This window comes from Leucopleurus acutus, assembly GCF_964270905.1.
Source record: "Leucopleurus acutus genome assembly, chromosome: 18".
Lineage (NCBI taxonomy): Eukaryota > Metazoa > Chordata > Mammalia > Artiodactyla > Delphinidae > Leucopleurus > Leucopleurus acutus.
The window spans coordinates 634,586-778,764 of NC_139160.1; the positions used below are offsets into that span (position 1 = coordinate 634,586).

The following is a 144,179-nucleotide window of genomic DNA, read 5'->3' on the forward strand; positions in this document are numbered from 1 at the left end:
CGTAGCCCCTGCCCGCTCGGCCCTCACGGGGCTCCCAGACACTGGACAGGGAGGGCGTGGGGGACATCGAGGCCGTGGCGCTCCTCGGGCGGCGTCGCTCGCGGCCTCTGCAGGGTCAGGCGGTCCGGCTTAGGCCCTCGGGCCGCCCGGCCCCGATAGCTCCCTGTCCCCAGGGGCCGAACCGAGGCGGGTGCGGCAGGCACGGCAGTCAGCGGCCCGACCCTGACGGGCCGGGCCGGAGTGGGGGCGGGGAAGGGGGGGAAATGGAGGTGCGGGGGTGTGGCCTACGCCTGAAAGACAGGGCGTCGGACCACCCCCTCGAGGGGGGTCCTGAAGGAAGGCGGACGCAGCCAATGGGCGTGCCCGAGGCCCCTGGCCCGCCCTCCCCGGCCGCCAGTGAGGGCGTCGGGGGCGGGGCTTGCCGGGCCGGGCCGCGCCGCCGCGGCCGCAGCCTCCGCCTACTCACCAGCGCTAAAGCCGGGACTGGACCGAGCGGAGTTGCGCGTGTTGCCGAAGGGGGGGGGGTCGGGGGCGGGGAGGTTCGTTCCGCGGAGCCGCAGCCAGAACCGGGTGAGGCTTGTCCCCGCCGAGTCTCCAGCCCAGGGCCGCCGACAGTGGGGGTGGCCGGGAGCGGCGCAGCCTCCGGAGGCGGAGGCGGAGGCGGAGGCGCCGGGAGGCGGAGATGGGTGAGGGCGGCCTCCGGAGCCTCCCACCGACCCGGGACAAGCGCCCCGCGGCGCGGCCGCCGTCGCCGCTAGCGCGTCGGGGCCTCGGGCTGCCGGCGGCTCCGCTGATGTCCCAGGCGCCTTGGCGGGCGGCCCGCGGGCTGCGGGAGTGCGGGCGCGGCCGCGAGGGCCGGGTGAGGCGGCCGCCGGCGGCGGGGGTCGCTCGGGGCCGCCCGGGGCGGGGGCCGGCGGCGGGGGTCGCGGGGGTGGGGTGGGGGTGGGGCGGGGTGGGGGAGGGGCGCCTCCATGGGTGCTCGGGGCCGCGCTCGCACCCTCTCGGCGGCGGCGCGAGGTCCCCAAGTTTGCCGGCGAGGGCTCGGGCCCCCCGCGCCGGTCCCCTTCTCTGCCGCCCCGGCCCCGGCGCGCGCGCGGCTCGGCTCCGCACGTATTGTTTGGCCGGGTCTCTAATGGCGGACGGGGAGGCAGCGCTGCCGGTCGCCGACTGCGGGGGGGCAAGTCTCGGGCCCGGGGCAAGAGCTCGGGGTAAATGCGGGGGGTTTCCGCCCCGCGCTGACGCGAGCCGCCCCCCGCCCCTGAGTGGATGCGGGCGCGATGGGGACGGCGCTGGGTGGGCCGATTCGGGGGATAGGATTCCCCGCTGGCGTCGAGGCTGCGCTCGCCCTTCCCCCTCCCCCTCCCGGAGCAGGCCTGCTGCCCTCCGCCTCCTCCCTCCAGGGTTTGCCTTTCACGTGGGTTTTGGTCCCAAATAAAAATTTTACGTCGTTTCGCTCTACTTTACGTAGGAGGGGGTTGTTGGTCACGGGCTGGGCAGCAATAATCGAAGGTCCGAACCTCCTTGACCTCTTATTCCCTTCTCTGTCTCCTCCTGGTGGAAAGGGCTTGGTTCTCCCACCTGGTTAGGTGTTCTTGACCCATTTTTCATTTTTCCTCTTACCCAGGACCAGGAGTTGCCTTCATCGCTACCTGGTGCATCCCTGGCAGAACGTGAGGAGGAAAACACCCCCATTGTGAGTCTTTTGCCCCTCATTTGAGGCTCTTAGAGGACGTTGTCAGGTTGTCTGGCCGGAGCGTCTCCGTTGTTTTGAGGGGGAGGAGCTTTCCCCTGGGTGGCAGCTGCCCCCGGGGCGCAGCCTGGGTAATGGCTGGTGAGGCAGCTGGGAGTGGGCGCTGCTGTTTGCACCGCTGCAGACATCTCTCCTGCTGCAATACCAACCTCAGCAACCAGACGACGGGCTCCTGCAGCTGCTCACGTTACCCGGGAGGAGGGGTGGGGGAAGGAGGGCATATTGCTGGCGCCCTCTAGAGTTCCAGGGCGGGAAGTGAAGTTGTTGCGTTTCTGATGCTCGGTGTGCAACCATCTTTAACACTTTCTCTTCCTTTAAATGGAGAATTGATTGAAGGGGTTGGAGGAACAGAAAGACGGATTTAGGTCTGTGTGTACGACGTAAAACACAAATTTTGACTCTTGGGGTTCATGAGTTGGTAGATGTCTTTGATGTGTTTGCTTAGGAAAGGGCATGAGGTCCACTCCTCCAGTTCTCTTAGTTTACCAGCTAGTGTGCTGGTGAGACCAGTCCGCTGCTCTGGTTACTCTTAGTCCCCCATATTTTGTGATGCTTAGTCTTCACTCGAGTTGTTCTTGAACGTGTTATCTGAGGGTTATCGTTTATTGCTTGCAGTTCGTTGGTTTTAAGGTAGTCTTGGAATGTGCGAGACACTAAGGTAAACATAACGAGTCGTTTTCCATCAATTGAAATTAGTTACAAAATATCAGTGAATTTTAGCATTCTAGAAAATTGTATCTCTGGAGCCTCCTGACAGTTGGTATTGTAACTTGCAGATCTCTGTCAGAGGTGAGTCATGAGTAATAGTAGCTCATGCTTCAATATTAAGTCCCAAATGGGCCAAAAAATAATTGATGATGAACATACTGATTGCATACTGATTGTGAAGGATGATGTGAGGATGACAACTTGTATGAAACAAACACTAATTGAGGCAGGTGCCGGGCACTTCCATGTATTATTTCCTTTACTCTTGGCAAATAGCCTGCAGGGTAATAAAAATAGCATGTATTGAGCCCTTATTGTATGCTAGCACAATAGTAAGCTAAGCTTTTTTAAAAAGTTAACTATGAAAACTTTCAAATTTATGAGTGATAATAGTATATTGAACCTCTTTGTACCTATCATTTACATTCTATAATTATCAATACATGTCCAGACTAATTTTTAACATGTATTAAGTAATTTAATCCTCATGAAAACCTAGTGTTTTTATTCCTAATTCGTAGAGGAGGAAACAGAGGCATAGACAGATACCCAGGTAGTAGTAGTATTTGGTAGAGCAAGGATTTGAACTTAACCGATTTGATTACAGGCCTAAGTTCAGCAACTGTGTTGTCCTGTTTTTTTTACATTTTTAATTTATTTTATTTTATTTTGTTTTATTTTTTGGCCACGAGGGGGCGGGAGGTGGAATGTGGGATCTTAGTTCCCCCACCAGGGATTGAACCCATGCCCCCTGCATTGGCAGCTTGGAGTCCTAACCACTGGACTGCCAGGGAAGTCCCATGTGTTGTCCTGTTTTAAAGTATATAATATGCTTGCTTTACAGATTTAGAAATTGAAACTGAAAAAAATTGAAGCTTACAATTTTCTCAGCGTATATTGTTTTCATGGAGAGCAGTGGGTAAACAAATACGAAATGTTTGACTCTTACTGAGTACCTTTTAAAAAAATAGTAGTACCACAGTTATCAATTAGATTATTTGACTGCCTTAAAACTAACAGGGTCTGTTTGAAACAGAAATAATATATTCTCTTTTTTCAGTGTGTCTGTGCAATTTAGTATCCATAATTGTTTCCTAAATACTGTAACTTGAATGACTATAACTTCTGTAATGAGTTTAAAGCTCTTTTCAGGCATTAGATCATTCAGATATAGTGGATCAAGGATTAGATCTTTCAACTAGATGGGCAGTGCTTATTTTATCACCCCATATTTTCACAAAAGATTTACCTTTCTGAAGTTTTTTTCTTTGTTCTTATTTGTGATGTTGATGGGGAAAGGTCGATTGGTTAAGTAAACATTTGGAGATGAGGACATACAAAATGTATAATCAGGACTTTTCTGTAATGTCAACACATGTATACTAATGAAAACCATGGTTCTTTCTAATACAGTTGATCCTTGAACTACATGGGTTTGAATTGTTGGTCCACTTATACCCAGATTTTTTTCAATAGTACTACACCATCTGCAGGCAGTTGGATCTGCGGATACGGAGGAACTCAGTAATAGGAAGGACCAACTATAAGTTATACATGGATTTTCTTCCTCCCTCCCTCCCTCCCTCCCTCCCTCCCTCCTTCCTTCCTTCCTTCCTCTTTCCGTGCATGAGGGATCAAACCTGTGCCCCCTGCAGTGGAAGCTTGGAGTCCTAACTACTGTACCGCCAGAGAATTCCCTATACATGGATTTTCAACTGCTACCCCCTGACTCCTCTAGTTTTTGAAGGGATGTAGTTCTTGTTTTCCTTAATGATTTAGCTCAGAATTAAAAATTCTTTTACTTAAGAACACCAACTAATGGTGCTTTAATGCGACAGACAATAAGATGAAGATAAGCTGACAATTTTAAATTGACATTGATTAAATCAAAGTTCCTTATTATACATAAATTTATTGCACACTTAATGTGAGTTAGATGCTTTTAGATGTACTTAAAAGTATTTTGATATTTAAAAATACTTCACATATTTATGGTACCTTTCTTAAATGCATGCTTAACAGTATGTATTCCTCCCACTGTCCTTTTAAACAGTTGAGGGAAAGAGAGAGTGGTCCCTGCTTTTCCATGTTCTGCTTATATAATCTCATGGGCTGGAGTTCTGTACCTCATGTGGTGGGACATCTCTGAATCACTCAGATGTCCCACAGGTGCTGACAACGAACGTTTCAGACTTTTGTGTGGATATGGAGCTTGACATACCATCTTTGTACAACAGTGTTCATATCCTTAAAAGTTTTATTGTATGTTGCCCTTGTTTGAGGTACAAAAGTGCCTAAACTTAATGCATTTGAGACAAAATGAATCTTCACCTTTAGTCAGATGCTGTGTTATTACTGTGATGGAAACAATGTGTATGAATGCTGGAACTCTATCTTTGTTGTCAAAAGGTGTGGTATAATTAGAAATTTTATATCTTTTTCTAGGCATTCATGTCTATCTGCCCCATTAACAATATTATTCACACATATTATTATATTGAATAACACTTACTCTAGGAGGACTTTGGCTTATTCAACTTGCAGGTGTTTTTTTTAGGCAATGCAAGATGAGCCTAAACCCAAGTGCTTTCTCCCGTCGAATTATCTAACAGTATTTTATGTAGGGCATTTTAAGTTAGGAAACGAGTACACAGAGAGATTGTGTTGATTCCATGCATTTTCCATTTTTTCATTTCAGTTGGTTAATATTTTTCTGTTCCTGTCAGAGCATAGAATTGGGATTTTAGAATTGAACAGGACTTCTGAGCTAATGAAATCTCAGAGTTCTTAAGGACAACTCCAGTATGTAAGAACCATAAAGTTGTCACTGAGAAAAGTTGCTTTTAGATAAATCAGTAATTTTGAACTATGGGGCTCTGGGTAACAACTGTAGTTTTTTATTTTGGTTGTTTACCAGCAAGAAAATTGTTTTACGTAGTTGGAATTGCAAATTTTTATATCTGTAACCTGTTTTTTAAACAAGTCACTTTTGTAATCTTAGGTTTCTGTTATTAAAATAGTAATGAGAAGAGAATTATGAAGGCCAGCACTAAACACTTAACTTAGTAACAAGATAAGTTGGTCATCTTGAAGTGTGTTAAAAGTTGGATTACAACACATTTGAGCATATCTGTTGTTTTATTGCATATTTTTAAATGTATTAATCTTTTGGATCAAGTTTTACACAACACTTGAAGCACTTTGTAACTGCAGAATAAATTTTTGTGAACTATTGAAAAGTCTAGAGTTAAAATGTGTAGAGAGGTTTGCCTAATTGCTTGCTCACATGACTAGTTTGGGATTTGTTCTTAGTTCTATTTTATTTTTAACTTCATAGCAGTCCGTTGAAAATTACAAGTAATAAAATTTAAGAAAAATTTGGGGTCTTTAATTTGAAAGAAGGGTATGACTGTTGGGGGTTTTACTTTTACTGATTTGATCAATGTCCCATAAGTGTTAACGTTTACTATTTCAAGAAATGATTTAAGAGTAAACTTTGGATATTAGGATAAATATTTGATAGTCCTGGCTTTAAAAAAAACAACAACAAACTTTCACATATTTGTGTTATTAATGTGATCTTGTTTTTATCTTTCTTAAAGAGTTACCAAATTATTGTTAGAGAATTTCAGCCATTCTCTTTAATATCAATAGGGTGCCAGGGGTCAGATTTCTCTTCCCCAGAGGGTTCTAGATATTTTTCTCTCTATGTTCCTAGTGAATTTGAAGGTCAGATTTGTTTTTGTGAATTTAAAGTATTTTATCCTTAAATTATTAAATATTTTAGTGTGATTCTGATATTAAATTGTGATTTAAGATAAATTTACTAGGAATAGGATTAATTGTTGCAACCTCATTAAAATTTTTGGGAAGGATCTGTTATAGTTCTTGCAATAAACATTTTTTTTCTAACTATACATTTTGATTGGATAAGAAAAATACTTAGGACTTCCCTGGCGGTCCAGTGGTTAAGACTCCGTGCTTCAACTGCAGGGGCTGTGGGTGTGATTCCTAATGGGGGTAAGATCCCACATGCTGTGCAGCACGGCCAAAAAAAGAAAAATACTTTTTAAGTAAATATTTTAAGTAAAATTGTGATGTGCAGTTAGAGGTTTCAGACAGAAGAAAGTTTATAAAATGTGACTAATACAATGAAACAACTTAGTTGTTTTACTTTATAGCAGTGCCATGTATATGTTACTTTTTCTGTAGTAGCCTAGATTCCTTTATTAATTGTAAGAATTTAATCTGAAATTATGGTTTTGTAACTTAAAAACATTAAAGAATCTTTGTAATACTGGAACAGTTTCATAATCATTTGTTTCAAAGAGGTATATCTTTTGCCTAGGAAGAGTGCTGTTTCTTGGACTATTGAGCTGGACCAGACTGAGAATAGTTTAGGGTAATCAGGGTACTGTGGAAATCATTTATTCAACAAATTGTGTATCGTATCCTATCTATTATATATCAGGTAGTCATAAAAGATGTGATCTGTTAATGTTGGTTAGCAGTTTCTTTGGTGCTAATGCTCATTTGGGGTGGCCCCAATGATTATCAGATTAGTGAATTTTGTTTCCAGTTCTGTGGAAGTAAAGAAATATTAGAGTGGAATTGAAAATTTAGGTTAAATGAAATTTTTATCTTGTCTTTTTGTTTTAGATTTCTATTGGTATTTTTTTCTTTGAAGCTGTTTTATTTAAATTATTTTAGTTTATTTTGATTATTTCTGGCCCTCATGTGGTATCTGAATTTTTCTATGTCCATGTTTGCATGTTTGTTTTTTTCCCTAAATTCTTTTTTTAAAAAATAATTAATTAATTTCTGGCTGCGCTGGGTCTTCGTTGCTGCACGCGGCTTTTCTCTAGTTGGGGCGAGTGGGGGCTACTCTTCATTGCAGAGTACGGGCTTTAGGTGTGTGGGCTTCAGTAGTTGTGTCGTGCGGGCTCAGTAGTTGTGGCTCACGGACTTAGTTGCTCTGCTGGACCAGGATTGAATCTGTGTCCCCTGCATTGGCAGGCGATTCTTAACCACTACGCCACCAGGGAAGTCCTGTTTGTTTGTTTTGAAGTAGTGAAAAATTTGCTCTTGTTTTAATTATATAAATTTGTCGCTTTAAAGTTAAACTTGTTTTAGCTTTACAACTTTCATTACTATGAATATTGTCTCACTCTCTATGTTTATTTTTGTATGTCTGTTTTAATACTGTGAAGTCCTGTTTCCAGGAAGTCATTACATTCTATAACTGCGAACAGTTTTTGTTGCCCATCAAAGCTTGTGTTGAAGTTGGTCTTTTTCTTCCATGACACAGGCTCCTGACTGCCACTCTTCCTTGTTGTCTTCATTTCATCCTATCTTCCTCTTGGACTTAAGTGTTCATTTGCCTTTCCTAACTTCCTTTTGCATTAAAAAAAAGAAAAATTACCACACAGCATCTGAAAAAGCATCCTATGTTGTAAGTCTGATTTTGCTGTATTTATATGAGGCGTATCCAGATTTTATTAAACTTTTGAATTTGGTGAGATCATGGAAGAAATTTGCTGAAAATTATCAAATTTCACTTAAAATAAATTTTATTTTATATAAATTATGCCTCAGTAAAACCGTTAAAAACCATTTTTGCTCCACCATTTACCAATTTGTGGTCTCTGGTAAGTCATTTAACCTCTAAGCCTTAATTTACTCATGACAAATAAGTATAGTACTGCCTGCTTTCTTGAGATTGCTGTTAGGTGGGTTAAAAGTAATACAGAGAATGTGATTGGCCAATAGTAGGTGCTCAGTTAACAGTAGCTACAGTTCTTCCCTGTTTATATAGAGCAAACATCATGAATTTGTTGCCACCAGTGGGACAGTAAACTCAGTGAATGCTCATGCGATAGAAGGAATTACGTTCCTGTTCACAGCCTTCTCTCTGACGGCTCCTTCATTAGTCTTTTAAGTGTGCTAACATGCTCTCTCCTCCAGAATCTCTGTACCTTTCCCAAACTTCCTTTTCCTGTACTTTTCCAAAGAAACTCACTGATTTGCACTCTCAACACTATACCAAATCTGCTGTTTTGAGGTCACTAGTGACTTAATTTTCAAATCTTAAGTGCCTTTTTTTTGGTCTTAATTCTGTAAGATTTGAAATTTATTATATTCCTTGAAACTCTGTTGACTTCTGGGACTTTGAACTTAACATTATCTTATACTTCTGATGATCTCCTTCACTTCCCCTCATTAGATTCAAATATGGAGACCTTTCTGTATCCTTATTTCCTAAGGTACTTAGCCCTCTCTTGTTTTGTTTTGTACTTTGACCTTAGTCCATTTTGTTAGAAAGTGGGAGTTACATTTACAAGGCACTTTCATTTCAGAAAAATGGTGATGAATTTCTAGGGCTAGAGGAGTGTCAGAAGAGATGGTTAAAAGTGGACAGTTTCAAGATTTATTTTGGAAGTAGGATAGGAACTGGGGATGGCATGGGTGTAGGTGAAGAATGGAGAAGAAATTAAGGCCTCCAGACTTCTGGTATGACTAGCTAGACACATAACATCCCCAAATGGCAGAGACTGGAGGAGGGGTAGATAAAGAGTGAAAGAGCATGCTTGAATAACTAGGTGTAGGGAGTAGGCAGTTTGGGGCTTTGAAACATCTTGATTGAGATAAATTAAGGACTCTGGGACATTGAGGTATTATTTAAAATCATGGGAGTGGATGAGATCCCCAAAGGAAGTTAAAATTACTTGAAAGTACATTGCAGTTAAAGTTGGTCCTATGGGAAAGAAGAGATTATTCCTTACCCCAGAAATTCTGTGCCCTAGAGCTAACCTGAATCAATTAATTAATTAATTAATTTACTAGATCAAAAGGGATTTTTGTTTAGACGCTGTCATAGCCCTTGAATGGATTTTTAGTATGTTAATTAAATGATTCCTGTCAGCTTCTAAAGCCAGAGTAGCATTGTTGTGGATCTCTGATAAAGATATGTTATAAAATGATTTCGTAGCTAGATGGTAAGCAGCATGAGGTCATATGCAGAGGTCATAATCTGTGTTCATCTATCACTGACCCCTGTCCCCTTTGCTCACTCCCCAGAGGTTAGTGGTAGCATCAGTTTAGTGTGTATTACTATAAATCCTTTTTGTGCATATACTAACATGTACCTATAAGAGTAATAAAGTAAATTTATATGGGCATTTTAAAAACATGTATCTTTCTGCGACTTGCTTTTTTCACTTAGTGGTATGTCTTAGACATTTTTCTGAGTTAGTATGTAAAGGTCTCTTTAAACTGTTGTGTGATACTTCATGACATGGATTTAACAGTTTAGCTATTCTGTTGGTAGACATTTAGTCTATTTGGAATTTTTTGTTATATATAAAATTCTGCATGAAATATACATGTAGTAGTTTCTTTGGGTTCATGTGTGTTTTCTCTGGGGGAGATTCTGGAGAATAGGAATTACTGAGTCAGTATGTGCATATTACATGTTTTTATAGGTACTGCTTAATTGCCTTCCACTGGACCACAGTACTGACTACCCTTTCTACTAGTTTCTCCACATTCTTGACAATACTGGATGTTCTCAAATAGTTAAAGTTTTGTCAATTTAATTTATGTTCTTTCTAAAGAATGGATATCAGTTCTTGTTATATCGATTACAAGTATATATACACATTATATATTATATATAACATAATATATATCTTTTGTAAAATTTTATGCCTTACTTATGGTGCTGCTTTGCTATGTAAACGTTTTATAATGTAATGGGAAAAATCCATTTCACTATTGCAAGAAATAGGAGCAATTATAATGAATATGCAAGACTTTTATGAAGGAAATTGTAAAATAATACAGTAGGACATACGAGAAAACCAGAATGGACAGATTTACATATATCTGGATGGGAAGACTTCAATAATGTAAAAAAATTAATATTTTTGTCTTCAAATATCTCTAAATTCAGTGAAATCCTAACTAAATACCAGAATAGATACATATGGTACCAAATTTAAAAAGTAAAAAGGGTAGAAAGGTGAAAAAACGAAACAAAACAAAAAAGGAAGACTCCCCCCTCTCCATCCACACAGTTCTCTTCCTTAGAAGCAAACCACTGTTGTCGTTTTCTCGGCCGTTTATGTAGAGTTATTCTGTGCATGTGTGCGCGTGCTCATGGTGCGTGTGTTTATCCTTTGTTAGGTGCCTTGCTTGCATTTATTTTATGGGAGAGGTGGTTCCATGTTAGTGTGGAAGTATGTTGAGAGCTGCCTCAGTTGTTTCCAAGGCTGCCTAATGTTTCACTGTTTGTCTTTATTGTCATTCATTTTATCAGTTGTCTGTTGAGAGACATTTAGGGTGTTTCAGTCTTTTAAGTTTACAATGAATGTCTTTCTACATTGTTCTTAAAAACATGAGATGATATCTATAGGAAGAATGTCTAGAAGTGGAATTGCTTGGTCAAAGAAATATTGTTTTGAGTTGCTGTCAGTAGAAGTTGTGCCAGTTTACACTGATTTACACTATGAGTACACAGTTAAACCTTTTGATTTTTGTCAGTGTGTTAGGAGAAAATTGGTGGCCCTTCAGAGTTTTACCTTGGATTTCTCTTAAATATTTCATATATTTAAGAGACATCTGTATTTTCTTTTCTTGTGAACTCTGTTCACATCTTTTTGGTCCTTTATTCTCACTGGTTGTTGGTTTGTCTCATTGTAGGACCTCTTTGTCTTCATTTTTTTAGGATATGAGTTGCAAATATTTCCTTTGTAGTTAATCATTGTCGTATGTTTGGTATTTTTTTCCCCCATAGAGGTGTCTTCTATTTTGTTTTTTCAGAAAAAATTCTGGTAAAATGTATTAACATAAAATTTACCGTTTTTACCTTTTTTAAATGTATAGTTCAGTGGTATTAAGTATATTCATAAGTGTTTTTTAAAAATCACCACTGTTAATTTCCAGAGCCTTTTCATCATTCCCGAACATAAGCATCATACTCATTGAACATAATGCCCGGTGCCTCTTTACCACAGCTCCTAGTGACGTCTCTTCTACCTTCTGTCTCTATGAAATTGCCTATTGTAGGTACCTTAAATAAGTAGAATCTTAAAATGTTTGCCATTTTGTGCCTGGCTTATTTCACCTAGCATGTTTGCAAGGTTCATCTATGTTGTGGCATATATCAGAATTTCTTTCCTTTTTAGGACTGAATAATATTCCATTGTATGCCTACATTTTGTTTATCCATTCATTTATTGATGGACCCTTGGGCTCATTCTACCTTTTGGTCATTGCGAATAAGACTGCTGTGAACATTGGTATGCAAGTATCCATTTGAGTCCTGGCTTTCAGTTCTTTTGTATATATGTATATAAATAAATCTAGACGTGGAATTGACTGCTCATATGTTAATTCTACATATAACTAATTTTTGTACGTCTCTCCAGGACTTGTTATTTTCCTTTTTTAAAAAATAACATCCAGGGCTTCCCTGGTTGTGCAGTGGTTGAGAGTCCGCCTGCCGATGCAGGGGACGCAGGTTCGTGCCCCGGTCTGGGAGAATCCCACATGCTGCAGAGTGGCTGGGCCCGTGAGCCATGGTCGCTGAGCCTGCGCGTCCGGAGCCTGTGCTCCACAACGGGAGAGGCCACAACAGTGAGAGGCCCACGTATCGCAAAAAAATAAATAAATAAAAATAACATCCAGGGCCTCCCTGGTGGCGCAGTGGTTAAGAATCTGCCTGCCAGTGCAGGGGACGTGGGTTCGAGACTTGGTCCAGGAGATCCCACATGGCGTGGAGCAACTAAGCCTGTGCGCCACAACTACTGAGCCTGCACTCTAGAGCCCACATGCCACAGCTACTGAGCCCACGTGCCACAACTACTGAAGCCAGTGCACCTAGAGCCCATACTCTGCAACAAGAGAAGCCACCACAAGGAGATGCCCGCGCACCACAACGAAGAGTAGCTCCCGCTCGCCGCAACTAGAGAAAGCCTGCGCACAGCAGCAAAGACGCAACGCAGCCAATAAATAAATAAATAAATAAATTTATTAAAACCAAACAAAACATTCAGGGACTTCCTGGTGGTCCAGTGGTTAAGACTTCGTGCTTCCACAACAGGGGGCATGGGTTTGATCCCTTGTCGAGGAACTAAGATCCCACATGCCGAATGGCAGAGCCAAAATCAAACAAACAATCGATCAAAAATCCATGCTCATTGCTCATTGCTGTGAAATGGCATCTCATTTTTGTTTTAATTTTTACTTTTAACTGTGGTAAAAAACACACAGCATAAAATTTATCATCTTGGCCATTTTTAAGTGTATAGATCAGTAGTGTTAAGTATATTCACATTATTGTGCAGCAGATCTCCAGAACTTTTTCTTCTTGAAAAGCCGAAACTAACGATTAAACAGTTCCACGTTTGCTCCTCAGCACCATCCTACTTTCTATTTGTATGATTTTTGACTTCTTGAGATACATTATATCATTTATGTGTGATCTTTTTTCACTTAGCATAGTAGTGATCTCAAGGTACATCATTGCTATAGCATATAACAGGATTTCCTTTCTTTTTAATGCTGAATAATATTCCATTGTACGTATGTACCACATTTGGTTTATACATTCATCTGCTCGTGGAACTTTTGGTTGCATCTACCTTTTGGCTATTATGAATAATGCTGCTATGAATATAAACATGCAAGTATCTCTTCGAGATCTTGATTTTAGTTATTTTGGATATAGTATACCCAGAGTTGGATTGCTGAATCTTATGGTAATTCAATTTTTAATTGCTTGAGTAACCTCCATGCTGTTTTCTATAGCTGCTGCACCTTTTTACATTCCCATCAGCAGTGCACAAGGGATCAAGTTTCTTCAACCAACCAACCAACCAGTTTCTCTTCACTAATATGTGTTACTTTTTGTTTGTTTTGATAGTAGGCATCCTAATGGATGTGACATGTTTCCTGGTTTTGATTTGCATTTCCCTAATGACGGATGATGTTGAGCATAGCATCACTGGGAAGAATTTGAGAAGGATCAGTGTTAATTCTTCTTTAAATGTTTGGTAGAATTCACCTGTGAACCCCTCTGGTCCTGGTTTCTTTGTTGGGAGATTTTTGATTACTGATTCAATCTCTTTGCATATTATAATTCTATTCAGAGTTTGTATTTCTTCTTGAGTCAGTTTTGGTAGTTTGTATTAGGAATTTGTCCATTTTATCTTGGTTATCCAGTTTGTTGGCATATAATTGCTCATAATGTTCTCTTACTCATTTCTGTAAAATCAGTAGTGATATCTTATTTTCATTTCTGATTTTTTTTTTAACTTTTTTATTTTTGGTCTGCTATTCACATATCAATTACTTTCTTTCTTTGTTTTTGGCCGCACCGCATGGCTTGTGGGATCTTAGTTCCCTGACCAGTGAAAGCGCCAAGTCCTAACCACTGGACCCCCAGGGAATTCCGTTCGTTTCTGGTTTTAATAATTTGAGATTTTGTTTCTTTGTCATACTAGCTAAAGATTTAATATTTTCAAGGAACCACTTATTTTTTTCTGTATTTTTCTGCATTCTGTTTTATCTGTGTACTCATCTTTATTACTGCATTCTTTTTTTTTTTTTTTTTTTGCGGTACGCGGGCCTCTCACTGCTGTGGCCTCTCCCGTTGCGGGGCACAGGCTCCGGACGTGCAGGCTCAGCGGCCACGGCTCACTGGCCCAGCCGCTCCGCGGCATGTGGGATCTTCCCGGACGGGGGCACGAACCCGCATCCCCTGCATCGGCAGGCGGACTCCCAGCCACTGAGCCACCAGGGAAGCCCTATTACTGCATTCTTTCTGCTAGCTTTAGTTTGCTCTTTTTCTGGTTTCTTAAGGTGTAAAGTCTGTTTATTGATTTGAGATTTTTAACGTAGGCATTAATAGCAATAACTTTTCTGCTGAGCACAGCTTTCATTGCATCCCTTAAGTTTTTAAAATTAATTAATTAATTAATTTGGCTGTGTTGGGTCTTCATTTCTGTGCGAGGGCTTTCTCTAGTTGCGGCAAGCGGGGGCCACTCTTCATTGCAGTGCGCGGGCCTCTCACTGTCCCGGCCTCTCTTGTTGCGGAGCACAGGCTCCAGATGCGCAGGCTCAGTAGTTGTGGCTCACGGGCCCAGTTGCTCCGCGGCATGTGGGATCTTCCCAGACCAGGGCTCGAACCCATGTCCCCTGCATTGGCAGGCAGATTCTCAACCACTGTGCCACCAGGGAAGCCCCATTGCATCCCTTAAGTTTTGATATGTTGTGTTTTTGTTTTTTGTTTCAAAGTATTTCTTCACTTTCCCTAGTGATTTCTTCTTTGACCCATTGGTTGTTTAAGTGTGTTAATTTCTACCTATTTGTGATTTTTCATTTATGCTTCTGTTATTTCTAATTCCATTCCATTGTGATTAGAAAAAATACTGTATCATTTTGATCCTTTTAAATTAAAAAAAAAAGTTTATTTTATTTGTTTGGCTGTGTTGGGTCTTTGTTGCTGCATACTGGCTTTCTCTAGTTGCATTGAGTGGGGTCTACTCTTCATTGCGGTGTGCGGGCTTCTCATTGCGGTGGCCTCTTGTTGTGGAGTATGGGCTCTAGGTGCGCAGGCTTCAGTAGTTGCAGAATGCGGGCTCAGTAGTTGAGGCATGCGGGCCCTAGAACGAGTGGGCTTCAGTAGTTGTGGCGCATGGGCTTAGTTGCTCTGTGGCACGTGGGGTCTTCCTGGACCGGGGCTCGAACCCATGTCCCCTGCATTGGCAGATGGATTCTTAACCACTGCACCACCAGAGAAGTCCCTCATTAACATATTGATAATTATTGTTTTATGCATTTGCCTTTTAAATCATAGGGAAAAAAGTAGTTATAAACCGAAAGTACATTAATACTGGCTTTCTAGTGATTTTCTGTATTTACTTTATATATATATTTATATATTCATTTGTATTCTTTATTTCCTATGGCTTCAATTTACTCTATGGTGTGTTTTTATTTTTGCCTGAAGGATTCCCTTTAGCTTTTCACGTTGGGTAGGTCTGCTGGTAATAAATTCCCTTTTGTTTATCTGGAAACGTCTTAATTTCTCCTTAATTTTGGAGGAGTTTTTTTGTTGGATATAGAATTCTTGGTTGGCAGATTTTGTTGTTGTCCATCTTTTTAAATGTCATGCCATAGCTTTTGGCTTCCATGGTTTTGGATGAGAAATATACTGATGACCCAAATCTTTTTGAGAATCCATTGCGTATGATGAGTCACTTGTCTCTTAGTTTCAAAATTCTCTTTTACTGTTGGGTCCACAATTTGATTATTACCTGTCTTGGTGTGGCTATCTTTGAGCTTAACTGGCTTGAAGTTTGTTGAGCTTCTTGGGTGTGTATATGCATCTTCATCATATTCGAGAAGTTTACAGCCATTGTGTGTTCAAATATATTTTTTGTCCTTTTTTTCTCTTTTTATGTTACATGTGTTGGTGCACATGGTGGTGTTTCACAGATCCTTCAGGCTCTGTTCATTTTTCTTCATTCTTTTTTTCCTTCTCCTCAGACTGGATAATTTTAATTATTCTGCCTTTGTTTACTGATTCTTTCTTCTGCTTGCTCAGATCTGCTGTTGATCCCCTCCAGTGAGTTCTTCATTTCTGCTATTATATTTTTCATCTCCAGAATTTCTGTTTGGCTACTTTTTTTTTTTAAATTGAAGTATAGTTGATTTACAATGTTGTGTTAGTTTCAGGTATACAGCGAAGTGATTCAGTTATACATATATATATTTTTCATATTTTTCTCCATTATAGGTTATTACAAGATACTGAGTATAGTTCCCTGTGCTATACAGCGGGTCCTTGTTTATCTATTTTATGTATAAGAGTAGTGTGTATTTATTATAAAAGTAGTGTTTATCTATTTTATATATAAAAGTAGCATGTATCTGTTAATCCGAAACTCCTAATTTATCCCCCCCCATTTCCCTTTTGGTAACCATAAGTTATTTTCTCTGTCTATGAGTCTTTCTGTTTTATAAATAAGTTCATTTGTATCATTTTTTTAGATTCCACAAGTAAGTGGTACCAAGTGATATTTGTTTTTCTCTGTTTGACTTCCCTCACTTAGTATGATAATCTGTGGGTCTATCCACGTTGTTGCAAATGGCGTTATTTCATTCTTTCTTCTCGCTGAGTAATATTCCATTGCATATATGTACCACATCTTCTTTATTCACTCACCTGTCGATGGACACTTAGATTGCTTCCATGTCTTGGCTATTGTAAACAGTGCTGCTATGAACACTGAGGTGCACGTATCTTTTTGACTGAGAGTTTTTATCTTTTCCAGATGTGTGCCCAGGAGTGGTATTGCTGGATCATATGGTAGTTCTATTTTTAGTTTTCTAAGGAACCTCCATACTGTTCTCCACAGTGGCTGCACCAATCTACAGTCCCACCAACAGTGCAGGAGGGTTCACTTTTGTCCACACCCTCTTCAGCTGTTTGGTTACTTTTTTTTTGGCTATGCCACATGGCTTGCGGGATCTCAGTTCCCCAACCAGGGATTGAACCCGTGCCCCCTGCATTGGAAGCGTGGAATCTTTTTTTTTTTTTAAATATAAATTTATTTATTTATTTATGGCTGTGTTGGGTCTTTGTTGTGGTGTGCAGGCTTCTCATTGTGGTGGAGCATGGGCTCTAGGTGCATGGGCTCAGTAGTTGTGGCTCGCGGGCTCTAGAGCACAGGCTCAGTAGTTGTGGCGCACAGGCTTAGTTGCTCCGCAGCATGTGGGATCTTCCTGGACCAGGGCTTGAACCCGTGTCCCCTGCATTGGCAGGCGGATTCTTAACCACTGAACCACCAGGGAAGCCCTGGAAGCCTGGAATCTTAACCACTGGACCACTAGGGAAGTCCCTGTTTGGTTACTTTTTATGATTTGTATCTGTTTATTTATGTTTTCATTTTGTCCATACCTTGTTTTTGGATTTCCTTTAATTCTTTGTCCATGCTCTCTGTTAGCTCATTGAGCATATTTAAGGTAGTTGACTTAATGTTTTTTTTAAAAATATTTATTTATTTATTTGGCTGTGTGAGGTCTTAATTGCAGCATGCGGGCTCTTTTAGTTGTGGCGTACAGGATCTAGTTCCCTGACCAGGGATTGAACTCGGGCCTCCTGCGTTGGGAGCGCAGAGTCTTAGCCACTGGGCTACCAGGGAAGTCCTTATTTAATGTTTTTGGCTAGTTACTCCAGTATTTGGGATTCCTCAGGGATGGTTTCTAATTCTTTTATTCCTGTGAATAGGGTATACTTTTCTGTTTCTTTGTGTGTTTATACCATTCTGAGAATATTATACCTCTGGATATCTGATGCTCGTTAGATTGCTGATTTTTCCTTGGGGATGGAGCTGTTTATTTTTGACTTTTTAAACATTTTTTTGCAGAGTGTGAATTTCTTGTTGCTTGTGTCCTTGAAGTTAATGTTCTGTCACCCCTGTGGTGAGCTAGTGACCTGACAAAAAGTTTTTGTAAATGTCTGGTAGAAAAGAAGAACATTATACAGGGTTGTGTTTCATTAAATCTGAGAGATGCTACTGGGAATACTTCTGCTGCCCAGAGGGCTGAGGCCAAGAGGAGCCCAAGCCACAATCCCAGATTTTGTTGGAAGTCCCTCACCGCCAGTCCTGTGTTCAGCCAGACCCCGGAGGACTGCAGGTGCTGTCCCCTTGGCCGACCTGGGGGGAGGAAGGCAGGGGATGCTCACCCACTTAAAGTGAGCAGCAGCCTCTTCTTCACACACTCCCCTGGCGCTTAGTGTCCAGTCAGGTGCAGAGACCCCAGAGATTGCTTCCAGTCCCTCTGTCCAGCTCATTAGTTACTCAGGTAAGGGGACCCATACCCAGAACTTCTAATGCTGCCATTTTGGGTGACATCTGTCTACATCTGTTTTTAAGGACCTGTGAGGACCTGTTGCCTTATTCTTCTAAAAATTATGTTGATCAAGATACTTCCTACTTTATGAGAAGTGAATGTTGACTATAAGTTTAACTTCATTTGTAATCCAGTCATTTCAAAACTTTATTTACCGTGGGTTTTTGAGGTGTGCTGAGTCGGTTACAATGAGTCATGCTCCTTTGCTTTCCCTCTTCCAAAGTTTTGGTGCTGTTGAATTATCCCTTGTTCTCCTTGTTCTTGTGGGTTTGTCTTTTTTTTTTTTAATCTCCTTATTTAGTTGGTCTTTTGATGGAAGCAACATTTTATCTGTCTCCATTTGACCATCCAATTAATTTAATTTCTACATATTAAGTTTATACCCGTCACTTGACTAAGTTACAGGCATACCTCGTTTCATTGCACTTCTCAGATACTGCACTTTATTACAAATTGAAAGTTTTTGTTAAAAATTGAAGGTGTATTGAACAAGTCTATCAGTGTCATTTTTCTAACAGCATTTTAAAATTAAGGTATGTACTTGTGTTTGACATAATGCTGTTGCACACTTAATAGACAACAGTATAGTGTAAACATAACTTTTATATGCACTGGGAAACCAAAAAATGCATGTGACTCACTTTACTGCGATATTTGCTTTCTTGCGGTGGTTTGGGAGTGAACCCACAATGTCTCTGAGGTATGTCTGTATCTCACTGTAGTAGTTTTTTGGGTAAATTATTTGAGTCTTTGAGGTAATGCTAATACAATTTACATATAATGATAATTTTCCTTATTTCAAATTGTTATATCTTTTTCATATTATTACATTGGATGGTACTTCCAGAGCAGTGCTATGTAGTAATAATAAAGAATATCCTTACCTTAACCTTGACTTTAATGATAGTATTTTAATATTTCCCATTAAGCTGGATGATATCTTTTGGTTTGATATATATATATATTTATAAATCCATTTTTCCCATTTTATTAAGAAATTTTATTCTTTTTTTTTTTTTTTTTGCGGTACGCGGGCCACTCACTGCGGTGGTCTCTCCCGCCGCGGAGCACAGGCTCTGGACGCGCAGGCCCAGCGGCCATGGCTCACGGGCCCAGCCACTCGGCGGCATGTGGGATCCTCCCGGACCGGGGCACAAACCCGTGTCCCCCGCATCGGCAAGTGGACTCCCAACCACTGCGCCACCAGGAAAGCCCCCTATTCTTTCTTTATTTTGTGGCCATGCTGTGTGGCTTGCGGGATCTTAGTTCCCTTACCAGGGATTGAACCTGGGTCACCGCAGTGAAAGTGCCAAGTCCTAACCACTGGACTGCCAGGGAACTCCCAAGAAATTTTATTCTTAAAAATTTTAATTTGGGGCTTCCCTGGTGAGCCATGGCCGCTGGGCCTGCGCGTCCGGAGCCTGTGCTCCGCAACGGGAGAGGCCACAGCAGTGAGAGGCCCGCGTACCGCAAAAAAAAAAAAAAAAAAAAAAAATTGTTATACTGCCTCAGAAGTGTTAGAAGTGCCATTAGCACATGTTGAATAATACCCTTTCCTCTAGAGTAGAGAGTAATTCACCTTAGCTTTCTTTGTACCTCTTATGGCACCTAGAAAGCTCTGGGGCTTATTAATGAGAAAGTGATGAATGTTTTCCTTGAATCACTTTGAAATGCTTTCTTTGTGATTTTCTTTGCAAGTTCATAAGCTTTTCTCAGCAACTACTGATACTTTATTGTTATGAATGTCAACATTTTATTTTTTAACTACCTTTTCTTTGTTTTTTCATGAGAACATCGGGTATTATGTTGATTCTCACTGAATCAAAATATAAAGCTGAAAGCGTTTATAATTTATGATGATTGTCTCAGTCCATTTGGGCTAGTATAACAGAAGTACCATAGACAACAGACATTCATTTCTCAGAGTTCTGGAGGCTGGGAAGTCCGTGATCAAGGCTCCTGCAGATCGGGTTGTGTGGTGAGAGCTTGTTCCTGGTTCATAGACAGGCTGCCATCTTGCTGTGTCCTCACATGGTTGGGGGGAAAGGAGCTCTCTTGGTGTCTTTTACAAAATGGTCCCTAATCCCACTTACGAGGGCTCCACCTTCCTGACTTTAATCACTGCTCAGAGGCCCCGCCTCCTACTACCATCTCTTTGGAGGCCAGGATTTCATCAAATGAATTTGAGGGGAGACACAGCATTTGGTCCATAACAATGATGGAGTGGAAGCTTAAAAATGAACCTTAAAAATGAAATCTTGAGGTATACGCAAAAACTGCCTGGTGGTTATTAGGAGTTAACTGTGTTAATTGATTTTCACATTCAGTTATTTATCTCTTTAAATTCTAAGAAAAACCCTGGGAACTATATTTATACCCTTTTATTCTAGGGAAAATTGAAGCCCAGGGAAGTGAAGTTATTTGCTTGACGTTAAATAGCTAATTAGCATTGACTTAATGTAGAAAAGTGGCTAAAAGGAATAGATTTTATTTGGATAAGGTAGAAATGATCAACTTTAATCAGATTCTTTTCTTTATAGGACTAAATGAGTGTTTGGTAGTTGAAGCATATTCTCAGTGACATATAGAAGTTACCAAATTTATTTATAGTATAGGATTTGAAAATAACTGTTATGGTTGAGTAATTATTCTGCTTGGGAAGTGGATTACTGCAGAGAATGTAGTAAGGAAAGTCTTATTCTCTGCTCCATGGTTATCTCGTGAGGAGAATGAATGGATACCTTGCAGCCACCAGAGGGCACTGTGGATTCAGTTGTGGCTTAAGCCCCAGAAATTGTTGTCTTCTGTTTTAGGTATGCTAAAACATAGACAAGATCGAGAAAACTCGTGCTTTAAAAGCCTTTGCATTCCATAACCTCAGTAGATTTACGCCACATTCCTCTGAAAATTGTTATTGTTGATGAGGATACTTCCTACCTTCTGGCAAATGAATGTTAACTAGTTCAGCTCCATTTGTGTTTAAAAAGCTCAGCTCAGTGCTCTGTGTCGACCTAGATGGGTGGGATGGCGGTGGGGTGGGAGGGACATACATACAGCTGATTCACTTCGTTGTGCAGCAGAAACTAACGTAACATTGTAAAGCAATTATACTCCACTTTAGAAAAAAATCTCATTTTAGCTTGGCACTTTGGGCTTGATATTTTTCTTTCGATACTTGTGTATTTTGAATATTGATTTGGTTACTGTTCTATTGAACGGCTGTGTCCTTTTTTAATTAATAAGAGCTGTGCTACATTATTTTATTTAATACTTAATCACATATTACATAGTAGTTATGAATATTCAAATCCTGACCTCTCCCACTTCCTGGCTGTGGTTTTGGACAGCTTACTTTTTTTTTTTTATAAATTTATTTATTTTTGGCTGCGTTGGGTCTTCGTTGTGGCACGTGGTCTTTCTCTAGTTGTGGCGAGCGGGGGCTGCTCTTTGTTGCGGTGCACAGGCTTCTCATTGCAGTGGCTTCTCTTGTTGCAGAGCACGGGCTCTAGGCGCTTGGGCTTCAGTAGTTGTGGCACAAGGGCTCAGTAGTTGTGGCTCGTGGGCTCTAGAGTCCAGGCTCAGTAGTTGTGGTGCACGGGCTTAGCTGCTCTGCGGCATGTGGGATCTTCCCGGACCAGGGCTCGAACCCATGTCCCCTGCATTGGCAGGTGGATTTTTAACCACTGCGCCACCAGGGAAGTCCCTTGGGCAGCTTACTTTTGAGGATTGGGTTTTTAAAAAAAAAAATAAGGGAGATAATGATTTTACTTCATGGTGTTGGTTTAATGTTTAACCATCATGAATATTTGGCTCATACTAAGCATTAAATAAATGTTAACTATTACTGGATGAATGTACTTGTATTTTAAGAGAACCTAATTGAATTAGTTATAAAAATTCTGAATCAAATGTTATTCAGCTTATTTCAACCTTTAAAACTTTCTGTAATGGTAATGTTAAAAGATTTTTCATGTTTACTTAAAATTAAGTGAAGGCCTTATGTGAAGGTTTCCCAGCACATTGCTATTGTTTTACCATAAAGAAGTCTTTCTCACTGAGGAGCTGTTCTGGGGTAATGTAGTATATATCTTAGTATTTGAAAGTATATTTAAAGTGTCTTAGAGTATGGAATGGTAATTTAATTTGTAGCTCGTTGGGTAAGGCAGATAGTCACCCCTTAAGTTTTTAAATGGAATTATCCATTTTCTTTAAAGCAGATATAAATGTGTCTTTTCCCATTTTCCAATATTAGCATGTCTTCCATCCTGACACACACAGCTTTGGTTTAAGAGGAACGAAGAGGGTTTTAGAATCAAGCTTGATTCATAGTGCTTGAATCCTGATGTTGTCTTGGAACCTTGGGCACTTTTAATTAATGTATCTGAGCTACTGTTTTTTTCTTAATTGAGGTGTAGTTGATTTATGATATTATAAAAGTTTCAGGTGTACAACCTAGTGATTCACAGTTTTTTTGTTGTTTTTTTGGGCCATGCTGTGTGGCTTGTGGGATTTTAGTTCCCTGACCAGGGATTGAATCCGGGCCTTAGCAGTGAAAGCCCAGAATCCTAACCGCTAGACCACCAGGGAACTCCCAAATTCATGATTTCTGACGGCGGGGATGTTCATCTGTTTTGTTTATTGATTTTTATCAAGTGTCTAAGACAGTGTCTTGTGGATATTGGGTGCTCCATAAATCTTTGTTGAATGCAGTTAATTACTTGTTGCCTTTGGTAAGTTCTGTGCTTGTCTTTATATCTCATCTCATCCAGTTCTTCCCCACCTACCTTGTTCCAGCCACATTGGCCTTTATTCTGTTGCTTGAACTTCCCAGCCTCACTCCCTTTAGGCTTTTGCAGGAGCTGCCCTTACCTCAGTTTTCCCCCAGTTAGATGTTGCTCATCACTCCAGATCTCAGCACAGATATCGCCTGCTCGGAGAGGCCTTCTCTGACTCCAGAGTAGAGTACTTCTCTCTTCGTTCTGTTACTATCCCTGTTTTTTTTTTAAATTTAAGTTTAGCTTTAAAAAATAAGTGAGAAATCATGCTCAAAAATTAAGAAAATGCAACAAAATATACAGTGAATAATTTCTCCATCCCTGTCAGCTGTCTGTCAAAGTGATACTTATTTATATTAGTGTTGCCCTCATCCTTCCAGAGGCTTTTATAACAATGTAAGCAAAGGGCAATATATATGAAACAGTAAGTGTTCTTAAGCCCATTTGTTTTGAGACTGGGCTGAGTGGCCTTATAAGAGAGAGGATTACCGAAGAGCTAAGAGTTGGCCTTGGGGCCCTTAAGCCAGTCTTAATGCCTGTACAGCTGGTGTCTCCTCACCTTCTCTGAGGCTGCAGTGAATAAACCACTTCACACTCGTATCTGTCCATCCGCAAATTGACCTGCAGTCTATACTCACCCTTCATTTTCCCTTCTAGTTGGTTTTTTCCTTGTTTAGTCTCTGCGTTTAAGGTGATCCATGTTCCAGACTAGTTCTACTACCACCTGTGCCCATAACCTCATCCTCTCTGTGTGCTCAATAACTTATTTTCTTTCTTTTCTGGCCTTTTTTTTTTTTTTTTTTTTTTTTTTTTACCATTAACTGTCTGCTGTCTCTTTGGCTTTAGCACAGCTCTGCATATCTAATAGGTGCTCGGAAATACGAGTTAACTATGGCAGTCATGAAGAGTTCGGATTGTTGAGTTATAAAGACCTGGGAATGAATTCTAGCTGTGTGACTTGGGTTAGTTAGCATCTCTAAGCCACAAAATGGGACAAATATTGTAACCATACCAAGGGTTGCTTTGAAGATGTAACCAAGGAGTGGAGGATATTTTCCTAGGGCTGTTGTAACAAGTCGCCGCAGACTTGGTGGCTTAGAACAGACCTTGTTTCCTTTAACAGTTCTAGAGGTCACAAGTCAGAAGTCAGTGGCCCTGGGCTCAAACCAGGGCGTCAGCAGGGCCGTACTCGCTCAGGAGGCTCTGGGGGAGGGCTCACTCCCTGCTTCCTTTAAGTTCTGGTGCTGCCAACATTCCTTGGCTACATCACTTTCATCTCCTCCGGGCACCTCTGTGCTTACGTTGCCTGGAATCTCCTTCCACCTCTGTTGATGAGGCCACTTGAGATGCAGGTGGGGCCTGCCCAGGTAATCTCATTTTTAAGTCCTTAACCATAATCATCTCTGCAAAGACCCCCTTTCCATCCGAGGTAACATTTACAGCTTCCAGGGATTAGTATCTGATTTCTTTGGGGCCGTTATTCGGCCTGACACATGGATATAAAGGACATGGCAGATGGGGATTTAAGCTTTCTAGATGGGGTCAAGAAAGATTTCAGATTCTCAGAAGGATTTAATCATACAGCTATGGGAGCCAGGGAATATGAGAACAGTGGATTAAAAAAAAAAGATAAGGGAAATTAGGGATTAAATCATGTCATTTTATTTAATACAGTAGATAAATGGGATAGATATAGAGAAGAGATTTTCATGATCAGATTTTAGTTATATTTTTGTTCACATGTGTGTAGAAGGATTTATCTGTGTTTTCAGTGTTAAAATTATAGGGTAAGCAGTGGTGGAAAGGAGGTGGTAGAGATGGGAACATACTGCATGTTCTTACTGAAAATTCGATAATTACCTTTCTTTTTATATTGCAAGAAGTTCACATGTAAACTTTATGAAATGATTAGTGAATGAGAGAAGATCACAGAATGCATATAAAATTTTTCCTGGATATTAGATAAGAATGACTTTCATTTAGAGTAAGAAAGAAAGTAAAAGTACCTTTAAGAAATTTTTTGAATTAGAATAACATCAAAAGCCATACAGTGACATTTGTAAAAAAATTTTCTTCCCATCTCCTTAACAGGTTCTTTGGCATGGACACAGGTTCATCAGGAGGATTAGAATTGACTGATCAGACTCCTGTTTTGCTGGGGAGGACGGCCATGGCAGCTAGCCTCACGGACGTAGGAAATTCATTTAGTGGGCCACCTAACCCTTTAGTGAATAGATCTAGTAAATTTCAGAACTCATCAGTGGAAGATGATGATGATGTTGTGTTTATCGAACCTGTACAACCTCCTCCGCCTTCTGCACCAGTGGTAGCTGATCAAAGAACCATAACATTTACGTCATCGAAAAATGAAGAGCTACAAGGAAATGATTCCAAAATTCTTCCTTCCTCAAAAGAATTGGCTTCTCAGAAGGGAAGTGTAAGTGAGACAATTGTCATCGATGATGAAGAGGACATGGAAACAAATCAAGGGCAAGAGAAAAATTCCTCCAATTTTATTGAACGGAGACCACCTGAGTCTAAAAACAGAACCAATGATGTGGATTTCTCTACTTCCAGTTTTTCAAGAAGTAAGGTAAATGCAGGAATGGGTAATAGTGGTATCACCACAGAACCAGACTCTGAAATTCAGATTGCTAATGTTACGACCTTAGAAACAGGTGTCAGCTCTGTGAGTGATGGCCAATTAGAAAATACTGACGGGCGAGATATGAACCTAATGATCACACACGTAACATCACTGCAGAATACCAGCTTGGGAGATGTCTCTAACGGACTGCAGTCGAGTAACTTTGGTGTTAATATGCAAACATACACCCCGTCTTTAACTTCACAGACCAAGACTGCAGTAGGACCTTTTAATCCTGGTAGAATGAATGTGGCAGGAGACGTATTTCAGAACGGAGAGTCTGCAGCTCATCACAATCCTGGTAAGCCTGGAGGGGGCTTCTGCCCCGTGGAAGGGATTTTGCACTGGTGGATTCTTTTTTTTATTATAGTAATTGGTGCTACTTTGGTTAGTTTATTCATGTAAGATATATTAATTCTATTGACTTTTAAATTTGAAATTTTAACTAATAAGAGATGTAAAACCGTGTATATAGTATTTCTCTGTAGATAATTAGAAAATCAGATAAATTAATGTCTAAAGGAAGTAAAACAAAATACTCTTTATATTCAGCACCACTAAAGTCTAATAATTTGGCATCTTATTTGTCACATACTGACTCTATGCTAGTGTATTTTTTTTTAATTCATTTATTTTTGGCTGCATTGTGTCTTCGCTGCTGTGCACGGGCCCTCTCCAGTTGCAGTGAGTGGGGGGCACTCTTTGGTGTGGTGTGCGGGCCTCTCATTGTGGTGGCTTCTCTTATTGTGGAGCATGGGCTCTAGGCACAAGGGCTTCAGTAGTTGTGGCGTGCAGGAGCAGTAGTTGTGGCGCACGGGCTTAGCTGCTCTGCAGCATGTGGGATCCCCCTGGACCAGGGCTCGAACCCGCGTCCCCTGCGTTGGCAGGCGGACTCTCAACCACTGTGCCACCAGGGAAGCCCTATGCTAGTGTATTTTTAATAGTATTGTTTTTATGTGTAAAAAGAGAACAAAAAGATAAATAGCACATGTAAGGAGCAATATGTTGTATAATTGCATTTAGATTTGTTTTTACTTTCCCTGTGTTTAATTTTGACTGCCTATCTGATTATAATTTTTACTTATTAGCACTTTGTTATTTTTTCTTACATTTAAAGATTGGTAAATTTCTTGACTACTTGAAAACATTTTCTGCAGGCATCTTTGCTCTGTGGAAGCTGGGCGAAGAGCTGTGTGGCTTTTCCTGACTGTGTCTGTGTCTGCCCCCGGCCTCTGTATGGCCTGCCTGTCTCTCACGTACCTTGTCTCCGTCCTTCTCAGGCTTCATCGTTCTAGGCTCATTAGCAGCTTTACACCCTAGGATTGTGGAGAATAATAAGGAATGACTGAAACCTAGGCCATGTAGAATGTTTTGTGAAATGCTAGTTTTTCCTTTCATACTTATTATTCTTCTGGTTATGAGAGTAATGTGTAATTATTGAAGAATGTTTGGAAAATCCATAATTAAAAACTGATGAAGAAAGGTTACCACTGTTGTTAATGCTTTGAGTGGTTGTCTTTCAGTGTTTTTCCTTTGTATTTCTTAACTTGGTTGAAGTGCAGTTCTTCATAATTTTGCTTCCTGTTTCCCCCCATTTAATATTACTCTGTATTTTCTCATACCATTAAAATTATTTATACACAGAAGTTTTAATGACTGCACAATGGATTTGGTTATACCATTCCCATATTTGGTTTTTACATTGTTTCCCTTTTTTGCTCTTGTCAGTCTATGATGAACTTTTTTTTTTTTTTTTTCAAATTTCTGATTATTTCTTACAGTATATTCTAGAAGTGAAGTTACTGGGCCAAAGACTATCACTACTCCCATCCCTCCAAAGAGTTTTGGTTGTAAAAATTTTCTGCTTTGTAGTGATTTTGAAAGAAATATGTTTCTTATTACTCAGTTTTGAAAATTCCTAATGTCTTCCAAGATCCTTTCCCCCTGTATGTATTTATATATATCTGTTGGTAGGTCATTGTATGCATATATGTGTATGTGACGTCGTATGAACGTTTTTAAGTTGTGGAAATACATTGTCATACGGCCTTCTGGAAAGTTTTTACCAATTTATACTGCTATCAGCTGTGTATTAGAGAGTCTTTCCTTCTAGCTCACATAAAAGTTTAAGACATGATAATAGTCAAATTAGTTTCAAAATAGCTATTTTGTCTTTCTTATAAGTATATTAAAAACATAAGTGTATGAAAAAGAACATAACGTTCAGTCTTACTGTTGAGAATATGGTACATTTAATTCCAACCTGAGATTGCAATAGAGGTATAGCTTTGCAAACTTTCCCTTTCTCCTGCTCCTTTAAATACCTAACAATAATCTTGAACTTTTGACTATATCAAGAGTATATGTTTGATTTTGTTAATTCTCTATTTAGTTCACTTCCAGTTTTTACTATTTAAATAACTCTTAAGAATATTCTTATCCATGTATGTCGGGATACGTAGTACCTGAGGACTATTGCTGGGTCAAAGCACATTTATTATAAGAATTGTGTTCCTGTTCACACAAACTCTTAACACAGGGAATGTAAAGTATGCATCAGGAAACCAGACAGATACACCTCTTGCTCCTGAGTTTATGGATTAGCTCCTGTGTGTTTGTGCTGTCTTTGTTTGTCATAGAGAATTATACCATCTTGGCTGTTTATACTGGCTCTCAGACTAATGGTGACTTGGGCAAATTAACCTCTATCCCTTAGTGTCCATTGTATAAAATAGAGAATGATTAGGTCTCTTTCATTCCTAAAAATATTTTGATATTGGAGGAGGTGAAAATTTGAAAGGGGAATGTAAGAACTGAAGCATAGATAAAAGGAGCCATTGCATTATTTATACAGGGCCTAGCACGAAATTGAGAGTAATTGCCACTTTTCAAAATCAAGTTGATAGATAGATGCCTTTAGGGTTAACTAGGTTCCTTTTCAAAAAAAAAAATTATTTATTCTGGCTCTGCCGGGTGTTAGTTGCGGCACGTGGTATATTTAGTTGCGGCATGCGGACTCTTAGCTGTGGCATGCATGTGGGATCTAGTTCCCCGACCAGGGATCAAACCCAGGCTTCCTGCATTGGGATCAGGGAGTCTTACCCACTGGACCACCAGGGAAGTCCCTAACTAGGTTCCTTTAAGTATATATTCAAATGACAAGCCTGCAGGGTTGAAAGTTCTAAGGAGCCACTATTTATGTTGCAAAAGCTATTACTTCTAACATGTATTCAAATATAATTTTTTTAAAAAAATTATTTATTTATTTATTTTTGGCTGCATTGGGTCTTCGTTGCTGTGCAGGGGCTTTTCTCTAGTTGCAGCGAGCAGGGGCTACTCTTCATTGCAGTGAGTGGACTTCTCATTGCGGTGGCTTCTCGTTGCAGAGCACAGGCTCTAGGCACATGGGCTTCAGTAGTTATGGCATGCGGGCTCAGTAGTTGTGGCTTGCAGGCTCTAGAGTGCAGGCTCAGTAGTTGTGGTGCACGGGCTTAGTTGCTCCGCAGCATGTGGGATCTTCCTGGACCAGGGATCGAACCCATGTCCCCTGCATTGGCAGGTGGATTTTTAACCACTGCGCCACCAGGGACCTCCTCAAATATAATTTTTGATTGAAGGCCCTTCATAATATGGAATTGCCAGTTTGTTTCAGTGATTTGCTTTCTTCATGTTCCTTAGTATTTTTACCTCTTTATTAAAACAGGTCAGTTACCCTGATGATAGCAGGATAACAGGATTCCAGAAGGCACTCTGTTTACTCTGTGTATAGAACATATATTTATTTGGAGGGGTTGTGGAGTAAAGTAGAATTTGAATAGTAGTATATGTAGCCCCTTGAAACCATTAGGTTGATGGACTGGGTCAGAACCAGGAAATTGCCCTCTTCAAGGTTTTGGTAGTAAAGAAATTTCCTCATACTCTGGATATATTTATACATTGTTTCTCATATGAAAGGGCATCATTTTTGTATGGAAATACAAATTTCAGAAGAAACTAGAAAGGAAAAGTATTACAAGAGACCAAAGTAGTAGAAATTATAATAGAAGTGGTAGCATGAAAAGTTTCAAAATGAAAAAATATTATGGTGTATTGGTATTGTAGTGTGAGTCTGTGTAACAGTAGGTAGTATGGTGAGCTGGAGACATCCTGCTAAGTCCCAAAGAAACTTACTAAGAAGAGGAGGGGGAACTCAGCACCCTGGCAGTCGGTTCCCCAGGCCTTAATGCTGTGCCGTTGAAGCTGTGCTGCTGGCAGCGGTAGAGCAACGGGATGTCTCATCGGTCACTAGACGTTGGCTTAACATCACCACTTCTGTGTAACACTCTAATTTCTTTGATATTATGTGGTATACTTAGAAGCCATGAAATGAAACATGTATGTGGAAAAGCTGTTCTTAGAAAGGTTTTTTTTAAAATTTTTTTGGCTGCACCACGTGGCATGTGGGGATCTTAGTTTTCCGACCAGGAATCGAACCTGAACCTCTTGCATTGGAAGCGTGGAGTCTTAACCGCTGGACCACTAGGGACGTCCCTAGAAAGATGTTTTGAATATAGTCATTTGTAAACTTTATCCGAGCTATATTGTATTTTTTTTTTTTTTCTTTTTGCGGTACGCGGGCCCCTCACTGTTGTGGCCTCTCCCGTTGCGGAGCACAGGCTCCGGACGCGCAGGCCCAGCGGCCATGGCTCACGGGCCCAGCTGCTCTGCTGCATGTGGGGTCTTCCCGGACCGGGGGGGGCACGAACCCGCGTCCCCTGCATCGGCAGGCGGACTCTCAACCACTGTGCCACCAGGGAAGCCCAATCCGAACTATATTGTATTTGTCAACGGTTCTGGTTGGTAAAGATTTTATTATATATTTATGTTGATGTATGTGTTCCTCGCTTAAAGTAATATTTCGTAAATTCTTCCTGTTTAGTAACTGATGGCTAATGTTTTTTAGTGCTGCATATGTGCCAGTCATTGTGGTTTATAAACCATGTACTATCTCATTTAAAGTTACCATTTCCAGTTTAGAGAAGAGTTAGGCACAGGGTTAGTAACTTCCCAGTCTAGTAGGTAATGGAGCCTGAATGTCAGCCATCAATTCTGACTCCAAAGTTTGTGCCCTTGACCGCTCTGCTATACTGCGCCTTATCGATGTCTGAAACTTGGACAGAATGGGAAGTTAAAACTGTGTCTCTGATATAAATTTCAGTGTATGTGTTTTTGTTTTGGTTTGTTTTTTTAGATTCTTGGATCTCCCAGTCAGCATCATTTCCCCGAAATCAGAAACAGCCAGGGGTGGATTCTTTATCACCAGTGGCCTCTCTTCCTAAACAGATTTTCCAGCCTTCTGCCCAACAGCAACCCACTAAACCAGTTAAAGTCACTTGTGCAAACTGCAAAAAGCCTTTACAGAAGGGACAGACAGCTTATCAGCGAAAAGGATCAGCTCACCTCTTCTGTTCTACCACCTGCCTCTCTTCCTTCTCTCACAAGCCTGCTCCAAAGAAACTTTGTGTTATGTGTAAAAAGTAAGGTTTACCTTCCAGCATATTTCCTTATGGTTGAATATTGGTATAAAATGTGAGAAAAATTGTTTTAGAGGTGAATTACTATGTTTTAAAAATTTGTAAGCTTGTTTGAATATTAAAGCCAAACTCAAATTTGTAATGGCTTTGGAGTGTTCTCTATCAAGCTGAGGTGGCTTAGGATTAAAAGCCTTCCTATTTGGATAGGCTTTGGGGTTGATTTAGATACTAGGCCCTTATAATTAATTTTATCTGTAATCTCCATTGGACTTGAATTTGTAAAAATACATACATGCTTATTTACGTTATTAATTATAAGAATTTAGTTCTAGCCAGACAAAATTGTTAAGCAATTTATGTATGACTAGTTTTGTATTAAAATAGGTCAAAATTTGGACTACCTTCATGTTAAGATTATTAAAAATTGGCAAATCTTTGGATATTATATGCATTTATTTATGTTTGTCTTGAACGTTGTCATTTTAATACTCACCTCTTCAAGACTCAGGTACCTTTTTTTTTGACAGCCTTGGAGTGACAGGATCCTCTTCTGCCATTTTTTAGGTCTGGTCTCACTAGTTAAAAATGAGCTGAATATGGTATGTTGTGTGCAAGTATTAAACAGGTGGATTTTCTGTACCATCTCTTGAAGCAGCCCAAGTTTGTAAAGATATTTTTAGATATTAGAACTGGGAAAGGCTGAGTGCTCTGTATACGTTTAGTAAATTCAAATATTGGAACAATTGTTATACAGTTTTTTGGTTGCTTTACAGTAGTAGACTTGCATACAGCAATATAAGACCTGGAACTTCAGAATTAAAGGAAAACTTCAAAGGTCATCAATATTGTCATTTCCTAACATTTCTAATTGTAGTTGAAAGCTGTATAGAATGGTAGGTGGGGTTCTTTTGGGTTATGGGATGTATTTAAGTTCACTTATCCTCTCCATATTCCTGTGACCTAGGTACCTCATGCTTTCTACGTACCCACGAGAGGGAAATTGAATAGTATTGTAAATTTATACCTCAGTAAATTAGGCCTTGACGTTAAACTCCATGTAAATAACAAGTTTTTTTTGTTTGTTTGTTTGTTTTTTTAAGTGGTTCTAATATCTGAAAGCCTTAAGGAGCTTGAAGATAAATTGAGTAGTGGCTAGGGTTTAATAGTATTGCTTCTCAATCTTCTGTGTTCATATTTTATTGCCAAGAGTTTTTAAATAGTAAAAGTGAGTTAATGAATCTAAAAATGGGTTTCAGTCTATGGAAATTAAAAATGGCAGTTATTACTCTTTGATTTATTTTAAAGTAGAGTTTGACTTTGCTGCTCCTCGTATTTTTCAGAGATATAACTACAATGAAAGGAACCATTGTTGCCCAAGTGGATTCGAGCGAATCCTTCCAGGAATTCTGTAGTACATCTTGTCTGTCTCTTTATGAAGACAAACAGAATCCTACTAAAGGAGCGCTGAATAAGTCAAGATGTACAATTTGTGGTAAACTAACAGAGGTTTGTATTTTTGTGCTTTATCATTTAGTTCTAATTAATGGGAATATTTTTGACTTTTAACTGTTTTGACATAATCTTTCATCAGTATGTATTTCCTTAAAAGTTAGGGTATATAAAACCTATCTTATAAATATCCCATTATGTAATCCCATTCTCCCATGGGGAGAATGATTTACAAAAAAATTGAAATATAACATCAATTGACTTATTTCCTGAGGTTGGAGCACTCACAGAAAACCCATAGTGTTTAAATAGGCTGACTGCACATGAGAGCCAGCAAACGATCTTGCTTAAGAAGCGGAACGAGTGGAGGGGATGTTTTTGAGGACTTCGTTAAAAGTGTATTACGGTTTTTGCATTTGATGAAATAAAAAGAAATCTGTGCATACATGCTTCATTTGAATTATTTATAATGTTAGTCCTCTCCTCCCTGTTGTACAGCAGTGTACTTATATTTAAATAATTTCCTTTTAGATTTATCTAAAGATTTCCAATCTGTTTGGAAGTTTTATACTAACACTGCCCAAACTGGGTTGTTTCCTGTCACTTTTAGATACGTCTAGAGAAGTTTGTACGATGACCCTGGTGGTCCTCTCTGCCTTGCACCGTATATATGTGTGTATAAAAAAGTTTAAAGAAGAATGAAATGTACTTTGTCTTGCCTTTTCCGTAAACAAGCTTTACACAGAAAAACTGAGGCCTTTTCTTTCTATTGGAGCACCTTGTTAGTTAGCTACGTGTCATATATTAATTTGTTTTTTAAAATTTTGCTTGTTTTTCTTTTAGATTCGCCATGAAGTTAGCTTTAAAAATATGACTCATAAGCTGTGCAGTGACCACTGCTTTAATAGATACAGAATGGCCAATGGTCTAATAATGAATTGCTGTGAGCAGTGTGGGGAGTACTTGCCCAGCAAAGGCGCTGGGAACAATGTCTTGGTCATTGATGGTCAGCAGAAGAGATTTTGCTGCCAGAGTTGTGTCAGTGAATACAAGCAGGTAATTCATGATCTGATCAGAATCAACCGTTGTTTTGAATGTGCTTTTAAATTGCTATAATAGTTTCACTCTAACAGCATTAATTAACCAGATTTATCTTGAAGTCTCATTTAATTCCATTATTGTCTTAACATCGTAGCGATAACCAATCTCAAGTGAATACTGAAATACATGTAGGTTATTGGAAATAAGTTTGTGATTTTACATAGAAAGGTAAATACTTACCAAAGTGATTCCTTTTTTGGGTGGTGGAGAGGGGTCGTAAATATGGTTTTTCAAATTGTTGATGCTTAGCGTAGGAGTGATTATTTTATTTCCATTTGATTGTTAATTTAAAATTTAAGGTCTTTGACTTAGCTTAGTTTATTTTTTAATATATACCTGTGGTTTCAAAAGTCAGAGCGGTCTAGCTCCCATTTCTTTCTTCTCTTGGTTCCTACTTATCCTTTATACATATCAGTTTTTAATTCTTACTATTTTGTTTTCTTTCTGAAGAATTAAGGAAATAATGTATTCTTAGTTTCTCTTTTATCAGTACAAAAGGCAGCATACTGTATGTACTGTACTGTACCCTCCATTTGTATCTTGGAATCATTCCCTGTCAGTATATTCCTTATTCTTCCTTATTCCTTTTATGGCTGAGTTAAATTTTCAGGAATTCTGTGAGCCAGTTGTTAAAACACCCATTATTAAAAAGTTAAGTTATAGAAACTTACAGGTAAATTATCTTTGTATTAGTCTGCTAGGGCTGCTGTAACAAAATACTGAAGGGCTCAGACAACCAAGAATTTATTTTCTCACAGTTCTGGAGGCTTAAAATCTTAAGATCAAGGTGCCTTTCTGGGGTGGTTTCTGGTGAGGCCACTCCTCCAGGCTTGTAGCTAACCTCCTTCTTGCTGTGTCTTCACGTGGTCTTTCCTTTGTGCTCAGAAGGAGAGAGTGTCCTGGTCTGTCTTCTTGGACCTAACCTGTAGGGCTTCATTCAACCCTAACCGCCCCCCTTAAAGGCCCTATCCCAAATACAGTCTTGTTGCGGTTAGGGCTTCAAGATACTCATTTGAGGTGGGGGGAGACACAATATTGAAGACAAAGAAAATAAATACTTAAAATGTACCACTTCCTAATTATCTTATTACATTTCAGTATTACCTGTGCTCTTGAGGTTATTTACATTATTTGTGAGATGGAAATATTATACATAATGGTGTGCTTCTGTGTATCTCTTCCCAATTTCATGTTTAGTTTTATGTTGGTGGCCTGAAATTAGCCACGGTGGGGAGAGTCTCATGGTAGATGCTACAATAAATATGGTGCTTACTTTCACCTCCCGAGAGCTAGTGGTTAACCATATACAAGACAGTACGGGGCTGACTGTTGTTTATTTGATCACTTTGCTGTTGGTGGTGTTTGGGTTATTTCGTGTTTTGCTGCTGCAGATGACAGATGATGAGTAACCTGTGCAGGAGCAACCCCGAGGTCTTGCGGGTTCAGTTCCAGACCAGTGCAGTGGGGCGAGTGTCGTAGTAGAGCGAGTCATGGGAATTGTTTGGTTTCTCAGTGCACATAAGTTATGTTTACTATTAAGTGTGCAATAGCACTGTGTCTAAAAAAATGTACACACCTTAATTAAAAAAATATTAACCATCATCTGAGCCTCAGTGAATCATAGTAGTAGCATTCCAAGATCACTGATTATACCAAGAGATCACCGTAACAAATAGAGTAATAATGAAAAAGTTTGAAATGTCGCAACAATTACCAAAATGTGATACAGAGGCACGAGGTGAGCAGATGCTGTTGGGAAAATGGCGCTGATGAAGTTGCTCGACGCAGGGTTGCCACAGACCTCCAATCTGTAAAAAAGGCACTACGACAAGGTCTGCCTGTATATCCTTGACTCTGTGGAGATGTTGTTTCAGGGTAGATTCTTAGAAGCAGGATTGCTCAGCCAGAGGTACGTGCACATGTTAGTTTGTTAGATACTGTTAAATTGCCTCTGTTAGCGGTGGACCAGTTTGCATGCCTTTCAGCAGTGTATGTGGAAGGGCCCGTTTCTCCGTAGCCTCTCCAGCAGGGACTTTTAGCACTTTATTCTGTTTGATGAAAACAGTATGTTTAGTAAAATTTGTATTTCTCTTATTAAGAATGCTGATGAGCAGCTTTTCATATTTCAGAGCTCATTGTCTTTCCTTTTCTGTGAACTGTTTGTTTACCTCTTATACCCATTTTTCTGTTTGGGCTTTGGTTTGTCTTAGTCTTTCCCCCATTAAGTCAAACTTTTAATGAGCAAAATGCATCTGTAATTTGTTCATGAAACAATTATTAGCAACTATTATGTTGCAGGTACTGTGCTAATTGCTTGAAATAGTCTGATAGGAAGTACAGTAGATAGTTCCTGCTTTCGTGGGATTTACATTGTGCTGATATAGTTCAGATTTGTTAACATAAGGAAGGTTTTGCAGTGATTGAAAGGATCAGACTAATTATAATCTCCAGAACTCAATGTGGTGTTTGATGTTGGTGATGTCATTGCATTAGTTATCTTCTGATACCTAGGTTTGGTAAGAGCTAGCTGCCCTGGGTTAAAGTCGTGGCCCAGCACTCATCCTCTGTGTCCTGGGCATTTGCTTAAATCCACCCCCCCGCCCCACCCCTGCACCCTGCCTTTTTTCATCACGCGTCTTGCCTGATGGTATTTCCTGCAGTTTTTAAAAATATTTATTTATTTTTGGCTGTGTTTGGTCCTTGTTGCTGCTTGCGGGCTTTCTCTAGTTGTGGCGAGCCAGGGCTTCTCTTGTTGTGGAGCACAGGCTCTAGGCACGCGGGCTTCAGTAGTTGTGGCTCATAGGCTTAGTTGCTCCGCGGCATGTGGGATCTTCCCGGACCAGGGCTCAAACCCGTGTACCCTGCATTGGCAGGCAGATTCTTAACCACTGCGCCCCCAGGGAAAACCCCTACAATTATTTATTTATTTATTTATTTATTGCGGTACGCGGGCCTCTCACGGTTGTGGCCTCTCCCGCTGCCAAGCACAGGCTCCGGACGCACAGGCTCAGCGGCCATGGCTCACGGGCCCAGCCGCTCCGCGGCATGTGGGATCTTCCCGGACCGGGGCACGAACCCGCGTCCCCTGCATCGGCAGGCGGACTCTCAACCACTGCGCCACCAGGGAAGCCCCCCCCTACAATTTTTAATGAGTGGAAATAGTAAGTACCTTTTTCTTTTTCCAGTGGTAGTGCCTTTGGTGTTTCCTCATTAAATTAGATGCCAACTTCAGAGTTGGTAAATATATTTTATCACATTAAAGAAGAATCCATGGATTTCTTTCATTAAATGTTTTATCAGAAATGAGAATCGAGTTTTGAAGGTCTTTTCAGTGTCTATGGCAGTGATTGTATGATTCCCCCCCCCCCACACCTTTATTTATTTATTTTTTTGGCGGCGTCAGGTCTTAGTTGTGGCATGTAGGATCTTCGTTGAGGCATGCGGGATATTTCGTTGCAGCGTGCGGGCTTCTTTCTAGTTGTGCCGTGCAGGTTCCAGAGCGCGTGGGCTCTGTAGTTTGCAGCACATGGGCTCTCGTTTGCAGCACATGGGCTCTCTCGTTGAGGAATGCGAGCTCAGTAGTTGTGGCACGGGGGCTGAGTTGCCCCGCGGCATGTGGGATCTTAGTTCCCCCACCTGGGGTAGAATTCGTGTCCCCTGCATTGGAAGGTGCAGATTCTTTACCACTAGACCACCAGGGATGTCCCTCCCCATCCCTTTAAATCTATTAATATGTGAATTATTTTAATGGATTTCCTAATTCATCTAAACATTCTTGCATTATTAGAATAAACCATACCAGATCATTATTGTATTTTAAATTTTATTTCTAATTGTTAATATTTAGTACTTTTCCATTGGTATTCATAAGTGAGATTAGTCTTGAATTTCCTTTTTTTGGTGCAGTCTTTAAGATATCAGTGTTATATTTGCTTTATAAAAATGCTCAGAGGAAAGTTCATACCCTTATCTACTTAAATGAGTAAAAATGAACATAAATGAATTAACTATTAAACTCAAAGTTGTAAAAAGAAAATAAATTAAAGCAAAAGACAAGAAAAAAGATAAAAGTAGAAATTAATGAATTAGGATATAAAAATAGTACTAAAATAGTTCAAAATGCTGCTTCTATAGGAAATCAAGTCTTTGAAAAACTAGACAAACGATTGTCAATCAGGAACAGAGGTTTAAAAATGCACAGATTCACAAAGATAAGAAATGACAAGTTGGACTTACCCATCAAAACAGAGAACATTGAAGAAAATCAACAAGTGACTACTTTGTACAACCCTATATAGAAATATTGAAAACCTAGATCAAGTGAGTAATTTTCTATCAAAATATGATTTCCCTAAATTGACTCCAGAACAGATAGAATAAGGCAGAGAAATTTCCATAGAAGAAATAGAGATAGTTATCAAAGAACTACCCCACAAAATGAAATAGGCTCAGATGGTTTTACAGGGAAATTCCATCAGATTTGAACTAGGCAACCTTAGTGTTATTTAAACCATTCCAAAGCATTAAAAAGGGTGAAAACTACTCATGTTAAAAAAAAAATTGTGAAGTGTATATAATATAATATTCCTAACTTTAACCATTTTTAACTATACAATTGAGTGGAATTAATTACAGTCATAATTTGTGCAGTCATTACCTCTATTTCCAGAACTTTTTCGTGACCCAAACAGAAACTCTGTGACAATGAAGCCAATAACGCCTCATCTTCCCCTTCACCCCTGACCCTGGTAATCTCTCATCTACTTTCTGTTGATGAATTTGCTGATTCTAGGTATTTCATATAAGTGGAGTCATACAATATCTGTCCTTTTTGTCTGGTTTATTTGCTTAACATAATGTTTTGAGTTTCAGCCATGTTGTAGCATTGTTTTTTATGGCTGAATAATATTCATTGTATGCATATACATTTTGCTTATTCATTTATTTGATGATGGACATTTGGGTTGTTTCCATCTTTTGACTATTGTGAATCATACTGCAATGAACATTAGCATATAAGTATCAGTTTGAGGTCTGTTTTAAAGTTCTTGTGGGTGTATACCTAGGAGTGGAATTGTTGGGTCATAGGGTAATTCTATGTTTAGCTTTTTGAAGAATGGTTAAACTGTTTTCCACAACAACTGTATCAGTTTAAATTCCTACCAGCGATACATGAGGGTTCCATTTGCTGTCCACCTTTGCCAGCACTTGTTACTTTCCATTAATTTTTTTATCATAGACATCACAGTAGGAGTGGAGTGGTATATCTTTGTGGTTTTGACTTGCATTTCCCTAATGACTAATGATGTTGAGTATGTTTTCATGTGCTTTTTGGCCATTTGTATGACTTCCTATAGAAGTCATATATAGTTTTTTTAAATGTTTGTTTATTTATTTGGCTGTGTCAGGTCTTTAGTTGTGGCATGTGGGCTCTTGGTTGCGGCATGCGACATCTAGTTCCCTGACCAGGGATCAAACCCAGGCCCCCTGCATTGGGAGCACAGAGTCTTAACTGCTGGACCACCAGGGGAGTCCCTCATTTTACTTTCTTGATAATGTCATTTGCAGAAAACTTTTTAATTTTAATGAAGGCCAGTTTGCCTCCTTTTCTTTTGTTGATTGTGTTTTTGGCACCATATCTAAGAATTACCAAATCAAAGGTCAAGGTCGTTTATCCCTATGCTTTCTTCTAAGAGTTTATGGTTTTAACACATATTTAGGTCTTTGGTCCATTTTGAATTAATTTTGTTGATGATGTGAGGCAGGCATCCAACTTCGTTCTCTTGTGTGTGGAAATCCAGTTGTCCCAGCACCATCTGTTATTGGACTTGTGTGTTTTTTTTTGTTGTTGTTTTTAATTTTTTTACTTTTTCATTTATTTATTTAGTTTTTTGGCTGTGCCATGTGGCATGTGGGATCTTAGTTCCCCGACCAGGAATCGAACCCGCGCCCTTTGCAGTAGAGGCTTGGAGTCTTAACCACTGGGCCACCAGGGAAGTCCCTGTTAATTGGTCTTGTGATATTTGTCAAATATTAATTGGCCATAGATGAGTAGGTTTATTTCTGATAACCATCTTTGTAGGAAGTTTTGAAATCAGGAAATGAGTCCTCCAACTTTGTTCTTCTGTTTGGATACTCTAACCCCATTCTAGTTTTGTATGACTTTTCCATTTCTGCAGAAAAAGCTTTTATAATTTTGATAGTGATTGCATTGATTCTGTAGATCGCTTTGGGTAGTACTGACATTTCTGCAATGTCAAAGCTTCCTATGTATGAACATGGGATGTTTTCTCATTTACTTAGGTCTTTATTAGCTCTAGTAGCTTTATTGTTGACCCCTTGGGGTTTTCCTTTTTTTCCTTTTTTTATAAATGTTTTTATTTTTGGCTGCGTTGGGTTTTCGTTGCTGCGTGCGGGCTTTCTCTAGTTGTGGCGAGCGGGGGCTACTCTTCATTGTGGTGTGCAGGCTTCTCATTGCACTGGCTTCTCTTGTTGCAGAGCTCAGGCTCTAGGTGCGTAGGCTTCAGTAGTTATGGCACGTGGGCTCAGTAGTTGTGGCTCTCAGGCTCTAGACGCAGGCTCAGTAGTTGTGGCACACAGGCTGAGTTGCACCTTGGCATGTGGGATCTTCCCGGACCAGGGCTCTACCCCGTGTCCCACTGCATTGGCAGGCGGATTCTTAACCACTGTGCCACCAGGGAAGTCCCTGGGTTTTCTTTATATAGAGTCAGTTCATCTCCAGTAGTGATAGTTTTACTTCTTCCTTTCCAATTTAGATGCCTTTTATTTCTTTTTCTAACTTGTTCTGGCTAGAACTTTCACTATCATGTTGAATAGAAGTGGCAAAAGTAGGCATCCTTTTCTTGTTCCTGACCTTAGAGGGAAAGATTTGTGTCTTTTCTCCTTTGAGTATGCTGTTAGCTATGGGTTGTTCATATATGGCATTTGTTACGTTGAGATGGTTTTCTATTCCTAGTTTGTTGATTGTCTTTTATCATAAAAGGGTGTTGACGTTTGTTAAACTTTTTCTTCATCATTTGAGATTATCATGTGGTTTTTACCTTCATTCTATTCATGTGGTAATTACATTGATTATTTTACATTTGCATGACTGGGATAAACCCCACTCGGTTATGGTGTGTAATATTTTTAATATGCTGCTGAATTTGCCTTACTGATATTTTCCTTTAGATTTTTGTATGTATATTTGTAAGAGATATTTATCTGTAATGTCTGTCTGTCTTTGGATTCAGAGCAATGGTGGCCTAATGGAATAGGAGTGGGAGGTGTCCACCGTGTTCTGACCTGGGGAGAGTTTGAGAAGAATCTGTGTTAGCTCCTCTTTGAATGTTTGGCGGAATGTCTCAGTGAAGTCACTTGATCCTGGCTTTACTTTGCTGCAACGCTTTTGATGACTGATTCAGTCTCTTTACTTCTTACAGGTCTGTTGATATTTTCTGTTTCTTCCTGAGTCAGTTTTGGTGTTTTGCATTTTTTTTTTTTTTTTTTAAAGTGCAAACCACTCCAGGTATTTATTTATTCATTTAATTTCTTTTTTTACCTTTGGCTGCGTTGGGTCCCCGTTGCGGCGCGCGGGCTTCTCACTGCAGTGGCCTCTCCCATTGCGGAGCACGGGCTCCAGGTGCATGGGCTTCAGTAGCTGTGGCGCAGGGGCCCAGCCGCTCTGTGGCATGTGGGATCCTCCCAGACCAGGGCTTGAACCTGAGCCACCTGCATTTGGCAGGCGGACCCCCAACCACTGTGCCACCAGGGAAGCCCCTGGTTTGCATTTTTTAAGGGATTTCTGTTTCATCTAGGTTATCCAGTTGTTGGTGTATAATTATTCATAGCATTTTCTCACAGTCCTTTCTTAGGGAATATTTGTAGTATTGTCCCTACTTTCGTTTCTCTGTTTTGTTCTTTGCGTCTTTTTTCTTAGTATAACTAAAGTTTGTTGACTTTTTTGATCTCTTCATTGGCCAGCTTTTTGTTTCAGTGATTATATTTTCATACTCGTTATTTCTCTGCACTCTATTATTTCCTTTCTTCTGCTGGCTTGGGTTTAGCTTTCTCTCTTTTTCTGTTTCTTTAAGGTGTAAGTTATGTTATCGATCTTCTTTTCAAAAATAGGTATTTGCAATCATAATTTTTCCTCTGAGTACTGTTTGCACTGCATCCTGTCACTTTTGGTATATTTTGGTTTTGCCTTGACTCTCATCTGTTAAGTATTGAAAAATTTCCCTTGTGATTTCTTCTTTGACCCATTGGTTAAGAGTGTGTAGTTTTTATATCCCTGTATTTGTAAATTTTCTAGTTTTGTTTTTGTTATTCATTTTTTATTTCATTCTGTTATGATTGGAAAAGATACTCTGCGATTTCAATCTTTATACATTTATTGGGACTTTTCCTGGAGAATGTTTCATGTGCACTTGGGGAGAACATAGCGGCTTGTAGTGTTATTCAGATCCTGTACGTAAGTGCCAAAATCCCGTGTGGCTGGTCTGTCCATTATTGAAATGGGTGTATGTATTGAGTTCTACAGCTGTTACAGTAGAATTGCCTGTTTTTCCCTTCACTTCTGTCAATGTTTACTTAATATATTTTGGGTCTCTGATATTTGGTGAAAAAGTTTATAGTTGTTATATCTTCTTGATGAATTTACCCTTTTTCCAGTATGGTTTTGTTTTGTTTCTTGTATTAGTTTTTTGACTTAAAGTTTATTTTGTTTGATGTTAAAATTTTTTTAGAGATTTGTGGTGTATTGTGGGGATTCTTGTGGTTTATCCATTCTAGGGTTCTTTCAGCTTCTTCTCCCTGAAATTAGTCTTTTGCCTAATTTGCAGTGTTTTCAGACTTTTGAGCACTCGTTCAGCCCTGCCCTCTTTTCCTCTCCCTCCGGGACTCTAATAATTAGTTATTATATTACTGTAGTTACAGTCCTGCAGGTCCCTGAGGCTCTATTCTTCTTTATTTTTACCTCCAAGGCTGTGTTATTTCTGATATTCAGACTGGATAGTTTCTCTTTTCCCCTTCCGTGGTCTTGTCCTCTGTCTTTTCCATTCTGCTCTTGGTCCCATCCATTGGGATTTTTGGTGGTGGTTATTTATTTTACTAATACTTAATTTTGTTTAGAACAGTTTCAGTATTACAGAAACATTGATCAGATAATACAGAGTTCTCATGGGATAGCCCCTCCCCGCACCGTTTCCCTCTGTATTGACACCTTAAATTGGTATGATAATTTGTTACAATTAGTGAGCTCATATTGAAATATTATTAGTATGTAAAGTCCATAGTTTACGAAAAAATTAAGAATAATGTTCATTTCCTGTTCCAGGATCCCATCCAGGATGCCACGTCACATTCAGCAGTTGTGTCACCTTAGGCTCCTCTTGGCTGTGACATTTTCTCAGACTTTGACGAGCTTGACAGTTTTTAGGAGTCAAGTGTATTGCAAGAGGCCCCTCTGCTTTCATCTGTAGGCAGACCGGGCTCTGGGTTTAGGAGGGAGATGACAGAGGTGTTGGCCTTTTGCAGTTTTCATCACATAACAAGGGTACATGTCTCAACATGACTTATGACTGTTGGTGTTGATGTAGATCACCTCGCTCAAGTGGTGTCAGGATTCTCCACCGGAAAGCCCCCGCCGCCCCCCGCCGCCCCCCCCGCCCCCCCCCCCCCCCCCCCCCCCCCCCGTTCCTTGTTTAATGTTTGGAAGAAAGTCACTCTCCTTTAAGGTGGAGTATATAGTTACTTGGAATTTTTCTGCATAGGACTTTTGCCCCTGTTTTCAGTCATGCAGTTTCCATTCGGACCTTCTATTTCTTTGATGAGAATTTCTATTTTTTAATTGTTGTGTTTTTTTCCCCTTGTTGAAGCATTTTTATCATGGCTGCTTTAAAACCTTTGGCTCATAATCCTAGGTATCTGTGCTTTCAGTGTGAGCATCTTTTGACTGTCTCCTTCTGTGGCTCTGGCTCCCTCCCCTCTGGGCTCCAGGAGGGCCTGCTACTGCGCTCCCTGCAGCCCCACTGGCACCAGGATGATTCTCCTCCAGAGGATACAGAAAGTATTCTTCATAATATCAGTAAATAAAGCTTATTTCAAAGTAGTGTTTCATCTTTTTTTTAGTGGTCATAGTTTTTATATTTCTCATACTATATGTTCATAATTTTAAGTAAATAAGAGGGAATCTGTGTGTATGTTGTTACTGATAAAGGGACATAATCAGACATGTTTGGAGAGCACTGCAGTGATGCTCTAGTGAATGTCTTCTTTTTCTAAAGCCTGGGAACTAAAACTGTACAGTGATTTTTTTTGGTCCCTGCTCTCGCATTCTTCCACCCCCAACCTTTTGTCTCTAACATCTAAGTTGTCCACTCTTACTGTTTATCCCTGTCCCTGTAGCCCAGTTAGTGTCTGGAGTATACAGATACAGGTGATTAATCATCTAGATCCCGGCAGTGGGGACTGTCTAGTGCTTAACACTTGTCTTTCAGTATTTTCCATTTTCTGAAAAAAAAATTTTATTTAAAAATTTTAAAAATTTTTATTGAAATATAGTTGATTTACAGTGTTGTGTTAGTTTCACGTGTACAGCAAAGTAACTTGGTTATACGTACACATAAATCTATATATTCTTATATTCTCTTCCACTGTAGATTATTACAAGCTGTTGAGTGTAGTTCCCTGTGCTGTACAGTGGGTCTTTGTTGGTTATCTACTTTACATATAGTGGTGTGTGCATATTTTATTTTTTTTATTTTTTATTTTTTTGCGGTACACGGGCCTCTCGCTGTTGTGGCCTCTCCTGCTGCGGAGCACAGGCTCCGGACGCGCAGGCTCAGCGGCCATGGCTCACGGGCCCAGCCGCTCCGCGGCATGTGGGATCCTCCCGGACCGGGGCACGAACCTGTGTCCCCTGCATCGGCAGGTGGACTCTCAACCACTGCGCCTCCAGGGAAGCTCCTATTTTTGTTTTTATTTCCATTACTCTAGGAGACTATTTTCCATTTTCTTGCATAGTATTTTGACTTTTAAGGAAAACAGGATGCTTTCTGCAAAGAGTAAGGATATAAATTTCTATGTGCTGGAAGCTGTTATATGTGCTTTAAAAAGAGTTTCCAAAACAACCCATTTGCAGATGATGAAAACTGTAACTGTGTAATTTCCAAATCAGTTTTCTTTTGTTTTTGTTTGTTTGTTTGCTTTGGCTGCACTGCAAGGCTTGTGGGATCTTAGTTCCCTGATCAGGGATTGAATCCAGGGACACGTCAGTGAAAGCTTCGAGTGCTAACCACTGGACTGCCAGGGAACTGCCGAGATACTGTTTTATGTATTATTAATAGATTTTACTGAATACATTTAGAATACCTTGTCATCTAAGAGAAATATGTGATTTTTTTTTGCAAGGTCTACTTAGAGGTGAGTCAAATCTAAGGGTCTGTTTTTAATTCTTTATTTATCTAGTTACTATTATTTTTCTATAGGATAATTATAAAGTTATATATAATATTCTGTAAGCTGGTCAGTGGCACTGTAGGACAAATAGGCATTTTTAAAAGTTGGAACGAGGTTGTAAGTCACAAAACAGGTAATTAAGACTCAACTTTTACAGATTGCTTGTTGACCTTTCGATCTAGCGGCCTTTCTTTATATCTTTTTATAAAGCCTTTTAAAATCTTTTTTTAGGTAGGTAGCCATCCAAGCTTTCTGAAGGAGGTTCGTGATCACATGCAGGACTCTTTCTTAATGCAGCCTGAGGTAAGCAGGAGTGTGGCTGGGGTTAAGGCCTCGACATGACATGCTCTGCTACTGCCTTTATTGTGTGTCTGAAAAATCGTGTACATTTTGAAGTGTATTAACATTTATGAACTTTAAATATGTCAGATGATGATTATTTTCTTACTTTATCTCAAGACCGACGAACTTTCTCATTTCACTAAATTTTACATGTGTTTTCTTGTGTGCACTCATTTGCTTTTAGGTATTTATGTTATTAAAAATTATTTTAAGGGACTTCCCAGGTGGCGCAGTGGTTGGGAGTCTGCCTGCCGATGCAAGGGACACGGGTTCGCGCCCCGGTCTGGGAGGATCCCAGATGCCGCAGAGTGGCTGGGCCCGTGAGTCATGGCTGCTGAGCCTACCGCAAAAAAAAAAAAAAAAAAAATTATTTTAAGATACAGATTTTTTTTTTTTTTTTTGCGGTGCGCAGGCCTCTCACCGTTGTGGCCTCTCCCGTTGCAGAGCACAGGCTCCGGACGCGCAGGCTCAACGGCTATAGCTCACGGGCCCAGCTGCTCCGCAGCATGTGGGATCTTCCCGGACCGGGGCGCGAACCCGTGTACCCTGCATTGGCAGGCGGACTCCCAACAACTGTGCCACCAGGGAAGCCCTAAGATATAGATTTTTAATGCACAGTCCTTGACCTCAGTGGGCATTTAAAAAAAAAATAAATTTATTTGTTTATTTATTTACTTCTAGCTGTGTTGGGTCTTTGTTGCTATGCACGGGCTTTCTCTAGTTTTGGCGAAGGGGGGCTACTCTTTGTTGTGGTGCACGGGCTTCTCATTGTGGTGGCTTCTGTTCGTTGCAGAGTGTGGGCTCTAGGGTGTGCGGGTTTCAGTAGTTGTGGCACACGGGCTCAGTAGTTATGGCTCGTGGGCTCTAGAGCACAGGCTCAGTAGTTGTGGCACACAGGCTTAGTTGCTCTGCAGCATGTGGAATCTTCCCGGACCAGGGCTCGAACCCGTGTACCCTGCATTGGCAGGTGATTCTTAACCACTGTTCCACTAGGGAAGCCCCCAGTGGGCATTTAAATATAGGATATAAGAGTCCTTCTCTTGTGCCTACCTGAAAGGTGGGGGGGAAAGATCCTTTCTTTCAAAAAATGTTTCCAAATCTATGTTCCCATTAAGCCATATGAATAAATTAGGACTTGAATAATAAATGTATACAATTAAGAATAATTATAATTGTAGTACAGTGATCAAAATAAGGAATTTTATATTGATATAATACCACTGATTAGCCTATAGACCTTATTCAAATTTTGTTCATTAATGTCTGTTATAGCAAATTGAGGAAAAAAAATTGTATGGCATCCAGTCCAGGATCATAAGCCATTATTTAAAAACAAGTTTTTTTCAGTTTCTCCCTCTGTTCTTCTGAGACCCTAATTCCAGGTGTATTAGAGTTCCTGCTCCTGTCCCATGGTCACGGTGGCTCTATTATTTACTGAGGTTTTTAAAGTCTTGTTTTCCTTCTGGCTTCATTTTAGAGACCTTGTAATGTGTCTTTAGTTTTACTAATCTTTTCTAATCAACTGTTAGTTCCATGTGGTGTATTTTTTTGTCTTGGACTTTGTCATCTCTAGAGGTTCCATCTGGGTCTTTTTTATGTCCTCTATTCCTGGCCTCATTGTGTTCATATTTTTCCTCCATGAGTATATCAGCGTATTTATCATAGTAGCTCTTTTAACATCTTTGCCTACTATTTTCCTGTCTGTCCTTTCTATATAAAATGTCTATATAATGAGTTATACGGTTGACTGAGAGTCAACTTGAGTGAATAAAAGAAGTGTAAGGTTTACTTGAATTTATCTCTTAATCTTCACTTAGTATAAAAATTAGTATAATAGCATGTCATTGTTGAAGTTTTATCACTATCCCCCTCTCCACAGGGTTCTCCACTATTTTTATGCTTTGGACTCCCTTGGTAACATGGTTAGATGGTTTCTCAGCATGCTGTTAAATGCATGAAATATCTATGATTACAACTAGAACCAATTATTCCAAATAGAGTTATCAAAATATTTAAAAATTTTTGAAATGTGATATATATATACTGTATTAATGCATTAAGTAATAAGGTATAGTGGTTATTAACTATAATGTTTTTTATTTATTTATTTATATAATGTTTTTTGAAGTAATGTTGGACATCAATGATATATTGAGCCACCTGCCAGTATAAGATAAAAAGTTGGGGATTTTTGTTTTAGCGGGTTCTGCTAAAACTAATGTGGTTTATTACCTCTAATCAGAATGAAAAGAAAGCTACGTTTCCGTTAGATGTTAATGAATATAAAGATAATAATTTTTCCGTGTGATGTCATGGACCTAAGTTAGTTTTCAGTTGTATCTGGATGTGGCCAGGAAGTCAGTTCTGTGCAGCCACACTTCCTAGATTAGATTTGCAGTAACAAGTCCATCAAGGCTTTGTCTCTTGAGCACCTACCCTTGCCGTCCACTTGCTTGGTTAAAAATGTAGTAAATGAGATGTTTTACTTACATCTAAAAGGAAAAATTAGGGAGAAGTTTTAGAATCTTGTGATGGTTAATTTTGATATTCATGTGGAGCTGGTTAACATGAAAATGTAAGGCACCTTTTTTCAATGACTAGACTGAAAATGAGCCCATTTGCTGCAAACTCCCCATTATTTTTTCGTTTTACCTCACCAATGTTGTTTCTATCACATCTACCTCATACTTTTTTTTTTTTACTGAATTTATAATTTATTTCTTCCCGTGCCTGAACGGGGAATATAATAATTGTGAATTTGTTCCACTTAATTTTGTTCCTTAAATCACTCAGTGCATATTTATAGGGTGCATGAAATTTAAATATGATTACGTTGTTAACATAGGAAGCAGAGAAAACGTGGCATGACAGCATATATCTTTTTTGCTAATACTCTCCCGTTAGATGGGCCTTTTTGTTGTTGAAGTAGTGGCAACTGTGAAAGTGGCTGTTAACGTGTTTTCAGTGTTAATGATTCTGTTTTTCTTAGTTTCACACAAAACTATTTCTCATTGGGGACCGGTTGCTTAGCTTCTTGCTTACTTGACCCAGATCAACTGGTCTACTTTTTATGGGTACGTCTTAAAACTTACTAATTACTTAACCATTCTGGCAGTAAAATCATTGTCAAGTTGAAGGGTATTTCTAATAAGTTAAAAAATCTAGTGCAAGATTAGAATGGATGATTGGACCTCATTTATATCTGTAAAAGAATTCTTCATAGATGCTGCTCTGTGGAGGTCTCACATCTACCTGCTGGGAGCTGCTTTATTTTTCTCTCTGTAACTCTGATACAATGGCAGGTGTCCTGATATTTTTAGTGTTCCTCATTTGTACTGTGGTGCCAGATTCTAAACATTCTTTTATTTTTCTTTGTTTTATTGATGTGTTTTCCTTGATACCTCTTCCTATATAAATAAAATTTAAATTATTATATTAGGCCCCAGGAAAACATGTTGTCCTTCCAAACAAAACAACAGCCTTCTCCTCTACTGTCCTGAACATTGGAAGAGTCATAATCAGACTTAATAGGTTTGCAGTTATTCTTATTTTTTCCGTGTTAGTATCCTTTTGCTATTGATAAGTTTTTCTTTTTGGTTTTTCTTCTCTTTTCTTTTTTTCTGAGCGTATCAGAGCTTGAAGAATGAGTTGGTTTCCACTTTGAAAAGTAAAACTTTCGGCTTCCTTTGGGTGATGTTTAAGTAAATAAGGAACCACTAGGAATAGAACACGCATTCCTGGCATGGAAACAGCTGTGTTTTCTCATGACTTTTATATTAATTGTATGCTGAGAAGGTTTTTTCTTTTTTCTTGTTTTGGTGTTGATGTTGTTTTTGGCTAATGTTTTTACCTTCAATTTCTTATTTTATTTTCTCAAATCCTGTGACATTTGTGAAATTTATCCATGCAGTTTACTCATTTTTTTGTTATTTTTGGCCTGATTGTCGTCTTCCCTGACATCTATTATTCATCCATCCATGGAACGTTGAGCACTTCTTATGTCATCATATTGTACTAGGTGGTGTTGGGTGCGAAGATGCGTGAAGTAATCTAAACATCATGTGGAAAGACGGATGCTCAAGTCCCTTCTATAAAATGACCTTGCGTCTACGAATGCGGAGGACTGACTGTACGATTACTTTGCATCGTGACATGTGATATTTGATTTAACTGATTATGACAGTTCTGTTACAGTTCAGGAAAAAAATCAAATACAAGTTGCACTTAAAGGCTTGCTTTTACTTTTGTTTGATTTCTAATTGTGACTATCAAGTTAATTTTTAAATGCAAACACCAGTTCCTCTGAATTGTATTTTTGTAAGACTGTCTATATTTCAGTGATACTGCTTTTGTCTAGTAATGTCCAAGCTGCACCTCCTCTGGCCTTTCCTCCTTTGGTTTTACCTCACTCTCTAAATTACATCAGGGTTGGCAATATTCACCTTTGATACGATTGACTTTATTATTACCTATTGACTAATCATTAACTTTAATAACCAAAAATTGAATGAAAATTTTTAATTAAAAAAATGTTAAAGTTTTTAATATTTTATTTTGGTTGAACGAGGTTTTAAGTGTAGTAGAAAGGTGTTAAATCAGTTTTAAGAGAAGTGTCAGAGTGCTTGGGACAATAGCAGCTCAGCTCTGAAGGAGGGTAGTTGTTTGATTATTAGGACTTATATTTTGTAGGTTCATTTAATTTCTTCTGTTGCATGACAAGGAGGTGTGTCATCACTGTGAACAGAAAACACCGTGCCTTTCTTACATCTTCAGTTTCTACTTATATGTAAGGATTCTATTTAATTAATAGGGCAAACCACTGTTTTTGAAGGAGACTTAGCTTAGATCATGGTTTTGTTTGACCCTAATATAGCTGCATTGCAGTTAACACTTGGCATCAGATGAAGACTTCTGACCCACTAAGCCTGATTAGAGATGAACAGAATTGTTTTGCAGAGAGAAAAAGTATAATGAAAAGTACAATATTTTGTTCTAGTTAAATTTTTAATTTTCTTTTTATGTTTCAAATTTTAGAAATATGGAAAACTGACCACTTGTACTGGCTGCCGAACACAGTGCAGGTTTTTTGATATGACTCAGTGTATAGGTCCTAATGGGTATATGGAGCCTTATTGTTCAACTGCTTGCATGAACAGTCACAAGACAAAATATGCAAAATCACAAAGTAAGTCTCAGGTATTTGGAAAGCTAAAAAACTTCAGTAACATTAATAATTTGTTAACTACTCTTTCTCCTCTGACTTTCATTTTATGCTCACTTTTAACTGCATAATGGGTTTATTTTTATTACCACACTAAACTTTCTTAGTGCAAACTTTAATGGTTTTGATCATTTAATTTTTAAATTATTGGTGAAGTTCTGTCCATGTCTGTGTTCCTAACTAAAATTGTTTTTCCATCCAAACATTATCTAAAACTGAGATCGTTTCATGTATCTGTGTATGTTTTAGAGATAGTATCAGAGTCTTCTTTTATGACAGTATTTTTTTAAGGTGCAAATAATCTCAGAAATTAATAAAATAATATTTACATAAAGTTTCATTAAACTATTCTCAGAGGTCAATTAAGATTTTTTTTAAAAAAAACTTTGATTATTTTATAAAAAATCAGATATGTACTTTTTCTCTCCTAGGTTTGGGAATTATTTGCCATTTTTGTAAGCGAAACTCTTTACCTCAGTATCAAGCCACAATGCCTGATGGAAAACTGTATAACTTCTGCAATTCCAATTGTGTGGCTAAATTCCAGGTTTGTTATTTACTTTGCCTAATGCTTCCAATAAAATACACAAAGAAAATTAGCGGTGTAATATACTTCATCTTTATTCAATGTGCTGATTTTTACATATTTTGTTGAGGGTCAAATTGGAGGGTAGAGATTCTGGAGTCAGAGCAGAGGTAGCTTCACCAGCCCTCTACTTAGCACAGATGCTCGAAATTGACTTCTTAATTGTTATTTATGATACAGACTTGGAAGGAAAGTGAATTTTAGCTATCAACCTTTAAAACAAAAGGGTAAGTGGTCTAGCCAGCAAAATCGAGTTGATTCAGAGTAGCCGAGGAGGCGGCACCACAGGCAAGACTGGAGACTGAAGGGCGAGATTTGAGCCCGGGGTAGCTGGAGGAGGGCCAGCGTCCCAGGTGGGGCTGCTCATCGCTGGGTTGCTGCTGGGTTGCTGGGCAAGCAGGCAGCTCTCCTCCTGCTGGTCTGAAGTTAGCTGCCCAGCTTCCTGGCCCCATATTGAATGAGGTTTTTCTTGATTCATTTTCACATAGTGTCATTGAGCTCAGTGCCTGCCGTGCAGTTGTTTCTTAGCAGATGGTTTGAGTAGCATCTGACTTTTATGGGTTCTGTTTTATGTTAAGTGGATGGAGGATGTAGGTACACTTATCCCGGAAGTGACAAGCGTGCACATTTTCTTCATGTATTAGAAACTTGCTGTGGGACTGGAGATTGGACTTGTCCTGGTCGGCCTTCGTTTCATTCAAGATCAGCTTCGGGGAGACATTTTCCGTTTCGGTCAGTGTAAAGAAGAGCTCTCTGACATAGTTGTCAGAGCTGGAGTATGGATAGTCTCAGGACAGGACTGCTGTATGTGTTCAGATGTAAGCTGGTTGACCAGTGAGGTGGAGTAGTTGGGGATTCAGCATGAGTTAAGTGGTTTACCTGATGTGTATGAAATTTCAGGGTAGATTGAGTTCATTCATCCAACAGTTGTACTGTGTTGCAGGCACTGTGCTCTAGTTAATTGATTTAAATTGAAAATGCGGTCTCTTAACTACCTTAAATTGAGGTAGTTTGAATTCAGCCAGGGGAATGTTGTTTTTGTTAATAGTTATACCTTGCCTGAGCTTAGGTAATTAACCACATTCAAGATTAAACTTTTCTTTTGGAAGTTGGGATGTGGCCACTGATACGTCCTGAGAGTGGTAAACATTGCTTTCGACTTGTTGGTTCTTCTCAAAATAGAAATTAAGGACTAAGGATTAATTATGGGAGAGGAGGACAGTGTCTTTGCTGTTTGTCAGATTTTTAACTTTCTTCCGTTTTGATGTTGGGTAAACTGAAATGTTAATTGAAAATGTTTTAACTACTTTTTTCATTTAATTGAAACTTGTATTGCCCATCATTTGATAAGAACATTTGTGTATGTACATTGTATATTTTAAAGAAACAATTTAGACTCTTACTTCGGAGGAATGCATCCAAGATAAGCCTGTAGGGCAGCCTCATCACTCTGTGACTGCACGAAAGTACAAAGTTGACAAATAGAAAAGCAGCATTTTTTCTTTATCTTAAAGCAAACCGTAGATCTTGAAGTTTTATGTCTTCCTTAGATGTTTTTCCATTTCATAGTAAGATAATAGGATAACATTTCATTTGTTTTGAAAGGATAATTAACTTTAACGGACTTCAGTTTTTTGGAAACACTAAGGGTATTGTTGCTGGGTTTTATTTTTTTAAATAATTCATTCACCTGGTAGTTACAGTCTTAAATATGCGTGTTTTCTTTCTTTTCACAAATTCTCATTGTGTTGTATGATGTTTATCGAAGTTTTAAAATGATAAAGGTTTTTTTCTCCCTCCATTGCTGCCTTGAAAAATTTGTACTATTTCATACATTCAACAGACTATATGTAATATGGATTAGAGAGTGAGAATTAAATATCAGCATACTCACCACTCAGGTTAGAACAGATTCCCCGCATGCGCCCCCACCCCACCCCCCCGCCCCCCGCCGGGCACGCTGCCTGGCTCCCCGACCAGGGACTGAACCCAGGCTATCATCAGTGAAAGCGCGAGTCCTGATCACTGGACCACCAGGGAAGTCCTAGAACAAAACTCTTAAAGCCCACGTATGCTTATATCTTTTTCTACTCTGTAAATCGTTTTAACTCTTAACAATGTAATAAAACTAAAATAAATTTCTGGCATCAATACCAGTCTGTAAAGCTTACCCCCCCAACTTTGTTTAAAAACAAGTATAAAAAGGCTATTTTCACGGATGGACTTGGAATGAAAATGATGGCAATAATGCAACAAATCATTAGTAAATTAGCTACTAGAGGCAGAACTAGGAGCTAGGTTCTTTTGTGTTTATTTACTAGTTCAGAACTTGGTGAACTGACCTCACTATTTGCTTGTATTTTCTTAAAGAAGAAATCTTAATTGAACTTCATGATTTTTTTTCCTTTTCCGTATTATTTTAAATAAATAGTAGTAATCATGTGGTAGAAAATGAACTTCAATTTCATAAAACGAACTTAGCATACTAGTATTTTTAAAGACAAAATTCAGAAATGTAGTTTTATATGTTGAGGAAATAAGTATTTAAGAAAGATAAGTACTATTTTCCTGGACGTCGTTGATAATTTGATGGTCGTCACAAAAAAAAACTTCTAAAATCCACCTCAGACTCGGTGTGTTTTGTGCTTTGTTTTAGGCTCTCAGCATGCAGTCATCTCCCAACGGCCAGTTTGTAGCTCCAAGTGATATTCAGTTGAAGTGCAACTATTGCAAAAATTCCTTTTGTTCAAAGCCAGAAATCCTGGAATGGGAGGCAAGTCCTATTTTGTTAATGTATGTTATCTAGTGCTGAAATGAAAGTCTGGTATAGTAACTATGACATTTCCATCTGAGAACCTATTTCTTAGTGGGTAAGGATTAGTTTTTCCGATTTTGTGATGATTGGATTATTTGCTTTTTTTATGTGGGAGTAGCACCAAGAAAGGATCTGGTTTTTTTAGGTCAAACAGAAAATTATTGAAGCCATATCCGCAATATATTATGCTCATAGCGGCGCACGGAGCGGCGGCGCACGGAGCAGCGGCGCACAGAGCGCCACTTCAGCCACATACCTGGGGCGTCTTGTTTGTGCAGTGCTGTCCCCATCTCCTCCCCACCCCCACCTTTATAAGTACTGTCTGTCAACTGTAGCATCCTGCATTGCCTTATGTTTACCATGTTGTCATTTAAAGTTTTACAATTGTGTTTTAATAAAGGAATCCTAATATAAATTTTATTCTCCCTTTCTCATCACTCTTTCCTTCACCAGTTTATTAACTTACTTTGCCACGTCTTTTTGCCATAGCAGAAACTCTGAGCATTAATGTCTGGTTCAGTAAGGGGGCAGTAATGAATGGATGGATGGATGGGGGTGGGAGGAGGATGGGGCAGGGTGGCCCTGGCTGGATGCTGCTGCTTGAGCAGTGTTCACCTTCGGCTATTCTTTCTTTCCATGTTTTCAAGGGCATGGAGTATGTAATAAATGGTGTACAAGATGTAGTGCTAACAACAGCTGCCCTTGAGCCAAACTTAATAGTGGCTCTTGGCAAATCCCTCAGTATCTGAGTCTTAGGCAGAAGGTGATCCCCAGAACTGGACTACATGATTTCTAAAGTACTTCGGAAATCTGAAATTTTATTATTTAGTCCCTAGAAAATTTTTTAGTTTTGTAATTGTGTTTGGTGCTGTCTCAAGAGCATTTAAACCAGTCATTCTTTGAGACTGTTGTCAGCACCCAGTGATGAGTTTTAGAGACTGTTACCGTCTTTAAATCACAGCAGGAAGGATGTTGAAGGCCCTGAAAAAACAGAAACAAAGTTAAATCATTTACCTACTTAATGTTATAATCCTTAGCGATACATTTCCTATAGGCCACAGACATCCAGTTTAACTAATTCACTGCTGCATTTAGACATAGCTCCACAAAATTCAATACCATTAACTACTCTAAAATTACTCAGTGAAAGAATAAAAGTATAAGTATCACTAAGACAAGATGGCAGTCTGGTGTTGCTAACAGAACTGGAGAAATGGGAAAAGAAAAGCTGCCGCCCTTTCCTGGTCGGCTGGATATTTGAGAAGTAGCTTTGGCTCTTGTGGATTTGGGGCCAGGAGAAATAACTAAATAATTACTAACCTTGCTCTATTCAAGGGAACCAACTCAGTCTCACACTTGGCCGCACACCGTGTGATGACCCCCAGTGGAATACTTTACCCATAGTAGGTCTGTCACTATTAAGCTGTGGTAGGAATGCGATCGAGTCTGCTTGACTGTACTCAACAAAGAATATTTCTTTTTTTTTTTAAGAATATTTCTTTTTGAGTGAAAATGGTATGATTGTTATAGTTCTTATCTTTTTGTAGCTTATCCATGTTGTATCTTCCATTGTTTTCTTCCCATTTCTCCAGTTCTGTTAGCAACACCAGACTGCCATCTTGTCTTAGTGATACTTATACTTTTCTTCTTTCACTGAGTAATTTTAAGGTAGTTAATGGTATTGAATTTTGTGGAGCTATGTCTAAATGCAGCAGTGAATTAGTTAAACTGGGTGTCTGTGGCCTATAGGAAATGTGTCACTAGGGATTATAACATTAAGTAGGTAAATGATTTAACTTTGTTTCTGTAAAAGTGGCTTGTGTATTTCTTACCCTTGTTCTTGAGGTGGATGTCATATACTTACCAAGGTTCCCATTGTGCATGTAGAACAAAGTGCATCAGTTCTGCAGCAAAACTTGTTCAGATGACTATAAGAAGCTGCACTGCATAGTTACGTATTGTGAATACTGCCAAGAGGAGAAGACTCTTCATGAAACAGTGAATTTCTCTGGAGTTAAGAGACCTTTCTGTAGTGAAGGCAAGTGCATATACAGTGTTGTTCATAACTTTCTTTAATATTTAATGTTAATTTTTTGCCAAAATATTTTCAAAATATGTAACTACATATGTTCAGAGTAGTGGTACAATTTTAGTATAGCTGAAAAAAAAATTGAGTTAGCTTTTCTACTGTTACTTTATATATATTTATAGACCTCTGGGCCCCAGGGTGTTTTATCTCTAAGAATTTGGTAACATGTTTTTCCATTACAAGGAAGTTTTGAGAATAAACTAAAACCATTATCATACCACGTTATTTCTAAACAGACAGATTGTGATCTGAAGTTGATTTTCCAAGTGGATTAGAATTATTTTCCTTTGGCTTCATTCCCTGCCTGTTTACTGCCTAGTCTACAAAGGTATTCAGTATACCAGAAGGAACATCACACGAGGCATTACTACAGGCAGAAAAGACTTTTAGGTTTTCAATTTGGGATGCCAGGGAGACACTGGCTTTTGTAATAGTACGTTCAGGAATTCTCTTTCCTCTCATTTATACTTTTTGCTGCTTTGGTGCCAGGCGGCAGATTAGAAAAATGAAGTTTGTTTCTCATTCTGATTCTCCAGAGATAGGAGCCAGGATTGTAGCTAAGGGTTTTGGGCTTTTTCTATTTTTACTTTTCCCCAAATGTCCTATTCTGCTCTGCGGCTCTCACTGTCTGTTCTTTCTTTGGCCCCAGGCACTGGACTCCCAGCTTTCCTACCTGCTGTCCTCTTCAATTATTTTCCAGTTTTTTTTTTTTTTTTCCCCTTCTTCCTGGATCCACTTTTTCTATCGATTTCTACCGCTAGTTAGAGGCAAGAAAAAGGTTGGAAAATCCTAAAAGCAGTAGGGAATGGCAGCGATATCAAAAGATTATTAGTCCATTCAACAAGTGCCTCCGTTTCTACATTAAGCATTTCACACTTGAGGTCATGTTTGCAAGAGGGTACTGCTGTATCACAGCAGGCATTCCTATTCATGTAGGCTCAGTCCCCCAGATGAAAAGTAACCACGTTTACTGTTAAGATTGCAGCTATAATGAAAAGTGACATAATGTTGCATTAAAGACATTGATTCTGGATTTAATTTAGCTCTTTTACCTGAACTTTCGTGCCGTGATTCACAAAGCAGAGTGCCTTAGTGCTGAGGGCTAGCGCACACAGCATTTGGATTATGTGGGTCTTACTAAAGTGAAAGACAAGTTGCAACAAAAAGATAGTTGACATTAAAGAACATCATTTTCAGTTGGAAGGACTTTCTGGGCAATAAAAGGTTAAAAAGGACGTCTATTTTTTTCCTGTTTAATAATATATTTTGTGCTTTCTCTAACTGCACCTAGTTCTCTGCTGGAACCTGTCAGAAATAACAAAACATGTAATACCTGGTACTACCATCAAAACCTAGTTAGAAAGATAAAGCTAATAAAGGTAAAATATTAAACATGTTTTAAGATATAGTTCAGAGTAACAGAAAAGAAGCCATAAGGACAGTTCATAAGTAATTGCCAAGTAAATTACATAGGAAACAGTTGCAGTCCCTATTAAAGGATGGGTAGTATTTTGGTAGATACAAAAGTGGAAGCAACACCAGAGTGGAAGGTCATTCTTAAGTGCACAGCATGAGTAGACATATGAAGATTATTTAATACTTTATAGAGATGTCATAGGGAATAAATAAAATTTAAATGTAAGGACCGTTAAAATAATGCGTTTATATAGTTGGTAAAGGAAGTGTTTTGATTAAAGAATAGAATAACAACATGCTGTTTTTGGACAAGTCATTAAACCAGTTTTACTTCCCTGAAGGTCCTTTAGGGTGACAGAGTAAGGCTAGAGAATTGAGCTAAAATGCCTGCTTAGCTGAATGTATCTTTAAGTTTGCTCATTGCCTCTCAACAGTCTCCACTTTTCATTTCTCTAAAATGCCCATTTGTGGTGTGTTTATGATACTTAAGCAGGATTATATTGGATTATATTTACACAGAGCAGGTACAACAGTTTTGAAGTGTTACTAGACTTGAAAGTCTTAGAACATGAATTATTTGAACCCACACCATATCTAATATAATATTCCATGTTCTGTTTCAGTTTTCACAGGCTGGTGTTGATCACAGTAGATTTCACAGTTTTGATCAGGAGAGAAAGAGGACTGTATATGTGAATTTATAAACACTTTCTAAAGCCAGTGCTCTGTTTGACCTGTAAACTCTTTCTTACCTCAGAAATGAGTTTCTGTTTTAATAATGAAGCCTTATATTTCTCAGGCTGCAAACTGTTGTACAAACAGGATTTTGCAAGGCGTTTAGGATTGAGGTGTGTGACTTGCAACTACTGCTCTCAGCTGTGTAAGAAGGGTGCGACGAAGGAGCTGGACGGCGTGGTGAGGGACTTCTGCAGCGAGGACTGCTGCCGGCGGTTCCAGGACTGGTACTACAAGGCAAGTACCGCCGGCCCCGTGGGCCCCCAAACTGGGATGTATCTGTATTTTCAGCAGTGTAGTTCAACAAAATGGATTATTTATCTAAAATTTATCTTACTAAATAGAAATGTTTTTGATGAGTACTTTATCAATTATGAACATTGGCAGGTAATTGTTTTAGATACTTAGGATGTGTTTTTGTTTATTTTTTTCCCCTAAGTCCATAGTTTATAACAGGGTTCAATCTTTTTTTTCTTTTACACATTAATTATTTATTTATTTATCTATTTGGCTGCGTTGGGTCATTGTTGCTGTACGCGGGCTTTCTCTGTTTGCAGCGAGCGGGGGCTACTCTTCGTCACGGTGCACAGGCGTCTCATTGCGGTGGCTTCTCTTGTTGCGGAGCATGGGCTCTAGGCGTGCGGGCTTCAGTAGTTGTGGCACGTGGGCTCAGTAGCTGTGGTGCACGGGCTTAGTTGCTCCATGGCATGTGGGATCTTCCCGGACCAGGGCTCAAACCCGTGTCTCCTGCATTGGCAGGCAGATTCCCAACTACCGCGCCACCAGGGAAGTCCCCAAACATCTTTTTTTTTTTTTTTTTCCCCAAACATCTTTTTAAATAAAGAGAGGAGCAAGATACTTTCCAAGTTGTTATAGGCTAAGATTTTGCTGCACTTTTAAAGTTACTTCACTATTTTACTGTTATTTCTGACTACTTTAAGCCCTTGAATTAAGGTTCACATTTTAGAAACACAGCACAAATACTAACACACTGGAGGCTGCGTCCCTTTCCATCTGAAGCAGCACCTTGTTACAGACAGATGAGAAGTCACTCAGGAAATGTTACTTTGATGGCTCTAAGCGCTCAGTTTCAGTTTAGCACACAAATATACCTTTTCCTCCACTGTTGAGGAGGTTTTATTCTTAGAAACTGGTTTTGGATGCAGGTATTTAGTGGACACAGATGTGGAAACTCCGCTTTGTTCTTACTGTCACCCTTTTCACCATTTGCTTTGCTGTTTGAGACAGAGGTTGTTACCGTGTGATACTGAGGAACCCCTGTCATTAGTTTATCATACAGATTTCTGTCCAGTCGTATAATTGTGAACTCAAAACTTCAGTTCTTTCAAATAGTCTTTCTTGGAGGATATTGTTTTTTGTTCACAGCATGTGGGCTGTATTTCTCTGTTTGGCTTCTTTCTTTGATTCTTCCTGTTCTCTTTTATATTACTTATAATTAAAAGAGAGAAATCTTTTGGTTTCCTCTTTTTTCTTTTTTGGGAAGCAAAGAAGTGTTCTTTGGCAAAAGACCAAATTATTCTAATGTTGCCATTTGTTCCAGTTTCCTATTTAAAGGGTAATTGTAGCTAATGTTTTTATAAGTTCAATGATGAAATTTCAATGAGGCAGTGCATTTCAGAAAGTTCGTTAAGTAACTAGTGACAATTATCTGTTTATGTTTAATGTCAGTATTCTATACATTTAACATTTTTATTATTCCTTGTCTTACTTTAAACCCCACAGATCTTTGTGCAATATATACAATAGCATTATTACAAGCTGTACTAATCTGAGGAGTAAAGACACATGATAGGAATTTGTAAAGCAAGCAACAGTGATGATTTTTAATGTAATCAATAGGATTACAACCTTCAAAATGAGGAAACAGTTGCCCCTCCTAATTAATTGGGCCCTGTGTGGAGGCAGCCAGTGCTGAGTCAGAGAATCCCTGTGTTCTGTGCTTTCTGCTTGAGTAGCGTCTTTTCTGACATTTCTCATGAGTCCCCTTATCCACTGCTACCATTACATGGTCATCTTGAAAATGTGTTAAATTGAGTCCCAACCAAATTACGATTTTTTTCCTGACCTTCTTTCCCCTTCCACTTTTTAAATTTAAGAACTCAGAATTTTAGATTTTAGTTCATTAGAAAATGTGACCCATAATCTATAAAAAGTGCCTCATCAAGGAATGTTTACAACGAGAGCAGCCAGCCCAGCTGATGCCGCCACAGAGAAGCACACGCTGTATTTACCTAGAGTCTCGAGAGCTTTACATTTTTGTTTGTTTAAATTTAAGTATTTGATATTATATTTTTAAAATTAAAAATATTTACACCTATGTTTGTTTAATTTGACAAGACATTTTGAATAATCTGTGTTTTCAGGCCTATAAAATGGTTTGCTTTTGGATTTAAAATAGAGGTTAAATACTGTCTCTTCAAAATTAGAATACAAAAGCCATTGAAATCATGCAACCAAAAAACGCTGAGAATAAAATTAATGTTTTTTTCTTCTCCCAGATAACTCTTTCGAAGGAAGTAGGTTTTACTTTTCCTCAAAGTTAATGTTTCCAGGCATAATGTGAAACCAGGTGGGAGGATAGTTCTTTTCATTTCTATAAGTTTAAATTTTTTGGAGAAAAAGGATTTAGTATTGTAATACAATAAAAGCTACATGTTTGACATACAGTGAAGATAATTCAGAAGTCCCACTGTTTCCCAAGAATACTTTCATAGTACTTCTTAATAGAACTAATAAGCTTTTCTTAAACTTTCTTCAAATTACAGTTTTTTAATACAGGCTTTTTTAAAAAAAATTATTTTTGGCTGCGTTGGGTCTTCATTGCTGCGCGCAGGCTTTCTCTAGGTGCGGCGTGCGGGGGCTACTCTTCGTTGTAGTGCGTGCGGGTTTCTCATTGCAGTGGCTTCTCTTGTTGCGGAGCATGGACTCTAGGCGCACGGGCTTCAGTAGTTGTGGCACGTGGGCTCAGTAGTTGTGGCACGTGGGCTCAGTAGTTGTGGCTCACGGGCTCTAGAGCGCAGGCTCAGCAGTTGGGGTACATGGGCTTAGCTGCTCCGTGGCATGTGGGATCTTCCTGGACCAGGGCTCGAACCCGTGTCCCCTGCATTGGCAGGCAGACTCTTAGCCACTGCACCACCAGAGAAGCCCTAATATAGGCTTCGATTTGCCTTAAAAACCAATAGTGAAGGGTGACAGTGTTAAATTCTTCAGTGCAAATGCCCCAGCAGTCGAACAGCATGACTGGGCTGTAATCAAATTAATACTTACATTTTAATAAGCCTTATTCATAAAAGGATACCTGAATGGAAAATATTTTGGGGCTTCTATGTTTTTCTTTTTTGTCTATAAACTGCCAGAAATATTGATTTTAGAAAATCATTCATTGTTTTTGACATTAAGTTTCTAAAGGAAATACCTAATATTCTCGCTTTAAATGTACCTTTGGGTAACAGAAGAATTCTTATCACTCGAATGCTTTGCATAGTATCCAGTGCCCAATCTTTTATTACTGCATTCTTTTTTTAAATAAATGACTATAAAATCCCCTGTTTCATTTTGTTCGTGGTTCCCCCTTGCAAAATTCCCCTGATTGGGGAAGTGGGCAACAAGAGGGTGGAAGGTTACAAGGATGTGTATACATCAACCCAGACTGTCCAAGACAGGTAAGGGGCTGTGTCAGTGTAGGTCCAATGACCTTCCTCAGTTACTGCAGAGGAGGCTCCTGGATTAGCTGAGCAGTTGGATTAAGGTTTTTGAATTGAGTTTCGTTAGTACCTGCCTATTATTTAGATTGTTTGAATCAGTAACTTTTTCTTTTTTCCTCCTCAAAATAATACACAACCCTTGATTTTTCACAGTGACAGGAAAACCACGAAGTGTTTGTTAAACCAGAAACATGTGTTCTTATGCTGTAGGAATGTTAAGCTTTCCTAAGAGTCCCGTCTCGTGAGTAGGAGGTAGTGGTGTTGGTGTCGGTAACAAATGATGGGCATTAATGAGATTTTCCATTTAGCATGGTTCCAGACATTTTACCAGGAGTTTGTATGAGTGGCTGCAAAAGGAGAAAACAAGCCAAAAAACAAGAGGTTCACAACCTCTAAAATTTTGATTATGGTATTAAGCTTGAATTAGTATTGAGTTCTATTATTATCCTTTTTCCTGAAAAAATACATACATATTTTGTTGCCATTTGTAAATTAGCACTAATCTTGCTCCTTTTTTTTTTTTAATTGAAATCGTCTAAATTTGTTTTGAACTTCCTGGAAGAAAGGAGCTTAAAGTGTTGTTTGGACAGAATTCCAAATGTCTATAATTATAAAATAATGAAGCAATTTTATTGTTCAGATTCTTTGGGTCGAATGTGCTTGGTTGTAGGCTCTAGGCCTATTAAATTATTGTGTAAGTGGAAATATTACCATATACAAAGAGTCAGCACAGTACTTTTTATACAAATACAAATTGTATACAAATTGATTGGGGTTTTAGATGTTACACTGAGAACTTTCTTGCAGCATTTTACATGTTAGGATTTTTATTTCTATTTATTCATATTAACTCATTTGTTTTTCCATTGTCTTTGTAACTTGGTGCACTAAATAAAGCCTTGTTTTTGACTTGGACTGTCTGCTTTGAATCCTACCTCTGCACTTTGGTATTTGGCCCTAAGAAGTCACTTACTGTATTGGGACTTGAGCTTCCCCGCCCTGTTGTGAGGCTTGTGGAATGGAGAGGGCAGCCTGGCCTTTGTTTTCAGGTTCTCATCTTCACTTTTGCTGTGTTCTTGACTGTTTAGACTCAGTTTCTCCTGTGGTGCTTTGGCTTTTCTTTGAGTATAAAGTATAAAAAGGAAAAAATCCCGGAAACCTGGAGCACTTCAATGATTATTTTAAAGAACAGTCTTTGCTGGTGAGAGTTTTATATAGGGACTTCTTTTTACTATTGAGTAAACTAGGACCTGGTTGATAGTGAGTGCTAATGTTACTGAGATTACTATGTTATATTACTAGCAGTATAACATTTAAGCTCACAAGTTTTTGGACAAGAGATGCGATATTGGCATCACTTAATAGTCATAATTTATACTGCAAATCTTCTTCATTGGTTTAACATTTATTTGGCAGGAGAAATCCCTGACCTGGAGAAATAAAGAGCCTGTGTTCTAACCCTGGGTGGGTATGTCTGTTACATAAGACCTGTTTACCCACACAGCCCTTTGTTCATGTGCCAGCCAGGAATTTGTTGTAGTGTTGATTCATGGGACTCCTGTGGAGACATAAAGTGAGTGGTTTCGGGCTTCCCTGGTGGCACAGTGGTTGAGAGTCTGCCTGCTGATGCATGGGACACGGGTTCGTGCCCCGGTCCGGGAGGATCCCATATGCCGCGGAGCGGCTGGGCCCATGAGCCATGGCCGCTGAGCCTGCGCGTCTGGAGCCTGTGCTCCACAACGGGAGAGGCCACAGCAGTGAGGGGCCCGCGTACCGCAAAAAAAATAATAATAATAAAAAAAAAATAAAGTGAGTGGTTTCCAAACCCGCAGTATAAAAGTCTAGGTGATTAGAGCAGTGAGGGAAAGCTACAGCTGTGACTGTTACCAGCTATCAAGTACTTAATATTTACTGCTTTGTCAAAACTTCTAAGTTGGTGGCTAAACTAAAGGGCAATTTTAAAAATTGCAGTAATTTATTTCTACTGTAAGTAGATTAAAAACTTAATTATGGGGCTTCCCTGGTGGCGCAGTGGTTGAGAGTCCGCCTGCCGATGCAGGGGACATGGGTTCGTGCCCTGGTCTGGGAGGATCCCACATGCCGCGGAGCGGCTGGGACCGTGAGCCATGGCCGCTGAGCCTGCACGTACAGAGCCTGTGCTCCGCAACGGGCGAGGCCACAACAGTGAGAGGCCTGCATACCTCAAAAAAAAAAAAAAACCAAAACTTAATTATGAAAGGTACTATATTTGAAATTGATTGTTATACCTTTTGGCCTACTCGTTTTTCAGGATGTTAAGAATTAGTGAAAATGGGCAAAATCTAGGTAAAATGGAATCTCTCAAAAATCTGTCCCTAGATTAATTGATTCACCATCATAAAGTATAACTTTTTATGTATGAATTTTAGTTGGTTTTATTTTGTATATTAAGTTGTAGACTAGTTAGGGCTGATTGTTTTCCTAGGTGTAGTTCACATTTGTGATCTTAAAATATAATTGTTTTTTAATTAATTAAATACCGAGTGTTCTAAGACATGAACTTGAAGTTCTTGTTATTAAAACAGTATTGGGGCTTCCCTCGTGGCGCGGTGGTTAAGAATCCGCCTGCCAGGGCGCAGGGGACACGGGTTCGAGCCCTGGTCCGGGAAGATCCCACATGCCGCGGAGCAACTAAGCCCATGTGCCGCAACTGCTGGAGCCTGCGCTCTAGAGCCTGTGAGCCACAGCTGCTGAAGCCCACGCACCTAGAGCCCGTGCTCCGCAAGAAGAGAAGCCACCGCAACTAGAGAAAGCCCCTGTGCAACAACAAAGACCCAGTGCAGCGAAAAATAAATTAAAAAAACAACCAGTATTAATGCCCTTCAAATTTATTATATTAAACTACTGAAACAAAACATTTCAAATTAACATCCATGATTTTCTCAGCATAAGAGCTGGTTTCAAAATTATTCTGGTCTGTACAGTTGTATAAATGGGTCCATTATGAGCTCAGTTTAACCTGGGAAATCTGTTCATTAATCAGAGATTTTCAGTGTAGTATGATTGTGGGAGACTTCGACCAGTATATCATTATGGCTCTCAAAATTATTTTGTAATATTAAAATGCATTGTACCGTGACTTCCCTGGTGGTCCAGTGGTTAAGACTTTGCCTTCCAATCCAGGGGGTGCGGGTTCGATCCCTGGTCAGGGAACTGAGATCCCACATACCTTGGGCCAAAAAACCAAAACATAAAACAGAAGCAGTATTGCAACAAATTTAATAAATACTTTAAAAATGGTCCATATAAAAAAAAAATCTTAAAAAAACGTTGTACCAATTTGGTCTACTACCACTGTTCAGTTTTTTTGGTTATAGCCTATCTTTGTAATGCTGGTCTTTGACTTCTGGTAAGTATAGAAAGGGATTTTGACAATTAGGTAAATTGCTACTTTTTAAACTTTTGTGGATTTTACTGTATGTTTATGATACAATTTTATTTTTTCTTTATCTGACATTGTTTTATCACATTTGACAACAGTCATTGAAATGTCTAGAAATCTTGTAAAATACATGTCGGACTTTTTAAACCTTGTCGTGGGAGATGTCTGACACCTTCCTTTTGTCGTCAAGGCTGCAAGGTGTGACTGCTGTAAATCTCAAGGCACCCTGAGGGAGAGGGTGCAGTGGCGAGGGGAGATGAAACATTTCTGCGACCAGCACTGCTTGTTGCGTTTCTACTGTCAGCAGAACGAGCCCAACATGACAACCCAGAAAGGACCTGAAAACTTACATTATGGTATGTGATCGTTTAGGTTAGTAACTTGAAAAACCTGTAAAGCAGTTTTTAGTTTCAGAGATCTGGATTGAAGGTAATGATAATAAGCAGTTAATTTCAGAGATAGTTTAATAGCAACTTCCGTAGTTTCCCTGGGTGGAATTGCCTTCAGTGATGTTTCTGTAGATGTACTGCTTTTTATTTTATTCTCTTAAAAATGTAATGCTAGTTGAAAAAAATAGAGTCTACTTGGGGGTAGAGAGCAGCTAAACAGAATTATAACAAAAATTGTAAAAAAGTTGATCTGCCTATCATGTGTCACTTGCAATTTTAAATGAAAACTATTTTTAGCAAATTGTATGTGCTGGGGGTAGGTAGGAGAAACAAAGAAAACCCTTTAGACTTAATTAATAATTGAGTTAAATCTAAGAACATAGTATTGCTCCCAAAGCAGTGTATACTTTCTGAGGGGACAAAATGGGGAGAGAGTTAATTCCACTACTTATCTCTGTATTTCAGCTCTCAGATCTCATATTCTTTATTTGAAAGAACTTAAAATATATTTTCTTCAGTAACTATTTTAAAAATCAGTAAAAATTAATGAGAGATATGGATTTAGAAAATCCTGAAGAAAGTGATATTTGTCTTATTTTAAATTTGTTTGTTTTTAGATCAGGGTTGTCAGACGTCCCGAACCAAAATGACAGTAAGTATTGCTTAATAGGTAAAGTGCTAAATACTGACTTTCATCATGTGGGGAGAAAAAGTAATTAGTCCATTTTAATCTGATTGTAATAATAGAAGATTTTTTTACTTTCCTCTGTTGAGACAGTTGAAGCATTCATATTGTGCTAAGTTACCCGATATAAAAACAGGTCCTTTTCTACCTGCTAAGGAATATAAAGGTGAATTAATTGTGGCCTTTACCCACATTGGGCGAGATAGACATATAAATATTTGCGTTGAAGCGCTCATCCCAGCTGCATCTTTAGGGCAGTAGCAATGGTGCATTTGAAATGGTTGAGTGTATGCGGTCCTGGCAGCTGTGACAAAACTTCTGAACAGCTGAGTAGAAGGTTGCCAGTAGACGATGAAAAGTCGGAGGAATAATAATGTCCAGAGGCGTGCATGTTTGGCCAAACTGTTCACTGGGGCCGAACTTGGAGGGACCTGAGGGGGATCCTGGGAAGCGGGAGGCAGGCTGGGCTAGGCGGATGCCCCTCAGACAGGTCTGGAGATCTGTCCTAGGGGCAAGGCCCTGGTAGTTTGTAAACTTGAGGAGTTCTTCCATATGCTTTCTCCTGGGTATTTTTCTGTTCTCTTTTTTTTTTTTTCTGTAGTGTTTTTCTTTCTCTTAGTGTAATACATCAGATTCTGCTTTTACATAAGCATTTCAAGGCTCTTGTGGGCTGAAAGTGGCCGTTTCTGTATAAAAGGAGCCTTGCACTGAACAGTGGGCCGGCCCTCTTGTGCCTGCCCGCAGGCGCCACCCTGATCCCAGGGGCTTCTGTGGGAGCCATTTACCAGCATCATGGTGAGCCTCTGCTCGTGTGTTCCTGGGCAGAAGGAGTTAACCAGCTCTGGCTACAGATTGGAATTACCTGGGGAGTTTTCAAAACCTTTCGAATACCTAGGCTCCAACTCAGAACTTCTGTAGTTCTGAAAAGTTCTTTAGGTGATTTTAACATGTAACCACAGTTTAGGATCTCTGATGTAGATGAAAGATTGGTGTTTTTATATTATTCCATTCAGTGTTTGTTTTTGGCGGGATCTTAGTTCCCCCACGCAGGGATCAAATGGAATGGAAGTGCAGAGTCCTAACCACTGTACTACCAGGGAATTCCCAGTTTTTGGTTTTGATGTTAATAGTTAGAATCCTAGACAAGTTAAGAGTGCCTTTTTCTTTGCTTTTCCTCCCCTATCTGTTCTGCCCTTGTGGTAATATATTTTTAAGTCAGATAATTCAGGAGTATTCAGCTGAATTGTCAGATTCTAACCAGGCACTTGATCCATGCTGAGGAGGGTAAAGATGATCACTCCCTGTTTGGCATCTGCATGCAGCCGTAAGGCAACTCCCAACCTTGTTTCAAAGCTTTGACCAAGGCTTCAAGACACCCTTCCGCCCGCACAGAAGCAGGTACTCTTCTCCTGCAGCAGCACTGAGGCCATCTCATGGGACGGATGGAAGGATGGGCCTTTGCAGCCATCACCTCCTGTCACGTAGAGCCCCTCCCGCCTTGTCCTTGGATGAGAGCTCAGCTGTAGAGTTTGGGGCAAGTCACTTTACGGTTCTTTGTGTGACTTTCCCCTTATCTGTAATGTGGGCATGAAGACAGAACCTCGTCGGGGTCGTCACCAAGAGCGCTAACCCATGGGGCAGGGTGTGTGGTGTTGGAGACATAGGGCCTGCATCGGGGAAGCCACTTGAACCCTGACTTTAGAACTCTTCTCTGTCACCTCCACTGGGCTGTACAGCTTCTGAGCCTCAGTTTCCTCATCTGTAAAATGGGAGTGAGAAAACACCTGCTACCCCTTGTGCTGAGAGGGTTAAAGAATTCATTTCATCAGGTGTGTGACTTTGGTGCTTTGCATAGTGTCCTAGTCCGTTTGAGCTACTATATATTGTATAACAGGGTGCCATAAGTGAGGCAGCTTACAAACAGCAGAAGGTATTTCTCGGAGTTCTGGAGGCTGGAAGTCTGAGATCATGGCTCCAGCAGACCTGGTGTCTATTGAGGGCCTGCTTCCTGGTTCCCAGACGGCCGTCTTGTCGCATGTCCTCACGTGGGGGAGGGGTTTTTTGGGGTCTCTTCTATGAGGGGCACTGATCCCATTCACAAGGGCTCTGCTCTCGTGACCGAATCACCACCTAAGGGTCACACCTTCACATGACATCCCCTTGGGGATTAGATCTGAGTGTGAATTTTAGGGGGACATAGACATTGTCTATAGCTTATAGTCCCTGGCCATATAGCAAATACTCAAGAGGTGTGGTGGCTTTCGTCATTATAATTTTCATTATTTGTGGTCCTTCTTCAGAATTTATTATCAGTAGGTATAGATCCTGCCTGTTGACCAACAGAAAAGTAAGAAGCAGTATCAAGTGTCGGTTTTTACCAGGTGGCATAGCTTAGTCGACATGGTGCCCTGTCGGCAGAATGACGAGTAACCTAGGATGTCTGTGACTTTGACCCCTGGTTCATAAGGGGGTTCTAGAGTATTTCCCAGTCCAGACCCAACTTCCCCAGGTTTGGTGTGTAGTAGACACTCAATAGCTGGTGTTAACTGTTCCTCCCGCTTTACAGTTGAGGAACTTGAGGCTCAGGAGACCCAGTGACTTGCCTGATGTTGCACGGCGGTGCCGTCAGACCAGCCTCCGTGGCACGGGGTTGGAAATCCTGGTGAGCGTAGAATGAGCTCACACGGGACCAGCCCCCTTGGCCATGAGCATGACTTGAAACTTATGAGAGATCCACCGTGCACCGTTTTTTATTAGTACCCTTTCACGTTTGTGAATTGGCCTGCTCTCTAAGATGTGTCTGTCACCCCTGAATCAGTGCCCAGTAGCTGTCGAGGTCACGTGCAGACCGTGAGTGTCCAGGGGTGTGGGCCCCGGGGGCTGCTTGGCCATCTCCTCTCAGCTTATGCTTTAAGCAAGTGTCCTCTTCACAGTCTGACGAGTGCCAGTTTTTCCTATTTTTGTGCTTTGTGTTGGTGATTTTGCTGCTGGGTTAAGCACCAGAAAGTGCTGTGTGTCTGACTGGGGGACCCATGTGAGTTCAGTTTCGTGGATGAACGAACGATATGGTTCATCTATAAAGAGGGATAAGAAATCCAGCGTCTGTAGGGCTAAGGTAAACTCTAGTGCGTGGGGAAGCTGTGGGAAAGATGGTATGTTGACTAAATTTGTGGATTCGTGAGCTTATGACTGATTACAACACAGCACAGTGACCAGCAGTGTGGTGAGACTGTCAGCTCACAGCCTGTCACCGGGATCAGGGAAAGGGTGGCCTCTTTGTGCTGGTGCTGGCCCACTCACATGTGAAAAATGTGGGTCTTACAGGCCCCGGTGGGTTCTGCAGGTCTGGGCTCTGCAGAGGGGGCTGCTGGGGGTTACGCAGGAAGATGCAGGTTGGCTAGTTTTTGCAAGGTCATTGGTAAAACGAACCTACCGAATGCAAGTGGTCTCGAAGCCCTGACTTGAATCCTTCTGAGACTCTGTGTCCTTGCTCTTGGGCCAAGGCCAAGGGTGACCAAGTGCAGCCCTCTGGTGCGTAGAGCCCCAGACCACGAGCACTTAGAGGGGAACCTAGCCCGTGTGCCCGTATGTGGGGTGGGACAGAAAAAGCAGGGGTGGTGTCCGAAATATTCTGGGGTTGGTTTCGCAGCTGCATCATCCTACAAGTTGAACTCGGCCTCCAGAATGAAAACCTTGAGCCTTCGGGTTTTGATTATCGGATGTTATCCATTGCGGTGGAGGACTCAGAAACCACCCCCAGACGCTGAGTACCCCTCCCCCCCCCCCTTCCCCAGCCCCAGCAGGGCGCACTGGGCTTTCAGGGCCCAGTTGCAGCGAGGATGCCGGGGACGGGCCCCGCCGGGCGCAGCATCAGGAGGCCGCTTGGGAAATGAGTGGCGTTGGAAGATGTTTGATGAGACTGCGTGGAAAATGTCCGTCTTTGAAGGTGTTACAGAAAATAAAAAGAGGAGCGTTGAAAACATGGTGCGCATCGCACACAGATGAGTGGAGGTGGTTGTGGCAGAAAAGGTGGCCAAGCCCAGCGGGGAGACTGGACAAGGTGGCAGAGCAAAGCCGCAGAATGGCTGCTGGAAGACGGTCCGAGACCCCCAGAGTTGTCCGCTGACCCCGGCTGAGATACTGTCCTGGGGTCCTGCTTCGGGGCCGGGATGGGCCCTGGCGAAGCGCCGGGAGACCATGCGGGCTTCGTTTCTGACGAGTCCTGGGTTCCCCTGCGCTGCGCAGCGCCGGGACGGCGGCGAGGCCCTCTCGCTTTCCCGGACACGGGCTCCACCTACTGCGCATGCGTGCGCGGGGAGGGGCGGGGCGCCGTACGCCGCGTGCGGAGTGCGTTTTCGGCGTGAGGTCCGTTTTCGGAGTGAGGTCCGTGTCCGCAGGAACTGTGCGCTTGGCACCCGAAGACCAGGAACTCTGAATTGTGTCCCTTTCCCTGTAGCGATCGGTGGTGTGCACAGCACCTTCATGTCGCCTCCTAGGCACAGAGCTGCAGCTTGCTTTACAGCGTGTGTGTGTGTTTCTGTGGTGTAAACGGTGCTGTGGTGAACAGGCTGAAACATCTGTATCGAGAGGAGACGTTCCTAAAATTGCAGTGGTTGGGACAGAGGAAACAACTTAAAGTTTGATAACATTTTTGGTAATAATTTTCATCATTTTTCTTTTCAAATTTAGCACCACGTATAAGCAGTTTATGCAGTAGAGAGAGAGTATCAGAAAGCCATAATAAGAGTCTAATTATTTTCAGAATTCAGGTTAACAACCTTGCCTTTTTATTTAAGAGTGAGACTTGTCTTTTATGTTATATTAAAAAGTACGCTGTGGTATCCTTCGAAAAACAGAATGAAACAGAATGAACGATTACTACTGCTTTTCCTATAGTTGGGATAGATTCATGTTGATCCTTCCAGATTAAGACTTTGGTAGACATAGTAGAAACAGCATAAATTGATTATATTCTTCCACTTTTGTGTGTTCCCCCCGCTGGACCTAGAAACCAGATATTAACAACAGCATTAAGTAATAAAAATTAGAGGCAGAAATAAAAATGTTTCTCTTTGTTTCTCGGTAGGGCTCAGCACCACCCCCTTCTCCAACCCCCAACAAGGAGATGAAGAACAAGGCAGTTCTGTGCAAACCTTTGACCATGACGAAGGCAACTTACTGCAAACCCCACATGCAGAGCAAGTCCTGTCAGACAGGTGACTCGCATCCTGACCCTCGCTGAGTGAAATCCATGCTTTTCTCAAATAATGGGCTGCAGGATAGATTTGTTGGGTCACTTTGTCACTTTCTGTTGATTTTGCTTATCTGGTTTTAGACATGCCTTCAGAATACAGCATGTCATTTAAGATCATTAATAAAGATCAGTCTCTAACAAAGGCCTGCAAGTTATGTCACCAGTGATAAAATGCTGTATCAAAAATTTCCTTGGGTGCCAAGGCCCACTAAAGTTACAGTGCTCTTCTGAGAAAACCATCATCTTTGAGTGTGGTCTATAACCATAACTATTCTGTTTCCTTGTCAGAATGAGTTGAAATCATTCATATATGTATTTTCATCAAATTTAAACGTTAGCTGTATTCTGATTGTTTGATTAAGTAAACCTTTGTGTGGGGGTGTGAGAGTGTCTGGGACCATATAATACTTTAAAAGATGTTTTTTTTCTATTTTAAAAAAAGTCTAGGGACTTCCCTGATGGTCCAGTGGTTAAGACTCTGCTCTTCCACTGCAGGGAGTGCAGGTTCCATCCCTGGTCGGATCCCCACGTGCCACGTGGCCAAAAAAAAAAAAAAGTCTAAATTCTGTTTGTGCTCTCTATAACTTAGGACAGCTACTGCATTCAGTTTTGTTGTTTTTGGTTTTTTTGTTTGTTTGTTTTCGGCCACGCCACGTGGCATGTGGGATCTTAGTTCCCTGACCAGGGATGGAACCTGTGCCCCCTGCACTGGAAGCGTGGAGTCTTAACCATTGGACTGCCAGGGAAGTCCCCGTTGTTTTTAACTTACCTAATTTTGTGAAAACTGGGAACTTCTTTTAAATGGGTACTGAGGCACTTAAATTTTTCTTTGTTACCAAATTACTTTGACTGAGCAGCTGTGTTTAAGTGGTGGTCATGGTTGACGTTGCTCCTTGAACATGTTCTGTGCCCCCAGATGGTGAGTGGAGGACAGAGTATGTCCCGGTGCCCATCCCGGTGCCCGTGTACGTGCCGGTGCCCATGCACATGTACAGCCAGAGCATCCCTGTGCCCACGACCGTTCCTGTGCCCGTAAGTCAGACTTTCAGCTCCCCTTCCTCCTGAGATCTCTCAGGTGCAGGCGGGGCAGCAGTGGGTTGGCGGTGACTGCTTCAGTGACACTGGTGGGACAGAGGGTGGAGGCTTGGCTCTTCATCAGCAGTTCACTTGGGTCTGGTTGAGGCTTTGCCAGGGGTTGCTGTGTGTGTAATCAGGTAAGTGCTCGTCCTTGAGAGTGAAGTTCAGCCGATGTCTGCACCTGCTTTACACATACTGTGTAAACATATTTGTGTTCATTTTAGAAAGAAAGATTTGTGAACCATAAGGTTTACAACTGATACATGGAATGGAGGCTCATATAAATGTCATCCCCTGCAGTGCTGGGGACACTGTGTCAGGGCTGGCCTACTGTACTGTAGTCCCCTGGTGACAGAAATGCCTCAAAAATTACTTGTTACTTCAAAAAGTAGCTGCTTGTATTCGGGGCTTTCTTTGTGATAACTTAACATACGTGTTCTTCCCAAAACTTCTGACCAGTGCAGCATTATGAAGTAGATCATGTGTCAGAGTGATTTTTAATTTGGAAAAATACCTTGTAATGTTAAGTGAGCCTGAGAGTAAGTCCTTTGGTTACTTAGGTGCCAGTCCCCGTGTTTCTGCCCGTCCCCTCGGACAGCAGTGAGAAGATCCCTGCGGCAGCCGAGGAGCTCAAAAGCACAGTTTCTTCAGATCCCCTGGGCACAGAGCTGCTGACAGTGACCGACATGGCTGAGGACGAGGGGAAGGCAGAGGGCACCGACATCCACAGTGAGTCCCCCGCTGCTGGTGGGGGGGGGACGACATCGGGGTTGGGGGGCTGCTGTTAGAGCGAGGCCGGGCTGTCGCTGTGCTTCAGCCTGAGCGGGTGTGGGCACGCTGCAGCACAAGTGGATTTCGGGTTATGAGGCCCGCACTGTATCTAGCAGGTGCTCCCTGACGTCGAGCCCAGGAACTTGTACGGTCCCTGTTTTAATTGCTAACAGGATTTAACTTGTAAAATCGACTCTAAGTTATTCTTGTTTCAGTGGACGAGCTCAGACACAAAAAACTAAGTTGCAGTAGGCTTTTATAACTCAAACTCTTATTTTATGATGGTTATCCCCAATTTTGTTTTATTGATTTATGCTAAGAAAGTAAGTTGCATTATCTAAGCCAGCGTTGTCTTAACTTCTACTAGGGCAGTGCTTGCCAAGCGGTGTAGCAGGACATGTGTCTGGGAATGCTTCTCCTGCCTCAGCCCTCCGGGGCTGCCCTGAGCTTCCTGCTCCCCTCACCCAGAGCACAGGGCGTCGCGCAGGGACAGTGCTGGGCAAGCACTCGGTTAGGGAGTGGGAAATGGATTTAGTGGGTTGCAACCAGTGTTTTCTGGGTTTTTTTTTTTTTTTTTTTTAAAGAAAGAAAGAAACGGAAAAAATATGTCAACATGAATCCCTCCTAGAAAGGGTATTGTTTTGTGAAACTTTTGTTTCCATTGTGTATGCATGTGTCTCTGTTTCCCACCACTACCCTGAACTCAATAAAATGTCTTTTTTCACTGGGTTGCAGTACAAATGTGTTTAAAGCAACCAATCAAAACGTTAGAAGCCGGTTGTGACTAAGCCTATATTGAATGATGTGAAAACTTAGGTCACAATTCAAAAAGAATGTTGAAAATTAGTTACACATGCTCGTAAGTTTATTTTTGACAAGAGATTGCTCTTAGAAACACTCTACAGAGTTGTTTTACTATTAAAGCATGCTTTTTAACTTTGTAGAGGGGCAGTCAAAACTTACAAGATTGAAACTTTTTGTGTATTGATGATTATCTAATACAGAGTTTATAGTAGCTTACATTTCAAGGTAGCTGCATGCTTTTTCGTTTTGTACATGTTAATATAAGTATTCCTATCTTGCATTTACAATTAAATGGCTTTTGCCAGATTATGTGTAGCTACTGTTACAGTTTTCTATTTTGATTTCTGATGATATTATGGCTTGATTACAGGTGTAATTATTGAAACGGACATAATTGGTTCAGATCTCTTGAAGAGCTCTGACCCAGAGACAGAGTCCAACATGCCTGATGTACCATATGAACCAGATTTGGACATTGAAATAGATTTCCCCAGAGGTAATAGAAATTCTGTTTTATTCTTTCAGTGGAAGTGTGGTTCTGCACTTCAGTTATGGTGTCAAAATCGTGGTTATGATCATTAACAATCTAATGTTCATGTCATTGCCTGTACTGTTATTATTGGTCTTTTCTTTTTTACCCAGATAAAACTCAGCAGTTAACTTCCAAACTGAAACATATATTGAATTGTAGGAACTTAAAAGGAATTTCCCAGAGCCTTAAAAGGAAACTTTCTTAAAACTGATTTATTATAGAAACTTTTACAGATACATATTATAGAAACTTTTACAGAACTTAAAAGGAATTTCCCAGAGCCTTAAAAGGAAACTTTCTTAAAACTGATTTATTATAGAAACTTTTACAGATACATATTATAGAAACTTTTACAGAACTTAAAAGGAATTTCCCAGAGCCTTAAATAGAAACTTTCTTAAAACTAATTTATTATAGAAACTTTTACACATATAGAAGTGTTGGTGTCTTTTTATTTAAATAAAATATTGATAGTATTTTTCTTAAAATCGTTTTGAAAATTAAGTTAACCTTCAAAGGGAAACAAATATTTTCAGGTCTTTTGTTGTAAAAGAAATGTGTTCTGTTTTTCATTGTTTATTTTCTTTATCGATGGCCAATAAGCATATTGAATAGAATGTAAAGCCTTTTACATTGGAAAAGATTTAATAGATTGAAACTAGATTGTAACAGATTTGTATTGAGACCATTTAGATCTTATAATTAAATTTCAGGTTTTAGTAATTTTTCTATCACACACTTGCACAAAATTCCATGTTGATACGCATTGTACATGTGTTTTTTAAGAGTATGAACAGGCGTTATCAGAACTTATAGACCAGGTTAGGTAGAGAAAATGGTTTGTTCTCCACCCAGCACAGGCTGCCCTGTGCATGGTGCTTGTGTGCATTCAGCAGGTGGTCCTTCGTTGGCTGAGTTTATATAGCATAAGTCTGTGCTCTTACGTTTGAAATGAAAGTTCTTCTGATTCAATTGTCAGCTGCTGAGGAGCTTGATATGGAAAATGAGTTTTTATTACCACCTGTTTTCGGAGAAGAATATGAGGAACAGCCTAGACCTCGATCTAAAAAAAAGGTATGAAATGTAACAGTATTCTTGCACTCACATCCTGTCTCTGTGTAATAGAGGGCAAGGGTACTTGAGCTTCAGTTGTACCTGAGAATGTGGGAAGGTACTTTGTTTTCTGGAATTAAAAAAGACTTAAGAGGTAAAGCTTTTATTACTTCATTTCTAGGTAATAAAAATATATCCTATTTAGTTGTAGTTTCATAGAAGAAGAGTGAATATTGCAACTTTTTATTTTTATCTTGATAAAAGGTTGTCATTGATAAAAGGTTTACATATTTGCTAAAAAAGTAAATTCAATTATTAGACAACAACTGAGACTGTTTTCTAGGGAGCTGTTTTTTCCATTGGTATTTTTGATGAGGTTGAGGTACACAGTTGTTATATCTGGTCTCGCTGAAGCATCCCAGCACATAGGAAGACGTGCTGGACAGTTCATTCAGGGATCCCAAATCTAAATGTACAAACGGATATCATTGTTCTGAACATTTTATTAACAACTTTCTGTATTTCTCATTTCCAACATAAAGCAAGGTTTTTTTTAAAAAAAGATGACTTTCACAAATTTCTCCAAAAAAGAAAGAGAAAGGGAAAATTGAAAAAAGGAGTGAGTACTTGTGGTAGAATGAAATTGGACTCTTACTTGACACCACACACAAAAATGAACTCAAAATGAGTCAAAAACCTAAATGTAAGAACTGAAATTATAAAACTCTTAAAAGAAAACATAGGCCTAAATCTTCATTAACTTGGGTTAGACACTGTTTCTTAGATGGGACACCAAAAGCACAGGAACAAAAGGAAAAAATAGATGAATTGGGTTATATCCAAATTTAAAATTTTTGTACAGCAAGCAGTACCATCAAGAAAGTGGGAAGGGGCTTCCCCGGTGGCACAGTGGTTGAGAGTCCGCCTGCTGATGCAGGGGACACGGGTTCGTGCCCCGGTCCGGGAAGATTCCACATGCCGTGGAGCAACTAAGCCCGTGAGCCATGGCCGCTGAGCCTGCACGTCCGGAGCCTGTGCTCTGCAACGGGAGAGGCCACAACAGTGAGAGGCCCGCGTACCGAAAAAAAAAAAGAAAGAAAGAAAGAAAGTGGGAAGGAGTTGAGGAGTCATCTCCTATGAGGTGGTGTCTTTGAGAAGTTCTTCAGTTTCTCTCTTACATTAATATTTTGAATCCTTCTATTTCAGATTTTAATTATTATATATGTATTTTCTCATCAGTGACTCTCAACTCACAGCAGTAGTTAATACGATTCTGTTGTACAGAGTAGTTTATGCAGAAATACAGCATTCCTGGAGAGAGATTTCAAGTAATGTCATAGGTAACTGTTCTCAGATCAGAAATTCCAGTCAGTTCTAATCATGTAAATATATTTCTTTGTAATGTGCATTTGTTGAGAGATGGCTTACATAAAGTCATGAAATAATATAGGCTTAAGAAAAAGAAGATTTGACAGTGGTGTTTTACTACCAGGGAGCCAAGAGGAAGGCAGTGTCAGGGTACCAGTGTCATGATGACAGTTCTGACAACTCGGAGTGCAGCTTCCCTTTCAAGTACACGTATGGGGTAAACGCCTGGAAACACTGGGTCAGAACGAGGCAGCTTGATGAAGATCTTCTGGTGTTAGATGAGCTAAGATCTCGTAAGTGTTCTGATTTTGTTTCCCCTATGTCCTATTTAAAATCAAGGTTTTTATTCATATCTTGGTAACTATTCTTCTGTGCATCCGTTTATGTGCATGAGTGAGCTTGAGCGCGTGCGCGCGCGCGCGCGCGCGCGCGCGCACACACACACGCACACACACACACACACACACACACACACACACACACACACACACACACACACACACACACGGGCATGCACCGTGTTGCACAAATGAAGCCCTTACGGTAGTGTCGGTTCATGGAGCTCCTGTTGCTTGCTGGTCAGTACAACTCAAACAAACCTTGTTTCCTTATTGAAGTTGATGATTATGATGATTGTGGGTAAAGAAGAAAGTTTGCTCTAAGCAGATAGAGCCCTTTGCAGCAGGCCAGACTCTTTACTGTGCATGGACCAGTCCGTGGCACCACAAAGAGGGTAGGAAGTATGGCCTTATGGAGGTGCTAGAGTCAGACTGCCAGGTTCCCTCATGTACTAGCATCTCAGTTCCCCAGCTCTGAAGGGGGGTAACAGTACCCACCTTGTAGGGTTGTCATGAGAATTACATTAGAAAATACATGTAAATTTAGAACATTCCTTCATCCACAGTAAAGGCTTAATGTTGACTGATATTAGAATACCCATAGTATGTGAAAATCCAGAAGGTACTCAAGTGAGTCATTAATTACTATGAAGCTGCATGTACTGTACATGAAAAATATGTTTTTCCTTGAAAAAACAATCAAGGTTTTTGTTATTAACTGCCTTTGATTTTAAAAAGCATGAATGTAGCTTAAAATACTTTACATTTAAATGTAGCTCTTATTTTACCTGTAAATTCTTACACAGAATAAAGTGATTTCAGAAAGTTTCTTAATCTTAAGACAGTAAATAATAATTATTATTTTAAATTTTATTTCCTTTTAGCTAAGTCAGTAAAGTTAAAAGAGGATCTACTCTGTCACAGCACGGCTGAGCTTGACTATGGCCTGGCCCATTTTGTCAATGAGATCCGAAGGCCAAATGGGGAGAATTATGCACCTGACAGCATCTATTATCTTTGCCTCGGGATTCAAGAGGTGAGTGATTTTATGGTTACTTTCGAATATAATGTTGTTAAGAAAGGTTGTTGTGGTAGGTTCTTGGAGAAAAAAAATGTTTTGCTTCAGGAATATTACGGAACGTCAGGGTTTATTGGCTTACCAAGAAAGGCGAAAGTAATTTATTCGAAAATACTGGGATATTATAAAGGGTTTTCTTAGCTACTTTGTATATAGGTGTTTCTGCTATAATGTGCTGTGTCCCTAAAAGTGAACTTCAGGTTCTCCAAAACTGTGTACCAAAACCAAAAAGAACTTAGGTGAAAAACATAGTTAGTAACAGACCACTCGAAGCTCATGCATCTTTTGTAACAGGACTAATGATGTGTGTGTTTGTTACCATGTATATATATGATAATCAGGTTGATTTCATCCCCACCTTACAACTGCAAATAAATGAATTAACATTCTGAGGCATGGTGTATATATGTATATATAGATCTGTGCTGATATACATAAAAACAGATAAATGACTTCCCTCTGCAAATAGGTCTGTTTCATCTCTGCTGTGTTTCTAACTTGTTAAATAGTGTAAGTACTCATTAGTTTGGAATCATCTCATAAAAGATTTCATTCTTTAGAGGTTTTAGGTAAACTTCAACCACATGTCTGTGAATCTTGAATGAATACATTTCCCATAATAAACATGAAGACCCACTTTCGATAATGACTTTTAGTTTTGAACAGATAGTACAGGTTTGAGCCCAGAGGTCAGAAGAGGCCCTAGCTTTACAGCCTGTGTATTTGTGAATATGGTCAATGATAGGGGGAATGTTCTTATGTGGAGTTCTGTTTATAGGCCTCAAATTAAATACTTCGCTGCTACCGGGTAGTAGGTGCTGAAATACATTACTGGAGAAAACTAGAATTGTCTTGATATGTATTTCACTTTCCCTCTTCAGGATAGAAATTTGCCTAAGATTATCTAAGCAGTGGTGGGGAATAACACATACCTCTAAATTACTGTGTAGTCAGAGACCATCACATATTTTGCAGTAGCAAAATATTTATATAGTAGAACTTCAAATACCATTAAGAGGTTTGAAAGCTAAATGGATTGTAATATTAATGATTATAAATTATGTCTTCAAGTAGGTTCATTTTTTTCCAATTTTTTAATTGCGGTAAAATACATATAACACAAAATTTACCATCTTAACTGTTTTTAAGTGTACAGTTCTGTGGTATAAAGTACATTGATAATCTTGTGGAAACATGACCACCATCCATCTTCATAACCCTCTTCATCTTGCAAACCTGAGACTTTGTCCCCATTAAACACTAACTCCTCATCCCTTAGACCCGCTGCCCCTGGCACCCACCCTTCTTCCTGTTTCTGTGAGTTTGACTCTCCCGGGTACCTCATGTACGTGAAATCAGCATAATGTCCTGAAGTTCATCCATGTTGTAGCACACGTCAGAATTTCCTTTCTTTTTAAAATAGGTTCTTTATAAACTGAAAAATGTTTCCTCAAAATAAATTTTTACTACCAGAACAGTACTCTTAAAGATGGTCAAGATGGGGACTTCCCTGGGGGTCCAGTGGTTGGGACTCCGCGCTTCCAATGCAGGGGTCTCGGATTCAATCCCTGGTCGGGGAACTAGGATCCCACATGCCGTGCGGCGCAGCCAAAAAATTTATAAAAAAGAAAAAGAAAAAAAAAAGGTCAAGATGGTAAATTTTATGTTCTGTGTATTTTTACCACAATTGGAAAACCAGTTGTTTTACTCTTCTCATCACTGGACAGATTTTCACAGGCTTGATTTAATTTTTTGTAAAAGACTGTATGGTATTTATAACCAGCTTTAAAAATAATCTTCAAACTCACTGTGGTGATAAGATGTCTAAAAGATAGTTTCCAGAAATCATTGCTGTTTGTTGGTACTTCAAGGATGCGTACAGAGGTAGGAGCTATTTTGGAAGAATGTGCGTCTTTCTCTGTGTGATGCGTTTTCTGATTCCGTCCCCGGCTGACAACAGAAGCAGCACGGCTTCCTCTCCAAGCCCTGTGGACGTGTGGGGCAGGTGGTGTGTTGAGAAGTGAGGGTGGGCCAGCCCCTTTCCTCCCTCACAGATGCGGTAGCTAATCCTGTTCTTCCGATGGTGTAAGGGGTGGTGGCTGTCGCCAGAAGTTCACATAATATGGAAATGTCTGAGGAAGAAAGAAGGGGCTACGTGAGCCCCACAGTCCCGGTCAGTCTTTCACACGCTGTTCTACATCTGTGTGCGAGTCCTTCACACCACGTTTACCCAGAGTGGGTGGTGGGCGCCTGTTTCCCTGGGTCCTCCCACCCCATCGTGCTTGGCTAGATGTGCGTGCATCTCTTTTTTTATGAATGTGGCAAAAGACATGGAACCTTTGTCCCCAAGGACAGGGAACTGTGTTACACACTTTGATGTCTTTCCTTCCCTCTGCTTCCCAGTCGTTGTGTCAGCCCCTGAAGACGTCTGGGTCAGAGCTCAGTGAATTCAGTCAGTGGCGAGCATTCCCTTTGTTTTATAAACAGTGTGCACCCCCCTCTCCCCCGCCGCCAGATCTTATGTAATTGTCCTGAAGAGCTGGTGCTTTTATTTCTAATCTTCCTTCTGACTAGCGGGAGAAACGTTAGGTCAACTCAGATGATGGTGCTCTGGCCTAGTTGCTGGTTAGCGCACACATGGTTTATGTTCTTCATCCTTCTACTTTGCACTTGCTGTGTCTCCAGGTATAAAGTTAGGTGCCTTTTAGGCAGCATATTGTTGGGCCTTGTTTTTTATTTATCTTTTTTTTTTTTTTTTTTTTTTTTTGGCTGCATTGGGTCTTCGTTGCGGTGCACGGGCTTCTCATTGTAGTGGCTCCTCTTGCTACAGAGCACGACACGTGGGCTCAGTAGTTGTGGCTCGCGGGCTCTAGAGCGCAGGCTCAGTAGTTGTGGCACACGGGCGTAGTTGCTCCGCGGCATGTGGGATCTTCCTGGACCAGGGCTCGAACCCGTGTCCCCTGCACTGGCAGGTGGATTCTTAACCACTGTGTCACCAGGGAAGTCCCGGCCTTGTTTTTCAAATTAAAAAAATTTTTAATCCAGTCTGATAATATTTGTCTTGGTGTGTTCAGACCAACAAAATTTTTTATTTAAAGAACCGGCTGGTAAACATTTTAGGCTCTGTAGGCCATACTTAATCTGTGGAAAGCAGCCCGGGCGCTTGCACTCTGTTTTAAGAAAACTTGGTTGTATTTGTAAAGAGACAGCGGGCCAGCCTTCAGGACTGTAGTGCAGACCCCGGTTTAGACCTTTTACTTTTTTTTTTAATATGTATAGAACTTTGAAGTTCTATTATTTTATTTTATTTATTTATTTATTTTTGCGGTACGCGGGCCTCTCACTGCTGTGGCCTCTCCCGTTGTGGAGCACAGGCTCTGGACGCGCAGGCTCAGCGGCCATGGCTCACGGGCCCAGCTGCTCCGCGGCATGTGGGATCTTCCTGGACCGGGGCACAAACCTGTGTCCCCTGCATCGGCAGGCGGACTCGCAACAACTGCGCCACCAGGGAAGCCCGACCTTTTACATTTAATGTAATTAATCACTGGATTGAAAATCCTGCTTGTTTGTGCTTGTTATACAGTTGACCCCCCTTATCTACAGGGGATACTTCAGGATCCCTACTGGAGGGCTGAAGTCTGTATACTACAGTGGCCTCTACACACCTACCTGTGATACAGTTTTGATTTGTAAATTAGGCACAGTAAGAGATTAACAACAGTCATTACTAACAGAATGGAATAATTATCATAATATGCTACGATAAAAGTTCTGTGAATGTGGTGTCTCTCTCTCTCTCTCTCTCAAATCTTATTGTACAAATTTAACACCTTTTCCATCTTAACTGAGCACTGACCACCCTCTGTGGCTGTAGCTTTTATAGTTTGAGGTGTGACAGCAAAACTAGCCTGAATTTTTTTCCTGCTTTACGACATCGCAGATAGAAGATTTGTTCTTACCGTGGATCTCAGCAACCTCAGCATCCGATTTTTTTCTTTCCCGATTAAGTCCAGAACTGTCACCTTTTCACTCAAAGGAAGCACTGTGCGTCCTCTCTCTGGCGTGTCCGAATTGCCAGCTTCACTCCTCTTGCTTTGGGGCCATAATTATGTAAAGTAAGGGTCACTTGAGCACAAGCCCTGCAGCCCTGCAGTGGATCTGACAACCCAGATGGCCACCAGGTGGCTGATGTGCGGGATGTGCCGGACCAAGGGTGATTCACGTCCCTCCGGGCGGGACGACATGACATCGCGAGATTTCATCATGGCTTCTCAGAATGGCCTGCAATTAAAATTTATGAATTGTTTATTTCTGTCATCTTTCATTTAATAGTTTTGGACCTTGGTTGACTGTGGGTAACTGAAACCACAGAAAGTGAAACTGGATGAGGGGTCACTGTATCTGTTCTTTGTGGGGTTTTTTTGTTTTTGTCTTTTTCTGCTTTCTTTTGAATTATTTTTCTGTGATTACATTTATCTCCATCATTGGTTTATTATTTATGCCTGTTAAATTATTTGTAGTGGGTTTGCAGTGTGCGTCTTCAGTTAATCATTATATACCTTCAGACCTTCTTGCCCTGTCTCACATGTGGTGACCTCAAGCCCTGTGATCCCAGTTTCCACCTCCCGTTCTTTGTGCTGTTGCCACACGTTTTACTTGAGCGTTCTTTTTACCCACTGGAGATGGAGTTCGCAAACTTTGGTGTTTAAGTCATTCTTTAGCAACCCTCACTGTTAAGGTTTGTCATAGTACATTGTAAGATTCATAAATTTGCACTAACTCAAGGAGAGTGGGGCACAGAGAGGAAACAAGGGGAAAAGCATCAAGCTCACAGGCTGCTGGGAGAGGCTTCACGCACAGAAACCCTCCCGCCCTGCCCTCACCCTTCGTGTCCGTGGACTGTGTGCTGAGCATTGGAGCCACGTGCTCTGTTTGTATCTGACAGACTGAAGATTCTCATCCAGTTCTTACGTTCTGAGTTCTTGCCTTTGTATTTCAGCTTTGAGTTTTTTAAGCAACAGATTAATTGGTAACTTATGTTTCTTTGATTTCCAGATATATAGAGAAGGCAATCATCTCTTATTAGTATGCTAATAAAGACAAAGACGTAAGACGTTTATTTTTTCCTTAGGAAATAGAGTATAAGTGGTCTGTAATTAGCTCATATAAATCTTAAATCCTTCAAGTTTTTTTTTTTTTTTTGTAGTACTTGTATGGTAGTAATCGAAAAGACAACATATTTATTGATCCAGGATTCCAGACATTTGAGCAAGAATTGAATAAAATACTCCGAAGTTGGCAACCAAGCATACTTCCAGATGGTAATGCGCCTTTAAATAAAATGTCGCCCACTTGCTGCTGGGATTTTCTGTGTTTATAGAAAGTGTACTAAAGATAATTAGGAAATAATTTAAATGAGAGAGCACTTATTCCCGGACGCATCGGTCCGTCTTTCGTTGAATTAGAAATGAATGTGGTTGATAGCTAGTGTTTATGAAGAACTTTGTAATAAACGTGACCCACTTTCTTTGGAGTAAGAAACTGGATGCTCATTTCTTAAGCCCTCCAGTTGAGATTCTGACGTAAATTTCTCTAAGAAACCTCTGTTTTAGTTGTATGAAGAAAACTTGTTTGAATGGAAATCACCTATTTTTTTTCAGGATTTCTGCAGATGTAAAATTCCCTTCTGACCATGGTCTGCTTGTCCTCTGGAAGACCAGGCGCAGACTCCAGGCCTGACCCCGGGGGTGCTAGCTGTGTAGTCTGTTGTGTTTCCCGGCTCTGTGTTGTTTCAGAGCCGCATAGGTGATTCTGAAATTCATTCCAGTTGATCTGGAGTGAATGGAGGATTGGACTAGGTTTGTTCTTGAATTAACTTCTATCTGTTTCTAGCTGGTTACATGAAAACTGTTTATTGTAATTCTTTAAAAATCTTTCTCTCTATTTAAGGGTCAATATTTTCTCGAGTTGAAGAAGATTATCTCTGGAGGATAAAACAGCTAGGATCACACTCTCCAGTAGCTCTTCTGAATACCCTGTTCTACTTTAACACTAAGTATTTTGGCCTGAAAACAGTGGAACAGCACTTAAGGCTTTCCTTTGGCACTGTGTTTAGGCATTGGAAAAAAAACCCTTTAACAATGGAAAATAAAGCATGTCTTCGATACCAAGTGTCTTCCTTATGTGGAACAGATAATGAAGGTAGTGTAACAGGTTTTCGTTTTGGGATTGTCTGTGGCAGGGACTGCCACTCTTTGCCTTACTAAAGACCACCTGGTCACTTGTTAAGAACCTAAGGACTGTCATTTTCATAAGATAAGGCAGCCTATGTTGTCTTAAAATTAGGAATTACCAGAAGCCACAGTTGAGAGCTCTGAAGCACACCTGGTCCCGTTCTTTGGTGTAAGAGATACTGGGAGTGATCAGAGTGAATAGTGTCACCTTTCTTCAAGGTTGGTCTTAGAAAGTTTATGTGATTTTTATTTCTTAAGATAAAATTACTACTGGAAAAAGAAAACATGAAGATGATGAGCCAGTATTTGAACAAATTGAAAATACAGCCAATCCTTCTAGATGTCCTGTGAAAATGTTTGAATGCTACTTGTCTAAAAGGTAAGTGTTAATGACATTTGATTTTTTTAAATGGTAGTAACAGTTAGTTGCTGTGAATTTATGTCACCAAGAGGTGACATTTTTTTCCTTGGTCCTTTTTTTTAGATTTCTCTCTTTTCTCACTTATGAAGTCCTTTCAGTTATAACGTTTTTAGTCCTGTTATTATAAAATACCCAGCTTATACTTCATGTTTTAAGCACATGTTAAGAAATCGCTCTCTGCTAACGAAATGACTGCTGTACTTATAGAGGGTCAGACAGTACATGTCTTAGGCTTTTTGGGCTGTGGTGTCTCTGTTGCAGCCAGCTCTGCTGTGGCAAGCAGAGAGCAGTCCTGCCTGGGCCTGGGTCCCAGTGACGCCCTGGTGAGAAGGTGGAGAGAGGCGAGTCCTCGGTTCTGGAGGGAGATCCCTGAGGTGTCGGCAGGGCGCAGCGTCTTCTCAGGGCCCTGTGTGTTCCAACTGCACCACTGCTTTCTCCCGCGGGTACCAACAGGCGTTTAAAATATTTTAAACCAGTGAAATTTTTGGAGACCACAAATTATTTTATGCTTGTTCATTATTTTAAGTATGCACTCTGTAATTTTTAAAAGGCAAGCATGAACTCAGAATGTATTTTCTTATGTAAACAGTTTTGTAAATTGTTTTTATAAATTTTCTCCAGGTTAACTCTCAAGAACCATAAAAGCAGTAATGTCACCTATAGGATGATTATTTTTAATAATTAATATTTCTGACGATAGTTTTGGGTGGCCCTGCACCAGTATCTGGATCTTCCAATGGTAGTAACTATTTATTAGTTGGAAATTCCTATCTCAGTATTATCTTATTTTAAAAATTATTTCTTTTGTGTAACGCTGTTAAGTATTTTTATTTTATGTTTTACTGTATTTCATCAATTCTAAGACACATTTCTCACATTTTATACTGTCTCTGAAACTGGGATGCATATTATAACTGATGCATCTTGAAATTATAATTGGCAGTGCTTTACTTGTTTAATGGCAATATTAAAATAATGATTAAAAATAATGTTTCTATCGATGGTGTCTTGGATTCAGTGAAATACAGAAATTATAGTGGGAAAATAATCTTTTATTGTAGAAATTAACTTTTAGAATATCTCAGTGATAGAATATTTAATGTAGGTAATTATGCATGTGGTCTGCCCATGTAATGTGGTTAATGGTAGCAGAATTATTCTTGAAAGAAAAGAAGAAAGTTGTGAGGAATTTCGTGTACATACTGTGACATGGACTTTCTCCTTTCTCCTGAAGTCCACAGAATCTTAATCAGAGAATGGATGTTTTCTATTTGCAACCAGAACGCTCTAGCTCTGCAGACAGCCCTGTCTGGTACACGTCTGCTTCGCTGGACCGAAACACCTTGGAAAATATGCTCGTACGGGTTCTTTTAGTAAAAGATATTTATGATAAAGACAATTATGAACTGGACGAAGACACAGAGTAAAAAGGAACGTTTTAGAAGCAATCAGGAGAAAACAGCATTAGATAGTCATGCTGCTAGATCTTTACTATGGAAAACATTTCAAGTTTACTCCTTCTGTTTTGAGTTTTGTAGCAGTGTACCCACACTGGGTATTACCTTGTAAATAATCTGTGAGTGAAAGTTGCCATTATTCTATGTAGTGGTTTTAGGATACTTACAAATACATTCAAATTCTTTTTTTATTATTATTTATTTGATTAGGTATGTTTGTAACTTTTTACATTACAAGATATGAATGAGAATGTGCCACGTATAATTTTTTCTTGTAGTGAGAAACGCCCATATTGCACACCTCTGCTGTTGCAAAGCTTCCTGGAGAGGGGGCTCTTCTGCTGGGTTCTTGACAAGATGGTTGTGTGTGGGGAGCACCTACTAAAAGTTTAGAACTTGCAGTGTCTTTCAGAATTTTTAAAATAAACTGTAAACTAATAGGCTGGGTTTTTTGTTTTGTTTTTTTGCGGGGGTTTTGTTTGTTTGTTTTATGCTTTAGTTACTGAAGCCTTACCAGGTTATGTAGAGAGATACCATCTTCTGTACCAAAAATAGACAAGAAAATGCTGTCGATACTGGTGTACTGTAATGTGAATCTATACTGGTGAACAGAACTTTTTGTTCCCCTTATTAAAACCTTAGTGTCCTTTTCTCATTTGTGGCTTTCTGCATCACCCCAAACAATAATAATTATGTATATATACTTATATATATGTGTGTGTATATGTACATATGTGTATACACACACATATATAAAGAATGATGTTGATAACATGATCATGGAGACATTTTCTTTGCAAAAATGATGAAAATATAAAATTCTGTTTTCTGTGTCAACCCTAAGTATCCCAAACCCCCTTCATTTATAAGCGTTTGGTTTTCCTCTCCCCTCGAGGATACAGGTCATGTTTCCATCCCCAGGTGGTGGTGGTACTCCACAGCTTCACCAACTTTATGAGAATTCTTGTGCCTGCCCTCAGATATGACTGATGCACACGCTGGGTATTTAAAAATGCCACTCCTGAGACTGTTGTCACGGAAAGTCGAGCTAGTTTAAGTAAGATAGCACCCGTTTCACTATGAGGGTTAGCAGGGCAGTGACTGACGGTTCAGGCTGATGGATAAAGTGTATCTTGAAGGAAATTACGTTCGATGTTAGATTGTTTGGCTTTTACATTTTAATTACTTCTTACAGAAGGTTGCATTAAAAAACTTTGTACTTCTGCATAGCGATTTATCCATTCAGACCTTTTCTTTTAGAACAAGAAGTTTACATAAAATCCTACCTTCTAAAAGGCCGAGGAAGTGGCGGCTGCAGTTATCATGAAGAACTCCTTTGGCTGACTTCACAGAGCTTGAGTGTGCTCATGTAGTCTTGCTTCCAGTTCCTCAGCCACCACAGTGATGTTCGTCACTAAAACTGTTTGGGGGAAATTGGGCTATTTTCCACAGTGGTTAAGCAATGTCTACACATCCCTTAAATATTTCTCTCTTCCTTGGGATAAATGTTAACATTCAGAAGAAATCTCATTTATGATTTGGAAAATTTCACGAGTGTAATCAGCTGTATATTTAAGCAATAATTAACAAATATTTTTGGCATAAAAATTACTTTTTAATGTTCTAACTTGTTTTATAAGTTTGATTAACGTTTCTGTCCCTTAATTGATTTTGTATTTCTGGATTTGATAATCAGACTGACAGTAGCAAATCTCATACACTTAAATAGGTATAGATTGCTTGTTGTCTGTTTAATGAAGTAGTTAGCATATTTAAAATATATAATACAAAACATTTCTCATCCTCACCTTTTTCCAGAACTACTGCTTTAAGCACTTTTCATATAAACGCATATTGTTGATTAAAGGTGATTAATCCTAACCATCTTTTTATTCTTTGAACTGGTGCTATATTCCATCAAGAGCAATAAAGTTTTCCCCAAATGTCACTTAATGTATATTTTACCAAATACCCTACATTTCTGCTATGATCCCACTATTAATAGCACCTTGTCTTGCTATTTTCATTTCCTTTATTGTACATTTTGGCTTTTCTAAACAGAAGTGTCTACATAGTTTTGATATTGATATGATTAAGGATTTAGAGCTCTTGTCTTTGTCTTGATTGCAATCCAAGGATTGGTTAACTTGACTCTCGGAGGGGGGGGGGAAATAATACTATTTTATGAGAATTGTTTGTTCTGTGAAACTTGCTTCATCTAGAATATGTTTCGTTAGTTCCTGAATCTCCTTAGTTTGTGTGGTCCTAGATGACTGCTGAGAAAAGGGTAGTGAAATGATAGTTTCTTTCTGCTGCTTAGTGATTTCTGATGACGGCATCCTGTAAATATAATATTGTTGCCTTTAGATGTCTGTTGGAGATGCTATATTTTTCTGTTCTGAAGATTTTGCCGTTTAAAATGAATCAATACAAAAGTTTTTATCCATATTGAGAAAAGTGAATTTCCCATGCTAAATTGAATCTTCATTAACACTTTGCTTTTTTTTTTGCTTTTTTTTTTAAGACTTTTAACTGTATTGGGTAATGTAAGATATTAAAGGACTTTTCTAGGCAAGAAGCTCAACTCTTCTTTTGGCCATAAAAATACTTTCTGTTTGAATAGTAGTTCATGTTTCTTTCTCTCCTACTGCGTGGAGTTGTTACCAGTGTATTGCACACACTGAGATAGGGAGAGGGTGCGTGCTGTGCGTTCAGACTTCCGTCACTGTTTTCTGATGGGGTTTCCCTCTGTCCTGGGCGACTGCTTTGTGGTTGCGGTGGTTAGGAGTGCACCGTGTTAGGGTCACAGTGACGCAGAAGTGGTAACATCGCACAGTTTTGGTCTGTACTACTCTAATATTAATCGGTCCCTTTAATCTGAGATCTTAAATGTCTTGCAGTCTTAAACCACTATGAAAATTTACACTTTTATTTTGCCAGTTATTTCCAAAATGTATTGTTATACGCATATCACTTATGTTCTGAGTGGACCCTGCCTGTAGGATCATCTCCTTACCCCCTCAAACAACGCAGTCGTGAAAGTGTGCATGAAAATATTTTTAAAGAATAAATTTCTTTAACGAAATTACAATACTGTTGAATTTTCCCCCTTAATAAGCCCCTTACTCATTTTTAGAGAAGTTCTTTGGATTTTAATTTTTCCATTCTACTGTGTTCTTAGGAATAGACCATTGTTAATGTTGTTTTCCTGTATTAAGTACTTTTTTTGTCGTTTCTGGGTATATCATGCTTGAAAATGATACCATGTAACAAAATCTTATAAATTTAGAAGTTGATGACCAGAACAGGTTAATTGTGTCAGTCTGGATCTGAGAGTAGAAGAAACACTTAAAATGCTGTCTCAATTTGTACTTTTTTTTTCCCCTCTTAGAAGCTAGGTACCCCAAAATACCTAGAGGGTATTTACTTAGAGGGGTACCCCAAACAAGTTGCTGTAATCCCCTGCCTTATAATGAACTGGACAAGAGAAAGTTGTTCTTAATATCTGGACATATAATGTCCTAATTGATTACTGAGTTAAACAATCCATGAATTTAGACCTTTTGAGAAAAAAGAACCAAAGAGAAACTAAGATTTAATCTGTAAATAAAGTACATATTAGGAATAGAACCGGAGGGGGTCCACAGATCCTGTGGGTATACCAACGGAGGTCTTTGTATCGTTGGATAACTCCTCAGAGGTAAAGTCAGCACATGAAAATTCACTATCCCAAAATCTAAACAACAAATCTTTGTTTCATATTTCCCCTGTGCTAAAGAGCTACTGCCAACCATGGTAGTTAGGGAGGGAGAGAAAATAAAAGATTAAGACAGCAGTGTTCCAAAGGTTACAATTATGAGGGTAAACAAGATATACTTGTATGGTTATTTAACTCCTAGGGAACACGTAGGGAATGTATCCATAATAGTTTAAAACAGACAAGATTGTGGACACTCAGAAATACCCTAAAAGGCTATTATGGTCTAGAGTAGTTTTCATAGAATTTGCACCACCTGTGGTTTATTTAGATTCCTGTAACCTTGACATTGCTTATGGCTCTGTAAGAAATGGTCAGTGGAGCAATTTCTGGTTATTTTAATGGTTCCATTTTGGTGGCATCAGTCCTCACCTCTGGCTTTCAGACTAACTTGTAATAGCACCCAAAGGGGTCGCTAGAACATGAGTTAGAGATAATACTGAAAAGTATGAAACCACATTGAATTAAGATAATTCCGCTTCTAGGTTATGTGATGTGGATGGAACATACAAGGTCCAATACATTATAGAAATTTAAAAGAACTTCAGCCACTGAGGATTTATTTCATAGCAATTGCTTTTGAAAAAAATAGAATCTCAAATTTATTTTAAATCACCGGTGTCGCTGCTCGTAACCCTATGAGCAGATGAAACGTTTCCATTTTGATTACGTATTTGTACTTCTGAACTGCCGTCAGCAGATGGCAGTAGTGTACAGCACCAGGCTTCAGTTGCTTTTTTGTCTCTATACGACTGTAAGTATACTGTAGTCCCTTAGCAGAAATTCTTGGGGGTTTAGAATTCAGAATTTTTTCAAAAATAACGTGTGCTTGTAGGTTACATAGGACCCTCAGTGGGCTCGGGGCAACACCCTGTAATCAGTATCTCCTCAGCGATAAATCGGGTATCGGTAGTGATGGGGTGAGCGGTGTGTGGCCACAGAAAGCTTTGCATGGCTTAGCTCGGCTTTTGTCACAAGCACAAAAAGCTAGATTTTCAAACTTCTTGGATCTCAGACTTGCTGATGAGGAATTGCAAGCCTGTAATAAAACTAGTGGCAGATCTAGTATTTTCCTTCAATAAAACATCTAGTATTTTTTCTCTCTTGTATCGCTTAGTTTGGGTAGAGGTAACTGAAGGCTTACCGTAAAATGTGTGTATTCAATTTAAAGGAAAATGCAAGGAATGCTTAGAACAGGCATAAATAAAATGGCAGTTGTAGAGCCATTATTGAATGCTGAGACTTAAGAACAACTGTTTTCTTTTACTTTCCTTTTTGCCTCAGTATTTGTAGCATGACTGTTCTACATAAATGTGATAGGGCTTTCTGAGTGGCTGCTGTCGTTTCCTGGAGCCATTGTTTATTCATTCAACAAACACTTGGGTGATGGTTCTCTCAGGTACCCTAAGCCAGGTACTGGGAGCACAGTGCCTCTCCTCAAAGACTTAGTCTAGTTGGAGAGAAGTGAAAGTGTGATGGAATGTCAGAATAAGATGGGGCCATGGGCCTTATTGAGCACAATCACTTGTACGGTGAAATAAGTTTAATACACAGGTCTAGTAACTTATCAAGCCCCTGCTCTTAGTGAGCCCAGCTCTCCAGTCCTGAGTGCAGGCCAGGTCTCTGTACTGTGCCCCCTGCTTCCCATCCTGCAGAGGGAGAGTGGGCACCGACTGACTGCCCGAATAGGGCAGGGCCGCACCACTGGCCACGGTCATGGGCGCCATGCTGCAGGAGCAGGTGTTTCACCAGAAGGTAAGGTCACGGGCTGGGGCAAGTGTGCTTCCCTGCTCTGTCCCGAGCACCTGGAGAAGCTCCCAGCATACACTAGGTGGTCATAAATGTTTGTTGAGTGAATTTTTATTTTTTTTTATTTTGGACAATTCTCATTCTTTTTGGTAAATATTCTGCTTTAGATTTAAAAAAAATACTTTGGGTAAGATTATTTTGTAAAAGCAGTAAAGAATATTAAATTGTTATAATAAAGGGGAAACATTTTAATACAACAAATATATCTGAAACCTCATCCTCTTGGCATATCAATATTTCCTCCATCTGGTCCTTATGCATATGTTCATGTGATTTGTATATAAATACAATTACATTTATATTCTACCTTTGCATTGATAGATCATAAGTATTTTTAATGTAGTTCCCCTGAGCATTTTTGTGTGTGTGTGTGGTACGCAGGCCTCTCTCTCACTGTTGTGGCCTCTCCCATTGCGGAGCACAGGCTCCGGACGCGCAGGCTCAGCGGCCATGGCTCACGGGCCCAGCCACTCCGCGGCACGTGGGATCCTCCCGGACCGGGGCACGAACCCGCATCCTCTGCATCGGCAGGCGGACTCTCAACCATTGTGCCACCAGGGAAGCCCTGAGTGAATTATTGATTGTAAGTACCTTAACATTCAATCACCTTGAAAGTGAACCATGGGGAGCATGACCTACGATCCATGAAATAACGCCTGCATTCTGGTTCGCCTTTGACGCTAGTCTCCTGGATGCTTTGTGTGTGTCAGTCCGATTTGCCCTGCGTTCGCTGGTGCTGCTTGAGCTCCTGTAACCTTCCATTCATGACGGCTGAGGGGTTGGGATGTACGTCTTGATGGTTTGTAGTCGTGATCAAAATAGAAACACTTAAAAATCACTTGTGAAGTTTCTTAAAAATGCAAATTTCTGGGACTTCCCTGGTGGTCCAGTAGTTAAGAAGCCATCTTCCAATTCAGGGGACACGGGTTCGAGCCCTGGTCTGGGAAGATCCCACGTGCTGTGGAGCATCTAAGCCCGTGCGCCACAACTACTGAGCCTGCGCTCTAGAGCCTTCGAGCCACAACTACTGAAGCCCATCCGCCTAGAGCCCGTGCTCCACAAGAGAAGCCACTGCAATGAGAAGCCCGCGCACCGCAATGAACAGCAGCCCCTGCTCGCTGCAACTAGAGAAAGCCCACGTGCAGCAATGAAGACCCAACACAGTGAAACATAAATAAATTTATTTTAAAATATCTGCCACAAACATTTTTTTAAAAAAATGAAATAGAATTGAACAGAATAGAACTTAATACGGGCATTTTTCTCATGAAAGTTGTTCTGTACTTGTGTACTGAAATATGCTTTTGGGTCAGAGTTTGAAAGACCCCCTGTAGGAAACTCACTGAGAGAAGCCATATATCCGTGGAAGGACTCGCTGTTAATGGGAGCCTTCTGTTTTGTTTTCAGTCCCGCTTTCTTAGTTTCACCTACACGAGCTGCAGCGAATTGTGAACACATAAGCTTTTCGTTTCGCCGTAACTAAGTGGCCGCCCGGCTCATTGGAGATGGACATTTTGTCTGCCTGTTCCCATAAGTTTGAGGCTTTTTTTTCTTCCAGGGTGGCTGTGGGAATGAGATGAATAGTTGTTGGAGTGCTTTCTGTGGGAAAGCCCATGAGGCATTGTTGATATGGTCTCCAAGTAAAGCTCGGTGAGTGGTGCAGCTGTGAGCCCAGTTCAGATCTTCCCTGGGTCTGAGTGCCCCTTCACCCCTCTGCTGTCCACTTCCTGTTCTGCTCGACGCTGGCCATCCAGGAACTGCTTCCACTGATAGAAGGAATGTCGCGTAAGCATCTACCAAGACCAGAGTAAAGGCTGAGCAGCAGCAGAATTCTGGAAGGTAGGCAGATGGACTTGGGGGCCACGGACAGCCGGCCCTGGAGCAGGTGCCCTGCCTGCCCCTCACCCGCTGCTCTGGCCACCCACTGTTTCTCCTCAATTATCTTCAGACCTTTTCCTCTCTCCTCAAATCTAACACTTTCCCCCCGTACTGAAGCTCAGGGGTCAGCAAATGCACGTAAAGGACCAGAGTCAATATTCAAGACAACGTGAAGCACAGTATGTGGGCATTTGCAAGAGAAAACACATTTCCACAGGGTTTCTACTGACCAAATTCGAAATATAATAATTGAGTACAACATTTCCTAATACGCAGCTACAATGAGGAGGATGGAAGGCTTCACTGTCATCAGAATCGATTGCAAATGTTCATCTCTTAGCTTTCATGTATTTCTCTTTGGAAAATGTGTTTTCAAACATAAGTACGGCCACATGTTGCTCTCAGTCCGTGAGCACAGGGATTTAATTAAGCACGTTTCTCACTTGGGAGGCGTTTGTACAACTTCCCAGATTTTGATATCAATTTGATGTTTGCCTCTTAGCAAGTCATTATGTTGCAGATTCATCACTTCCAAATGAAGATTAGAATCTCCTCAGCTGCAAAAGCTAAGTACAATTTGAAACACGGAATTTTCCTTTACAATTGCATTGGTCTTTGAAAAACACTGCTGGGACTGTCGTTTGAGCTTGGAAGATATCCCTGCTCTATGTGTGTGGGAGACGTGTGTGGGAACCGAGGTGCTGCTGCTCTCACTTGGGACAGCCTGAGAAGTAACGTTACTTGGGATTCAGGCAGCGTTTGTTGCTGGAAGTAACTGCAGTGTGTTTTGTGTACAAGCACTGCCTTGGAGAACACTGTGTTTTGATGTGGTGGGTCTGCGCTGGTAAGAAATAAATACGTGCCATGGGGGCGCAGGGCGGTACACCCAGCGCTCGTCATTTTAGGTTGACTTCATTCGGGAACTTCATCAAGCCTGCAACAACCGCTGATTTCCCGTGACAGTGGTTGGGTGCCGTTCTGCCTGTTCGGCCCGGGGGCCGCCTGGCCGTGGACTGCGTGTGGCCTGTGACCCAACACCCAGAACTGATGGCGGGAGAGTCCCCGCGAGGGGCTTGCCCTGACACCTCTGGCTCAATGTTCACCTCAGGGCCCGCTGGTGAGCGGATAACCCCCTGAACACTTCCATTTCAACGAAGGCGGCTTCTACTCCACGCGCGTTTTTGCACCGTTAGTCACATCTTCCCAGATGCCGCTTTCAGGTTTTCTTGAGTGAGTGTTGCGTCAGCTTGTTCGAAGACATTCTTGTCTGTAGTTGTCACCTACAGGCAAATCATGGAGGCCAGTCTTCAGTCCCTTCAGACTCGGCATTGACTTCTTGGAGAGACAGCTAAGCCATTTGGGTAAAAAATCTTTTCACTCTTCAAGAGCTGAGGAAAAGCACTTGAAAACATTTGCCTCATTTTTCAATTTTTGACTCTTCAACTCTGAGCTACTCTTTTGCCAAAAGGCTGAGCTTGTTTTCTCTGGATACATGTCTGTGGCTGCTGCAATCAGATGATTTGATTTGCTCCATAAACGCGCACCTGGCCGACGGATGAGCCGCTTGGAAACTGACTTTGGTTGCCTGCTGGAATGAGGTATTCCATCGCGTTTTCTAGCTTTCTGACCGTCGCTCTCTCGTAAGTTGGAAACCCCGGGATGGAGCCCCGGTCTGGTCGTGTTGTGCATATCGCATTCCTTCAGCACAGCTGGGGGTCTTTGCAAAAGCAGCACAACAAACGCCCTGTAATTCAATAACAGTGATGCGGCGTGACATCTGGAGAACGTTTTGTTTCAACGTGGTGGGTTTGCACTGGTAAAAAAAATAAATACGTGACACGGGGGCACAAGCAATACACCCAGCACATGAAGCACTGCCTGCCCGCTGCTGGGAGAGGCCGGACCACCCTGTGCATCTAAGCTGCCCTGGAGGATACGCAGCTGCAAAGGCATGGCTGTGTTCCAATAAGACTTTAGTTCTGGACACTGAAGTTTAAACTTCTTATGTCACGAAATAGTTTAAATTAATTTCTGAACCATTAAAAAATGTAAAAAAGTCATCGTTGGCTAGTGTGCTGCACAGAAACAGGCGGTGGGCGAGGTGTGCTGAGTTGCTTGCCCTGCCTCTTACTTCAGTGGAAAACATGAGAGGTGTCCAAGCTGGCAGAAGGCTCCGTGGGTCCCCGTCACATTCACCTACAGCACGTGGGCCTCTCCTGCCAGCCTGCGGTCCCTTGTAGGGCTTGTCTTTCAAAATCCTCTGAAATTGCCCTCACACTGTGGCAGAATTCCTCAGAGTTGTCTGTCCTCATGGTCCTTAACTCCTGTTTTCTCTGCAATGTTGAGAAGTTTTCTGTCCATCATCCCACTAGGTGAGCTCACTGTGTCACCAGGACCCGTGGAGACTGAGGCCTCATGTTACTAGCCAGCCAGCAGCTGCAGGTCACTGCCTCTTTCTGAAATGCTTTTTAAAACTTAGTTTCCCGTATTCTACGTTCTCCTGATTCTTCTACTTTGTATAACGCCTCTTCTTGGTATTTTGATAATATCCCCCTTGTTCTCTGACCTCTAAAAGCTGGGGTGTCTGTTCTATTAACTGAGCCCTTTGGGCTCTCGTGTGGGCTCAGCGGCTCTAAGTGCTGTCGATACGCTATGGACTTCATCACACGTGTGAAAGTAAACATCTCCAAACTGAGGAATAAAGGGAAGAATGGCTTTATTTTGCTCTAGTACTTTAGCTGCATTAACTCAGTTGATGCAATCGCCCTGAAAGCCAGGCTTTTACGATCTGTAAAAGGCCAGATAGGAACCATCTTAGGCTTTGTGGGCCTCTTAACAGTTTTGTCTCATGTTCTTCTTTGAGTTTTTTCAACCTTTTAAAAATGTAAAAATCATTCTCAGCTCACAGGCCACGCGGGCACAGGTTGTGGGCCAGATCTGGGCTGTGGGTTGTGTGCTGGCCTCACTAGGAGCCATCGTAGGGTAGTTGTATCATCCCCATTTTGCAGATGGAGAAACTGAGGTACAAAGAGGCTGAGTAACTTGCCCAAGCTCACCAGCTAGGAGGTGATGGAACTAGGGTTCCCATGGGTGGCTCCAGACACCACGTGTTCAGTCACTACACTAGTGTCTAGAAATACATCCAACAAAGAGCTAGTGATTTATGCCCCAGCATCCCAGGAATTGGATTAAGCAGATACCCTGAAGATAGGGTGTAGTAGATGGTTTAAAAGTCTGTAAAATAACCTGTTTAGCCCTTTCCAAAATCCTCTGCCCTAGCAATGCGGCGTTCCCCACGCCCATGGAGTCTGGAGGCTCAGGGGAGGGTGAGGCTGAGGGCCACAGACGCCAGGCGGGACCGACAGGAGGGCTGGTGGGAGACCCAGCCTAGCGCCCAGGAAGCTGGAGATCTGGGGCACACCCCCACCGCGGGAAACAGACGAGCCCAGGACAAGAGGCAGAGACCCCAGTCTGCTCCCCACGGTGAGCCTCCCCTGAGTCTGGCAGGAGCCCCTGCTCATGTTCACAGCCTCCTGTCTGGTGTCTTCTCGTTCTGGAGAAAGGACGGAAACTTCCAACTGGAAAGATGGACATCCAAATAAAAGGAAGGTGCAAGAAAAAACTACCGTGGAGGAAGCAGAAGAAAACTTTTAAAAAATTTAAAAGTTATATCTGAGGGAAGATAAACATACAGGAAGCAATCAGAAGCTATGGAAAAGAAATGTTAAGACAGATTAAAAATGCGATGGAGGGACTTCCCTGGTGGCACAGTGGTTAAGAATCCGCCTGCCAATGCAGGGGACATGGATTCAATCCCTGGTCCGGGAAGATCCCACATGGTGCGGAGCAATTAAGCCCGTGCGCCACAACTACTAAGCCTGCGCTCTAGAGCTGGCGAGCCACAACTGCTGAAGCCCGCGTGCCTAGAGCCTGTGCTCCACAACAAGAGAAGCCGCCGCAATGAGAAGCCCCCACACGGCAATGTAGAGTAGCACCCGCTCGCCACAACTAGAGAAAGCCCACGCGCAGCAACGAAGACCCAATGCAGCCAAAAATAAATATTAAAAATATATACGATGGAAATACCCAGTAGAAAGACTGGATAACAAGGTTGAGAAGATTTGCATAAAGTCGAGCAAGAAGATGAAAAAGGGCAAAGTATGAGACAAAAGAAAACCTGAGCTTCAGCCTAGGAGGTCCGACACGGAAACAACCAGAACTTCCAGAAAGAACAGGAAATGCAGGGGAGGAAGACGGAAGAGGGCCCAGGGCGCACGGAGTGACTATAGACTGTGACCCAAGACACACTGTTGGGAAATTTAAACAGTCTGCATGTGAAGAAAAGATTCTAAAGGGATCCACAGAGGAAGGATTAAAAAAACAGATCACATACAAAAGATGAGGAGTCAGATGTCATCAGGCTTTTCAGCAGCAGTGCTGGGAGGTAGAAAATGGTGGCGCCGTGCCTTTAAAACTGAGACAAGTGATTTCCAGTTTGGAGTTCTGTAGCGTGCCAGACTTCCAGGGTGTGTTCAGGTATGCAAGTTCTCAGGAAGTTTACCTTTTGGACACATTTGTCAAAAAGCAACGCAATTCCCCCCCAAAATGAGGTGACCAAGGATGAAAGGGAAAAATGGGGGTCCAGGAACAGGATGGGCGGGAGGTGACGGGTCGGGACCAGGGTGCGTCCCGGCCCTGCCTTGTGGTGCTGGAGCTGGACCTGCACACGTCTCCTCTGTGATGTCACAGTGTCAGGTCTCGCTGGAGGGCACTGGAGGGCCTGGAGAGAGTAAGGGGCTGGCTTCTCTTGGGTTTCAGGCGTTGGTTTTCTCTTTTCCAGGCAAGATGGCCAGGTTTCACTGAAACCTCAGCGTTGGCACATCACCCACCTTTTCTGCCAACAGGAGGTCACAAGCACAGGTCTCTGCCCGGGGTGGGGGGGAGGGCAGAGACAGCAGCTGCTCCCTAGCCCCGATGTTTTCACTCTTAGAGTTGTCAATTCCCTAATTACTAGTTAATAATTGTGTTAAATTTTCTCTGTTCATATTACTGGTGTGCTGTCTCCTGGCTGGACCCTGACTGCACACACGGTACTATAAACACTGAAACGTATTTTGCCAAAATGTGGGATGTGGTTGTGTTGGGACAGTGGTGTAGGGAGACGTTTCTGGGTGGGTACGCGAAGGGTGGGTGTAGAAGCAGGGCCAGTCTTCTGTGGTGGGGAGTCAGGAGATGATACACATTTTAAAACTCAAGAAAATGCACTGCAAGTATGTTTAGAAATACAGTTGTAATGACCAGAGGAAAGAGCTAAGTGATATGGAAGTTCTTGCCTTTGGGCAACAGGACAGGAATCAGGAGTGTGACAGGAGACGGCTAGGTCTTGCTATTTGCCCTTGGTACCGCTTTGTTTTTAAATCATGTAAATGTACTACTGAAAAAAAATAAATTAATTCACAATAACCAAAAGGTGGAAACAACCCAAATATTTATAGATTATGGATAAACAATGTGTGTAGATACAATGAGATATTATTTAACCTTGAAAGGGAAGGAAATTCTGATACATGCTACAACATGGATGAACCTTAAAAACATTGTGCTAGGTGAAATAAGCCAGACACAGAAGGAAAAGACTTATGATTCCATTTATATGAAGTACCTAGAATAGGGAAACTCATTGAGACAAAGGAGAATGGTGGGTGCCAGGGGCTGAGGGGAGGGAGAATGGGGAATTAATATTTAACGGGTACAGAGTCTCAGCTTGGGAAGATGGAAGAGTTCCGGAGCTGGATGGTGGAGGTGACTGCACGTCAGTGTGGATGTACTTAATGCCGCTGAACCACACACTGAAAAATGGTTACAGTGGAGAGTTCCATGTATATTTTATAAGAATGAGAAATTTTAAGTCTGATAAAAATTGGTGCATTAAAAATATGAGTCTCAGAGAAAGAGCATTAATTCACGTTCGCGACTTGAAATAGGAACGTCTGTGAGGAGCTTGAGCCTTAGCCTGAGCGTGAATTTTAACTTGGTCGTCTCTGTGCCAGCGTCAGTGTCCCCCTTCCTCACCTGGGCCGCCGCCTCGCCTCCTTATCTGGGTCGTGATTTCGCCCCAGCGACGAACCAGGTGTGTTGGGAGCTGCACTTGGGTCCCAGCACCGCCCCCCTACCAGGGCGTACGTGGACGCCCTGGAGGTGGGACAGCGGCCCTCGCGGGATCCCCGGGGTCACACAGGACAGACGGCGGATGGACAGACGGACGGGGAGGGGAGGCGCGGGGGCGTGGGGCGAGCCTGCGGTCGGGTACCTGTGTCCTGTGGGTGGGGGGGAGGTGGGGCGCTCGTTTCTCCCGCGGGTCCGCCGACCCCCGACCAAGCGCTGTGCTCGGAGTCCCGGGGCCGAGGCTCCAACAAGCGCGACCCGGACGTTCCGGGAGAGTCACCGTCGGGCACTCACCGAGAGGCCTTGCGGGGGTAGGGGATGCGCCGAGGGTGGGGCTGCTTCTGCACCGACGGGCTGGCGCGGGGTGCGTGGGATGCGCGGGGCCCCCGGGATGCGCGCGGTCCCGGGATGCGCGGAGTCCATGGGATGTGCGGGGTCCCTGAGGCGCCTGGCCCGGGTGCGGCCGGGAACGGCCCCGTCGCAGACAGGCTCCGCAGGGGGCGCCGCGGGCGGGCGGGCTGAGCGCGCTGCTGGAGCCGTTTCCGAATAATCCTTTTAAACATTTGCTCGCTCGTGACTTTAACAGAGATGCTGATCCGGGAGTGGTGGCGGGTGGAGAGGCTTGGAGGAAGGACCAGCCTCTCTGAAGGCCGCCGGGGAGGCGTCGGGTTTGCACCCAGTCGGCGGACAGAGGGTCTCCTGGGGCCTTCCTTGGAGGCGGTGGGGCATCCACGGCGGGGCAGCCTTCCCGGGGGCCTGGCCTCCTCCCCAGACGGCCCAGGACAAAGTGTCTTCTCCCCACACCTGCTGTTCCTTCTGCAAAGTCCGTCTTTCTCCGCCTGGTTCCGTTCTGGTCATGTTTTGTGCCCGTAGACGGGCCCCAGGACCACCGGACACCCCAACTGCAGGCCACGTGCCCGGGTCCAGAGGTGGGGCTGGCCTTGCAGTAGGGCTCGGCGCACAGTGGGCACTGAAGGGTAACTCTTGTTATTATTATTACAGGAAGTTGATAGCTTACAACATTCTTCAGTTGAGAAGCTGCAGGAGAAAAACTATGCCCTTTCCCCAGAACTTGAAAGGAAAAAAAAATCTTTACTGAAGTACTAGCTGTTGTTCCAGAGCCTGTCTGGATACACTTGAGCTTGTTCCTCTGTGTGAAAAACAGTATGTTTTGACTTAAGCTGGTGGGTAGTTAAGCAGCTTCATGCCTCCACGTCTTGAAAGCCTTGTATGTGTTGGTCGGGCGCATTCATGATTTTGTTCCCCACTGTGTGTGCAAGAAGGAACGAGGTTTTCTCTTTGGCAACGTGGGATGGATTCCTGTGCGTGACATTTCCAGTGACTCGGGGGAGCGTCAACCAAGAAAGAAATGGGTTGATTTTGTAACTGAAATGTCAACTCTGCGGTAGATTCCAGAAGCCCTCAAATCTAGGTGAGTTTTGCTCAAAGACTGTGGAAAAGCAAACCTTCTGAAATAAGAGGTAATGGTTTAAATCCCCGTTTGTCTTTCTTCTCCCCCTAGTCTCGTGATGTGGACCAGAAGCTTCTCCATCCTATTGAATTGAATCTCTGAGATAATCATGTGGTCAAGCTTTCAGTCAACACACAACAAAGAGTCACAGCTACACAGTGACACTGTGATGAGGGGCTGATGGACCACATGTTGGTGACCTGCAGGGAACCAGGAGCAGGAAGCAAAACAGATTCTAAAGAGCTTTTTTAATCAGACATAGTAGAAAGTAATTAATTACATTTTGGAGTTAAGATTTTTAAATAATAGCTTTCTGGACAATTCTCATTCCTTTTGGTAAATATTCTGCTTTAGATTAAAAAAATATTTTGGGTAAGATTATTTTGTAAAAGCAGTAAAGAATATTAAATTGTTATAATAAAGGGGAAACATTTTAATACAACAAATACATCTGAAACCTCACCCTCTTGGCATATCAATATTTCCTCCATCTGGTCCTTATGCATATGTTCATGTGATTTGTATATAAATACAATTACATTTATATTCTACCTTTGCATTGATAGATCATAAGTATTTTTAATGTAGTTCCCCTGAGCAATTTTGTGTGTGTGCGTGTGTGGTACGCGGGCCTCTCACTATCGTGGCCTCTCCCGTTGCGGAGCACAGGCTCCGGACGCGCAGGCTCAGCGGCCATGGCTCACAGGCCCAGCTGCTCCGCGGCATGTGGGATCCTCCCGGACCGGGGCACGAACCCACGTCCCCTGCATCGGCAGGCGGACTCTCAACCACTGCGCCACCAGGGAAGCCCTCGAAGCTTGATTTAAATGGGACCCACAGATGGTTTTTAAATAGGTGAGTGACTTCAAAATGGAGCTTTAAAATATTAATATGAGTGGTTTTGTTCAGGATGGGCTGAACTGGGCCCAGTCTGCAGGCAGAGAACACAGTCCGATGGCCAGGGAGCAGGTGGTAGGAATAAACGTGAGAGTTGCCAGGCAGGGGAACTGGGGCGGAAGCGCGGGCAGGATGTGGGATTGAAGGGGACGGGAGCTGGCGGTCGTTCTCAGGTTCTGAAGGAGGGCCGTGGCGAGCAGCACACAGCCCGGGCAGACCTTTCATCAGCTTTGCTGTGTGCTGTCGGGATCCAGGTGTGACCCTGAAGAGCAAGGGCACCTCCGTGATGACAGACCAGGCATGGACGGGATCTCAGGAGAACCCTAAAGGGAAGAGAGCAAAGGACAGGGACTCTGGGAATGGCCACATTTAAGGAGAAGAGAGAGAAGAACAAATAGGGCACGTCCAGGAGCTAGGCGGGCGGGGCTGAAGAGGGTCCCGGGCATCAGATGCACTGGGGCCGACAGGGATGCTGAGTTAAGAACACAGACCAGGAGCTTGGGAAGAGGCGGCCACCCCCATCTGAGGACTTCGCTGGTGCAGGGAGTGGAGATCAGAGCCCAGCCTCCCTCTGGAGGCCGCCCTGGAAGCAGGCACTGCAACTGTCAGAGGGCAATGTGTTCCCACTCACTGGCCTCTGAGAGGCTCTGTGAGGGCAGACTCAGCCCACTGGCCCTTTCCCATCCACACCGTCTCGTCATGAGCTTATGCCTGGCCTCTGATGCGGTGAAGGTTCCTCTCCTTACGTGAGGAGGCTTCCGTCCACGGGAGGTGAAGTGTTCTCATCACAAGACCGTCTGGGAACAGGTTAGCAGATCGGTAGACTGGAAGATTTACCCCGACTGAAGAGAATTTAACAGGATCTGAGTTAAAAAGAAAACAAGACTCAAACGTCAACATCTAAGCCAAGAGACAAAGGCAGGGAGCAGGGCGTTTAGTCTCCACGGCTGGCGGGTGTTACTGCCAGGGTCTGTCTGCCTCTGCAGATTGGAGCAATTTCCTCTCCCTCCACCCTCATCCCCACACCAGCCGGCATCGGGCAACCTAATCCAAATGCCACATGCCAAGCCTACTGACAGATTCAAAGGACTTCAAGGCTGGAGGGGCCCCTCGAGGTGACTGTCAGCTGAGAACCAGGGCCTGGCAAAGCTGCTGCCTGCAGGCCAGGTCCTGCCCCGGCCTCTGGGGGGTTTCCTGGTGTGCGGGGACGCCAGGGGCTCACACAGTCTGGCTGCTCTCGAGCAGCAACAGCAGAACTGAGCAGTTGCACCAGAGACCGTCTGGCTTGAAAATCTAAACTCTTTACTACCCAGCCCTTTACGGAAAATTTGAGGAACCTGACGGATACGGCTGGCTACCTAGCTAGCTGGCTCCTATCGTGAGCAGACGGACCTTCCTCTTTCAACCTGGGCGAATTGTGATGCTTGAAAAAAGAACCAGGAATAATTTTTAGAAGTCAGAGTTTTCCATTAAGTGGCTTGGCCGGATTCCAGAGTTTCTATTCATTGACGGTAGAGCAGGACCGGGCACATGTCGTGCACACAATCCTCAGACCTCACTTTTGTTTCTGCTCAATCCCTTGTCCTTTGAACCAGCACAATAAAAGTGCTTCAATAAGCAGGGTCAAGTAGGATGGACCAGAGAGAAATGTGAAAACGAGATTACGGCTGCGATTAGAGGCCGAATGCCCTCAGCCACGCAGCATGAACCGAGAGCACCTTTATTATGACAGCTGTCTGGCTGGCATAGAACAGACGGCAGCCGCATTTTAAACTGTTTTGTCCCAGAGAATGAAGCACGGTCATTTTGGAGAACAGGGAAGCAAAGTTTTAAAAGAGCTGAAAAGCTTTTCAAATGCCCGTATTTTCTATGTTCCCGAGGGACTTTGGTCACTTCAGTTCCTACGTGGGATGTGAAGTGGTCCCACATCGGGGGGCTCTGATCTCCCCTCCCTTCACCAGCAAAGTCCTCAGCCGGGGGCGGCCTCCCCTTCCCAAGCTCCTGGCCTGTGTTCTTCCACGAGTATAGAAGCATCAGCTCTTTTGGTTTGGGACTGATGTGTAAATGAGAATCAGTTAACTTGGGAAGTGCGTCCACCAAGCCGTCCAGAGTTAGCTGGACATCCTCTCCTTAGGTGAGGAGACTTCTGTCCACGGGAACTGCTGGTCTCTTTGGGAAGCAGGGGGGCAGGTACATCAAAAGTCTCAATGGAGTTTATGTCTTTTGACCCAGCAATTCCCCTTCGAAGAATGTGTCCTAAAGAAAGAGTGATGTGGAAAAGATTTATGTACCACACGCACTATTTAAAATAGCCAAAACTCGGGAATAATTTAAATGTCCAGCAATTGGATTCTGCTTAAACAAACTGTCATACATTTATATGGTGGAATGTCATGAAGCCTTTAAAATTACGATTTAGAAGAAAATGTATTAACCTGGAAAATGTTCATAGTATATTAGGAAAGAAATATCAGAATAAATATGATCCCTTAGAAAATATCTCAAAGAAAATAAATCAAAACATTAGCCAAGTTTATCTCTGGGGGTGGGATTTTAAGTGTCCTGTACATTTTTCTTCATGCTTTGGTGTTTGTACTTTCAGTATCATGTGTCTTGGTGTAGATATTTTTTCCTTGGACTTGAGATCTATTGGGCTTTTGAGTCTATGGATAGGATCTTCGATTAATCCTGGCAAATTCTCAGCTGTAATCTTTTCAAATATTGTCTCTGCTCCTTCTCTGTTTCCTGTCCTCTGGTTACTGATTAGACATACCCTGGACCCTCTCTCTCTGTCCTCATGTCCTTGAACCTCTTTTTCATTCTTCCCATTTCTGTGGCTCTCCCTGCAACATTCTAATCATTCCTTCAACTGTATCTTTAGTGTTTCTTCATCTGTGTGTTCAATCTATCCATTGAGTCTTAAATTTCAAATATCATTATTATTTTTTAAAATTTCTAGAACTTCTATTTGGTCATTAGTTATAATTTCTTGTTCTCTGCACATATTTTTAATCTTGCCTTTAATTCTTTAGACATAGTAAACATAGTTCAATTACATTCTGTCTGATAATTCTAAAACCTAAAGTCCTTGTAGGTCCATTTCTGCTGTCTGTTGTTTCTGTTTATTCTCAATCATGGAGCCTCATTTCTGTTTCTTTTTTTTTTTTTAATATTTTATTTTTTAATTTTTTGGCCGAGTGGCTTGTGGGATCTTAGTTCCCGGACCAGGGATCAAACTCGCACCCTCAGCTGTGAAAGCGCCAAGTCCTAACCGCTGGACCGCCAGGGAAGTCCCTGGAGGCTCATTTCTTTTGTGCCTGTATGAGTTTTATCTGGGAGCTCTGTAAGAGTAAATTAAAAAATGGAATTTTCTGGTTGCTGAAAGGGAAAGAGAGTATTACCTCTCCAGTTGCTACTCACTGGAAAATCATTTGTGGGTTTCTTAGAGATGAAAGATAAAGAAAAATTCCTCCAGAGAGGAAGTGCAGGGTTTTGTTTTCCCCGTTTGGAGATGCCTTAAATCCAGCTCTCAGTGTGAAGTGACTTTATTGAACTAGGAACGTGTGTTTAGGCTGCAAATCTGCAGTGAGAACTAGCGATGGTTGTAAGTACCTGGGGCAGGATACCCCGTCCCCTGGGCACCAAGGTTTAAAGCAGCAACGTTTCTTGCAGTCTTTGGAGCAGGGGAGGGACTTCTAATTCTTTTCTTCTAATTTTTTTTTTAGAACATAAACCCTGCTTTTTAAAAAAAATTTGTTTATTTTTGGCTGCGTTGGATCTTCATTGCTGCACGTGGGCTTTCTCTAGCTGCGGCGAGCGGGGGCTACTCTTCATTGTGATGCGCAGGCTTCTCATTGCGGTGGCTTCTCTTGTTGCAGGGCACGGGCTCTAGGCGCGTGGGCTTCAGTAGTTGTGGCACACACGCTCAGTAGTTGTGGCTCGTGGGCTCAGTAGTTGTGGCTCGCAGGCTCTAGAGCGCAGGCTCAGTAGTTGTGGCGCGCGGGCTTAGTTGCTCCGCGGCATGTGGGATCTTCCCGGACCAGGGCTTGAACCCGTGTCGCCTGCATTGGCAGGTGCATTCTTAACCACTGCACCACCAGGGAAGCCCCCTCTTCTTCTAATTGTTAAGCTGAGTGTGCGGTCCTCTGGGTGCCAGGCTCTGGGTGTCTGTCCACTCCTCGGATGGACGTTACCCTTAACCCTGGTTCCTCCTATGAGGTCATGGATACTGAGGCTCAGATTAACCCTTGACCCCTTTCTTGTTGTTTTGTTTTTGTTTTTGTTTTTTGCGGTACACGGGCCTCTCACTGTTGGGGCCTCTCCCGTTGCGGAGCACAGGCTCCAGACGTGCAGGCTCAGCGGCCATGGCTCACGGGCCCAGCCGTTCTGCGGCATGTGGGATCTTCCCGGACCGGGGCACGAACCCGCGTCCCCTACATTGGCAGGCGGACTCTCAACCACTGCGCCACCAGGGAAGCCCCCATGACCCCTTTCTTCCTCTCTGTTTTGCACCATGAATCCGACAGGACATCACAGTGGCTTGTCTTTAGTTCTGTCTGGAGTCTGACCTCTTCTCACGACCCCCTTCCGCTGTCCCCTCTGGCCTCCCCTCTAGCCTCATCACTGGCACTGCCGCTGAGCATTTCCTCGGCCATTTCTCTCCCCTGATCCTGCGTTCGGCTGTGGACTCGCCGCAGCCGTGGGGGGGTTGGCAGGTGTGGCACCAGCAGAGGCTGAGACACGTGCTGGCCTGTGTCCGCCACTCCCGCGGCCTTGAGCGTGGGCCCTGGTCCTCCTGTTGGCAGACGCCCTGCGTCAGCCAACGGCCAGCCACTGTCAACCTTCCTGCCACCCTGCAGGTGACCACGGTCCCGACCAACACTGACAGCCCGGCCCGGCCCAGCCGAAGCCCGCAGCATAGAAAAGAAACTGTGTTTTCTGCAGATGCCACGGCCTATTAGGCAACGTAAAACGGAGACACGCAGGTTCCTGAAAGGTAACTTGGGATTTTCCTTTTCCACTGAATTAACTGCCAAAGATATAATCAAGTAACTAACCCCTAAAAACAGCATGTAAAGAAATCTGAGATCTCTGTGTATATTTCATGATTCCTCTATTTTCAATAAAAATATTTATCTGCCATGTTTATTTATTTGCCAAGAACTAGGCAGCTTTACCTGAAGCTCTCCTACTCCGTTGGTGGCTTTCCCACTCTATTGTTTTCCTCTATGGCCATTTCCTTAAGAAGTTGAACGTGCACTCACCCCCCGACCCAGTGGCCAGACTCGCAGAACTGCATGTGTCTCCACGAAGGCTTGTGCACAAATGTTCACATCAGCCCCAAACAGCAAACCGTTTGTGATGGTTAACTGTACGTGTCAACGTGACAGGCCACGCACGGGGTGCCCAGGTATCTGGCCAAACGTGATCGCGGGTGTGTCTGGGAAGGTGTCTGAGGATGAGATGAGCAGTGGAGCTGCACGCCTCGCCTCCTGAGGGTGGGCCCCATTCGAGCAGCTGAAGGCCTGACCAGAATGAAAACACTGACCCCCACGGGGAAGAGCGAATTCTCCTGCCCGACGGCTCTGCGTCGGGACACTGTGTTTCTCCTGCCTTTAGTCTCGGACTGAACCATTGGCTTCTCTTGGGTCTCAAACCTACTGGCCTTTGGACTGGAGTTTACGCGATGGGCTCCCGAGGCCCCCATCCTGTCGACCGCAGACCTCGGGGGTCATCAGCCTCTACAGCCATGGGAGGCAGTTCCTCAGCATACACCCCCATGCCGCCCAGAGGGTTCACTAGCGGGTGAATGGACGAATCCTGGAATTCTCAGCAGTAAAAAGGCATAAACTACCGAGACAGCAACAACAGACAGGAATCTTGAGAGCCCTGTGTGGAGTGAAAAAGACACAGATGAGTTCATACTGTGTTTCCATTTGTGTGAAATTCCAGAGAAGACGGGTCTGTGACGCTGGAGGGCAGCCTGGCGGTGCTGGTGAAGGGGAGGTGACCTGAGGGGCACAGGGAGCCTGTGGGGTGACGGGCACGGCCCCAGTGGCAGTGGCACTTTGGCGCACGCAGGGCAAATGCGCGTTCTGTCTCAGCAGAGCTGGTTTTGCAGAAAGAATCAGCCAGCCTGGCGGGAGTGACCTTCTCTGAAACCGTGTCCTTTGCTGCCCCAACCTGCAACACAGGACGTTTAGATGGTCGGGCAGAAACCAAGTTGGGCCCAACCCATCTGAAGCACAGGGGCCGAGGCGGGGGTGTTCCTCCTGCTACTGTCCCTTCCAGGTAGGCAGTGATGCTGGCCCTGCCCATCCCCCTGCCCCTCCCTCACCCCATGGGGGACCTGAGGAGGCAGAGGCTGGGCTGGAACAGAACGTGGGGTGTCCCTGGCCCTCGGGCCTCCAGCCGGCCTCACCCTCAGTCTCACGATGCCTGGAGGTCTGGGCCGAGCCGACTCCCACCTTCAACATGATCCGGAGGCCACAGGTCACTTCTCACCAGGGAAAGCTTCCCAAGACAGAGCGTAGAGGGCACGAAGAGCAAACGGAAGTCTCACGAGGCCTGGAACACAGGTGAACAGGGAGGAACTGTTTCCACGTTAGCCGGACTTGCCAAACGGGTCAGTTCCAAATGGGTGCGAGGATTCTCAGCAGCTGTTCCGCGTCTCGTCCGAACCAGCCCCGTCTGACTAGTAGAGGCGGTCCTAGGAGATCTGGTCGTGCAGCCCACGCTGGGTGGCGACTTTGCTGCTGTAGTTAATTAGTTTCTTAACCACGCCTTCAGCCATGTTAACACCACTCCCCAGATGTGAGAACTCATTAAAAGAGAAACGCTGGATCATAGAAGCAATAACCTGAATTTTGTCCAATGTACTGAGAATTCATTTTAAATGGAAACATGTTTTCTTGCTGAGGACTTTGGGGGGTGCCTCAGGGTGCGAAGGAGCCAGTGCCTAGCTGACGTGCACGATGTTCCCTGCAGGCTCAGAGCGCCCCTCTCGGTGCTGGAGAGAAGGTGATCTGTGACCTGGGGCAGGTGCCTGGGCGTCTCTGTGCCTCAGCTTTTGCCCGTGAGAAGGAGGTGGCGATGGGAGCCTCCCACACACACACACAGGCCGCTGCCAAGGACGAGGGCAGAGAACACACCGGCTGTGAGGGGCATGATTCATACTTTGCTTTTGGTCTAATTTGCAGCTTTTGCCTTTGACGACACTATTTGCCTCGTGTGGTTGTTGTGAGGATTAAATGAGATGATTTAGGTAAACTGTCTGATAAGTTCAATAAGTCAAAGTTATTTATTTCGGAAGTTTATAGCTAAGGATGTAACTGTAAAAATTGTTAATGTTAGATGATGCCTTTAAGCCTAAAGTTAGGTGTCATTTGCCTGTTTTCATTTGGAGGCGGCCTTTTCACGTGTTCTCTGGGTGTCGATCTCACCACAACCCCATGAAGTGAAAACCCTGACCCGAGGCAGCCACTAATCTGCCTTCTGTCAGTGTCAGTGTCACATCTTGTATATCGGATATTTAACATGTCCGTAATCTTTAGGAGAATCTGGCATATTAAGGAGTCTGACAAAATAGGTTTGTAAAGTGTATAATTAAGTGTAGACTTGTAATTTTTTTTTTAACATCTTTATTGGAGTATAATTGCTTTACAGTGTTGGGTTAGTTTCTGCTGTATAACAAAGTGAATCAGCCATATGTATACATATATCCCCATATCCCCTCCCTCCCACCCTCCATATCCCACCCCTCTAGGTGGTCACAAAGCACCAAGCTGATCTCCCTGTGCTATGCGGCTGCTTCCCACTAGCTATCTATTTTACATTGAGTAGTGTATATATGTCCATGCCACTCTCTCACTTCGTCCCAGCTTACCCTTCCCCCTCCCCGTGTCCTCAAGTCCATTCTCTGCATCTGTGTCTTTATTCCTGTCCTGCCCCTAGGTTCCTCAGAACCTTTTTTTTTTTAGATTCCATATATATGCGTTAGCATACGGTATTTGTTTTTCTCTTTCTGACTTACTTCACTCTGTATGACGGACTCTAGGTCCATCCACCTCACTACGAATAACTCAGTTTCATTTCTTTTTATGGCTGATAGACTTGTAATTTTTAAATTAAAAAGTTTAAGAGCATTTGACAAAGTTTGTAAATGCTATTGGAACGTATACAAGAAGTTGAAAGTTCCTGTACTTACAACTTTGATTTATTGGATTTTTAACGAGTTGTTTAAGGTTGTCATAAGTTTTTTTGAGTTGGGGATATAGATTGCATGCGCCCTTCAGACATTTGAAATATTTAAGAAGAAAAATGAATATATTAAATTTATAAGTGCAGTTCAAAATGTGGAGAAGAATTTAATTAAATGGATTGATTTTTAAGAGTTTAGTTGGTTCAACTGATTGAAGGTGATTCTTACGTTATCTGAAGTTTTACACATACTAGAACATGACATAAGATTTGTACAATGAACATAAAAGCTAGAGGAAAAAAAGGTTTTTCTGAATTTGAACTTTAATAAGGCATCATTCATTTGAAATTTAAGTAGCTGTAAAGTTCTTTCTGTGCATTAAAGTCCCTGTCGCTCATTAAAAAAAAAAACAAAACCCGAAGACCCAAACCACACATAGACACAGTCTCACAGCCTTCATTCATACAGAGCTGGACACAGTCCACACGTAACTGAACGGGCCTTGGCGTTCCGTGCACAGTCCTGGCTCCCAGCTTTCGGAGTGGGGGAGGGGAGGGAGGGGGAGGGGTTGCCTGGCGATGACCTCATCGTGGTGATGTCGGCCCTGAGCTCTCCCCGGAGTGAGCAGTTGGGAGAGGAACCTGCAGACTGATGCTTGGATCTGTGATATTAGTGTTGGCCTTTTCTTAAGAAAAGAAAAAACCCTTCCTCTCCAGAACACACGGGGTTTCCTCTGATCGCTCTGCTCTTGATATGTGGCACGATGCCCCGGTACCGACACCCGAGAGGTGCCCTAGGACTGGTGTCCTAGCACCTTCGAGCGAGGGAAGCAGGACCCCAAGCGCACCCTCAGCCGCAGCCTCCATCGCAGCGAACGGCAGGAAATCATACTCGGTTCTGCATCTGCCTCGTGTTTCGTCTGGTTTGGGCCCTAAACAGTTGAAGAACAAACCTGAAAGGACGACGGGGAGGACCGGGGTCCGCACACACTCACACGCTCGGGATAAACGCTAGAAGGCAGGGACGCGCTTTCTGAAGGGGTTTTGAGGGTCTTGGGAATGAAAGTTCTTAGCTCCCATGTTTCCTCCTTCGTGGGGACCCCGCGGCCGGCGCCGGGGGCCTCGCCTGGGACCAGGGCGCTGCGGTGAGGACGGAGGGCCGCCCTGAGCAGGTCCGAGCTCCCGCCAGAGAACCGCTGACTTCTGAGGGTGACTTTGTTGTTGCTGTTGATCTTGCTTTCAACTTTGAGAGGAAACTAGAAGGGGGGCGCGGCCTCTATCCCATGAGAGTCTCTAGCCCCTATTTGGGCCTCCACCCCACGGACGCCCTCGGAGCCCAGCCGTCATTATCTTATCCCTGGGCGTCCCGGGGTGCCGCCCAGCCCGCCCCACTGTGGACCACAGGACCTGCAGTTCTGGCGGCCGGGAAAGGTCCAGGTCTGGTTCTGTTGGCGTCGCACACAGTAAAGCTGCCCGTGCATAGACTCCAGGGAGGGGTCGGCGCCTGTTCCTCGAGCAGCAGACCATTCGGAACCCAGGGGAGGTCCCTGCAGAGGCGGCGAGTTTTGACCCAGCGGCCCCATGTGTGACTCCCGTGGCCTCAGGCCAGGGGGACGTTTACATGCCTTCACTCGATATTCACACGTGTTTGAGAACTTATTCAATAAAACTATAAGCCATTTAAAAAACTATAAACCATTTTGTTTTTCCCACTAAAAAATGTCATGAAAACTCCTAGAGTGCCTCGAAGAAGACTCCCAGGGACGACAGTAGTTTCTGGGCCGTGTTCAGAGCTCGCTACGCTCTCGTCTCTGGGAGCAGCGGGGCTGGATGGCTTCTGACGGTGAGACTTTGCCACCTGCTTCCCTCCACGCAGTTCCTCCTTCCCCCTCCCGAAGGTCCCCCAGAAGGAATACTTTCAGAGTGAATGACAACAACAGGAAAAGCGTGACACAGAAAAGAAAAAAGAGAGGGAGGCTTTGGGAAGGAGAAAAGTTCTGTTTCTTGCCAAGGTGTGTTCATCAAGCTGTGTCCTCCTATGTGTACATTTTAGTTCAATGTAAAACTTAAAAAATTTTTGCATAGATATATATGTGTGTGTGTGTATATATATATATATATATATATATAAATCATGGTAAAATACACAACATAAAATATACTATCTTGGCCATTTTTAAGTGGCATTAAGTCACGTTGTTGTGCAACCATCGCTGCCATCATTTCCAGAACTTTGTCATCTTGCAAAACTGAAACTCTTCCCAGATAACACCTCTACATCCCCCTCCCCTAGCCCGACACCCACCCTCCTTTCTGCCTCTGTGGATCCGGCTCCTCCAGGGACCTCCTGCAAGTGGAGTCACACAGCGCTTGTCCTTTGTGTCTGGCTTATTTGACTGAGCATAACATCCTCAAGGTTCATGCATGTTTAGCAGGTGTCAGGATTCCCTTCCTTTTTAGGGCTGAATAATATTCCATGGTATGGAATAAACCCTTCCATTTCCATGGTATAAACCCTTCTGTTTTAAAACAAAGGTAAAAGGTGGGAATGCATAGACACAAGAAAACTTTGGCAGCCCGTGGATAATGTTAATTCATTGACCCGGAGGGTTTGTGTGGTGCTTCTGTGGGTCAGGGTTACACGTAGCATTTTCTGTCCATTCTGGTCTACTCCCCACAACTTTATTTCCATTTTTTCGGATGAGAAAACATCAATAAAGGCAGAGAGGTGAAACCACTTCCCCGAAGTCACAGGGCTGGAAAGGAGCGGTGCTGAGCGCAGACCCGCTCCTGTGACCGAGGCCGAGCCTGGGCTGGGCTGGACCTGCCCACCTTGTAGGGTGGCTGCGCTGGGGGAGAGGGGACCTTCCGAGTTACAGGACGCGTGACGGCACCACTGAGCCTGCGCGGAAGCCCTGACTTCCTGCCGACCACTTCGGGGTCACCCTGGGCCTGGCTGAGTGGGGCCTGCAGCCACGCTGGCGGCCTGGGGTCGCCTTCCCCAAAGGGGCCTGCAGAGCGCGCACCTGGGCACCTGCCCGTGGCCCTAGTCCCCTCGGCTGCGGAGAGTCCCCTCGCCGCCCCCGTGCGCTTGGCCGCCCCCGGGAATGCCTGGCGGGGCGCGGCGATGGGTGCCACCTCCCCTCAGAGCGCCGCTCGTGTGTCTGTGGCGACGGGTCGGGACGCGCCCCTGGAGCCCCGTGCGTGCAGCTCAGGCCTGGCACTGCCGGTGACGCGCTGTCCGCAGGGCCAAGCCCCTTCCCAAAACTATCCATGGGGACAGCTTTGGCACCCATGGTCACAACCAGTGAAGAGTATGGGAACTTCCCGCCACTTCTTGTCTGGTGGGCCTGCATTTTGAATTTGGGTTTCTTTCGAGCCTTCGAAGCATCTGGGCTGGTCTTGGTGTTGTTATGCTGTGTCCTGCATCCATCCAGAAGTGGGTTTGCCAGGCGGGGGGTGTGTGAGTGGGAATATTGCATTTCTGATCAAGAACTTGCCATTAGACACACACAGGTATCGCCCCGCGTCATAAAGCTGAGCTACAAATACACAATTATGTGTAATTATACACAGAAGAGTCTTCCCCAAGAACCACAAACTCCAGCCTTGCTGGGGGAAAGGTCTCTTGGGCATCATGCTGAGTGAAGTAAGTCAGAGAAAGGTGAATACTGTGTGTTTCCACTAAAATGTGGAATCTAAAAAATACAACAAACTAGTGACTATAACAAAAAAGGAACAGACTCACAGATGGAGAACACACTAGTAGTTACCAGTGTGGAGGTACAAACTGCTATGTATAAAATAAAAAAGCAACGAGAATATATTGTACAGCACAGGGGATACAGTCTGTGGTCTATAATAACTATAAATGGAGTAGGACTTTTAAAAATTGTGAATCACTTTGTTGTACAACTGAAACTTATATAATATTGACATCAACTATACCTCAAAAAAAAAGTTTTCAAAAGTTAAAAAAAGGAAAAACAATTAACTCACTACAGAACTAGTGATTTAAATTTAAGGCCAGTTTTAATTACTTATCTGGTAAAATGCTTATTTTCAGTTACAGTTTAATCTATGAAAGATACTGTTATAGCACAAAAAGTTTTAGTAAGAGTTTTGTAAACATTATGACCTAAGTTACCATTTACATATATGGTACTAGGCACAGTTCACTGTTTTAGAGTTATTTAAATTCCTAACGGACCATAAAAAGTCTTGCTATGGCATTCCATAATGCAAAGGGGGAAAAAAATCTTTGGGGCAGTAAGAAATCTTAGAGTGAATAAGCTGAAGCTTTGCAGTGTAATGTGGAATTAGGAAGAGAAATACATTTTCTGACTTTAATGTACAATGTCTACATGTTATTTTAAAAAGTTATTCCGAGAATGCCCTGCACCCTCTGAAGGCAGGGGTGGGGTGGCAGGGTCTTTACAAAAGATTCACCCTTTGAAATCATGCAGTACTCTGCAGAGTTTTGTTCTGGTGGAGATCCAAAAATTGATCCATAAGTCAATGTTACAAATATCAGAAGAATAAGTTCAAAAGAAAGCATTTTAGAAAAAGCACTTTATTCAGTAACACTAAAGAATTAAAGAAAGTGTTAATAGAAGGGAAAAAAAAAAAGCCTAAACAGAAAAGAGACCTAAATCTCATCAGGTTAATTTTTGTAAAGGATGCTTGAATTGTCTTCACAGTTCTTATTCTAGGTGTTCTCGTACAAGAAACCTATGATCTAGCCACTTATTTAAAGATCAAAGAAGCTGGGCTATATCGGAAATCGTCTGGCTGGCTCTTCTCGCCTTTCTCTTTTCTTTTTAAACTTAAGGTATCTTTTTTGTTAATTTCATGGGGAAAAACAATTCAGTAAAATAAAGGTTAAAAAAGGGAAAGTGAGTGATGATGTATGAAGTGTTTTAGGATTTTAAACACTGGATTTGGGCACTGTGAATGTAGTAATACTTGACACTTTGTAACCACTATAGGTTGTGCAGTGCCAGCCGGATGACCGGGCTTCCAAAAACAGGAGTGGAAGAATATAATTGTCTTGTACGCTGTGGATTAAAGGAACAGAGTGTGTAAATGTAATAGGTATGGCATTTCAGTTTAAAAATAAGCTTAGGGATTTAAAAAATTTCTATTAAATTGGGAGAAAAATAGTTTCAGTGAAATTTCCAAATATTAACAAGCCAGAAGAAATACATCTGGAATCTTGACCACAGGGGTGATGGTTTCTATTTTTAACACACATATTAGTGCTAAAAGTGATTGAATAGAGGCAACCGTTTCCCTGGCCATGTCCCTGTGAGGGAGGAGGACCCTGGCCTTCAGGGTCACGGACGCCCCAAATAGCAACATAATGTGAGACATGCTTTCATTTTTTACACGAACTGAAATCAAAACACTAACCTGAAGAAATACTACAGGCACCGTGGAATTGTGAAATTTTGCTTCTTTATCAATTAGTGGTTTTCAAGTAGGAACATCTAATTTTACCCTCCCGACCCGGCACCGAGCGGCCCTACTAGACTATAGACCAAACTGGCACCGTCACCAACACGCAGGGAATAAAGTCCACATTTAAAGTGTAGAAACGAACTACAGTGACAGTTCTCGCTTCCGTCTCCAGCCCCACTCAGAATCACACCGTGGGTCACGACTGCACCTGACATTTGTCCTGGTGGAACCTGGGGTACTGAGAACATTCACAGCCACCCAGTGAGCTGTCCTTTCACCGTCTGGTCACTGCGACAGCGGCTGAAGCTTTTTTATCAGAAAGCTTTTCAAATTTGGATTTTCTAGTGGCCCTTCTCGCCCAGGAAAACTCAGCCCCACAGCCGGGGGCCTGAGGCATCCCCTGTGGGTGAGGAATTACCTTCTCTCCTGTGCACCAGCCTGGGGAGATGGAGAAAATAGCCACTTGGATAAGTCTCTCCATCAGTCTGCTGGGAAAGCCTTTAATTTCCAAGCCGGCGGTCACCAGCCAGCTGCACACAGTCATCTTTTCATCAGATTGTCAGTGGGTCGCTCTTTACGATATAAGACACAGTCTAGGCTTCCCTCTGGTGCACTGGTTAAGAATCCGCCTGCCAATGCAGGGGACACGGGTTCGAGCCCTGTTCCGAGAAGATCCCACATGCCACGGAGCAACTAGGCCCGGGTACCACAACTACTGGGCCTGTGCTCTAGAGCCCGCGAGCCACAACTACTGAGCCCATGAGCCACAACTACTGAAGCCCGCACGCCTAGAGCCCATGCTCCACAGCAAGAGAAGCCACCGAGATGAGAAGCCCGCGCACCGCAACGAAGAGGGGCCCCCTCTCGCCGCAACTAGACAAAGCCCACGTGCAGCAATGAAGACCCAACGCAGCCAAAAATAAATAAAAAATTAAAAAGAAAAAACACAACAGTCTGCTGTGGAGTCTGGCCCCAAATACATCATCAGGAAGTTACAGTAATTCACAAAAAGATGAATCAGGTGGGGCAGGGTGCAGTTTTGTGGGACAAGAACTGACCAGCCGCAGAGGAGGTAGGATGTGAGGTGTGACAAGGCCCAGGCTCAACATCACCAGTGTCCACTGGCTTGTACACAAACAGCGACGGGACCCCTGTGTCATCTTCCAGCCTCCCCGGTCAGCGCAGGATCCGTGTAGACGCCAAACGGGGCCCTCGTCCCAACGAGCACATGCACTCACGCGGGCAGGAGACCCCAACAATGTCACTCATGCTTCAGAAAGCAAAGAGGCTGCCCACAAAGAATGGTTAGGAAACTGGAAGAGTTTTATTTTGTACTGTTAAAAAATGTAGGTCGTGGATTCATCTGTATAAATAATTTTTCTGGCAACAGTAGTTAACTTTTAACCTCCCGTTCAAAAACTTCACAACTTCAAGCGTTTGAAATGCACTTAAAGATTTCCCCTGCTTTTGTTTTCTATGGTCCATTTTCATATTAATTAGCCGACTCATAAAGTCAAAGAATTTCTTTCAAAATAAAGTTCAAATCTTTACTAGTATGTAATGGGACACATTTGCATTCTCTTGGTCAGTATCCATTTTAATACTTTTATTTTCTTTCATTTTTTTCCTGAAAGATAGAAAGGGGGGGAAATAGGCTTACCTGTACGATTCAGATCAAAGCACAAAATGTCATTTAAAAAATAAATACCTAAGGCATACCAGCCACACTTTTACTCAGTTTCCTCGGCTGTTCAGACTTATCTCAAGGGTCTGCTCTCCCCCTGCCGCGGCTCTGCCTCTGATGGGCGGCTGCTTCCTGTCACTTGTCATGAAGTGTGTGGCTCGATATCCTGGGCTTCACATGCCGGTTCAGAAACTCAGTGACGCTACATGGACTTTGCTCAAAATCCTTTTTTAGTGCGGTTTGGCAAATATCCCAAATGAAATTCAACTCTAAGTTAAAGTCTCACACAGAGATAAGGCTAAGAGCATCTAGACTTGCTGGGCCGTCCAGAGGCTCCGGGGCGGGGATGGGGGCGTAGGAAAGGAAAACCGAATTGCCTGCCACAGACACCCCTGCTTTCCCACCACAGAACAGCGCCCCGCGGAGCCCGCAGCACCTGCGGAGGCGGCCGGGCTGCTGGGCGCGGGGGCTGCTGGGCGAATCTCTGGCGGCCCCGCCCCTGCGCCCCCTCCCTGCCTCGGACGCGCTCCCCACTACCTCCCAGCGTTAGGAACAGCAAGCACTGACACACGAGCCCGACCCTCGCTCGCCCCCTCCTCCCGCCTCCAGGCTCCACCGCCGGTGTGAGCCCCCTGGGTCTTGGATGCTAGGCCACGGCTAGATGGCCAAGTCACTGGCCCTGGCCCGGCCGCCGCTGGACTTACTGGCCTTGCTGGACCGGCCGGGGTCTGCGGGGAGCTCGGGGGGCGCGTGCAGCTCCACGGCAGTCACCGCCCCCTCCCCGTCGCTGTCGCCCGAGCTCCCCGCCCCGCCCTCCGGAGGGGGCTGCTGGGGGCCGGCCGGGGGCTTCGGGGCTGCGGGCGCGGACAACGGCGGGGAGGCCTTCCCGGCAGAAGTCTGCTGCTCGGCCTCCCGGCCGGCCCAGTTCGGCGCCGTCGCGAGCAGGTGCTGGTGGCCGCCGGGGGAGCCGGCCGGGTGGCCCTTGCCGGGGGTCCCGGGCAGGGCTGCCGGCGGAGGGGGCTCGGGGTAGCCTGGGGCCGACGCCTGCCCCAGGGAAGAGGCCGAGGGCGCGTAGGAGGGCGGGAACCCGATGGTGAGGGCGGGTGGGTTGGAGTGGGAGGGCAGCAGGAGGGGCCGCTCACACGCAGGCTTTGCGGCCCTCACGCTGGAGCCGGGAGTGTCCGGGCGGTAAGGGTCGGTCATGCCCTGTTTCAGCTTCTTCCAGCCCAGGTGGTAGATCTCCAGCATGTTGAGCAAGAGGGACACGCAGGCCACGGCCAGCATGAAGAGGATGAAGATGGTCTTCTCCGTGGGCCGCGAGATGAAGCAGTCCACCGTGTTCGGGCAGGGCCACCGGTCACAGCGGTACAGCGGCTTCAGCTGGAAGCCGTACAGGAAGTACTGCCCGGCGATGAAGCCCACCTCGAACAGCGTCTTGAAGATGATGTTGAAGACGTAGGTGCGGAGCAGGGCGCCGGCCAGGCGGACCTTGCCCCGGTCGTCGCGCACCGGGGGCCTGTCCTGCCCGAGGGGCGGGCCGTCGGCCTTCAGCCGCTCTTCCTCCCGCTCCTTCCTCTTCTCCTCCATGCGCACCAGGTGCAGCACGTGGCCCAGGTAGATGAGGGTGGGCGTGGACACGAAGATGATCTGCAGCACCCAGAAGCGCACGTGCGAGATGGGGAAGGCGCGGTCGTAGCACACGTTCTCGCAGCCCGGCTGCTGCGTGTTGCACGTGAAGTCCGACTGCTCGTCCCCCCACACCTCCTCGGCCGCGGCCCCCAGCACCAGGATCCTGAAGATGAACAGCACGGTCAGCCAGACCTTGCCGACCACGGTGGAGTGCTCCTGGGCGTTCTCTAGGAGTCTCCCCAGGAAGCTCCAGTCGCCCATCGCTTCGGATGGCTAACCTGCAAGGGAACAGGCTCGTTACTAGGCAGGCTCGCCAGGTGAGCTGAGGGTGCAGCCCCGGGCAGCCCTGGGCCCCGAGGGCCGTCGGAATTTGCTGTCATGGGGAGCTGTGCTCCTGCCGACCAGCGGGAACTCTCCACGGGAAGGTGTGTGCGTGTATGTGCGCGCACAGGTGTGTGTAGCAGGCACGTGCATGCATATCTCCCGGCTGTCCACCGAGCAGGGTTTGGTGGCCGTCCACAGCACGTGTGGCCCTGAGCGGGCGGCAGTTACACGGCACAGGGGCCAGCGTGAGGGAGACGACCGCAGGCTGCTAACGCTCTCACTTCAGAGCCGAGGACACTGGGAAAGGTGCCTGCGGGGAGGGACCTCTCCCCAGCCTCCCGACTCCCGTCCTGGTCTAGTCCAGCGGCTCTTGGGGGGCATGGTGCTCTGCACACAGCTGGGTGGATTCCTAAGCGGACCTTTTTGTTCATGTGAAATCAGAGTGATTTTCCCAGACGGAAAATCTGATTTTCCCAGATTTTCCCAGTGGTTCCCAGGCCACTGCTGTAACTCCTGCCGTGTCCACCTACTGCCTCCCCTCCCCTCCCTTCTCACCAGGCAAATGTTCCACAAACAGTCAGCTCGCTGCAGGCCCAGCCATGCCGCCTCCCCCTGCAAGACGGGACCTGGGCGCACGTGGCCAACTGCCCCACGGGAGGCGGCAGGGGGAAGCCGGGGGCCTCCGTGCCCCGATGCAGGGCACTGCCAGCCTCACGGACACACACACAGACAGGCACACACAGACAGACAGACACACACACACACATGCATGCACACACACACAGATACAGACACACGCATGCGCGCACACACACACACATATGCACACACACATATAGACACACTCACGGCCCTCCAGTGGAACCAAAGACAACTCTTCTCACATTGAATTTTAAAATGTTTAAAAATATTGATGTTTATGAGTTGGTTCTGAGGCAAAATACAAAACCCTACTGTGACCCAAAGAAACAGAGAAATGTTAGCCCTCTTTAGGCCAAAGACGCTATAGCCCTCTTTAGGCCAAAGACGCTACAGCCCTCTTTAGGCCAAAGACGCTATAGCCCTCTTTAGGCCAAAGACGCTATAGCCCTCTTTAGGCCAAAGACGCTACAGCCCTCTTTAGGCCAAATCTCCACCTGTGTTGGAGACGCTGGCTCTCTTTAGGCCAAATCTCCACCTGTGTTGGTTGTTTGAGCTCTTTCACGACAACTTACTCTTCTCAGACCCCACCAGCCCACCTGCCCCTGACTGTGACTGCAACCTGCTCTATTTTGCTTCTTCTCAGAGAGTAAAATGTTTCAATTTAGAGACTTAACTTACTGAACGTGAAGGAAGTCAGGTGTCAGGCACTTTGCAGCTGCCCATCTGGGCCTGGACAGCACCGCCTCACCCCGGCCCCCCCTCCCCCTGCCGCCCTCCCCCTGCTGCCCCCTCCCCCTGCCGCCCCCTCCCCCTGCCGCCCTCCCCCTGCTGCCCGCCAGCCCATCCGGGCAGGACAAGCTCGCTGTGCCCCCAGCGCTTCATTCGAGCTTCCGCACCCGCTGTTTCTTCACCTTAAAGCTTGGCCGGGGGGCGGGGCCCGGCCTGCTGACATCCACACTTAGGCCACCATGGGGCCGCGCTGGCCCTTCGTCCTCGTCAGGTTGCGCCCGCGGGTCTGCCGCCCTCCCCAACCACGCCCGGCCTCAGAGGGCCCCCGGCGGCGTGGCCTCAGGCCTCCACAGAAAACCTCCTGGACGGTCCTGACCGCCCGTGGCCTTCCCCTTTGGTTCCAGTTCTGAGGCCACGGACCTTTGTCCGACACCTGCAGGCAGAGGGGTTGGGCACAGGGCACTCAGGGCCTCACCAGCTGACCACTGTGGGCCATTCGGTCCTTCTCCTGCCTCCCTCGGGATGAGCAGGTGCAGGTCATCCTCGCTGGGGAGCCGTCGGAGGGATGTCCCAGACCGAGGGCAGCAGGTCCGCACACCCAGCGCCCAGAGGGAGGGGACCCGAAGACTGGAGAGTGTTGCTGGCATCTGCCTGCGGGGCCAGGGAGGCGAAATGTCCCACAGTGTGTGTGTGTGCGCGTGGGAGGGGGGCAGCACCCACGGCATCTGCCCTTTTATTAGGAAACCAGACACAGGAACGAACCGTCCCACCCCAAACGCCCTCTGCCGAGAGACACGGGCTATCGATGGGCCTGTTCAGTCAGTCAGAGGGAGGAGGGGTGGCGGCCCAGCCTCTCCAGAGCCCTTGGGTCCAGGGGCCGCAAAACACTTTCAAACAATGTGCCTTAAAGCTGCACCACGACCCCCAAGTGCAGCCTACAGAAGGCGGTTACCACCTGCAAACCCAGCGGGCATCTGGCAGCTTCCAAGGCTCACTAAGTCCACGACGGCACCCGTGAGCATGTGTCCCCGGCGGAGAGCCTGTGTCCCCACGCAAGTGAGACTGTGTCCCCGGGGGCAGCACCCATCCCCTGCACTGAGTGGCAGCACAGGCTGGGAGGCTTTCCTGGGAAGGAGCTTCGTCTCACGTGTGAAGAGCTGTGGAGGTGATGACATCCTGACCCACAATTCTACTTCCAGGACGTCACACTAAGGAGCTAATCAGAGCCTTTGATAAGTGGTGCACATGGATGTTAACTGTAATACTGCTGATAAGAAGGAACACTTGGGGACGAAGCGTCCCCTGAGAGACGAACAGTTAAATGAAAAAGAGCAGCTGTCTGTCCACGGCGACATCATGGTCTGGTGACCCAGCTGCCACGCGCAGTGCTACTCTTCTCTAACATGACCAGGAAGGGAATTCTTGCTTTCCCATCTCCTTGTGTGGCTGGCAGTGACTATAAAAGGCAGTTCTATCCAATGATGTGTAAGAAGTCAGCTGGGGCACCTCTAGGAAAGCTTTTGATATCTAATAAAAGGGCAGATGCTACTCATGCTGTCCCTTCTCCCTTCTTTCCACATTGAGTACAGATGTGATGCCTGGAGCTGGGCAGCCATCTTGCAACCATGTGTCATAAGCGTGAGGGAACCATCAAAAAAGTCCCCAGGCCCCTGCTGTGACACTGTGGACCTGCTGAATTGACCCCAGCTGCCACCTCCAGACTCACGGGAGAGGAGGAACCCTATTTGCTTGTCAGATTTTCTGTCGCCTGCAGACAAAACAATTCCCAACTGATATGCTATCTTAAAATCTTTATAAAATAAGGCCAGGCATAAGTGAAAAGCCACGGTTCATTCATAACTCCCAAAATGTAAGGTACTCATTAGATTTTGCAAACATTTGTACATGCAGATAGGAAAAGGAAGGGCAGGGATGATACTGCAATGTTAGCTGCAGGGTTTCTGAGAACTGGGCAATTTTCTGTTCTTTTCATATTTGTTTGCATTTCCCATTACAACTTATCACATTTATCATCATAAAAGATTAATGACCATGACTTTCATTTTCTGAAGTTCTGGTTTTGGAAAAAGTCTGCCAAGTCCTTTCTCATTGTTCTCTCATTATGGTCTGTAACCTTAGATCTCTTAAATCGTGTCCCTAATAAACACGCAAAGGACGAGCACAATACGTGTTGCACCACTGGCCCAACAGTGGCCGTCACGGAGGACGCAGGGCTTGCCCTGGGCTACGTTCTCCCCCCACGGTGGGGCCCCAGGTGCGCAGGGGCCGGACTGTCTCCTCCTGCTCCCGACCTTCCTACCACACTTTGAAGCTTTGGTCTTGCTGTGGAAAATGCATGAATGAATGAATTAAAAAGTTAACCAAAGGGTTGAGTATCTTTTGGGAGACCGGCAACACGGGGCCCGGTCGGATCCAAACGGGAGCCTCCGAGGCTCCTCAGCCTGTCTCTCCAGACGGCACACAGGGGCCTCGGGGTGTGTTGTCAGTACCACGCATCCCTAATATCAATTAAGGAACAAAATAACAGCAGAGGATGAGACCCTCAGAACAGCAAGCTCTGCTGGGCCAAGTAAGGACAGAAACGGACGACAGACGGACTCCACGCCCTGCTGAGGCCAGAGTGGGCCGTCCTGAGAGGAGTCGGCAGAGGAAACGTACCATCCAGGCGCAGGGCCATCTCAGGACGAAGCTAGAGCCGCCCACAGGCCCCAGGGCCCAGCGCTGTCACACCACTGAGCTCACACGGAGGTGGGACGTTAATTATCTTCATGGGATGCCATTTGATTGTTTTCTATTTTTATCTCAAGGAAAAATTTCATTCTGACACTATCGCAGAACAAAGAAGGTCTTATGTCTCAAAGTTTACGTGGCCGCTTTCCCATTCTTCCGATGGTTGTGTTTTCCTTCCAAATTATATGTTTCCCCTTGGGCTTGAGGTCATGTTGTTCTCCCTCCCGGTCCATCAATGGTTATTTGCTCAGTGGCAGCCTGCTGCCCAACTCTGGGCCACAGGTTCCGTTGGACACAGTAGAAGTAAACACACCTGCTTCTGAAATCTGTGTGTGGAGACGGAAGTCAGGAAAACGGGCAGTGATGCAAGCGAAGAGGGTCTCAGAGAACAAGGACATCTGTGTGAAATCACGTACCCAGGGAAGAGGGGGGTTGGCCGCGGGATCAGGTGGTGCGGCTTCGGGAAGCATGAGGGAGAAGGAGCGCCTTTCCAGGCCGGAGCGTCGTCCCGGTGGCCGTGGCAAAGGTGCGGCGGGCGGTCAGGGGGGCGGGGCGGGGGCCACAGGGCGGACGTTCACTCGGCCACCCCGAGGGGACAGGACCCTGCGAGGGTTGCTCAGAAAGAAGGGCCTTGGGGAGAGGGCGGTGATCTTGGAGTGAGTGCCGAAGGAGGGGCGACAGGGGAAGAAGGCCAGGAAGGAGACACGTCGTGAGGACGGAATAGAGCAGCACGCGGTGTTCGCGCAGAGCCAGAGGAGCACGGGGGCGGGGCAGAGCACGCACAGGGTCACGTCGGAACAGAGCGCAAAGAGGAAACAGAACTCAAAATAAACGTGTCAACGTAACAGAAGACTCACTCTTCTTCTACTCTGGGGAGGTGACCCCAACATGTAGCTCTGTCCAAACTCCCAAGAGTAAGAGCCGGCCCTATTCAGGGCCACAGCAACATGGAAAAGTTCAACCACAGAGACAAGCATGAAAGAGGAAAAAGCTGAACCTCCGAAGTGTCAGACTGAATAACACGCGACACTTGTTCTCCGGAAGAGAAGGACTGATCTCAGCGACCAGCAGGACACCCAGTGGCCATGGCTGCAGACACATTTGATCCCTGGCAGGACAAGTCCTCGGCTTTGTTCTTCATATTTGTCTCAACAATTTTTGGCCTTTTATTTCTTCCATATGAAATTTAGGCAGAGCTTGTCAAGTTCCACAAAAATCTGGACACCGTTTTGATTGGAATTGCATAGGATTCACAGATGAATCAAATCTACCTCTTTACAATGTAGGGCCCCCACCACTAAGCACAACTGTTCCACAGAGGGCATCTTTATGCTGTTGGATGCTGTCCCGAAAGGTCTTATACACCTTTTGTTAGATTTATTCCCAGGTAGCTTTGTGGTTGTTCTAATTCTTCGTTCTAAATAGTTGTTTTCATTATAATTTCTGAGTAGTTATTATTGCTACCTAGGAACCTTATTTCTATATATTGATCTTGTATCCAGCGACCTGTTAGAAAGCCCCTCCTAGTTGCAACAAGTCAGGAGATTCCTTTGGATTTTCTGTGAAAGACACACGATCATATTGTCTGCCATGAAGGAGAGATGTCTCGTTCGAATCCGTTATTTTTTTTCTTGCCTTCTTGCATTGGCCTGGACTTCTGGTACAATGTGGACGTGGTGACATCTTTCCTTGTTTCTGCCTTAAAATGAATGCTTCTGAAGTTTTATCACGGAGCGTGATGTTTCAACTTGTATCTGGCAAAGAAATTTTCCTTCAGTCTTTTGTTTTCTAAATCATGAACAAGTATGGTTTTTGTGGAATACTTTCCCCCCCCCGGCATCTATGGTGATTTTTAGATGGTGAAACACCTTACTGGTCATGACTTTATTTATTTATTTATTTATTTTGCGGTGTGTGGGCCTCTCACTGTTGTGGCCTCTCCCATTGCGGAGCACAGGCTCCGGACGCGCAGGCTCAGCAACCATGGCTCATGAGCCCAGCTGCTCCGCGGCATGTGGGATCTTCCCGGACCGGGGCACGAACCTGTGTCCCCTGCATCGGCAGGCGGACTCTCAACCACTGTGTCACCAGGGAAGCCCTTCTTAAGTGATTTTTGATCGTTTACATCTTTTGGAGAATTTTCCATTTCATTTAAATTTCAAATTTATTGGCATAAAATTGTTCATGGTATTTTCCTATGATTTTAAAACCCTATGGTATCTGTAGTTAGATTCCTTTGTTTGGTTCCAAATATTGTTTGAGACTTAAAATATTAGTCTTGCTAGAAGTTTCTCTTTTATTAAAGAACCAACTTTGATATGCTTGAAACAGAATGAGAGTTTATTTTTTTCACTGTCTTACCATGCACGCTATATTCACAGTACACAGAATACATCTATCAAAAATTCCTATGGACCTTTTAAATACATAATGAAGATTTCAGGGTTTACTGGTAGTTTTATAAATGGCATACATACAATTTAAGAGTATCCTTTACCTTAGTATAAAATTATTCATTATTATATAGTTCCAGGGGTTTTCTTTCCTAATTTTAAGTGGAAATTCAACTTTTCAATAATGTAAATCTCTGGAAGGAAACATCACTCTCATCCAGAAACAACTGACTTAGTGAAATTATAATACACTAACTTTCAACTTCTTTATTAATAATTCTAAAGCACTTCTAGGATTATATATTTTATTGGCAGAGAATAAATCTCCAGAAACATAAAATTGTTTTAAAATAATATTTTAATTTAATTATCTTAGTTATTAAATAAGAATGTATGGAAAGCACTTTTAATAGTTCCTGCCATCCATGTATTATTATTATCCTCATATTTTTCTCTTTCATGTGTGGATTTTAATCATTTATGAATATTCAAAACCTCACATGCTCCTAAGTCTTTATTTGGCTAAGGTAAATATGGGTAACACTTTGATCTTTAGTCAGAGGGAAGTACTCATCAGTCTTTGGTTTTGACCTTCTGTCACTTGCAAGCTTAGTGAGAGCTAATTTTAAATTAGAAGCGATTTAAACAACTGTGTTAGTTTAAGAACAAATGCCTTTAATGTTGTATATCAACAATGGCAAAATTAAAAGTACACTTAAGTTTTTAATCCACAGTATTTCCTCTCAAAATACTTGAATAAAATAAATATTCCCTCTAGATATCAGTATCACATCACAGTTCCACAATTAGAGTTCTAATATTAAGCTAGAAATTTACCAGCTGGCCCAGCTTCAGTTCAGTTGACAGAAAATGTAGGTAGTCTGGAGTGGAATTAGAAACATGACTGTCTTCCAAGACGATTCATGCCATGCAGGGCTCCCTCTTTAAACCCTTCAAATAGCTTCCCTGCCCCACCACCCTGCAGGCTCCTCTAGTTTTTCTGCCCATTATTAAACAGCATTATACGTTCCTACAATGACCTCTGGGAAAGACCTAGGAATACCATTAGAGTTTTTCACTTATCCAAACATTTTATTTAGACATTTCAGTGATGTGTTAATTTTAATGTACTTCAACATCAGCCCTAAGGTTTTAATAACTGAATAATGAAAAAAAAGTCATTGCCCTTAACTTAATGCATCACTCTCTGAAGGCTGGTTTGGGCCAAGAGTAAAAAACAATCAAGAAAATTATAGGGGTACAATAGCTACAAGCGCTCTGAATAGCTCATCGTGTCTGAAACACGAGGTCGGGAAGTCTGAATACTACACCAAACCCTGACTTCATAAATGCAGTTAAAAGGTAATTTCCCTGTATAAATCCCAATGACACCTTTCAGGAATCTTACTCATAATCCACGGAAGGAATATGGAGTCATAGCATTTTAGAGCTGAAAGAACCTTAGAAGTGGCCCCAGTACCCTCCTCATTTCACAGATTGGGAATGGAGGCCCAGAGAGGGTTCTAGGATTTGCTTGAGGGTGCACAGCGCACAGTGCTGAAGTTGGCACGAAAACCCCTGACTGTCTACTCTGGGTCCCCTTCCACATGACTTCACGGGATTAAGCACCAGGCAGACTGTCCAGATTACAACACTTGCCTTTTGAGTTGTTTCTGCCACACTTTAAGACATATGTGGAGAGACACGGGTTAGAGCACATTTTAAGCTTTTGCTTTTTTCTTCCAGTCCAGAGTATCTACAATTGTTAAATATTATTGATGTGCTAATAACAGCCAGTTACTTCATCATATAAACTGGAATGATCATTTTAAAGCAAATTCCGGTATTATCTTCACTCTTGCAAAAACATACTGTTTTTAGAGACACGTGTGTGCTGTTTAGGGTCACATGTAACGTCATGTTACATTTTGACAGCCTTATGGCATTTTATTATTCCATTTATATTACAGACACAAATTACATCTGTCAAAATGTTTTCTACTTTTTGCAGAAATAATAATTTCTATAGTATAAATAGAATTTGAATTTCCTTATTCAAATTTATTTCTATTGGTATAAACCAGAAATCTCTTCCCTATTCTAGAATAAAAGATTCATTTTAAAGCTAATGGGAAATGGAGTTTCATGAACAGATGAGCATTCATGGAGCTAATCAGGTGATCTGAATGAAAAAACTTAAGTGATTTTTACATTTAGTATCATTTAGTTTGTTAACAGGAAACTTAAAGCAAACCACAAACTCTTCAAATTAAAGAAAATGTAAGAATGCAGAAACCCTTACATCAACCATTATTAAGTCACAACTTTGAAGATGCAGATACTAAAACGCAAGCTGTAGAGTACTAACCTATCTATCATGATGAATTTTCCACCACTGTAAGAATGAAAATTAAGATGAAAATCTCTCGCTATTTTATTGCTTTTAAGAATTACATTGAAATTGCAAAAACATACTGTTTTTTTTTAACATCTTTATTGGAGTATAATTGCTTTACAATGTCGTGTTTAGTTTCTGCTGTATAACAAAGTGAATCAGCTACATGTATACATATATCCCCATGTAAACATACTGTTTTTAGAGACACGTGTGTGCTGTTTAGGGTCACATGTATTGGATATTTTCCCTCTTCAAGTTAGTAAACGTTTATCAAACGCTTATTACATGTGTAGGACTAGGATTACCAGAATAATTCAGATCCCATCCATCCCCTCAGTGTATGGGAGAGGCAGGCATGTAAAAAACTGGTCAAAATGTAATATGACACGTGTTACAAAGTACTGGTAATGGCCCTGATTGGGGAGGGGCGGGGGCTGATACAGCCGGGGGAGAAGGAGATGGTATATTGAGATGGCAACTGAGTTTGGCTGTCTTTCTTCACACACAGACCCTGGGAACCATGCCTTCTGTACAGGGTGAAGTGCTTCTCAAAGGCCTTCCCACTGTCTAGAGTGTCCCAATAATATTTTAATACATTACAAAAGCTATGTGTTTACTGATGTATTTATGTGCGATACTGAGGTAAATCCTAAAGGCATGTGTATCCTATTTATTCTGTTACTTGTTCAAGTAATGGTAACAGGTGAAAGGCGAATTATGGTTTAAATTCTCTACATGTGTCAGACTGTGTAACATGGTTGTGATAAATACATATAATTATTTTGAAGTCTCAAATGTGTAGTGTAAAAGTTATCTTAGTTAAGAAAATGAACACAAAATATAAGCAACATTCAGGGAAATTATGTCAAAATTCTTTTTCTCATTGGCAAACAATGAAATTCTGTTACAAGCCATTATTATAAGACAGCTTTAAGCCCGTTAGCATTTGCTGGTCGACACGAACAGCACTGTCGAATTAGTTACAGTTGTAAAGTTTCTGTGAATTACTTTACACGACAGTCACGTGCACTGCCCTCATTAGATGCTTATCTCAACAAGAACCAAACTGCTGAAGCAGTGGAACCCGTGCCAGATCGACTAGCTGATGCTTACTTTGAATATACTGACCTTCGGGGAAAAAAAGTCCTTTTTCCTCTTTAATCTTTTAATGTCTGATTTGCAATACATTTCACACCACATTGATGGCCCGCCAGTGAAGTGAAGCACATGTCATAAATCATCATTCTGAATTCCTGGGTGATAAAAACCAAAGCTGTTCGCATCCCGGCTGTTTGTATACAACCATTTTTAAATGGTACATCTGGGCGATATCTTGATAAAGCAAAAACTGGAGGACTCCCCTGGTCGCTGAAGTCCCTGTCACAAATACTCTGAACCGAGAGGTCTGCACACTAGGACGGATTCTGTTCACCAGACCTCACCGCGACGGCTGTCAGCACAGCCCCAAAGGGGCTCCGGCAGGGCGCAGATAAGGGATCTTTCCACTCTCTGCAAATTCTACTTAAACGCACCACCACGCGCACATCCGGCAAGAAATGAGATCTTGGCACTTAGCGCCAAAGTCTTTCCTTAAAAACTTTGAGAGTTTCTTAAAAGAACGCAGGCGAGGCAAGACCTTCGGGAACAGCAGCGCGCACCCCGCAGGGAGCGTGGCGAGGCCGGCAGCGGCCCAGCGTCCACAGGGTCCTTCAGACCCTGGACCTGAACTTCTAGGGCAGGTCCCGCTCCCCCTCAGGGGAAAAACCCAGGAAGAGGCCTGAAGCCGCCTCCAGCCGCCCACCCAGGAAGCCATCGCTCCGCCGAGCTCTCCAGGAGCAGACGGGTGGCAGTGGTCCAGGAAGTGCCCGAGCCCCGCTGTCCGTTCCCGCTGCCCCCAAACGCCCCCCAGATTCCCGAGGGAATTCCCAGCAGCCCGCGCTTACCCGCCGCGCCAACCCGGTGCGCTCCTCCCGCGGGCAGGGCTCGGGCCGCTCTGCCGGACACCGCCGTCCCGTGCGCGCGGCTCGACGCGTGCGCCCCGCGCCACCCGGGCTCCCCGCCCCGGAGCCATCCCGGCGCCCCGCGCTGCGCCCCGCGCCCGGGCCCCGCGCCACGCCCCTCGCCTCCGCCCCGCCTCGCCTCGCGCGGCCCAGCCCCGTCCTGCGGCCGCCCCCAGCGCCCCCCCTCCGTCCCCATCCCACATCCCACCGCCTCACCGCGCGTCCCACACCCCGCTCCACGGCCGCCCCCGCCCCCTAGTCCGCGTCCTGCGCCCCTTTCCACATTCCGAACACCGCCTTCCACAGCCCGCTTCCGCCTGGCTCCACCCCGCACTCCACGCCCCGCGCCCGCACCTGCCCCGCGGCTGGACCTCCCGCCTGCTCGCTGAGGGTGCTAGGCGCGCGGGCGCGGGGCGTGGAGTGCGGGGCGCCGCGCGGGGCCGGGTTCCGCCCGGGGTGCGTGTTCCGCGGCCGCTGCGGCCACGTTGTGCGGGGGTCTCTAAATAGCGCGGCGAGCCTGGCTCAAGTCAGACAAGCTGAATTCAGTCGAGGGCCCCGAGATTCCTGGGGAGGCGCCTTGCCCTGCGTGGGGCCAGGGGGCGGCCGCGTCTACGCTGCGTGCGGCCTGCGCTGCTCTGCGCCCGCGTACCCCGGGCGGCCCGGGAGGAGGTGTAGTAAATGTTGGGTGACTGGAGGGGCCGGCCGCTCTCACCAGTCCTGAGTGAGCGGCGGCAGTGGGGCAGGAAGGCGGCGAAATTCGAGGCTCTGGTTGTTTTCAAAGCCGCACGGAGGCTTTATCAGCGCTCGGATCTGTCTGATGAGCCATCTGCTTGCCCCGCAGAATTTGCCTGTTCAGTTGAGGTCTGAACTTGAGGTTCTCCCACGGAGAAGGAAAGCTAAGCTGCCAGAGGCATGTCTACAGCACCTTCACCTTGTAGAACTCGGACGTGTTTGTGTGTAGTAGGTGGTGGTTATGTGGACTTAGGTTTTTAGGTTTTTTTTTTTTTTTTTTTTTTTTGCGGTACGCGGGCCTCTCCCGTTGCGGAGCACAGGCTCCGGACGCGCAGGCTCAGCGGCCATGGCTCACGGGCCCAGCTGCTCCGCGGCATGTGGGATCCTCCCGGACCGGGGCGCGAACCCGCGTCCCCTGCATCGGCAGGCGGACTCCCAACCACTGTGCCACCAGGGAAGCCCTAGGTTTTGTTTTTTAATTGGGGAATATTACTAGAGAAGGTCTTCAGATATTTTTCTCGATTTTTAACTCTCTCTGAGGAGTGCAAGAATAGTTTTATCTTTTCTTGATCTCAGAAGAACTGAAAGTTCTTAATAGTCTCTTAAACAAACACTATTATTGGTATTCCGAGGATAAAAAGTGGAAATACAATATTGCAATAATTTAAAACTTTTCATTAAAAATGCCGATTTAAAATGATATTGTGTCAATCAAATGTTTGTACGCATATGCATAGCAGCATTATTCACAATCGCCAGAAGGTGGAAACAGCTCCATGAATAGCTAAAAAGATGTGCTTATATGTACAATGAGATATTATCCACCGGGAAAAAGGAAGGAAATTCTGATACAGGCTGCAACACGTGACCCTCGAGGACATCATGTTAAGTGAGATAAGCCGGTCACGAATAGACGAACACCGTACAATTCCACTTATATGAGGTTACGGAGGTGATTGCAGAGCAACGCGAATGTACTAAGACACGGAACTGCACAATTAAAATGGTTAAGACGGTAAATTTTATAGCATGCATATTTTACTACAAGAAAAATGTTCAGTGATGTTGTGTAAAGATTAGCAAGACTAGAAGACACTGGTTTCCTTACGTGTCATATTGTACGTACTCTGGGTAGACAGCTAAGATGTTAATCATGTGGTTTAAGTTTTAGTTGTAAAGACTGCTTCTCATTTGGTTTCAAGAGAGATTGTGTTTAGGATGACTTCAGGGAAATATATATATGTACATACATGCATATATCACACACACGCGCGCACACACACACACATACACACGTGTGCGCGCGCGCGCGCCAAACTGCTTAGAGCCGAATTCTCAATTGATAGGTCCCATTTCCATATTCGACCACATTTCCAGCTCAGAAAAGTGTGCAGAGACGAGAGCCCGGAGCGCACTGCTGCTCTGTGAGCGGGGAACCCCTGGCGCGTGGGTCCCGCAGAGGCACCACCGGCCCTTGTCCTTCCCACCGGTCACGAAGATGTGCTCGCCTCGGCTGCCTCCTGGTGGTCAGGGATGGAACTACCTCTCAGGGCCTGTATAGAATCTGGATAAATCTGCACTTTGTATACAAAGGAAGTTCAACAAATATTTGTTGGATATAGATGTCCTTCTTGAAGGCGGAGGCCCAGAGCAGACACAGTAACCCTGTCGTAATCGTGGAGAGCAGAATTTAATGGTGCTTTTCTTTAAGTAACTAGGTTTAAGGTGCTTAAAAAATTGTTACCTGATTTCTTCTTCCTTTTGGTTGGAAATTACTCGTTCATCACCTATTTATACTAATTGGCGATGCATGGTATTTTAGTTACTTGTGAGGTGTATGTATCTTCTATGGTACTTTTGTAAATTAATTTTACTACTGTTTATTAAACATCTGCTCATTCAAGGCTGTGGCTGGGTGCTAGGGGAGGTGAGATGGTCCCACTTCCTCCAGCCAAAGAATTCCCTGCACTGAGCTCTGGGCCCAACTCTGCCCACTGGGGGAATTTGCAACCCATTCTGAAATACAAAGTATTAATTCACAAATAAACATTTTTTACATGGTGCTGAGGCCATTCAACGGGAAAAGGACAGTCCTTTTGAGAAATGGTGCCAGGAAAACGAGATATCCACATGCTAAAGAACGACATTATAACCTTTCCAGACACCATATACAAAATTAACTCAAAGTGCATCAAAGACCTAAAAGCAAGAGCTAAAACAATAACACTCTAAGAAGGAAACATAGGGCTAAAGCTTCACAACATTGGATTTGGCAATAATTTTTTAGATGTGACACCAAAGGGACAGGAACAAAAAGAAAAATACTGTAGAAAAATTGGACTTGATGAAAAGTAAACATTTTATGCATCAAAAGACACCATCCGGGCTTCCCTGGTGGCGCAGTGGTTGAGAGTCCGCCTGCCGATGCAGGGGACACGGGTTCGTGCCCCAGTCCGGGAAGATCCCACATGCCGTGGAGCGGCTGGGCCCGTGAGCCATGGCTGCTGAGCCTGCGCGTCCGGAGCCTGTGCTCCGCAACGGGAGAGGCCACAACAGTGAGAGGCCCACGTACTGCAAAAAAAACCCACAAAAGTACCATAATCTAGAGATGATTTAAAGTATACGAGAGGGTGTGCATAGGTTATATGCAATTACTATGCCCTTTGGTAAAAGGAACTTGAGCATTTGCATATTCTGGTAGCCTTGGGGCCTCAAGGAACCAATCCCCTGCAGATACCAAGGTACAATGTTACATGTGGTGACGGATATTAACTGGACTTACTGTGGTGATCATTTTGCAATATATGCAAATATGACATCATTACATTCTATGCCTGAAAGTAATAAAATGCTATGTCAATTACACTTCAATAAGAGAAATTCTCACAGCAACCTGTGAGGTTCACAGGCTCCCCGGTTTTCCAATGAAGAAATGGAGGCTCAGAGAGGTTAATTAACTTGCCCAAGGTCACACAGCTAGTAAGCAGCAGAGCCAGGACATTCATATGAGCCTGCTAGCCCCCAAGCCCTTGCTCTTAACCAGTAGTGTATGTATATGTTTTGGTTAGAAAGGTTAGACTTGTTTTGTGTGTTCTCCAAAGGGACAACTATGACCTATGGACAAAAGTTACTGGAGAATGGCTTTTGCTTCGATCCATTACAAGTGCCCTACGGGAGTCGTCAAGAAGTGGGTGGTTCCCAGTGCTGGAGGTCCAGTAGGGTCAGGTGCTCGAGGCAGGAGGGGGTAACGCCTGCCCGAGCACCTGGCAGGGACTGCACCTGTGCAGAGGTGATGAGGACAGCCTTCTGGAAGGGAGGGATGAGTTCAGATCCAATTAAGGCTGGATACCAGCACTGTGTGTCAACGCGTTAAATAAAACCTACTTGATGACCTGGTTGACTTTGGGAATTTGTCAAGAGGACATCTGAGCCGTCTTCTGCACATGAAGGAGGAGAAGGCTCCGGTACCTGCTGGAATCTGGGGTTCTCTGAGCCGGAGTGTCCACGGCACTGAATAAGAAGAGCCAGAAGAGGACCGGGCTGCCCTGGGCCTCCTGAGCCACTTCCTGACGGCAGCCTCTGCTCCTGGAGACGGACAGACAGGGCCGCGCAACCCCGGGGCCGAGCTCCGCCCTCCTGTCGCCGGGGTGTTGATGAAACAGGCTGTTTTCATTGATTACCTGTTTAATTGTTTATCTACTCGTTTTCTTCTTGGCTTCTCCTGGCTACATCTGCTTCTCAGTTACCTTTTCCAACCCCCTCATTTTAATCGTGCTTTTGCCTAACGTACCATTTCTTCTTTCCCTCGCCCGCTTCCCCATCGAGGATGGCTCTTTCCGGCACCGCCCTCCACCCCGCGCTCCCCCGCCACCTGTGATGGTCATGAGCAGAGGGGGGCCAGGCAAGACCCCCACCCCCAGCAGCTCCTGCGGACAGAGTCCCTGCCCTCAGCAGCGCTGATCAGACAGGCAGCACGTATATTCTTCAGATAACTGAGAGGACGTCTGACTCCAAATCACAGATCTGACCCTCATCGGCTCCCCAGCATTCGGCCAGGGTCATGTGCCCCAAAGGGCATGAAATGGAGATTATCTACGTAGGATCATGTTGAAGATGAATCCAGGTGACCCAGTGTGTGAAGCAATCGAATACGGTGCCTGGTATGTAGCCGCCGCACCCAGCCCCCCCAAAGGGCTCTCATTGTTATTACTCGGAAATCTTTCTAGCAATTTAACATTGCTGTGACGTTTACACTGTAATTTACAAAAGTATCCGTCCCCAAGAGATCAGGGACTTGCTTTGGCAGAGAATAAACAGGCGGAAATGGGAACGGAGCTCCTATGGCGTGAATTGTGTCCTCTTTCTCCTCTGTGCCCCTCTGCGCGGCCCCCATGTCACCAGAAGGGCAGCGGCAGAAGGACTTGCCTGTGTGCGTGCGGCCCAAGCGCCGACCTGTGGACTTGCACTTGAGGAACCGGGACCAGGAGCTCAAGGTCCCCTCCTAACAGGGCAGACTTGCCTTCCTGCCTATTCAAGAGTCATTTTACTTGATATGTAGGAACGACGTGCTCGTAAGTGGTTTGTAGCTGCCAAGAGTTACACGTGTGTCGTTTTCTGAACATTGTCGACCCCCGGGAGAAAAAAATGATACCACTTGCAAATGATTCCCGTGCAAAGTCCGAGGCAGAGAGCATTGCCACAAAGACAAAACGAGAGCTCATGTGTGTACAGATTTCAGGAAGCAGCATTCTCTTTACTGCTTGGCCGGGCCAGGAAAGGAAAGGAGACGTCAGTGGGTTCTCCCGGCCGCGCTTACCTTGCTTTTCCCTCTAGAAAAATGAGGCGTGTTTAATCCTTTTCTTTCTATCAGAGAGCACAGACCCGTCGGGGGTAATGCTATCGGGCTTGAATTTTGTTGACTCAGCAAGTGACTAAGTGCAAGCAGCAGTGTTCCAGGAACTGTGTGCTCCGGGGGAAGCAGCATGGACTGACGGCACCCTTGAAGGACTCGTCATTCATCCGTCAAATAGCTGACTAGAGCAGCCGGTCAGAGACTGAGCCAGGCCTGGGGTGCAGCCGTGAGCTGAGCTGGCCACTGCTTCCTGGGAACTTACAGTCCGATGAAACCATCACTAAACAGGGCCCTACACCAGCAGACGTGTACCGTGTTCCATAGACTCTAAAGCACCACTGATTGTAAGACTCACCGTCACGGGTGTCCCCTGCTGTCCGAAAGCAGAGCGTTCCCTTGAGGCCTTCCATAAGCCGGAATGGCGTAAAATGAAGCAATTACCTTTTTTTGTAAAAGTGAAAATCTTCAAATTACTCTTGGTTAGCAAAAACAGGCACGAATGCAGATCTTTGGTAAAAGCAAAGTGGCATAAAATGAACTTTAGAGAAGCAGGGAGCCCTGTACTTTGTTCCACCAAAATAAAAGCTACGTTTATGATGCTAAGATGTCATTAATCGCAGGACACAGCTCCCTGCTTCAGGGATGTTCAAATGTGAAAGAACTGTTTGTCTTAGAATCTGCACGTTTAAGAATTAACTTAGAAATTAGTTCATTGTTGGGCTTCCCTGGTGGCGCAATGGTTAAGAATCCGCCTGCCAATTCAGGGGACACGGGTTTGAGCCCTAGTCTGGGAAGATCCCACGTACAGAGGAGCAACTAAGCCCATGCGCCACAACTACTGAACCTACACTCTACAGCCCACGAGCCACAACTACTGAGCCTGCGTGCATAGAGCCCGTGCTCCGCAACAAGAGAAGCCCGTGCACTGCAACGAAGAGTAGCCCCCTCTTGCCACAACTAGAGAAAGCCTGCACACAGCAATGAAGACCCAACGCAGCCAAAAAATAATAAATAAAATAAATAAATTTATGAAAAAAAGAAATTAGTTCATTGTTACTCATGGTGAGTGCTTTAAAGAAAAGACCCCACCGTGCTCCAAGAAGGGCCGGCGGATTGCGCGGCCTCCAGGCTGAGGGCCACGGATTTAAGAGTGAGGAAGAGAGACAGATGCTGTCTTGAACGAACAGGGCAGGACTCGAAGGAAGCAGGAGCTCAGAGGAGGGCGTCAATGCGGGTGGGAATCTCCAGGGAGGAACCGAGCTGGAATTTTTTTTTTTTTTTAACATCTTTATTGGAGTATAATTGCTTTACAATGGTGTATTAGTTTCTGCTTTATAACAGTGAATCAGTTATACATATACATATGTTCCCATTTCTCTTCCCTCTTGTGTCTGCCTCCCTCCCCCTCCCTGGGTTGAATGACAGCTGGGAAGAAAGCCCCAGACACGAGGTGTAACAGTGCAATGGCAGAGAGCAAAGGGATGGGCGCAGAGCCCGCCCTAAAGTGTACATGGAATCTCAGGGACGTCCAAAAGAGGTGTAACAGTGCAATGGCAGACAGCAAAGGGATGGGCACAGAGCCCACCCTAAAGCGTACATGGAATCTCAGGAACGTCCAAAACACAGACTTGAAAGGGAAGAACAAAGTCAGAAGACAAACACTTCCCGATTTCAACAGCTATTACAAAGCCACAGTCATCACAACAGTGTGGTACTGGCAAATAGACAGACTGATTGACCAATGGGACAGAAATAGAGCCCAGAAATGGACCCTCGCAAATATGGTCAAATGATTTTTGACAAGGATGCCAAGACCATTCAATGGGGAAAAGACAGTCTCTTTAAACATGGCGCTGGGAAAACTGAATACCCACATGCAAAAGAAGGAAGTTATACCCCTGCCTCACACCATATACAAAAAGTAACTCACATTGCATCCAAGACCTAAACAGAAGACTACAACTGTCACTTTTAGACGAAAACATAGGGCTAAAGCGTCACAGTGTTGGATTCAGCAATTATTTCTTGGCTCTGTGGCTATGATCCCAAAGGTACAGGCCACAAAGAAGAAAAGTAGACAAACTGGATGGCGTGAAAATCAAAACCTTTGTGCGTCCAAGGATGCTACCCACAGCGTAAAAAGACAACCTACAGAATGGGAGAAAACATTTGCAAATCCTATATCTGATACGGAATTAATACCAGAAAGTATAGAGAACTCCTAAAACTTGGCAACAAAAAACTCACCCATTTCAAAAACAGGTGAAGGACTTGAACAGATATTTCTCTAAAGAAATATGCAAGTGGCCAGTGATCACATGAAAACATGCTCAGCTTCACTAATGATTAGGGAAAAGCAAATCAAAACCACAACGGGATATCACCTCACGCTCATTAGGACGGTTACTAACAACAGCAACAAACAGCAAAACCCAGGAAATAACAAGTGCAGGCAAGGGTGGGGGGAAATTGGAGCCCTTGTGCATTGCTGGTGGGAACGCAAAATGGCTCAGCTGCTGTGGAAAACAGCATGGTGGTTCCTCCAAAAACTAAAAAATAAAATTTCCATATGATCCAGCAATCCCACTTCTGGGAATACACCCAAAAGAATTGAGAGCAGGGTCTCAGAGACATATTTGTACACCCATGTTCACAGCAGCATTAGTGACAGTGGCTGTAACGTGGAAGCAACCCAAGAGCTCAGGACAGATGAATGGATTAGCAAGATGTGGTCCATCCACACAATGGAATATTATCAGCCTTAAAAAGGAAGGACATTCTGACACAGGCTGCGTCACGGATGAACTCTGAGAATGTTACGCTAGGTGAAATAAGCCAGACGCTAAAAGACAAATACTGTACAATTCCACTTATATGAGGTCCCTAGATAAGTCAGTTCATACAGACGGAAAGTAGGCTGGTGGGGGCCGGGGGCTGGGGGAGGGGAGAATGGGGAGTTAGTGTTTAATGGGGACAGAACTGCAGTTTGGGAAGATGAAAAGGTTCTGGAGACGGATGGTGGTGATGCCTGCACAACAGCGTGAAGGTGCTTAACGCCACAGAGCTGCGGACTTCAAAACGGTAAATTTTATGTTATGACTATTTACCACAATTAAAAAAAAAAAGCTAATGGGACATATCCACAGCTCCAGGCAGAGACCATTTGGGCTGGAGTGAAGGACTTCGCTAAGGAAGCAATAAGAGATGGGTTTGGAAACAGAGATGGGGACCAGATGTGAAAGGCACACGTTGGATGACAGTTCAGAAGGAGTTTACCTCTCAGGCAGCAGGAGATCCTGGGAGGAGTCTCCCCCGCTCCCCACTGTGCACACGGGCTCCAAAGTGAAGAGACAGGATGAGTTCACCTTCCCAGAAAAGAGCCAGACCTGGAGACCCTAGGGTGGGGCATTTGCAGGAGCTCTGGGGAGGAGCAGAAGGGCTGCCCCACGAACCCAGCATTGCAGGGCGGTCCCGGGGCGCCTGAGGGTGACAAGCACCGTGTGCGAGAGAGCACGGCGCCGGGCGGGGAGTGCCGTGCCTGGGGTGTCCGAGGCCGGGGGGTGCTGGGGGCCTGCAGACAAGGAGGAGCTCTGAGTGGGTGGCAGCAGTGCAAGCTGAGCGTTCCCAGAGCTCTCGGACGCTCCTGGGCACTTGCCAGGTGACGATGGACCCAGGAGGCCGGTAGCCCCGGGGGTTCCGTGTGGGTTACAGCAGGGAACGGCCGCGCAGGATGTCTTCCAGGCTCACAGGTGCAGAATCTCGGTCGGAGAGTGAAGGACGCCCACCTCGCTGAGTCCCAGAGCTGGAAACGGTCCCTGAGTGTCAGCAGGTCAGTGAGAGCTGACCCCCCGTGTCCAGAGCCTGTGGTCGGGGGTCATCTTCCCCTCCCCCTCCCCCAGCCCCTTTACGGTTCTGTCCCCATGCATTTCACTATTCTAGGTGGTCATGGGAATGTTTCTGAATGTCCTCTGAGTTAGAAAATAAAGACTTCACTGAAAAGCTCTCTGCTTGATTCTGTGGCTTTGAACTATAAACCTGTCTCTCAAGGACTTATAGGACTAGCCTGCTTATGACCCTGAGGCCTGAGAGACAGGAGCCTGTCTCCACATCTCTCTGGCCAGGAGTCCTGCAAACAGAGCCAGTTCTGAGCAGAGGAGCCTCTGGGGGAGGTGCAGGGAGCTCCACGCTGGAACAGTTGTGTGGCAGTGGCTGCGAGGGTGGAGGGGGTCCTTAGGGCGACATCCACTCTGTGTGGTCAGGGCGGCCGCAGACCCTCCAGCTGGAGGAGTGTCCTGACGCCAAGATCAGATGCAGAGGAGGACGGGGTCTTCCAGAAATGATGGCTCCGAGGACGTCGAGGGGGCCTTCAGAGGCTGTGGTGATGTCAGAGGGGCTCCGGCTGCAGGCCGCCCACCCAGGGTGGGGCAAAGGCGTGGGGAGCGGGCAGGTCTTGGACACCCTTGGGGGGGCGGGGCTGTCCTTCCCTCTGCTCTTGCTGCCGTGCGTCACTTGGCCCCACGTCTGTTAGCGAGGGTCCACCCGCCTCATCTAGCAAGCTCCCAGGCTCCTGCAGCGTCCCCTCTGCTGTCGAGCATCCCCTGCATCGAGGCAGGACCAACCCGTCCCCCCTTTGTTCTGTGGGTGGAGAGTCAGCAGGCCCTTGGTGCTGAGTGGGGCCAGCGGTGGGCGCTGGGCTCTCGGGGATTTCATTTAATCCAAATCGACGTCGGCACCCTCCGAGCTCCCCGCAAGTTCAGAAGGTGAGGAGAAATAAGACACGGGCCCCAGAAGTGGAAATCAAGCATCAGCTTAATAAAGGCACGGCAAGCGGCTTTCCAATTCTCCTTCCAAAACAGAATCAGCTGCGTGCACACCGCCTGTGGGCTCCCCCGGGTCACAGAGCACAGAGCAGAGCCGGGGACTGAGCCTCGCGGGCCAGCCCCACCGTCCGAGCTCATCCACGCGTGGAGCCCCCTGAAGGAGGGCCTGGGAGGGCACCTTGGGGTGCCGTCCTCCAGGAGCCCTCGGGGGTGCCCCCAGCACAGCTGCCCTCCTGTCTCGTTTTTCACCTGGATGGAGCTTCCCCTGGGCATTTAAGAGGCGGGTCTGTACACGTGGGCACACATGGGAACGGGCCGGGGCAGGGCTGTGGCTCTCGTTCACCGGGGGCGCGGGCGTGCCCCCCAGCCTCAGGCCATGACGGGTCCACGGCTGACGGGTCCTCAGGGCCTCCAGGCCGGCTGCTTGCTGGCTGCCCTGCTCCCCCTGTCAGCTCAGTGCCCGTTGGCTGGTCCCCTCGAGGTGCTGGGCGTGCTTGCCGTCCATCTGCACGGGGCTCCGGACTCTCGGGCGTTCAGCTTCCACGGTCCTATTCCTTTATTCCAGCAGCAAAGTCTGCTTCTTCCTCGGTCGTGGGAGATGAGGCCCTCACACCCCTTCCGAACACCTGTCCTGACCCAGAGAGTAGCACCTGCCGGTGGCCCGGGCCTCCCCCTTGGCCCCACTCCGCCACCGGGATCTGAGGTCAGGCCGCTTCCTCCAGGCAGGAGGCTGCTTCTCTTTGCCTCGGCAGAAGGATCTCAGAATCCAGACACGCCTACTCTCGACCCTGTGATGGTGGGTTCTGAAAGTTCTTCCCTTTCGCGGGGCCTTCAGGTTACTGTTCTCCACCATTTTAAAAACAGAGATGGTGCTTACTCTGAGCGCCAGTGGTTGAAATTCTGGAGATGTTTAAAATAATCTACCAGTGACATGAATGCTTCCTTGGGCAGAGGTTCAGACGGAATGACGCATTTGCAGGTCACAAAAGGCGGAGGTCCTTCAAGTCCCGACGCGGCCCCTGTTCGCTGTCTTGCTCTGGACGGGCCACCTAGTTCTTTGCAGCACTTTGCTCCTCTGCGACGTGGGGTCACCCCCGTGGCAAGGGGGTGAGCGTGTGGCAGCTGCCAGCCCTACCAAGGCCCACGTGCGGCCACAATGCCGGGCTCTTTCTCATAAATGGTCTGGATGCTCAAAAAGTTACTCGAGTGTTGGTAATGATAAGTTGTATAACCACGGGGGAAGCCTGCTAATCTCTCTGAACTTAATTTCTGTATCTGTGAACCTGGAATAATACCAACAAACTCCAAGTGTGGAGTACAGGACTTAAATGAACCCACAGATGTGAAGGCACCAGGAAAAGCTACAAAGCAGCTTACAAACATTGCATATTACTGTTGTTTTTTATTTATTTATTTACTTATTTTTATTTCTGGCTGCATTGGGTCTTCGTTGCTTCGTTGCACAGGCTTTCTCTAATTGTGGCGAGCAGGGGCTACTCTTGGGTGTGGTGAGCGGGCTTCTCATTACGGTGGCTTCTCTTGTTGCAGAGCACGGGCTCTAGGCATGTGGGCTCAGTAGTTGTGGCACGTGGGCTCAGTAGTTGTGGCTCACAGGCTCTAGAGCGCAGGCTCAGTAGTTGTGGCACACGGGCTTAGTTGCTCCATGGCATGTGGGATCTTCCCGGACCAGGGCTCGAACCTGTGTCCCCTGCATTGGCAGGCGGATTCTTAACCTCTGCGCCGCCAGGGAAGTCCCTATTGTTGTTGACGATAAATGTTTAAAGCCTCTGCCGTCTTCCTAGAGGGACCCATCTTCCCACCTGGGAGGCGGCGCAGTTGAGGACGGCCAGCAGAATATCTGGTGTCCTCTATCCAACCGACTTTACGCGCCCTCTGCTTAGATCACACGATCAATTTTACAAGGGCTCGGGGCCAAATTCAGCACTGCTGATGAGCTCACGTTTCTGGAGGTACAGCTTCCCTTCTGTGGAAACAGGCACCAGCGTTTTCAAGGCTTTTGTTTTTCAGACCAAACATGCTTTGGGATCTTTAATGTGAAGAATCCTATGGTTGTGGAAAAGCTCAGGTAGGCACTGTGCTACCATTCATTCTGCTGGACTGGTTTGCACCAGTGATGTCAGCACGAGAAACGCTGAACCGTCTCCGCAAACGTGGGTGGAAAGAGGACGCTTCGGAGCAGGAGGGAGGCCGGGCAGCCTCGGGAAGAAGGCTGGAAAGGAGGCCAGGGCCTCCCCCGCTGGGAGAGCCGTCCATGTCCAGGCCTCGCTGAGAGGAGCCGCTTCCTTGCACCCCGACAGACGCTCTGCTGCCGCCATCTGCGCAGCCTTCAGGAGGGATCTCGGGGCCTGTGTCCTTGGAAAGCCTGGCCTTCGTCCTGGCCCCAAAGTCCCTCTGCACCGCCGTGGGGACACGCTGGCTCGGGGTCTCGCTACAC

The 144,179-nt window shown here is 43.6% G+C and overlaps 2 protein-coding genes across 8 annotated transcripts; one reads left to right on the top strand and one right to left on the bottom strand.

Moving 5' to 3' along the window:
- The first annotated feature begins 517 nt into the window (after positions 1-517).
- ZMYM2 (zinc finger MYM-type containing 2) lies at positions 518-90,610 on the top strand. 7 transcript variants are annotated; one of them, XM_082859535.1, is made up of 26 exons: positions 519-570; positions 1,625-1,693; positions 25,246-25,747; positions 26,009-26,102; positions 31,032-31,317; positions 32,655-32,820; positions 33,607-33,819; positions 45,556-45,627; positions 50,701-50,851; positions 51,319-51,434; positions 54,130-54,246; positions 56,176-56,326; positions 58,593-58,765; positions 65,865-66,030; positions 66,681-66,715; positions 71,835-71,964; positions 72,919-73,034; positions 73,640-73,808; positions 75,025-75,150; positions 76,166-76,260; positions 77,732-77,900; positions 78,830-78,981; positions 84,230-84,344; positions 84,973-85,224; positions 85,515-85,635; positions 86,912-90,610. In XM_082859535.1, the coding sequence occupies exons 3-26, from the start codon at positions 25,256-25,258 to the stop codon at positions 87,102-87,104; spliced, it is 3,870 nt and encodes a 1,289-aa protein (XP_082715661.1). In that variant the 5' UTR covers positions 519-570; positions 1,625-1,693; positions 25,246-25,255; the 3' UTR covers positions 87,105-90,610. The 7 variants fall into 7 exon arrangements, with proteins under 7 accessions (XP_082715656.1, XP_082715661.1, XP_082715660.1 ...); XM_082859533.1 differs by lacking the exon at positions 519-570 and adding an exon at positions 825-859; XM_082859530.1 differs by having other exon boundaries at positions 518-570; positions 25,246-26,102.
- Positions 90,611-119,111: 28,501 nt separating this feature from the next.
- Positions 119,112-120,344, bottom strand: GJA3 (gap junction protein alpha 3; the record flags this gene model as incomplete). Its single annotated transcript, XM_082859380.1, has 1 exon — positions 119,112-120,344. One exon carries the CDS (start codon positions 120,342-120,344, stop codon positions 119,112-119,114), a length of 1,233 nt encoding a protein of 410 aa, XP_082715506.1.
- Between the last annotated feature and the right edge of the window lie 23,835 nt (positions 120,345-144,179).

Coding starts and splice junctions, on each gene's coding strand:
- ZMYM2 (XM_082859530.1), top strand. CDS start 25,256: ATGGACACAGGTTCATCAGGAGGATTAGAATTGACTGATCAGACTCCT. Junction 50,852..51,318: donor AAAATATGCAAAATCACAAA/GTAAGTCTCAGG, acceptor TTTCTCTCCTAG/GTTTGGGAATTATTTGCCAT. Junction 85,225..85,514: donor ATGTGGAACAGATAATGAAG/GTAGTGTAACAG, acceptor TTATTTCTTAAG/ATAAAATTACTACTGGAAAA.